This window comes from Ursus arctos, unplaced genomic scaffold (genome assembly GCF_023065955.2).
Source record: "Ursus arctos isolate Adak ecotype North America unplaced genomic scaffold, UrsArc2.0 scaffold_32, whole genome shotgun sequence".
In the NCBI taxonomy this organism is placed as follows: Eukaryota; Metazoa; Chordata; class Mammalia; order Carnivora; family Ursidae; genus Ursus; species Ursus arctos.
The window spans coordinates 21,857,277-22,000,339 of record NW_026623008.1 but is presented as its reverse complement, the minus strand read 5'-3'; positions in this window follow the sequence as shown (position 1 = coordinate 22,000,339).

Here is a 143,063-nt window from a genome sequence, read left to right as displayed (position 1 = left end):
TCTGCCCCATGAATCAGCTCAGAAGCCACCTCCTCCCTGAACCCTGTTCAGACCTCCCCTCCCCCAGAACCCTCCCTCCCGGAAGCTCCCCCTGGGTTGCCAGCACCTTCTCTGGGCTTCCACAGTAACTGATACATTCCTGTCAAATCTCCAATCACCCAGCACTAGAACCCTCACTGTCACTCACATACCCTCGGGGCAGGGACTTCCGCCACTGTCTTTCCTTCTCTGTGTCCCTGGCCCCAGAGCTCCACGTGGCATAGTGCGGGTGATCACCAGTGATTACCCACCAGATAAACCAGGCAAGGTGCCAGGGTCTAGGTCCCGAGTGATCCGCCCCGACTGCCCCTGCCTGAGCCTCGGTCTCCCCATCTGTGATAGGGGTGTGCTACCCCTGTGGGGCCCACCTCCCAGGAGCGCAGGAAACGCTGGTGTCCTTAAGCCCGCGCCCCTGCACAGGTGTGCAAGGGAAGGGACTCTCTCATTAATTAGGCTCCTCAGTTCTGGCACCTGGTCTTTGGGGAGAGGAGCCGGGCTGGTAATGAGGGTTGTCAGGGGAGACGGAGACGGGGCTGCAGTGGACACCAGAGTCGCCCCAGAGCAGCGGACCCCGAGCTGGCTGCGGGCGGCGGAGGGGCCCTGGGACCTGGCGGCGCAGGGCACCTGCTCCAGGGGCAGAGCAGGACCCCAGCTCTCCAGCGGGTGTGGCGACCCCGCGGCGGTGCTGGCTCCGGCCCCAAGGTGGCGCTGCAGGCTCTCGCAAGTGCCACCCAGCCCGGAGTGGCAGGTGCCTGGGCAGGGGAGGGGGCGGGAGGGAGCAGAGGGGAGGGGAAGGGAGAGAGGTGGGGAAGGGGGGAGCAGAAGGAACAGAGGAGAGGACTGAGAGAGAGGCGGGGAGTCCAGAGGAGGGAAGGAGAGAAAATGCTAGGGAGGGGAGGGGAAGGAAGGGGAGGATGGGGAGAAGGGGCTTCTTACCATGCAGGGGCTGGAGGAACCAGAACCTGCAGGAACTCTGCCCCTCACAGGCCCCCATGCCTACAGAGCAGTCACTTTGTACCTTAACTCCCCCCCCACCCCATACAGGGCTCCTCAAGGCCCTCAGGATGAAGTCCAGACTGCACAGCCCAACTCACCCATCCTCTGTGATCTGACCCCAGGGCACCCTCAGCCTCCTCTTTCTCCACCTTCCCACCCCCCACTTGCACCCTAGCACCCTAGGCCCACACAGGCAGAGCCGCCTGCCACTTCCAGGGGGACCCTGCTCTCCCTCTCTGCCGGACCTTTGCGGGTGCCAGGTTGCTGCTGCCAGTACTGATCTTCCCATTTACCCCTCCTCCTGGCTCCCCTGCTTCTCTGCTTCTCTTTCGGGTCTCAGCATGACCACCTCCTCCCAGAGGTCCTCCCTGACACTTGTGTCCAGGGTCTGGTTTATCCCTGGGCTCCCCGGCCCTCCTGCCTCTCCCCCATTGGGGCACTGACCGCTCTGGGTTGGGATGGATTCCTCTGTTTCTCCAGCCAGTCGGGGGGCTCCCTGAGGGCAGGAACACACCTAGTCTCCCTCCGCATCCCGGGGCCAGCCCAGGGGCCGAACAGACACAGTGGGCAGCAGAGGGTGCCCATGGGATGCATGAATGATCAATGAAGGGCGGAGTGTGGGAGGAAAGGAAGAGAGATGGGGAGTAGGGGGAAGAGCACAAAGCAGGGAGGAGAGGGATTGGGAGAGAGGCACGGAGGAACCCAGGCCCCAGGTGTGCAGGGACCCTCGGGGCCTCAGCACTGCCAGGCAGTGATCTCCTTCTTGAGGTCAGCTGGCCGCCTGGCTCTGGCCCCCTGTGACCACAGGAAAGTTCTTCCTTACTGTTGGGGTACAGGAACTGAACCCACTCAGCTGCAGGGGAGAGGGGGTTAGTAGCACCAGGTATCGCAGATGCCAGAGTGAAAGAACGCAGCAGGAACTACCAAGACACCAGGACCTGGACCAGGAATAGGGCACCCACGGGCCGGAAGGCAGGCTCTCTCTTGCGCGCTCTTTCTCTGGCTCTCTCTCTCTCTCTCTTTCCCAGGCTTTCTCTCGCTTTCTCTCCGTAGGACTGGCATTCCCTACCCTCCTCAGTATCTGGTAGACTTGAGCTTTATTCTCCATCCGCTCAAATGACCAACGGACCCAACCGGCTCCTTTTAGTCTCAACTTCAGATTTGCACGACAGATACCCTGATTGTCCCAGCTGGGGCAGGTGTCCACCCCTGATCCGGTCACTGTGGGGAGGGGAGTGGGAAACAGGTCAGGGTCTCAAAGCACAAACAAGGGCGCTGGGGGAATGGGGGCAGGGAATGCCACTAACATCCTCACCGTGACCTCCGTCTGGTGTCAGGTGCGCAGAATCTGCTCTTTGCCCGATACTCGGAAGCCCCCTTCACGGCCTAGTCGGGCATCACCAACCAGTGCTTGGGATCCCATTTTACAGATGGGAGACCTGAGGCTCACTGCCCTGTGCTCTTTCTGCCCCACCCCCCCATGCTCCCAGATTCTGTTTCGTCCTTGCCAGTATCCTATTGATCCTATCCTTGGTCCAGCCCTCTGTCTTCTCTGGACCTCAGTTTTTCCACTCTGTAGAGTGGGGAAGACAGAGAGAGCTACCAGGCGCCTCTCAGCTCTGACACTTGGGAGTCACTTTGCTCCAGCTGGAAGCAGCAGGCCGCCTCAGCAAAGCTCGTGATCCCTGCCCTCCCCCCCCCCCACCATGCTCCGTGTGCTGTCTGGCGCCCTTGGAGAAGCCCCTGAGTAAACCTCAATAATGCGGAGCTGCATCCATGTCTGAGAGAGCAGATGGATCATTTCCTGCTTTCCTCCTGGGCTCAGGATTGTAGCCGAGAATACTCTGGATCTTTAGAGCAGTTGCCAAGAGACCTGGGTTGATGGGGGTCTCATTGTCGGGGCAGAGCCATGGATCAGCTGCCCCCTGGCTGCCTCGGGACCTGAACCCCACTGCCCCAAAGCCAAGCCTGTACCTGAGGCTTGGGGTACAGTCCCAGTCCTGCCACGTCCTTGCTGTGCGGCTCCCTCTGCCTGCCCTGGAAGATGGCCGTGTCCACCCTGCAGGGATGGAGGAGGCAGGGTGTGGAGGGCCCAGTTCTCACCCCGCTGAGCCCTGCTGGGACTCGCCTGCCCTGAGCTCCTGCTGGTCACGTGTGGGTGTACCTCTGTGTCCCCCCCCCCCCCCCCGTTCAGTCAGCTTCTCCAGAACCAATACAAGGCCTTGTGCTTTCGACAGCATTTGTCCAGCTCGTGGAGACCCGCTTCCCAGCCCTTTTCCCCTCCAGGGAGCCTCCCAGAAGCCACCCTTGTGGCTCCAGCTGGGGCCGGTGAGACCAAAGTAGAAAAGGGAAAAATGGATCCAAGTTGGACCAGGCTTGTTCTCTCTCCTAGGAATCTGGGCTTGGCACTGAGGGAATCTGGTTCCATCTGGGATGTTCTCTCCAATGCAGACGGATGTGCTCAGGAGCTGTGGGCCTCCTTCTTCCGTTCGATGGAACAGTAAGGAAAGGGTACTTCTCCATCCCTGGGCCTCTTGCCTTCTGAGGGCACACTACCTCCTCGTCCTTGGGATCTGGGAGATGTCCCTGCCGCATTATCACAGCTCCCGGGTCTGCTGAAGCCCGCTTGAGTGGATTCCTGCTGCAGCCCGCGGAGCCCGGGGCAGTCCACGCACGGAGGCCTGGCCGTGTCTGGCGGGGCTTCGCCTCATTGCTCTGTTATTGCCCTTCGCCTCTCTTCGGACCGACCGGGTGGGCATCTCCAGCCTCTCATTTCACAGGTAGCAAAACTGACGCGGAGTGAGCTCAGACCCCTTGTCTAGGGTCACCCAAAGAGTCGGTTTTTCCCACAGCCCTGGGAGGGTCCCCTCCCCCCAGATCTACACAGGGCAACGGGTTAGGAACCGGGAGTCCAGGTGAACTTGCTGGAGCCACTCCTGCCAGCACCCACCAGCCCCTGGGAGAGCGCTCACCGTACCAGCGCAGAGTGGGAGCTTCGTAAGTCCCCAGGACAGCCCTACAGTAACCAGTTCTGGAGCGTGGACGCGGGTGATCCGAGGGGGCGCCCCACCCGTCGCTTTCCCAACAGGACAGGACTCTTGCAGTCTGGCTGGCTAGTCTGAGATGCAGATGATTCCGTATGATCGCGATCTCAGAGCCACCCAGGTCAGGCCACAGATGGCTGGCTGGTGGCTACAGCCCATGCCCAGTGCAGTGACCGAGGTGACATTCCAGGTTGGTCTCCCAGACAGGCCAGTGGATTATTTCCAGGGTCACGGCTCCCGCTCAGGCCGGACACCCCTCCCCATCGGCCCTCCAGGCACTGAGGGTAATTGGCCACCCCTCTGCTGCCCTTGGGGATAGTGATCCCAGGACTCTGAGATTGACAATGAGGGCACAAGGGGCAGGGGTCCCCACAGCCTGTCCTGCTGACAAGGTCAGACTGTGGGCAGCAGCTTTCTCCACAGGACTGAAGGCTACCTTCAAAGTCAAGGGCAGAAGCAATGGAGACCGTCATCCCCAAACTCCTTCCTTAAACTGCTGAGGGAACAGTATTCCAGAAAACGGTAGAGACCAGCCCAGATCACGCAGCAAGGTTAGGATTTGACAACGTGTCATTAAGTGGATAGAATCCACAGAAACCACAGTGGGCATTATGAGAAGCTCTGGGTACAAGGCTAAGTCAGGCGGGCATGGCCTCCATTCCCATGGCTCTCACGCTGTCAGACAGGAGAGAAGCCACTCACTTTCTATGAACCGTGGGGTGTGTATCATGCGGGCCGAACTGCCTTGCAGTCAGGGAGGACTTCCCAAGAGAGGAGGATGAGCTGGAGGAGTGAGCGAGTGCGTGCTCGAGTCTGCACACACGCGGGGGCGGGCGTGTTGCAGGCAGGACGAGAGGCGTGTGCAGGGTGACGGGTCTTTGAGGACCGGGAGCACGGTGAGGGGAGGAGGGGCAGGGGGTCACTGGAGGCCCAGAGGGGTGCACAGTCCTTCAGAACTCTCCAGCTCTAACTGCAGTGTGATCCCTCCCTGGGGGTGGGGGGCTGTTTCCGCACAGTGGGCCCTCACCAAGCCCAAGAAAGACAGCATAGGTTAGACGCTCGGTTGCCAAAGGGCCACATAAGCCCGTGTTCAAGCAGTGGCTTGCCATTCGTCATTTGCAAAGCTCTTTTCACACCTGTGCCTTCATGTGGTCCTGAGCACCGTCCCCATTGTGCAGGTGAAGAAACTGAGGCGCTTGAGGGGCCTAAGGCCTCCTAACACGTGGGGAAGAAAACAGATCTGTGTCTATGTCTGTTTCATACCCAAACCATCCTCCCACCCCCCACCCCCGGCCCCTTCACCGGACTGCCAGTTAGGCTTTGAAGTAGGGTGGGCTAGGGTGAGTTGCCCCCAGGATGTGAGTTTTAATCTGGTTTGGGGAAGCAGAAAGGAACAAGAATCAGATGGCAGGGGAGGTGGGGGGGAGGGAAGGTGGGGTGTGGGACCCGGGGCAGGGAGGCCCTGCAGGTGCGGTCCGCTCGTCAGTGCAAACAGCAGATGCGTTTACTCGAGCACCTACCGCACTCCAGGACTTTGCTGGCACCTGAGACGGGTCCTCTCATTTACTCCATCGATGACCTGGGCCGTGGCCCTACCGCAGCTAGTTAGTGGTGGAGTTGGGACCACAGCCAGGTCTGCCCGAACAGAAGCCAAGGGCTCCCTGCCACACCCCAGATGGCGCTTCTGCTGCCCAAATGTCTCCCTGGCTGTGTGACCCCCGACAAGTTGCTTACCTTCTCTGTGCCTCTGTTTCTTCATCTGTAAAACACGGATGGCAATACCTATTAAGCATGAAGAAGGCACTTTTGTTCATCAGAATTCTTAGGAAAAGTGTAATATTTGTCAAAAAAGAGAAATCTGTGTGGTGACCAAAGCCAATACCTCAAGGGTATGGAGCCAGCTGATGCCAAGACATTCTAGACAGCAGAGGTTGAAAGTAGTCTGCACGAGATGAGGAGGTCTGCTGCTTCCAGAGAAGGGAGGTGTGGACTAAGGGGAAAGCAGCCAGGGAGATGATGCAGTCTCCCCACAGATTTGCAATAAAGCTAATAAATTCAGAAATGCTTGGTGTGGGTGGATATTTTAGAAACCAGTGATGGAGCTGGGCTTTGCACTTGAAATATCCCAGAATGAAAGAGACCCAGCCAGGTAGACAGAGAAGCCCAAATGCAGGAGGAGTCCTGGGACTCAGGATCGCCAGTGGCCACAGACTCTTGGGGACCAGGCATGCTCGGTTCTCCCAGAGGACGAGGGCACCCCAGCGGTCACCCGGTTCTCCTGACCTTGGTAGTCACAGCTACCAGCTTGCCATCCCCCTAAATCTCCCGAAGTCATGCTCCTGCCTCGTCACATGCCAAGCCTCCTGCTGCCCCTGGATTCCATCCCCTGCTGCGCTGCGTCCCTTCCTGCTGCCTCCGTGCTGTCCTCTCCATCACCTCTACACAGCGAGCTCTGACGTCCCACGTGAAAAACAGAGCGACGCAAAGCAAAGAAACCAAGCCCTCCCCTAGCCCCAGCGCCCCCGGGTCCCTGCAGCACTGCTTTCCCTCCGCCTCGAGCACGTCAACTGCACCGCTTTCTTCACCTGCTGACCTGGCGCCTTTCCTGCTGCACCTGCCATGGCTTCCTGACTTGTCAAGGTCACCAGTCACCTCCACAGTGCCACCTCTTATGACGACGTCTCTGCTGGGAGGTACATGCCACGGGGACCCACGCCCCCTCCTTCTGGAAGCACTGTGACTCCGTGACACTGCCTGCCTTTCCTCCCTTCTGCCTGGCTCCCCTGCCTCAGTCTCCTTCTCGGAACCCTCCCACCCTGGCCCTCAGGGCTCAGGCCAGCTTTCCCTGGTGGGGAGACCCCTCTTTCCTCTGCCGAGCCCATCAATTCCAGGGGCTATTTTTAACAGCTTCATGGAGATATAGTTGACATATGATAAACTGAACATATTTAAACTGACATATTTAAAGACATAATTAAAGTGATAATTTGATAAGTTTTGACATATGTACACATTCAAGAAGCCATCACTACAATCAGGATAATGAAGATATCCATCATCCCCCAAATTTCCCTCCTGCTTCTTTGTCATGTCCCTTGAAAACCTCTCCCCTCTCCCCAGGCAGCCACGGATCTGCTTTCTGTCACTACGAGTTAGCTTACATTTTCTAGAATGTTATGTCAATGGGATCAAACAGGATATTCTCTCTTTTTTGCCTGGTTCCTTTCACTTGGCACAATTCTTTTTCGATTCATTCATTTTCATGTGTGTATCAAGACTTCATGCATTTTTATAATCGAGTCGTGTTCTATCGCACGCATAGACAATTCATCTGTCCCTTTTTCTGTTGATGGACATTAGGGTTCTTTTCTGTTTTGAGATATTTCAAATAAAATAGCTATGAACATTCACGTACAAGTCTCTGTGTGGACCTATGTTTTCACTTCTCTTGGGTAAGTACATAGGAGGGGCATGGCTAGGTCTTATGGTATGGGTAAGTTTTACTTAAAAAAAAAAAAAAACAAATATTCCCCCCCAAAACCTGCCCACTTTTTCCAAGTGACTGTAACATTTTACACTCTCTCCAGCACTGTAGGAGAATTCCAGTTCGTCCACAGGCTCACCAACACTTGGTCTGGTCGGCCTTTCTAGTTTCAGGGGAGTCGTGTTGGGCTCTCACTGTGGTTTTATCACGTGTGACCCTAACCATCAATGATGCTGAGCGTTTTTCGTGTGCTTATTTCCCATCTGTATATGTCCTTTAGTGAAGCGTCTGTTCAAATCTTTTGTCCATGTTTTAAATCGAGTTGTTTATTTTCTTATGATTGAGTTACCAGAGTTCTCTAAATGTATTGCATATGACTGCTTTTTGAATTTGCAAATATTTTCCCTGGCTTGTCTTTTCATTCCCCTAAAAGTGTCTTTTGAAGAACAGAGCTTTTACACTTTTAGGAAGTCCAGGGTATCAATCTGTTCTTTTGTGGCTGGTGTTTTTGGCATCCTATCTAAGAAATTTTTGCCTGAGCCCAGGTCACAAAGATTTTCTCCGATGATTTCCTCCAGAAGTTTATACTTTCAGGTTTTATGTTTAGATTTATAATTCATTTGAAGTTCAGTTTTGTAGATGGATCAAATTTCTAAATTTTTGCCTCTAGATTTCCAATTGTTACAGCATCATTTGTTGAAAACATGACCTCTCCCCTACCGCACTGCCTTTGACCTGTCGTCAAAAATCAGGGGTCCACCGATGTGCAAGTCTGCTTCTGGGTTCTGTTCTGTCCCATTGGTCTATCTGGCTGTCTTAACGTCAACCTGACACTTTCTGGATTTTCATGGCTTTCTAGTAAGTCTTGAAACCAGGTAAGCTCAGCCCTCCATCTGTGTCCTTTGTCTTAAGCTTTCTCTTGGCTTTTCTAGGCCTTCTGAATTTTCGTAGGAATGTGAGAATCAGACTGTAAACATGTACAGGAGAAAGGCTTCTGGGATGTTGACTGGGACTGTGTTTTACTTAAAGATCAATGTGGAGAGAACTAACATTTCAGCGGTATGGACACTGCTCAGCCATGCACGTGGTACACCTCCTCGTTTCTTTGGTGTTTCATTTCTCTCGGCGATGCTTTATAGTTTGCGGGGTGTAGGTCAGACACATCTTTTGCCAGAGTTATTCCCAAGTACTTTACATTTTTCGATGCTATTGTAAGGGTATTATTTGATTGATTTCAATTTTGATTGTTCGTTGCTAGTATGTAGAAATATAATCGATTTTTGTACATTAGTTTTGTATCATGCAACGTTGCTAAACACACTATTTCTAAGAGCTTTTTTATAGATTCCATCTGATTTTCTATGTAGGTGATTATGTCACCTGCAAGAAAAGGTAATTTTACTTTTTTGTTCCCAATCTGAGTTCTCCTTTTTCTTTCTTTCTTTCTTTCTTTCTTTCTTTCTTTCTTTCTTTCTTTCTTTCTTTCTTTCTTTCTTTCTTTCTTTCTTTCTTTCTTTCTTTCTTTCTTTCTTTCTTTCCTTCTCCTTCTCCTTCTCCTTCTCCTCCTCCCCTTCTTCTTCTTCCTCTTCCTCTTCTTCCTTTCTTTTAAATATTATTAAGCCAGCTGAAACTTCCAGCACAATGTTGAATAGATGTGGCAAGAGTGGGCACCCTACTCTTGTGTCTTGATCTGAGTGTGAAAGCTTTCAGTCCTTTACCATAAAGTACGATGCTACTTCTGGGATTATCCTAGATGCCTTGTCCCTGGGTCAGGCTGAGGAAGTGTCCTCTGTTGCTACTCTGCTGAGACTTGTCACCAAGAATGGAGGTTGGATTTTGTCAAATGCTTTTTTTTTTTTTTTTTGGCATCTATTGCATTGGTCATACAGTCTTTCCTTCTCAATCGTTAATATAGTGAATTTATTTGCTTGATTTTTTTATGTTAAACCAGTTTCTTACATTCGTGGGATGACCCCACTGGGTCATGGTTATCATCTTTTTTTATGTATCATTGGATTTTATTTGATAAAATAATGTTGAGCATTTTTATGTCTGTATTCTTGTGGGTCCTTGGCCTGTTGGTTTCCATTCTTGTCATGTCTTTGTCAGGTTTTGCTATCAGGATGATGTTGGTCTCATAGGTCTCATTCCCAGAATTATAGAATTGGTATTATTTCTGTAGAATTCATATTATTTCTTCTTTCAATGTTTGAATTTATTAGGGAAGCTGTCTGGGGCTGGACTTTTCTCTATGGGAAGGCTTGGGACTACGAATTCAGTTTATTGAGGAGGTAAAGGAACCCTCGGGCTCTCTGTTTCTTCTTGAGTGGGCTTTGGTAGTGTGAGTCTTTCAAGGAATTTGACCTTTTCATACTAAGCCGCCAAATGTACTGTCGGGACGTCAGGACTAATATTAATATCTGTACAATAAGTATGACGTCATCCTCTACGTAATCGTCTTTTTCTTTTTTCTTTTTTTTTAAGATTTTATTTATTTATTTGACAGAGAGAGAGACAGCCAGCGAGAGAGGGAACACAAGCAGGGGGAGTGGGAGAGGAAGAAGCAGGCTCCCCGTGGAAGAGCCTGACATGGGGCTTGATCCCAGAATCCGGGATCACACCCTGAGCCAATGGCAGACGCTCAACGACTGAGCCACCCAGGCACCCCACGTCTTTTCTTTTTCTAACTGCTCACTCCAGGTATGACTTTGTCACGATACAGATCTTCTCAAACTACTAGCTTTTGGTTTCATGATTCTCCCTATTGTTTTTCTGTTTCCGGTTTCGCTCATATCAGCTCTCAGCTTTATTATTTGCTTTTACTTTGCTGTTCTTTTTCCTAGTCTCTAAGGTGGGATGCGAGGTCATTTATCCGAAGCTTGTCTTCTTGTCTAATACAGGCATCCAGGGCTGTACATTTCCCTCTAATTGTTTCAGTTGCATCCCATACATTTCGATGGGTTATATTTTTATTTTCATTCAGGTTGAAGTACTTTCTTGGGGCCCTGTCAGCCCCAGTGGCCCCTGAGTCACTGTAGCCGATGCGTGGAGAGCGGACCTGGCCGTGAGACTGTGGCCGGTCACTCACTCTCCAGTGAGAGAGTCTGAAGAAGTCGGTTTCCCCGCCGATCCCATGAATGGCTCTTGGTGGTCCTTCCAGCTCCACTGTCCTCGAGGAGGCTCTATTGAATCCCCTCATTTCCTGGGTATAAAGCCAGACCCACCCCCCCTTGCCCAGGAGCTAGGTACATCATTCATGGTCAGGGCCAGGGCAGGCCTAGAATCCCCGCCCCCTGACGTCCGGTGGAGAGGCCTTTAGCATCCCAAGTGACAGTCCCCAACACAGCCTACCGGTCAGTGCCCTCACGCCTGTGATAAGCTCCTCATGCCTATTTGCTCTTTTAATCCTAAGGTAGGTACAGGTCTTATGGCCATTTTGCAGATGCTCAAATCAAAGCCCAGAATGTGATGCTTCCTGCTCCAGGTGCCACCCAGAGGGAGGAAGAGTGTGGGCTCACACCGGGGTCTGTCTGACCCAGGTCTGCTCCTCACCAGTAAGCGGTTCTGGCTCTCCTTCCCCTTCCCCGCCAGCAGCAACGTGCCTTTCCTGACCCTGGGGCCGTATGCACACAGCCCTTGTGAGAAGGAGCAGAGGAGGAGAGGAGAACAATTATGGAGGGGCGGGAGGAAGGCTGGGAGGACAGAGGACAGAGAGCAAGAGGGAGATGCTTTCTGATTATGAAAAAGTCTTTTGACCTTTTCCTGTTCATTTAACGAAGTCAAAAGGGGTTGAACTTTGGTGCACTGCCTTTACGTATAAATGCAGATTAATGAGGAAAAATCTGCTTTGCTAAGCTTGGAAATCATGGAGATCAAATTGAGCAGGATATTAAGTCTGATAACGCCAACCCCCAGGGCTGTGGCCGGCGCCGAGCGTGAGCCCTGTGTGCTCCCGGCCACGTCCTCAGGTCCTGCAGAGAAGGCAGGAGCCCCCCTGCATCAGGGGCGAGACCCGGTGGAGGGGCTGGGGGGTCCGCGTGGCCCACCCGCCTTTCTGTCTTTTTAAGACCCAACAAGTCATGGCGTGGGGAACTTTGGCAACACGACAGAGCAGAAGGGAGACCTTCGCGGGGCAGGCAGGGGCCAGTGGGGCCTCAGCGAGGCCAAGTGCGGGCGAGAGAAGGCGACTCCCCCACAACTGGTTCAAATCCCCGTGGCTCCAAAACCCGGGCTACCTGTCCGCTCTCTCTGAGCTTCGGTTTCCACACCTCCGTAGTGGGCCTCTGCGCTCCCTCCAGGAGGGTAGTAACGAGGACTCCATGCGAGAACGTACGTTAGGCCATCAGTCTTATGGATACTCACGATGGAGCCTGGGCCAACATCAGGCCAGAAGCAGGAAGCAGGCTGAGGGCCCCTGGCCCCTGAGCCACCACTCAGGGCTCACTAGCACCCATGGGTGGGGCTAAAGCCACGGGAAGTCATCTAGGAATGAAGGGGTCAGTGGCCCCAATATTGGGTGGGCAGGGTGTGTGCCTCCTGGGGTCACTAATGTCACCGAGCACTGGCCCTGGGCACCCCTCAAAGTGAAGTCTGTGGGCTAAGCCCCTCGGTCCTCACAGCACCCTCTGGGAAGGGCCATCAGGGTCCACAGATGAGGCATTACCCAACACTGACCACCAGGTGCCACCTCGGCGGCTCCACTCTGGCCCCTGCACTCCTAACCCTGAGCTTGGCTGACGCACCTGCTGGTCCTCTTCTCGGTGTGGCCTCACCTGCCCTACACGCTTTCCATCAGGGAAAATACACTCTCGTTTTACAGCTAAACCAAGTGCCACCTGCTCTGAGAAGCCCTCCCTGATCTCCTCCAAGAGCACCCTCCCGGGGCAGAGTCTCTGTGACAGCATTTGTCTCTGGCTTACTTAGGGTGCACCCCTGTGTCCTTCTCCCCCTCTAGACAGTAAGTCCCCAGAGTGTGGTTCATGGTGGCATCCATCAGCCCCGACGGGGAGCCTCATTGTTTAACTGAAATTGCACTGCTCCAGGAAGGGGGCTGGCTGGACATCCCTTCATCCTAATAATCTCTGGGTGCCCTTGGCCGAATGACTTAACTCTATAAGCCCCGAGTTGCCTCCAAGCAGGTAGGGTGGGGACAGTTGGTCTCTTCAGATCCCTCCTAATGAAAATGTATGATTTTGTTCAGTCTGCAAAGTGCCCTGACGCCCTTCCACGCTCTGCCCCCCACCCTGCTCTACTCTCCTCACAGCTCTTAGTGCCCCTGAAGCTCCATTGTCAAATGCCTGTTCCTTTTCCTTGCACTGGAATGCCAGTCCCACCAGCAGGGAACTGGGTCCATCCTGCTCCCCATGGAGTCCCTTGCCTCGCAGAGTGCCTGCATACAGTAGGTGCTCAAAAAGGGTTTGCTGAATGCATGACCTGGTTAATGAATGGCTGGTTAATGCCATGGGGTCTGAAGTCCAGCAGATCTGGGTTCAAGTCTTGCCTCATTTCCCAGGCGCCCCTGTGTCCCTAGCAGGTGGCTTCTCTGCAGTCTCATCTTCCATCTCTGTCTCTAATGTGGAGCCATTAGGAATAGCCCCTCCCGGGGCGCCTGGGTGGCTCAGTCGTTAAGCATCTGCCTTTGGCTCAGGGCGTGATCCCGGTGTTCTGGGATCGAGCCCCACATCAGGCTCCTCCGCTATGAGCCTGCTTCTTCCTCTCCCACTCCCCCTGCTTGTGTTCCCTCTCTCACTGGCTGTCTCTATCTCTGTCAAATAAATAAATAAAATCTTTAAAAAAAAAAAAAAAGGAATAGCCCCTCCCTCCTAAGACGGGGTAGCCACAGCCTGAGGTCCGGCACAGTGCCTGGCACTGAGGGAGCGCCCAGGAAACATTCTCCCTGTGCCTACATGCAAGCTGTCTTCACGGGCTTCAAGCAGTGGGACTTGGAGCAAGTGGGTCCCCTCTGAGACTCAGTGTCCCCGTCTGTGAAATGGGAACACTGACCCCATCCTAGAAGATGGCTGAAGATGATGACGGCAGCTAGACCGATTTCACGCCTCGGACGCGCTTAGACCTGGGTTTATACAAATGAGTGTATTTCATCTTTCTTGCAACCCTAAGAGGTGATGCTGATATTATCTCCATTTCACGCTTGAGAAGCTGAGGCACAGGAGCGGGAAGGAACGGGCTCTGGGGCACGGCCAGCGAGCGGGGCGTGCAGCAAGCACGCTGCCGGCACAGGCTGGGTCCTCGGTGCTGTGCGGGTGCTGCCCGCCCTCCCGGCTCAGTCCTCCCCCTGCCCCCCCAGCCCAGCCGATCTCCTCGTAGCTGCTCAGCAACCACCACCCCCCCCGGACCCCGGTGGAGGGGGGCGGCAGGCAATGTTTTCTCCGGTGCGGGCTCTTCAGTCATTTCTCTGTTTTTTAAAGAGATTGGACACTCGGGTCCAGGAGAGAGGGCAGAAGGAGGAGACAAATGGGTGGAGATTTGAGGCGATGGGAAAGCGGGAACTGTGAGTGGATCGATAGCAGAGAAAGAGGAGGGACACAAGCAGCGTTTTCTCTGTGTATTCATTTGTCAGGGCTCTCGGGGACTCTCAAGTCTCTGCAAGACGTCTACAGACTGAAAGCAGGAGCTCTGCGGACGGGACTGTCCGGCGGTGGGCGAGGGAGGGCAAGGGCCAGAGCGAATGCCCAGCTCGCAGGGGCGGCGTCGGGGACTCTGCAGGGACTGGGCCCTCACTGAGCACCCGAGGAGGGCGAGGAAGTGGGCAGACACTAGGGAGCCAGAGAGGCCAGCCCTGTCCTAATGAGGGAAGAGCACGAGACGGAACTGGTTCACTGACCCGCTGCCACCCTGGCACGATTTTGCAAGTGTCCCTGGGGTTCCTGGTCCCCTGGGGTAAATTGTCCCACTGTCGTTCATACAAGGGAGCTGTAAAGCAAGGAGGGTTGTGCACACCTGCAGATCCTGAGTCTTTGAGCTTCGTCAGCAAAGAGCTTCACCCGAGTTACTCTCTAGCTGGGGTGGGGGCGGGGCGGGGGGAGCAGGCAGCTCCAGCTTCCACAGTGATAAGCGTAAGGCTGACCTTCCCAGGCGCCTGCGGCCAGGCCCTTCTGCAGGGCAGAGGAGGGAGCAGGGGGGCCGTGAGAGGAGGCGGGAGAGCAGAGGGTGGGGAGGGGTGCCGGGAACAGCGGGCCAGGAAGACACCGGTTTTCCTGTGTCAGCCAATCAGAAAAGGCTGTGCTGTGTGTGTGATGAGAGAGAGAGAAAGCTTCCCCGTCGTCCCTGACCACACACACACACACACACACACTCGCACACACGCACATGCGCACATACATGGGCCTGATACGCGCACGTAAGCGTGTGCACAAAGGTACACTCGTGGACACACAGGTGCGCACGCACGGTGGACACACACACAAGACACATACATGCGTGCATGCACACGCTCATACACACATTCACACACTCGTGGGCACGCGCACAGACACAGATACACACACATCACACGTCTATTCTTCATGTCCCTCTCACGCCAGCCCTGCGGGGCATCCACGCCTTCTCCTCACCTCTGCTCAGACGCGGTCCTGTGTTCACTCCCAGAACCCTCTGCCTCTGCTCCTCACCCCTGGACTCAGGCCCCTCCCCCAGTGCCTGCCCACAGCCCCAGCTGACCCTCAACCCAGAAAGTGGGGACAGAGCCCCCCTCGGACCCTCCCAGCCCCGCAGTTGTGGCCAGAGTGATGGGAGGTCCGGTCTCCTGCCTCCTGAGAAAAGAACAGCCCCATTCCTATGAGCACGGACCTCTGGCTATGATCACAGGCTTTACACTCTCTTCCAGCATATTTGGGAAAGAGGGTATCTATCATTTTAAACAAATAAAAATGGACACAAGCTAAAGCCAGAAAAGTCAAAAAGCAACCAAAGTTAACATAAAAGCAAATACGTGACCTGCCTCACAGAAGGTCCTGAGAGGGTGTGCAGAAATCCGTTCAGCGATGCGACAAGTAGCCTTAAGCACAGCGGGGGCGGGGGGCTTCTGTGGGGGTGGGGGCGGGACTGCTCAGGGGCTCCACTTCACCCCTGACCCAGCATTTCCCTGAAATCTGAGGCGGCAGAGGAAGGAGCTGGACCAAGAGCCCACGTGTCCTTGAGCAAATCACGCTGTGTCTGTTTACTACCACCAGCTATTTATTGAGCACCTACTGTATGCCGGGGCAGCACAGCCCCGTGGTTCGGGGCGTGCGAACGGAAACCTGACTGCCTGGGTTCACGACCAGATCCGCCCTTGCCAGCTGTGTGTCCCAGGGCGAATGACTTCACCTTTCTGTGCCTCAGTTTCCTTATGTGCAGAATTTGATAATAAGATGGTTTATCTCACAGTGTGTTGGTAAGGATGAAGGTAGATAGTCCACGCGAAGTGCTTTCATTGATTCCTGGCACAGGTAAGTAGGGTCTTCATACATGTTAGCAATTGTTAGTATTGTGGGGGTCCCGCGAAGAACAAGACAGACACAGTCCCTGCCTCGCGGAACACACCTACCAGGTAGGGTCTGCTGACTCCATTGAATACATGAAGAAACGTTCACAAGTGCAGTGACTTGCCCAAGGTCGCCCAGCTGGTCGCTGACAGAACAGGGATCTGTTCTGTACCCATGTACGAGTGTGTTTGGAACTATTTACGACTGTGTAGCAGAGAGTCTGGCCAATAACAGCTTCGACAAATGCAGGTGGAGTTCCTCACCTGCAAGGGGGTGCGGAGGGCGACTGCTGGTGCTGGGTGGGGGCACAAAGGGAGCCCCACTCAGTGTGGGGTGGTCAGGGCAGGCCTTCCTGAGAGGGGACATCCTGTGGAGACCGGGGGGCCCGGGAGAGGGGGTCAGTAAAGGAGGAGGGGCTCTTGGGGCAAAGGAAAGAGTTTGTGCTAAGGCCCAAGAGACAGCAAGGAACCGAGACACATCAGCAGGATGGCAAGTGGGTTCATGTGACCCAGGTAGGTTGTGGGGGATGGGGGTGACCCAGAATTGAGAAGACAGAAGAAGCAGTGGGGGCTGGGTCCCCAGGGACCTCAGGAGTCACATGGAGAGAATTGACCTGAACCTTGAGTCCAATGGGAGCCCTTGGGGACAGAAAGCCCTGGAAGTTTCTGCAAGATATACATTTTAAAGAAAGATCATGACCCTGTTGCTTGTGGGGTGGGCTGGTGGGGAGAGGTGGTGTGGAGGGTAGCCTGGGTGGAGAAATGATAGGGAAGGTGGGGAGAGTGGGTTGGGGAGGGGGATGAGGACGGTGGTCTGGGGACCAGTTAGGAGGCTTTGGGTCACTCAAGGCAAGCATGGTGGTTTCTAGAAACAGCTAAGACTGCAGAAAGTCCTCGTCTGGGCAAACTTGGGCAGGAGGCGTTTGGGGGTGACTCAGAGGGGTGAAGAGGTGGTGGTGGGTCTTGATGACCAGATCTGCAGTCTGGGCACCAGCAGAAGCACAGAGAAGCCTCCAGCCCCCATTACTCCAGTGCTGCTAGAAGGTTCTAGGAGGGCCCCCTCTGGTCCCGGCTGCTCCTCCCTGGCCTGAGGGTGGCCTTTCCACGGTGCCCCCTAGGATGACACATGTTTCTTATCATTGTCTGCAGTGCTTCACCTCAGGGGGGCCACCGCAAGACCTCCCGAGGTCCCCCTGACTGGCCCCATGCGTGCCCCCGGGGTCCTCAGGCCTCAGGGCTCCCACGTCGCAGCAGAGATGCAGATCTGGCCTCATTTCAGCCTCCCCTTGGAGTCGGATCAAAAGTGGGCTAGTAGCCCTTTGCTTTCTGCTCTCCTCAGCGTGAGAAGCCTTCCTGGGCTCACTGCCAGCCTGTTTCTCTGGAGCCTCCTACAAACAGGGTCCTCTGGGAGGGGTGGAGCACGGGCCTGACTCCCAAGGAAGGTTCTGGGCCCTTGGGGATGGCGAGACCCTGCTCTCCCCTGCCCTCCTGCCGACAGCATGCTGGGCCGCCGTTTTCCGCCATGAACCATGGGGTTGGCAGCACGAGGCCAGGTGTCTGGGCTTTCTTGGGTGCTACAGTCCCCCCAGCTATGCGTGCTCCCTTCTTCCAGAGGCTCAGACAAGCTGACAGTCAGAGCCCTGAGACTTGGGCTGTCCAAAGTGGAAGCAGAGGTCACGGGTCCGAGGCAGGTGGGAACACAGGGTGAGACCCAGGGAAAGACCCGCTCACTGACCACTCATATTTCAGCCCTATATCCCTCCGGAGTTCATACCACTCCCTCTAGATCTTTGTGCCAGTCTGACAACCGTCTGAAGAGCTGCCCGCGAGATACAGCCCACATTTCCAGGGCCCCGAACTGAGCATAGCAAGCATGACCTGCCCTCAGGCTCACGGCAACCCTGGGAGCTGGTGCTGTTGCCATCCCCGGTGTGTGGACCACAAAACGGACACACGCAGGGGTCAAGTCACCTGCCCACAGTCACACGGATCGTAAGTTGTGGGCCAACCTTCCCTAAACCCCACAACTCCCTCCCCACAGCTGCCGAAAAGGCCCTCCATGATGATCTAGTCTTTCCCTTATCATATAGAAGGGGAAACTGAGGCCCAGAGAGGGTAAGCAACTCCTTCACTGCCACACAGCACACAAGTGGTTGAGCCAGGCCTCCTGATGCCTGCCCAGGGCTCCTCCCTCTGCAGGCCGCTCTGGCCACCTTCTCCTTGAGCACTGGCAGGCGGTGACCCAGAGGCTGGAAGAGACTGGGCACAGAGAGGCCCCGATAGGTAGCTCTGGAGCGCCCCGCGAAGATGGGCAGTGCCTGCAAGAGCCTGCAAACTGTCGTCTCTCCCTCCCACACACCGGGGAGAAATATGGGCTTTGGCAATGAAAGTCCGCTTGAAGTAAACAGATTAGTAGTGGTTATTGCTAGCCCTTTATTAATTAAGTGTCCTAAATACATTGAAACCTGGGCATTTAATTTAGATTTATAGGGATAATTTAAATTTATAAGACCAGTTATTATACATTAAGTACAGAAAATGCCAATTGATTTTCACAGGCGATATTTATTGAAGTATTAAAAAAGAAAACTATGTAAAACGTAATTGCCCTTGCGGTGAGCGTCAGAGCGTCAGAGCTGGCAGGGAGTCTGGGGGTGGAGGGGAGGTACGCCTCACTTCAGGAGCTGCTCTCCTATTGTCCGGACGGCAATTTCATCTTCCCCTCTTTAGTCGTTGAAATGAAGCTAGGCATCTCGCGGCAAATGAGATACACGCATTATGTATCGTGATGCAAGACACGGTCCGGGCTACTTCTATGCCAGTTGGAGAGCGGAGCAGTGTGCAAGCCTGGGGACAGTGGACGTGCCCAGGGTAGGAGTCTGGAGCCCTGGGTTCTTGTCCCCTGCTGGTGCTGCCGGGCCTGTGACCTTGAAGAGCTCACCTAACTTCTGTGCACTCTGTCTTCAGAGCTCAGAACTAGGAGGGACAGGGGCACCTGGGTGGCACAGTGGTTAAGCGTCTGCCTTCGGCTCAGGGCGTGATCCCGGGGTTATGGGATCGAGCCCCACATCAGGCTCCTCCGCTATGAGCCTGCTTCTTCCTCTCCCGCTCCCCCTGCTTGTGTTCCCTCTCTCGCTGGCTGTCTCTATCTCTGTCAAATAAATAAATAAAATCTTAAAAAAAAAAAAAAAAAAAGAACTAGGAGGGACAGGGCCTGGTGGTCTGGATGCCCCTGCCAGCTCTGGCATTTGATGAACTTGTGGATTTGATCCCACATCTGGGTGGGGCATTGAATGCCGTGTCATAACACCCCCGTTGCTCTCTGTTTCTGTCTCTCTCCTCATATACTGCAGTCCTGGCAGATCCACTTTTAGGATTCGTAAGGGGCCACATCTGCAAGGTGGCCAGGTGGGCACAGGGAAGGGCCAGCCTTCCTCCAGGGGGCACAGTCAAGCCACAGGCACTCTGCTGAAGTTGCCAAAGAAAGGCTACACGCCTGCAATACAGGACCACCGCAGGTGTTTTTGCAGAGAAATTGAATACAAGGAACCAGTTACAAAAAGCATTGGAATGGCTGCAGGAGCCAAAGGGAAGTAGAGACAATGCAGAGGTTAGTCCCCCAGGAGCTGCTGCTGGGGCAGGTGCAGTACAGGGAGGGGTGGGGTGGCCAGAGCCCAGGAGCACCCGCTGTGGGGCAGGGGGAGGTGCTGCTGCTGGGGCCACCTCGGCCCCCACTGCCAGACCCACCAAGGTCCCCTGGAGCCCATGCCCGTGCACCACTGGGGCTGACACAGCCCGTGACTGCTGTGGGGACCCCCAGAGTCACTTCCTGTGCAGCGAGGGCCCCAGGTGAGCGTCTGTGGGGTCCCTAATATCCTCACGCTGTATGTTATGCTGAAAGGACTGTCCATACCCTTCTTCCCCTTCCTGCCCATCAGCAACCAACTCTTCCAGCTGGTTCTTTCCAAGCCCTCAATCATTTAGCCAAATTGTTGCCACTGCCTATGAATCAGGTGGATCTTTGCCTCCGGCTGTTTCCCCATCTGGGCTAAGTCACAAAGAGAAGCACCGCTTGAAGGCCTGCCCCTGGGAGGGCGGCTCCTTCTTTCTGTCTTGGGGTCATTCTGGGGTGCCACAGGAGTCACCCTGGCCAGTGCCTTCTCATCCGTTAGCCGGGGCAGTGGCCTAATGGCCCCACCCCTGCTCTCTCCCTCCACAAAGCTATATCCGCCCAGACCCTCAGAACGTGACCTTATTTGGAAAAGGGGTCTTTGCAGATATAAGTCAGGTGAGGATGTCAAGATGAGATCGCCCGGGATTAGGGCGACATTTGTCCAATGACAATGTCCCTAGGGGAGACAGGAAAGGAGACGACACAGAGGGGGTGCAGAGGGCCCTGTGGAGAGGGGGCAGAAGCTGAGGGGAGGAAGGTTCGACAGGGCCCTAGAAGCATCCACCGCTGGAGGAGACGCGGAGGGCTCTCGCCCAGAGCCTTCAGAGAGAGCCTGGCCACCGAGGTCATGGCGACCTGTGACAGCAGCCAGAGGCAGCCAGCACAGGTTTTATCTGCTTTTATCTGGTTTTATCTGCTTTGCTTTGTTGAGCTTTGCAGATAATGAGGTTTTTTTCTTCTTACAGATTGAAGGTTTGGGGCAGCTCTGCCTTGAGCAAGTCTGCTGGCACCATCTTTCCAACAGCATCTGCTCACTCTGGTCACATTTTGACAATTCTCCTAATATTTCAAGCATTTTCATTATTATAGTATTTGTTATGGCGGCCTGTAATCAGTGATCTTTCATGTGACTATTGGTATTGTTTGGGGCGCCACGAACCACGCCCATATAAGACGATGACTTTAATCCATAAATGTTGTGTGTGTTCTGACTGCTCTACTGACCCGCCGTTCCCCCGTCTCCCCCCTCTCCCGGGGCCTCCCTTCGTGCTGAGATACAATAATACTGAAATTAGACCAATTGATTGCCCTACAATAGCCTCTCAGCGTTCAAGTGAAAGGAAGAGCCAATCGATTAGACAAATTTCATCATTGTCTTATTTTAAGGAACTGCCCCAGCCACCCCAGCACCCGCCACCCCGATCAGTCAGCAGCCATCCACCTGGAGGCAAGACCCTCTGCCAGCAAACAGGATTGTGACTCCCTGAAAGCTCAGATGCTAGTTAGCATTTTTTAGCAATGAAGTATTTTTAAATTCAGGTATGCACATGGCTTTTCTAGACGTCCCGCTATTGCACACTTACAGACTCCTGCATAGTGTAAACATAACTTTCATAGGCACTGAAAACCCACAAGCACCATTTAAGTCGCTGTCTCGTGGCGGTCTGGAACGGAACCCACGATATCTCCGAGGTATGCCCACATGGCTGGTGACGGTAACGGAGAATGTCACACCAGGCCAGCCGTGTGGGTGGAGAGAAGGGTGGCGATGCAGCTGGAGAGGGTGCTGTGAGATCTTGCCACCTGCTCATGCCGTCTGCCTGCTCCCACGATGTGCCCGAGCCCCAGTGTGCATATGCACCCACCCCCCTGGCGCCGTCTGGCTGCTGCACCTGCCGACCCCGGGCAGCTTGGGCCGCCGGGCTCCTAGTCACTTGGCAGCCCTGGGTCACACATTCTGTCTCTACCGGGTCCCGGGGAAAAGTCAACATCTATTTTCAAATGGATGACAGTTGCCTGCAGGAGTAGAGACAGACACGTAGACGCCTGTGCCGTGAGTCTCCTACTGGGGCCTGCCACCGGCCCCACACAGCATCGCTGCTTTCGCGGAGACGGCCACCGGCCAGCCGGGGACCTAGGGCGCAGGTGTCAGGGTGGCGCGCCCTGGAGACTGGAACTGCTGCACGGCCTTTTCTGGCTCCGAGCCCCACTTGGCTTTGCAAGCCCCTAAAAGACAGGCTTCACAGCCTGCGTGCATCGTAGGGGTGGTTGCCAAGCTCAGAGAGGCCCCCAAGCCTTATACCTCATTCTCAGCTTGGGCCTCCTGTCCCAGTCAATGGCCGCACTTCCAAGTGCGGGACGTGAGCTGGTGAGTTCAACCGGAGTGTGCAGTTCCGCACCCCCCAGGACGGCGTTCTAGATCTGCTTTTCATTTGCATCTGCCTTTTGGCCACAAAACAAAAGCTTCCTTAGGGCAACCGTAGAAGATCTCTGGGTGTGTGGCATGGGAGCTTAAACACGGTGCTCATCACGTGCCTTCTGCGAACGCTCCACCACTGTAGGGCCTGGGCGGCGGCCAGCCACAGGGAGGGGGGGTTCAGGGCCTAAAGGCCTGCCCTGCCGATGACTGCTGTGATTGGTCGGTGGCGCCACTGTCCCCTGGCAACAAGGTCCCCACTCACTGCGCTCAAGCCTCCTCATGTCAGAGAGCCCGGCCCCAAACGCCATCAGGGAGGGTTTGGTTCCTGGCATCACTGCTGATGCCCATCACTGTAGGATTCAGGCTCATTGAGGGAAAACAGAAACTACCCTAGGAACTGCAAACAGAGGGGATCTGATGCAGGGGACTGATTATAAACATGTTGAAAAGCTGAAAGATTAAGTATAAAGGGAAAGGGAGAAGGCCTGAGGGCTGCAGGGTGAGAGGGGGAGGCCCTGGGGGCCCAGCATTGCCGCCCCTGTTGCTATCACTGGAGACCCCACCACTGCCAGAGCCCTCTTGGCCCCCTGCTGCCGCCGCTGGTCACTGTCCCTGCTGCCAGAGCCGCCAAAGGGCCATGGAGCGGGCAGCCAGCAGGTGCAGCCAGAACATCTTGAGAAGCGGTGGGGGTGGGGGATACAAACGGCTTCTCCCTGCTCCTACCCTTCAGTACTCCACGACACCCTCCATGTCCCTGGAACTGGAGGCTGGTGGGCAAGGGGACCTGGGAAATGGAGCCAGCGGACTCCCACATCATGCCATCATCACGCCATCATCACGCTGTGGCCGAGGAGCACACGCCGCCAACGGACCAATGGCCCGCACGGTGGCTCACAGCTTGGACTTGGGTGCATATTCAAAACAGTTTGAAACTCAGCTCCGTGCCCTTGAGCACGTTGTTTACTCTCTCAGAGCCTCACTTTACCCAGGGGTAAAATGGGGCTAATGACATCCACCCTGCAGGGTTGTCTCCAAGGATTAAATAAGTACGTGCCAGGGTCCAGGCTGGGGCCTGGCACATAGATGCCCTCGGTCAGTGCGGCCTGATGCCTAACGGACTCTTTGACCTTGAGCGCATGCTGGGGCTTCTCTGGGCTCCATGTTCTCATCTGTTAAATGAACAAGGTTGGGCTAGAGGCTCGCTCCAGCCCGAGTGAGCTGCCTGGCCTTGAATCGCCCCTTAGATGAGCTGGACCGGCTGGGCAGGCAGGAGGGCTGGAGGAAGGTCTGATAGCTGGAAGGGAGCCCCAGAGGAAGAGGAGGCTTGAGGAGGCTCTAGTTGTGTCTGAGCGCTCCGAGCTGTGTACTTCACTGGAGGATATGTTCACATGTCAAACAGATCACTTTTCAGCCACCTTAATGTTCTCTCTATCTCCCTGCTAATGTCGCCTCTGGCAACACCACTCTGGTCTCTACTCTCTTTGATGTGCTCTCTCTCAGCACTGCTCGGTGGACAGGAAACTGCCAGGAGCGGTGTTTTTCTGCACACCGTGGTCCAGGAGGAAAGCGAGCCTCCAGTGACATCCATCACGAAGATGAGATTTGTAAGTTCTGGGGCCTGCGAGGGGCCTGCGGCGCCTGAGCTTTGAGGCTTTTCCTGTCCGGGTAGGAATTACAAGCTAAAACCTGTTAGAATTCAGGTTAGGGAGCTCGCGACGCGGCAGAAGCCGCGCTCTGTGGGAAGCGCTGTAGCTGAGTTGTTCAGAGCGCACGGCATTTATGTCCAACAGAGAAGGGTTCAGGGTCCTGCTCTGCCCCCTGCCAATTTACATCAATTGCCTAACTTCTCTGAGACTCGGTTTCTTTATTTATAAAAGGGAATGAGAATGTTTACTGGAATTGGCACATGCACTGCACTCGCTGTTTTGGCAACTACTTCCCCCTCTGTTCTCAGCGCCATCACTCCTCCCCCTCCCTCCAGGAGACTAAGCCTGTGTACCACCCAGACCCTGGTATTCCGGTCCAGGGATCCATCAGTGACCCTATCCCATCCCCGCCTCTTTAACAGGTGCAAGCCTAGACCGGACCAATCATAGCACTCCATTCCCCCAGGAACTAATGATTGGTCCAAGGAGAGCATGTGACCAAAATCGGGCCTATCGGAATCCTTGATCGGGTCTTCTATGTGGCTATTAGAGAGACCCGTTCTCTCTCACCCTCTAGAGTCCCTCAGTGGGAGGATGTGAGCCTGCGGTCCTTAGGACTCTGTTTCCCCCTCCCCTCTTCTGCCTCCTCAGTCCATTAGCAAAGAGAAGGGTGCTCCCACGCAGAAGTATAATCAGATGTTGAGATAGAACGAGAGAGCCGGTGGAATCATCCAAGCCCTCTGAATCCAGCTGTGCCTGAAGCCGTTCCTCACTCTTTCCCAGTTCTACAAACTACAAAATTCCCTCCTTGGTGAAAGCAGCTCGAATCTTTTGGTTGAAAGTGCCGGAGACCCAACTCAAGCTGCTTTCACCAAAGACAGAATTTAGTAGCTCAATAAATGCTGGCTTTTCCTCCAGCGGGAGTCACTGCGTGTCCTACCCCGGAGCTTTTCACTCCGCTAAGCTTCCTGGGGGAGCGTCTGTCTCTTCCACTTCCCGGAGAACCCCTCCGGGCAGGTACGAGGTCTGATGGGCCCCGCATTTGCTCCCATCTCAGAGCCTGGTGCGTAGAGGGCTCTCGGGAAACGTCTGATGAAGTGCGGGAGTGCGCGCGGGAGTGCTGGCCGGGTCTTCCTCCCCCCTCACATCCATGACTCCTCCACAGACATTCCTGGTTACTTGAGCATTTGCTGGCCTCCAAAAGCCTCTGGACTGGGATCTCTGCAGTCCTTCCTAACCCAGGCATTTACTGAGCACTTAATTGTTGAGCCACTAGAGGCGCTGTTCTAAGCACAGGGGATATAAAGGTGAACTGGACAGTCTCCATTCTGCCCTCAAGGCTCGCTCTTTTTAGTGTAGGAGCCTGATGAAGAAGGGATGTACCCCATCATGCCAGGTCCTGAAGGGGCCCCTGAAAAACATAATGCAGGGGAGGTGGCAGGTTGGAGAGGAGCTGCGGGGTGGAGGAGAGCCCGTCTTTGTCACCTGCTCCCTGCCACGACTCCCTGTTGCTTGCACAAGCCTAGGGCTCAGGAATGCTGGAAAAATGAGTAAGGAGCGGGGTGTAGGCAGGCAGGTCAGTTGCTCGCAGAGGTCTGGCTGGGGGAAGCAGGGCCCCGAGGGAAGTGGAGGCAAGGGAAGAGGAGGGGGAAGGGTAGCAAAAGCTCCACTCTTGGAGCTGTAGCCCAGGTGGGGTGGGACCCCAAAACCCGAGGGAGCAAGCAAGAGCCCCGTCGGCGTGGCAGGCAGAGTCCAGGCAGTTTCCGGCTGGCCACCAGGGCTGGCCCAGACTACTTGTGGGCGCCTTTTTCCGGAACTGGTCTGGTCCCTGCCTCTGGGGCCTCAAGAACTGCAGACATACAGTTGAATCCAGGAGAGAGCAGGAAGGAATACCCTGTTTCTCTCCCCTCATCCTCTCTTCCAGCTGTGCATGCCATTGGCTGCTCTCAATAGGAGCCAGCCAGCTGTCAGGAGGCCCTGGAATGGTCCACACAGCCAGCCTCGCTGGGCAGAGTTGGACGGGGTGGCTGGAGAAAGGGTATAGAGAAAAAGCAGTCAGAAAGGTTAGAATATTCCCTCAAAAGCTAATGCTTTTGAGAATCTTCTTAGAATCTTCTAGTTTCTTTATATTTTGGCATCCATTGAATTTTTCTTGGAGTGTGAATCTCGGAGTATGAAGCTATTTCTAAAGGAAATCAGATGACTTCACGCTCAGAGCCAGAAACAAAGTGACCTTGACATCACGGCATCACCTGGAAACTGAGTCTTAAGGTCACATTTGAAGCTCGACAGGGGCAAAAAGGGATCCTGTGAAAGAGCAGGTCCAGGCGCCCAGAGATCCGAGATCAGGTTCTGCTTCAGCTCCTACCCTGCAGTGTGACCTCAGGCAGTCCCTCCTCCTCTAGGCCTCAGTTTCCCCAGTCTGCATCAGTGATCTCTAATGGCTTCCCAACTCCAATGGCCAGAAGCCGTCTGAGAAGGAAGCAGCAGCAATGCCACAGGAGCCTGGCGTTTTCCAATTATGGGAGACAGATGACTCTGAACCTATTTATATGGAGGAAAATAATCCAGAAAAGTGTCTCCTGGAAAACACCTGGGAGCATTTGTAAAATGATTAAAATGCAATGATGAGGGCTCATAATTAACGTCTGCTGGGACATGAGAAAATCAAGGGCCAGGTGTTGTCACAGCAGTTTGGAAGGAGCAGGAAAGGATCCGGGAGCAGTGGCGAGGAGCCTGGCAGCTGGAAGGGGGGAGAGAGAAGTAGGTTGGCGGCTCTGGGTCACAATCCCAGCTGGGCCCCTACTTCGGAATGTGACCTTGAACAAGTCTCTTTGCCTCTCAGGGCCACAGGTTCCCCAGCTGTAGAATGAAAGGGTTGAACAGATCATCTTTATGGCCCCATCCAGTTTTGTGTCCACATGGACTGGGCAATCTGGCAAGAAGTGAAGGCTGGGGGACAGAAGTTTCCAGAGTCCTTGGGGCCGGGGGCATGATTCCTTGTGAAGTTATGAGCACAGGTCAACAGGCTGAACGGAAGGCTGGCCGTACTCCCTCCCGGCTGTGTAACTTTGGACAAGCCCCTTTCTGTCTCTGTGCCTTGGTTGACTTCTCTGGGAAAAGGAGATCATCGTAGTGATATTGTTGGGTTTAAATCTACCGTCTTTCCAGGGGCGCCTGGGTGGCTCCGTTGCTAAGCATCTGCCTTTGGCTCAGGGCGTGATCTCAGGGTCCTGGGATCAAGCCCTGCATCAGGCTCCCTGCTCCGCCGGGAGCCTGCTTCTTCCTCTCCCACTCCCCCTGCTCGTGTTCCCTCTCTCGCTGGCTGTCTCTCTCTCTGTCAAATAAATAAAATCTTTAAATAAATAAATAACGATAAATCTACCATCTTTCTATTCGTTTCCTGTAAGTCCAATCTGTTCTTTAGATGCCTTCCCCTTTTCTCTGCCTGCTTTGGGACAGAGTATCATTTATAATTCCACCTTGCCCTCTGTGTTGGTTTATTAGCTATTACTCGTTGTTATCTTACTGGTGTTTGTAGTACAGATCGTCAGCCTACCACGGTCTACCTCCATGATATTATGCTGCCTTGCATACGGTTTACGGATCTGGCCGAAGTGGGGTTCCTCCCCTACCGCCGCACTATTGTTGTCCTACGTCTCACTTACACACACGCTATAGGTGGCCTACTATATTACTATTTGTGTTTAAAGGGTCAATAGTCTCACATGGGCGTGTGTGAATCAATAGCTTGTAGTGTCTACAGAGCTGAGTACTGTTCCCTTGCGTGGATGTCACCCCTACTCACCCGTTGAAAGACATCTTCATAGTTTCCAGTTTGGAGCAATTACAAATACAGCAGCTGTCAGTCAGTATTGGTGTACGGGTTTTCGTGTGAACATAAATTTTCTGTGCACTTGGGTCAAATATCTAGAAAAGGATTTCTGGGCCAGATGGGAAATGGGAAATCTCATCAGCCACTCAGAGGCCATACTTCACGTAGAATTTTTATGAGATTTCAGATTTATGTTTGTGCTATTATAACTTCCATAGGAGTTAGCCAATTTCGCTAAATTTTGACAAAGAATGGAAGGATACCAGGGTGTACTTTCACAGTGAGTTTGATTTGTGATCTCACAATGTCTCTGTAAAACAAATGTCATCAATTACTAGCTTTCCAATGGTACATACTTTGAGATATAAATACATCTTTTAGTGAATAAATGAATGCATAAGGGTGGTGGGTGTGGGAATGGAATTGAAGAAATGAATGTAATGTGAACAAGAGCTGAAGTAGAAGTCTCAGGTCTGATGTGTTTGCTGAATCGAGAAGTTTGGGAGAAGCAGAGTGAGAGTCCAAGATGTCCGCTATGGTACCACCTACGCCGTTGTCACCCAAAGGTCGTGCTTGACGTGGATTTGAATCTGTCTAGTGTCCTTTCATATTGGCTTGAAGGAGTCGCCTTTAGTATTTTCTGAATGACACATCTGCTAGGGACACATTCTCTCAATTTTTGTTTACTTGGGAATGTCTTAGTATCTCCTTCATTTTTGAAGGATAGTTTTCCTGGATATGGAATTCTTGGTTCACACGCCAATTTCTATTTGGTTCTTTTTAAAAATACTTTCCATCTCTTTGTTGACCTCCATTTGGTGAAGTGTTGTTCTCTTATGGACCTTTCGTTCTTTGGATATACTTAAAATGGCTCACCTGGGGTCTTTGTCTAGGAAGTCCAGTGTCTAGGCTCCCTCAGAGACAGCTTCCACTGATCGCTCCTTTCCTGTGCACGAGCCATATGAGCCATGCTTTTCTGTCTCTTTGTGTATCTTAAAATTTATTGTTGAAAACTGGACATTACAAATAAATAATGTAGCCACCCTGGAAGTCAAATCTCCCCTCCCCCACCAGGATTTGTTGTACTGCTTTTGTTTTAACACTCACTTCTTTATTTGTTTGTTTTCTGTAAGGATATTTCTGTAAAGTCTGTATTCTTTGTCCCATGTGGCCATTGAAGTGTCTGTTCAGATAAGTTCTTGGTGGTCAGGTAATGACTGGACAGAGACTTCCTTCCAGTAAGTTTCCCAGCCCTTGTAGAGGGGCTCTGGGTGAGCAGTGGGGCATGCCTTCAACCCTTAACTCCAAACCTTGGCCTCCACAAGTTTCAAGGTCGGTCAGAGGTGAGCACTCAGGGCCTTCTCAGGTCTTTCCTGAAGATGTGCACATGCTCACGGTGCCCTAGCTTCCCAGGTATATCTTGGAGATCTTCAAGGCCTATATGGACATCCCGTTCCCTAGTTTTGTCCTTTAAGCTTTTGGGTTAGTCTATTGCTTACCCCAACTGCTGTCCACTGTCTCAGGCAGTCATGAAATTAAACAATCGCCTGTAATTGTTTTTGACAAGCACCCCTCCTCCCCCCACCCCAAGGAAAAGGCTTTTTGCACAGAGCAAATTCTGACTCAGGTAAAATAAAGACAGCTTTATAAGTAAGATCTTCTAGGGAATTACCAGACAGGTCAAATAATGAGAGTGATCCGAGAATGTGGCTTTGAAGACGCTCTCACCTCGTTCTGCCCCCCTCCCGTGGTTGCCAGGCTACTCTTTTCACCATGATTCGGGGCCATTAGATTTCAAGGTTACCATGGAGCTGAGGAGAGGAGGATGGGACGCCAGCATGATAAATGTCACAAAGCTCACTATTCTTACTGACATTCAGCCAATTGACTTGAATAAATGCACCCAGGATTGTTGCAAGCCTTTGGTAAATTTCCAGAGTTCTGAAAAAGTTGATTCTGAGGATTTTTTTTTTTTTTTGCCACTTCTTTCTTTACGGAGGAGAGATTTCTTAGCAGTCCTTACTATGCCATTTTCCCTGATGTCACTCATTTACATCGTTCTAATTAGAAATCCGCCACCATCTATTTTTGTGTCTCACATCCTTACTCGGTTTCTCAATGCCTACCATGTCATTTTTTCCTCTCTTGCAGCTTTTAACGTTTTCTCTTTCACACAAGTTTTGATCACTTTGATTGTGTGCCAGGCCCTGAGCTGTGAACTTTACACATACTATTTCCTGGAACCCTCACAAAGGCTGAGGTGAGTCATACGACTCCCTTACCCTCCTCTGCCACATAAAAGCTACTTCCTTTATCTATATGGTGAGACTGCTTACCGTGCACGTGCACGAGGACACAATACATACAAGAGAACATCTTCGTGCATTCCTTGGCCAATACAAAGGTAACGAAACTGAGGGCATCGGACTAAGGAGTATTAACAATGGCTTCTAATGCTGATTGTCCCTGGATCTTTGGTTCTAGATTTTTCAGGAGTGGACCAAGTTGGATCTGGGGATGCTGAGAAGTCAGCCTACTGGGGGAGTTGGTGGGGGGCCAATTGTAGGAGGTGGAAGTTTAGCCTCTGTTGGTCCTCTTGCTCCACTTCTGGAAGGCTTCGTGACCCCCACCCACGAGCCCAATAGACACTCATCTTGCCTCAGCCACCATGCTTCAGACTTATGGGCATAGTTTTGTGTCTTTGAATAGAGTGTGATCTTAAGCCCCAGAGCCTTCTCTTATGCCAAGAATGACCTGTACCTTTCATGACAGTTTGTTCTGGGGGCGTCAATCTGACTCCAACAGGGTTAGGCAAAACAGAAAACAACAAGGCTCCTATTGTCTGATTAATCTAAAAGTCGAAGGGTTGGTAGCTTCGAATGCAGCTGAATCTGGTGGCTCAAAGGACATCATTTTATAATCCCCTCTTTCCATGGCTCCCCTCCTCCCCACCCTCCCTCTACTCTCTGCCCCGCCCCTAAAGCTTCTGTCTTGACCTCCCCTCCTTCTCTGTTTCTCCATAATGTCACCTCCCTCTCCCTAGCTCCCTCCTTCCACCCCACCCCCAGCTAATTAAATGATACTGTGCAACGTGTTTCATTTGCAACTGGCTCAGGGGGGCACCCGGAGCCAGCGGCCGCCGTGTGTTCATTAAATGGCTCCATGTAGAGGGATGTAATGAAACGGTTTTATTATAACCAGCATCTCAGCCCATCCTGGGAGGTGATTATGTATTCATTGGGAAGACAGAGAGCCACAGACTCGGCCTTACTGTGCTGGGGTTGTGGGGGGACAGCAGAGCACCTCCCATCCATGGCTCAGGCAATGGCTGGGCCACCTGGGGTGGGAGTTCGGCTGGAAGGGGTGGGGGTGGGAAAGGAGGGGAGGCTGGGCCCAGGGGGCTTGTTACCGCACTGCCACCATGACTGATGACTGTGAGTGCTAGAAATCCCTTGTGGCTTTGACCAGAGCCACCTCTGAGATTCCTAACCTGGGGACCTCAAGCTCCTGGCGGTGCTTGTCGTAAGGGGCCCGAGTCTGCCGTGGGCCTGTGTGTGGACGGAATCATGGGCCCGGCCTGTAGCCGAGCTTCATTTTATCATATGCATGTGCTGCCGTGATTCCAACGGCAGAGAAGCTACGGAGAAGCGTTTCTGCATTCCTGGTGGCCTCTGTCCATGATGCATGGCCCCTGTCGCCGGGATCTCCTAGTGGCGGTTGGGGCAGTGACAGAGTACCAGGAGCCGCCCTCCCTGAGCACCTACTGTGTGCTGGGCGCCGGCCTTAGTGACTGACCTGGATTGCCTCCCTTAATCCTCACCACACCTTCGGGGGTAGGTGCGGTGACTACCCCCATTTTATGGGTGAGGAAACCGAGGCTCAGAGAACTGAGTGCCATGTCCGAAGCCACCCGGCCAGGATGCGGCACGGTGAGGATTTGGCCTTAGGTCTGCGGACACCACGGCCTGGTGTGGTGCCCCCTCCCCTTAAATGGACAGCTCACAGCACGCGTGTGTCCCGTTCTTTTTTAAAATGTTAAAAATAGTCCTCATGCACAAAAAGATGATAAATGATGATTTCTGCAAAAGGCTCTCCTTCTTGTCCAGGTCTAACCTGCACTGGGCTATAGGGGATCTAAGCTGACCGAGACAATGGGTGAGCGTGTGCCCGTGATTGGGGCAACAGGCATTTTGGGATGGGATCTCCGACATGGGGCCTAGTAGTTGGGGATAAATAGCTGGGGCTCAAGGGGCTCCTGGCCTGAGAATCAGGCCCCGAGTCTGAGCCCTGGTTCTACTTCTAATTTACTTTATCAACAAATGCACCATGCAACGGATGCTTGGGGAGGACCGACTATAGCCAGGCCCTGTTTCTGGCACTAAGGACCCAGCTGTGGACAGGGCAGGGGGCATTTCAGGATGCGGTGGACAAATGGGTCCATCCCCCCTTTTGCACAGTGTACCCATCTGTACACAGAGCAGGCTGGGGTCTCTGGGACGTCACGAACCTCAGATATCTTCCTGGGTCAAGGCCATAGTGCTGGTGACCCTCCTAGGCCCCTGGGGACCACGGAGATCCCGGGCTGCATCTTAGCTCCCGCCAGCCGTGGCTGTGAGAATGTCCACATCCTGTGGCATGTCTGCCCTCCGATTTTTTAATAAAACAGAACTCTAGTTTTTTGTGTGAAATCCTCCGAGTTCGTACATTAGCTAATGGATCAAATAACGAAAACATCGAGCAGCTAAAGCTCCACCCATTTGTGGATGGGTCTGGCCTGAAGGCTTGGGTTTTGCACAGATGCTCCTCCAACACAGAGGAGAGGGTCCTGCAGAGAGCGCAGTGCACGCCGGGAACAATCCTGCACCTTCTCCCTCCAGGCTGGGGGCGGGGGGAGCGGGGCACGCTGGGCTGTCAGAGCCCAAGTTCTACAGAAACATGGGGCTGCTCAGGGAGACGTGGGAGGGAAGAGGAGGCCCTGCTAAGCCCCCGCCCTGCGCCCCCACTGCTGTGACGAGGACGGCCGCCCTGGGCAAGGAGACGCCTCCTTGTGCTTTGTCAACAGGAAGGAGCCTGAGGTGGCCCTGCGCCCCTGAGTCAGGGGCAGGGAAAGAGGGGCGCGTGCGTGTGTGTGTGTGCGCGCATGTGTGTGCGTGTGTGCGTGAAGGAGGGAATGTTATTACCCCATTTCACAGATAACAAATCAAGGCACATGGAGGTTAATGTGTCAAGGTCTCAGAGCTGGTAGGTGGTCAAGGAGGCTCTGACTCCTGGCAGCTGGCTTTACTAACACTTGGATCATGGAACTTGAATAGAGTCCCATGTATTTGTTGAAGACCTAGTGTGTGCCGGCACTGTGTGCACGCTTTAACCACATTCCTTACACCGGACAACAGCTAAGCAAGAGGGACCACCACTCCCACTGAACAGGTGAAAAGGCTGAGGCTCAGGAGACACGGGGCTGCCTGGAGTCGCCGGGTCTTGGTAGTCCATCTGGGTTCCGATGGGTCTGGCTCCAGAGCCCCCTTCCCCAACACTCTGCGTTGCTGGCTTCGGTAGTACAGGGCTGTTTTCAGACTCCAAGTCTCCCCATGACAGCACCTAGGGGCCTGGAGACCACTTCAGGAGGCTGTGAATCAGGCTGGGATCTCTGGATCCAGTCTGGAAGACTCCCACCCCCTCCCCGGGGAGCTGTCCAAGTGGACATGGACCAAGTCACCCACCCTCCCATCCATCCACCAGTCAGTGCCCACCCCCACCCCCACTGGTCCCTCATTGCTTTATTAGAAATGAGATGTGTACAAGAATTCTGCTGACCCCTGGATCACAGCAGAACTTTGGGCCCCAGAGGCTCCTTTCTCTGCCAAGGGCCTTCTCCAGACAAGATTTGTTAGCTCATTAGCAGGAAAACAGCGCACCTCTAATAACCGCTGGACATAAGAACCATCTGTGCCTGGCATCCGGGTTTGGGCAGCCGGGCCCACTCTGCCCACGGGGCCTCTTCCTCCTCTTCCCCGAGCTGCAGGGAAGTGGAGCCTGCAAGACAGAGATGAAGAAATTGAGGGGAGAAGGTGTGTGTCCGGGTGGAGCAGTGATTGAAGGCCAGGCCCCCAGTGACCCCTAAGTCTATCTGCTCCCTCCCACCTACCATCTAGGTTTGCTCTTCACTGCACGGGGCTCCCCTGGGCTCCTCTACCTCTGTGGCCTCACCAAAGCCTCCTGGGGAAGAGAAGCCTCAGGAAATCCCAGCCTTCAAAGAGGAGGGGCCAAGAAGATCCCTCCTGAGAAGCAAGCATTTCCTGGCAGAGTAAATCACCGGGTGCAGCAGCCTCCCTCCCTCCCTCCCCAGCAAGTTTGTAAATCAAACCTTAGACCTGGGTTTGCAGCCTCTGCTTCTGGCAAGTGAGGCCGGAAGCAGAGGGAAAAATGCAGGGAGAAGAGCAGAGCCTCTAGTCAGGCCCTGGGGGGTTTCTGGGCTGGAGGGAGATGCACAGCGTGGCCACTGAGGGACCATTGCCCCTACCTGTGCCCCAGGGGGATGGACCAGTTGCCTCCTGGGGCCCCTGCCAGCCCTGACATTCTGTAGGTCCCTGACCCTGTGTCGCAAAGGGTCTGGGATCCGGGATGAGGCTGGGCAGGGGACTTGGGGTCAACAGCATCTCTGAGCTAAGCCCTGGGGTGGGGGCCATTAGGAAGAGGGGGCCGGTGGCTGCTGAGGACAGGCCCAAGGGTTGGTGTGCCCAGCTGGGGTCCTGGTCCAGGGCAGTAGGACGGAAGCCAGAGGAGCAGGACTACGGACCCTGGGCCAGGAGTCTGAGCCTGGGTCGGTTCTGGTTCTGGGGCTGACCCGTTGTGTGACCTTGAGCAAGTCACATGGCCTCTCTGGGCCTCAGCTGCCTCACCTGCACAGTGGAGATGACTATTCCTGCCCTGGATGCGGAGCTGCTGGGAGGACAGACTGAGGTCCAGGAGGGAAGAGCCAGTCCGGAAGGTCCCCTCAGCAGCACAGGGGCCCAGGCCCGGCTCTGCTCTACCTGCCTCTGCTCCCAGCCTCCTGGTGATTGGCCAGGCCCTGGTGTCCCCGCCCCTGAGCGCCCAGCTGATTGGAGGAGGCGGAGCCTTTATGCAAAAAAGACTGCTCCCTCCCTGCTCCGCCTTCTTCCCCAAGGCCACCACCACTGGGGTCTCACAGGTGCTGCTTAACTCCCCAGGAATGGCCGGACCCTGGTAAAACACTGGCTTTATTGCATAAATGCAGGATTTCTCTGGCTGTGTCTCCCCAGGACCCATGCTGCTCCCCACCCCTGCCCCACCATGACCCTCCCCTCCTCTCCCGACCTCCTCACCAGCCCTGTGACTTTGGGCAAGTCCTTCCCGTCTCTGAGCCTCAGTCTCCTCCTCTGTTGAATGGGGACACGCATGCCCACCTCATGGATTTGTCCGGTTCATGGACACATCCGTGTGGTCCTCAAACACACGTTCCTCGGGAGCCTCCTGGGTGCCAGGTCCTGTTCTGGGTGCTGAGGACAGGGGGCCGGGCAGTGGAAACGAGGCTCTGCTCTCTCGGAGTTTCCATCGAGGCTCCATCCCGCCCACCCTGAGCTGCCCTCTTCTCAGACCTGGGGTGCTCACTGACCGCACGCCCTTCATGGCACCCCGCCCCTAGTGCTCAGCTACCCCCAGGCCAGCACCCTGATCCCGGGACAAGGAGTACCTTTCAGTGTGATCTGCGCCCCAGCCCGGGCTGATGGGACGTGGTCTCCCCGAGGTTTGATTACTCAGCCTCATCGGCAGCATCTCTGAGCCTCCAGCTTCGCTCTCCTGGCTGCCTCCTCCTCCCGCCGCTCCCAGAATAGACTGCAGAGTCCTCGCCATGGCCACAGGGTTGTGTGTGAGCCCACAGCCGTCTCCAGTCACGTCTCCAGCCTCCTCCTGTCCCACAGTCCTGCGGGTACCCCGGCTCAGCCCCCCCGGCACTTTGGGACACCCCTAGATGGCACCAAGGACATCATATTCACCGTCCCGATGCCTGGGACAACCATCTCAACCACAGACCTCAGCCTGGAGTCAAAGCCCTCCCAGACCCCCTGGTGGAAGGACCCCGGCCAGGGACCCTTCACCCCCTCATCGTGCATTATCTCCGTCACAACATCTACCACTTTCGAAAATGATCCCTTCACTGGTGGGTTCTGATCCGTCCCCCCCAGGAGGCTGCAAGCTCCATGGGGTGGGGATCTTGTCTGTGCCGTGCCCTGCTGTGTCCCCAGCGCCCTGCACGCAGCCAGGCAGTAAGTCGGTGCTCACCACATACTTGTTGGATGGATGGATGGATGAGTGGGGCCTGCTGTCTCTGTCCCACAGTTATTAGTGGGGACTGAGGGGCAGGGGCCAGTTCTGGCCCTGCCTGGTCCCTTCCTGGCTGGCAGACACAGCAGGGGCCTGTCCACATGACCCCTGGGCTCCTGGTCCTCCCAATACAGATGCTCCCCTGTATCTGAGGGCTTTGAGGGTCAACATTCTGCTCCTTCTAATCTTCCCCTTGGAGTTTCCTTAGATTGGACAGACATGGCTGACCCACGGAATTTCCACAGATTCCATCCACCTCCAGAAGCCGGACTCACAAAGACTGTGGGAGGATGTCCAGTTGTGGGAGGCTCATCAGGCCCTCAGAAGTCCTCGGGCTGAGGAAGGGATACAGTTACGACCTTGGAAGCCCCGAGTAAGACATCCCTAGTGCCCTGAATCCGAAGACAGAAACAGTCCTGCCCCTTGGATCCCCCAGTATGATTTGGGAGCAGGGCCACCTCACTGGTGGTCTCTGTGAGGACAGTGTGAGCTCATGCTTCTGTGAGTCTGCAGAGACCGGCATCCCCTCAGCTGTTCTGGTCCCTCCCAGAGGGTCACCCCCCTCCCTGAATTCTCTGCAGGAGATAGAGGGATAGCAATGCTCCCCAAGTACTTGGGCCCTAAAACAGAGCTCCCCTCCATAGGCACAGACCCTCTCCGACCCCCCCACCCCCCCCCACCCCCGGGAGATGGCAGCTGCCCTAGCCAGAGGCTTCCTGTATCACCGTGAGCCATCTCTGTGCCCGGCTCAGGGTTGAGCTGGCTGACCCGTGGCCCCACCTCCACCCATGCTTCTCACCGGCTTCTCCCGCCTTCTGTTCTTGCCCCGGGCCTTTTCCCACACTCCTCGGTGTCCTGGTGAATATTCAGCCACTGGCTTTGCAGGAAAAACAGCAACAACAACAGACCCTGGTTGGTGGTGTTTGCCGGGCTCTGGGGTGTGAGCCCACCATCTCGCGGTACCGGTGACATGTCACCGAACACGAACGCCCCCTTATGCAGCATTTCTGTGCCATAGCTGTAAATCACCTCAGAAGCATCTACGATGGCACGATATCCTAACGCAATTAGGAAGAGATGGGCTTTGAGTGTTTATTCCCTTTATAAAAGTATAATGTACTTCACGGTAAGTTATAATGTTTAGTTGTGGCTGTTTGACTAGCTGACAAGATTCCTGAACATTTACCATCAACACTGTGAGCTGGTTGGCGCTGCCCCAGCACCCGCTGCCCCGAGTCCCCCCACAATCAAACCTGGGTCTTCATCCCACAGTCAAGGAGACAAAACCTTGCCTAATTAGTCCTGCCTGTGAAGGAGCCCAGTGCGGAGGCCCGGAGACCAGGCGGCCGGCCCCCCACCTCATTGACCGAGCCCCCCAGTGCAGTACTTGGCACTCCCCATTTATTTCTCCACGTCTTCACCATCAGAAATGATGATGAAATTTCCGGTGCAAACATGGCTTGAGCTGAATTAATCATGGGGCGGGGTGGGGAGCCCCCTGGGGGCTTTATCTCAGCATCAGGAGCAGTTAACCCTTCAGTCTTCACTGAGGCCACCACAGGGAGGACCCTGGGCTCCAGAGGCCTCCCTGGAAGACCCCGTTTAGAACCTCATTGGAGGTCACCTGACCCCCGACCCCCTGACCCTCCTGCAACCTCGCTTTTGTGATGGGGAGTCTGAGAGGAGCCCACTGGTTTCACTGGTGAAGCTTGCAGCTAGAACAGACTTCCTCATTCTGCAGATGGAGAAACTGAGGCCCAGAGAGTGGCAGGGGAAGATTCAGAGGGAGGCATGGGGCGGCCCCGACTGGGGCTAGCGAGTGGCATTCTTTGGCTGAGGGACGTGGGGACTACACAGCGGAGGGGACAGCCATGTGTGGCCTCCCAGGGAGGTGTGGGGACAAGGGGGGAAATAGGTGCAGGCAGGGGTGGGGGGTTAGAGGCCCAGTCTGAGCCCAGAGGCCCCATCCACACTAGGGGTGGGGATGGGGTACTTGTCCAGAGATGACCAGGTCTTCCCTGTCCCCACAGCTGTCTTTGCGGGCCAGTCTTCCCCCACTGCCCTGTGGGACCCAGGCCTCCTCTCATCTCCCCCCCCTCCTCGATCCCCGCCTCCCATATGCCTGTTGATCAGTGCAGACCTGACCCCAACCTCCTCTACCTTTTGTCAAGGCTTTGACTTCCGCCAGGCATGACACGATCGGTGGGGGTGGGGTGGGGTGGGGTGGGGTGTGTGTGTGTGTGTGTGTGACTGAGAGCCACCACGTGCTGTCAGGATGCGGTGGAGACAGAAGCAAGGGCATGAGGATGCTGGAGAAGCAGGAGCACCCCTGGGCCCAGGGACAAGGAGGGGATGCTTGAAACGGCCATGTCTTCCCCAACCTCCGAGGACAGGTCGCTGTGTGTCCAGCAGGAGGGACCTCCGAGGGCCACGTCCCCAGGGGAGAGGGTGATGTGGCTGCTTTATAGCATCTCATAGCACCTCAGTCCCCGCAAAGCTGCCGTTGCTCTATTTTATAGGTGAGAAAATGAAGGCTCAGGGAGGTTAAGGATCTTGTCTAAGAACACACAGCTAGGGAGGGGCTGGGAGCAACTTCACTGTCAGGCCCCTACGCAAACCACCAGGGGACCAAGATGTTAAAAAGTAAAGGGTCCCCTACATGGGAAGGGAGATCCTGGGAATGCAAAGGAGACTGTGGCCATGGCTGCCCAAGCCTGGGGCTAGTTCTGTCCTTGCCTCGGAGGCCGCCAGCAGCTGCAGTGGACAGTTCCCGGGCATGCTAGTAGCACCCCACATTGACGGCCCACTCTCCCCAGCTGTCCTGTCTAGGGGCTTTGCCCAGCACTGTGGGAGCTTCCCCAGCCCTCCTGCGGGACTACTGCAACTCCTATGCCCCCAAAGGTCAAACCAGTGAGGAATAAACACCCAGCTTCTGTCCTGAAGTGTGTTCAGCATGGGTTCCTTGAAGGGTCCCTTGAAAGAAGGAGCCCCAATTACTCTCACCCTTCCCTATCTCAGCCCCCTCACTTGTGCTTCCTGGGAACCCTTCCCAAGCCCTTGTTTTAGGGTCTGCTTTCAAAGGAAGCCAATCTAGGACATGTGACCAAGTCCCTTCAGAGGAGCTGGGGCCCAAGCTTACCTCTTGAACATGTGGGAGCCCAGGAAGGGAGATCCAGGGGTAGGCTCCGTGAACATGGGGAGGGACAGGACTGCGGACAGCAGAGTCAGAGATCTCTGGAAACATAGTGGAGAGTGTCCTCAGGGGAGGTTTAGAAGAAAGACCAGGCAGTCGCCAGTCTGCTCTAAAAGTCAGTCTCAAGGGACTGGTGGAGGTGGGAATGGGCTGAGTCACAGGGGGCAGCTGAGTGTGCAAGGTGACAATGAGCAGGGAGGCTGGGGCTCGGGGCCACCTGAGGACAGAGGTCAGCCTCGAGGCTTTGTTTATGAGACACATTGATTGTGAATGGTCTTGGAACTCGAACTGAAAACCATCTGGCCATTTATGCACGGGTTTATTTCTGGGCTTCCTGTCTATTTCATTGGTCTAGTTGTTTGTCTTTATGCCAGTACCACGCTGTCTTGATTCCTGTAGCTTTGCAGTAAGTTTTAGATCAGGAAGTGTGAGACCTCCAACTTCGTTCTTCTATTTCAACGTGGTTTTGACTATTAGGGTCCCCGGAGATTTCCTGTGAATGTTAGGACGGATTTTTCTATTTCTGCCAAAAACATCATTGGGATGTTATTGAATCTATAGGTTGCTTTGGGTAGCACTGACATCTTAAAATTAGTTTAAGATTAATAATAAGAGCCTGGCGGGCTCAGTCGCTGGAGAGTGCGACTCTGGATCTCAGGGTTGTGAATTTGAGCCCCATGTTGGGTGTAAAGATGACTTAAAAATAAAATTTTAAAAATAATTAATATTAAGTGTGTAACAGTAGGTCTTTTAATCCATGAACATGAGATGTGTTCTATTTACTTACATTTTCTTTAATTTCTTTCTGCAACATTTTACAGTTTACGATGTGAAAGCCTTTCATTCAATGATTAACCGAAGTCCTAAATATTTTATTCTTTTTGATACTATCGTAAATGGAATCATTTTCTTAACTTCCTTTTCAGATTGCTCATTGTGAAAATGTAGAAATGCAACTGATTTTTGTCTGCTGATTTTGTATCCTGCAACCTTGTTGAATGTCTATTAGTGCTAATAGGCGTGTTCGTGAGTGTGTGAGGGTGTGTGGGTGTATGGGGGTGAGGGTGTGTGTGTGAGTGTGGGGGGTGAGGGTGTGTGGGTGTGGGTGTCATCTTCAGGGTTCTAAACATGTAAGGCCACGTCTTATGTGAACAGAGCTCATTTTACTTTTTCTTTTCCAATTTCAACACATTTTGTTTCTTTTTCTTGCCTGATTGCTCCATCAAGGACTTTCAGTACCATGTTGAATAGAAGTGGTGAAATCAGGTCCTTTTCATTTTCCTGATCCCAGAGGTAAAGCTTTCATCACTTCATCATTGAGGAAAACGTTAGTGATACATTTGGTTTTTTTTAAAGAAAGACCTGAAATCTCCCTGCTTCTGGGTTTCCTAAATAAATCCTAGAAGTTCACTGTCTGTCCCCACGGAGTTAATGGGCCTGGACCCGACTCCTAATTTCATGCCAGTCCCAGCCCTCCTTAATGTGCAGGGTTCCCGTTCATCTGTAGTTGCCTGGGGACACAATCCAGCCTTGTCTCCAGCCAACACTCTAATCCCTGCAATTTGCATGGTTCTAGTAATGATGAAAAAGAGTCCAAAGGACAAACCTTTTGCATCCTGGCTGTGAGATCACAGACTTTAGTGGAGTTTATTAAATGTACGGCGCAGTTTCGGAGGAGATTAGACTCACTCTGTGTGACTCTGGAGGGCAAAACCAAAACCAGCTGGTAGAACCTTCCTGGAGGCAGGTAGGAATTCAAAGGGGAGAAGCACTTTCTGACAGTCGGAGCCAGTCAGCACCAAGAGAGCCATCCCAGATCCAACAGCAAAGCCAAGAAGGTCCAGAACCTGGTGTGGTTACTGAAGGGGGGCCGTTGAGAGCAAGGGCTGTGTATCGTACATGGGTTCGCTTCCCAACTGCTCATTTCCCGGGGGCTCAGGCAAGCGAGTTGATTTTTCTAGGCTTCATCGTCCTCCGTGTGAGACGGCGATAGCTGTGTCCAGCACAGAGCGATGCTTGGTGGGCGTCACGTCTTTATTGTGTTATTTTGAGTTGGGGGGGCTTTCTCTCACCCCGAGTTTCTTGTGCAGGCTGCACATCCTGCGTGGCTCTGCCAGGACCCTGCTCTGCCTGTTCTTCATTCAAGATGACCGATGGCGCGCCTGGGTGGCTCAGGCAGTTAGGCGTCCGACTCTTGGCTTCTGTTCAGGTGGTGATCTCATGTGAGAAGGAGCCTCCGTGCTCAGTGTGGAGTCAGCTTCGGATCCTCTCTCCCTCTCCCTCTGTCCCACTCGTGTTCTCGCTCTCTCATAAATAAATAAATAAATAAATAAATAAATAAATAAATAAATCTTTAAAATAAGATGCCAGACTGATGAAGTAAGCATTATCTGGAAATTTTCCTGTCACCATGACAGAAAGTAACAGATGGGGAGGGGGGTCTCACGTTGGCATTGAAGTGCCCTGGCCGGACCTGAACTATGTCACTTCCACTCACACTGAATGGGCCACAGTCAGTCACCTAACAAGTGCCCGCTGAACTGGGAGGACTGGGAGGTTAGTTCTACCGTGTGCCGAGGAAAAGGTCAGGTCCTGAGATCCTGAGTGGACAGAACCAGGGACTCCCCTCCCGAACACTCTTGCCCGGGTGACTTGGTGGATGAGGGGACCTTTCGGTGGGAGCTGGGGAAGAGAGCATGTTTGAGGGGAAAGTTAAAAAGCAATAATAGGGACTTTCCACTTGTGGCACGACGGCATGTAGAGAGCTCCACAGACCGATTTTCCTATGAAACTGGTGAACAATATGAAAAAAACCCTAAATATTTAAAGTCTCTAGAGATGGCCCTATTGGCATAAAGCAAATGAAGAAACATTTATTCAAGAAAATCTACTAAAAATTGAAAAGACCTGTGAAAGTCTGTGATATTTGAACCAAGATGCATGTCTTTAGCTCTCCTTCCCAGATCCACCAGATGGAAACTTCACTCACAATTGGTAGAGCCAAGAACTTGGGGCCCGCTCTCCCTGTAGCTTCCAACCAGAGACTCAACTTCCCAGGAGGGGCAGGACATCAGTGTTTCTCATCTTGCGCCCAGCTGCCTGTTGCCATGGCTTAAGTTGAGGACAAGTGCAGTGGAGAGGTCAAGGCTCTGTCCTTCTGTCCAGCCCCCGCTCATGGGGTTGAATGCAGCATCCCTGAGAATCATGGAACCCTGACTGCCCTCACCCTGCATTGTGGGGTGGGAACTCCAGACGGAGAGAAGCAAGCCCAAGAGACCTAGGGCTACTGTTACCCCATCCACTGAACAGTCAGATCCTGAAATGGGGAGGTCTTTCAGAGAAGTGTGACTTTGTCCCCACTCCCAGAGCCCGAACTGGGGCAGAGAGATTTTGCTCAGGAGAAAGCTGGGCATGGAACGGAAAGCACGGAATCAACCTCTCCCCACCCCCAGTGAGCTGATTTATTTACAACAGAGTTTGGAGAAGTTGTAGCCAATGGGAACTGTCCAAATAAATGGAGGTTCTGGTAAAAGGAAATTGGAAAGAGATTGACAGATTTATTGAAGACATTGGGGCACCTGGGTGGTTCAGTTGATTAAGCCTCTGACTCTTGATTTTGACTCAGGTCATGATCTCGGGTTGTGAGATTAAGCCCCCCGTCAGGCTCCAGTCTGCTTAAGATTCTCTCTCTCCTTCTCCCTCTGCCCCTCCCCCCACCTCACTCTCTCTCTCTAAAACAAAAACAAAAACAAAAACAAAAAAACACTAGATTTACCGAAGATGTAGGTTAAACTGGAGGCCAGCCATTTTGCCAGAGAAAATCAGAGAAAGAGACAGGTAGGAAGAGCCCTCCTGGGCTCAGAATAAATCTCACATACTGAGCTCTGGAACTATCCCTTCAAAGGAGCCCAAATTTGCTTGGATTTTTCTGTGAAGTAACGTATGCTCCAGGGCACTGTTGAAACAATACAGCAATTAGCAGGCAGTTAGTGGAGTTAACAGTTGGATATGATCACTCTAGGGTGACTGCGGGCATACCCACTTCTACTCAACATTGTATTAGAGGTTCTTGCCAAAGAAATTAAGCAAGAAAAAGAAATAAAAGAGAATCAATTTGGAAAAGAAGAAGTTAAAGTATCTTTAGTCACAGATGCCACGATCTTGTGTGTATGTGTGTTTTTTAAAGATTTTATTTATTTATTTGTCAGAGAGAGAGAGAGAGAATGGCAGGCAGAGGGAGAAGTAGGCTCCCAGATGAGCAAGGAGCCTGATGTGGGACTTGATCCCAGGACCCTGGGATCATAACCTGAGCCAAAGGCAGACACTTAACTGACTGAGCCACCCAGGTGCCCCTCATGATCTTATGTTTAAAAAGTTCTATGTAATCCACGAAATCTATTACAACTAATAAAAACCCAAACACATTAACAATCTATTAGAACTAATACATAAGTTCAGCAAGGTTGAAAGATATAAGATTAATGTGCAAAAATTAATTGTATTTCTATATACTTGTAATGAACAATCCAAAAATGAAATTAAGAAAACAATTACATTTACATGGCATCAAAAAGAATAAACTATTAGGAACCGGTTTAACAAAAAGAATATAAAACTTACACTTCGAAAACTACAAAACATTACTGCAAGAAATTAAAGAAGATTTAAAAAAATGGAAACACATTCCATGTTAAGGTACCAGAAGCCCAATATCATTAAAGATAGCAATACTCACCAAATTGATCGATAGATTCAATACAATCCCCACTAGCTTCTCAAGTGCTTTTTTAGTAGAAATCAACAAGCTGATTCTAAAATACATGTGGAATCTCAAGTGACCCAGAAGAGCCAAAACAATTTTGGAAAAGAGGAATAAAGTGGGAGGACTCAGATTTTCTGATTTCAAAACTGACCACAATGCAGTGGTAATAAAGACAGCATAGAATAAGCATAATGACAGACATATAACCAATGGGATAGGACTTAGAGCCTAGAAATAAATCCATGGGTCTGTGGTTAATTGATTTTCTACAAGGGCTCCAAAAAAATCCAATGGGGGAAAGAATAGTGTTTTCAACAAATGGTGCTGCAACAAGTGGATAGACATATGAAAGAGAATGAAGCTGGACCTTTACCTTGCAGTATATGCAAAAAAGTACTCAACATGGTTCAGATATAAATGTCAGAGCTGAATCTACAAAACTCTAAGAAGAAAACACAAGAGTAAATCTTCATGACCTTGAACTTGGCAACAATTTCTTAGATATGACACCTAAGGCAAAAGTAACAAAAGAAAAATAAGTAAATTGTATTTCATCAAATTCAAAAAGAACAACTTTTGTTCTTTAAAGGAAACTGTCAAGAAAATGAAAAGGCAAACCAAAAATGAGAATGTATTTGCAAATCATACATCTAATAAGGATAGAGTAATTTTCTTTAGAAAAACTTCTTATAACCTAACAGCAACAAAAATGACAAGTAATCCAATTAAAAATGGGCAAAGGATTTGAATGTACATTTCTCCAAAGAAGATATACAAATGGACAATAAGTACATGAAAAGATGCTCCATTTCATTAGTTATCAGGAAAATGCAACTCAAAACCACAAGAAAACACCACTTCATATCCAATTAAACAGAAAAGTCAGATAATAAGAAGCATTGGAAAGGATGTAGGAACATGGCTGATGGGAATGTGGAAGGTATAACCATTTGGAAAACAGTCCAGCAGCTCCTCAAAATGTTAAACATAGAGTTATCACATGACCCCCAATTCCCTGGTGTATACCCAAAGCAAATAAAAACATGTCTACACAGAAATTCATACACAAATGTTTAGAACAGCATTATTCATAAGAGTGGAAAAGTGGAAACAAGACAAATATCCATCAACTGATAAATGGATAAGCAAGATGTGGTTTATCCATAGAACAGAATATTATTTGATCATAAAAAAGAGTAAATATTAATACATGTTATAACATGAATCAACTTTGAAAACATGCTAAATGGAAGAAGACAGTCACAACAGACCATATAGTATATGTTTTCATTTATACGAAATGTCCAGAAGACTTAAATTTATAGAATCAGAAAGTAGATTAGTGGCTGCTTAGGGCTTAGGGAGATGCGGTAATAAGAGGGTGATAACTAACGTGTATGGGGTTTCTTTATGAGATGATAAAAATGTTTTAAAATTGATTGTTGTGATGGTTGTGCATGTCTACGTTATACTAAGCACCACTGAATTGTACACTTTAAGTGGGTGCTTTTATTGTACATGAATCAATAATGCTATTATTAAAAATATAGCCAGAATAATTGCCCTTAAGGCAGGACTTCTGGAATGACAGGAGTAAGGACCTGCAATAATTCCCCTCCTCCATAAAATCAACAAGAACACTTTTTGAAAATCACCTTTTTTTTTTTTTTTTGGAAACTCTGGAAATTAACCAAAGATTTTCAACAATCTAATGAGAATCTATCAAGAAAAACTTCTGAATCTCAACAAGAATAGAGAAATTTGTGGTGTTTAACTTGCCCTATTTCCATATCCTTCTCCCCAGCTCTGTAGCAGGCTTATAAAGCAGCAACTGAGCGACCATGGTAGCTGTGAAAGCCAGCATCATAACAGCCTCTGGAGGGGCAGACCAGTTTGGTCTCCTGTAAAAGACTCAGAGAACTGTCACCATTTTACCTCTTTAGAAGTTCACTGGAGAAGTCCTATTCACAGGTCTTATGATTTGGCCTGACACAGAGTTTTCTCACTGGGGAAAGTCTTATCCCCAGGATGTTTGTCAAAAACAATCAGCAGCAATTGTTTAACAACCCAGCTACCTGAGTCAGTGACACCAGTTGAGGCACACAAAACGCTGGTCAAAAAACTTAAAAGGAGGGGTGCATGAGTGGCTCAGTCATTAAGCATCTGCCTTCAGCTCAGGTCTTGATCCCAGGGTCCTGGGATCAAGCCCCACAGTCTGCTTCTCCCTGTCCCACTCCCCCTGCTTGTGTTCTCTATCTCATTACATCTCTGTCAAATAAATTTAAAAACTTTTTTTTTTTTTAAACTTAAAAGCAGGATGTAGGGAATTAAATATCCATAGGTATGGGGCTTTGAAAAGTCCTAACATATCCTTGGGGAGCTAGAAGACCTTGTGTATGTGCAGGGCTGAGCCTCTACCCAGAAAAGACCTGTGAAATCCTAATCCCTCACCTCTGGCTAATGCTGAGGCCCTGTGCAAACAGGAAATACAGGGATAAGGCTGAATTATAAACTGCAAGAAAGCTGAATATGTACCAAATACATATACCGGGAGTCTTGGTAAGGAGTAAGAGACTTATTGGTTCAGGACACTTGAGAAAATCTCTGATCACTAGCTGACCACTAAGTTATCTGAGCAGAGACTTCAGTGGCAGTACAAATAGGAAATAAGACTTTATGGAACTCGTTCAGGAACTTCACCAAGCAAAGAAGCAACAGCAGAAACAAAACAACAAAAGCAGCAACAACAAACCTCAAGGAGGGCAGTGGGACTCTGATTTCCTGAGGTGTCCCATCAGATTATTTAAAATGTCCAAATGTCAACAAAATTTATGAGACATGCAAAGAAACAAACAAGTATGGCCCATTCATGGGGGGAAAAAAGTCAATAGAGTATGTCCTTTAGGAAGACCAGAGGTTGGACTTACTAGAAAAAGACTTACATTAGCTGTTATAAACATATTCAAATAACTAAAGGAAACCACATCTGTAGAATTAGAGAAAAGGATGCACATGACATCTCATCAAATAGAGATGGAAATTATATTTAAAAGGAATCAAATAGAAATTCTGACGTTGAAAACTATAATAACTGAAATAAAAAACTTAATAGTGACTCAACAGCAGTTTGAGTTGGCAGGAAAAAAAATCAGTGAAGTTGAAGATAGGTCAACTGGACTTACCTAATCTAGTCTGAGGAATGGATAGAACAAAAAATGAAGAAAAATTAGTGCAGCCTCAGAGACTCATGGGATGCTATCAAGCACACTGATAAACACATGAAGGAGAGGAAAGAGAGAAGGGTCGGAAAGAATAATTGAAGTAGTGGTTGAAAATCCCCCAAATGTTATGGAAAACATTAGTCTACACATCCAAGAATCTCAATGAACTCCAAGTGGAATAAATTCAAGAGATACACACTAAACACACGGTAGTCAAACTGTCAAAAAGCCAAAGCCAAAGAATATCTTGAAAGCAGTAGGAGAAAAATAACTCATTACATACAAGGAATTCCCCATGATATTAACAGCTGATTGTTCATCAGAAACCATGGAAGTCAAAGGATATCATATTCCAAATGCTTAAAGAAAAAGCTGTCAACCAAGAAAAATTCTATATCCAGGAAAACTATCCTTCAAACCTGAAGGAGAAATTAAGATATTACCATATGGCAAATACTGGGGATCGGTCACTAGAGGAGCTGCCCTGCAAGGAATCTCGAAAGGATTGTTTCAGGCTGAAACAAAAGGACTTTAGTCTGCAAGAATAAAGAACACTGGTTCAGTTATCTGCAAAGGTGAATGTAAAGAAAACAAACCCCCAAAACCCAGCAGGAACATACATTTTGGTAATTATTGTCTTCTCTCTGATTTAAAAGACAACTGCACAAAGCAGCAATTATGAATCTGTTGGTGGGTTCATAATATATAAAGATAATTTGCCTGGCAATAATAGCACAAAGGAGGGAAGAGGCAATAGGGCTTTATCGGAGCAAAGATGTTTTATACTATTGAAATTCAATTGGTATTAATCTGAACTAGATTGTTTTAAATTAATATGTTAATTGTAATCCCAGAGAAACCCCTTAGAAAATAATTTTAAAATACAGAAGAAACAACAAGGAATGGCGGTGACATCACTGTCAGAGCTTGGAGTCCATCGTAGGTCATGTGACTCTGGGCCCGCCCGCCCTGTCACAAGCAATCTCTGCAGCCCCCGTCAGCTCCCTGCTCACACGTGTCCATGAGGGGCCCAGTGTGGGGAGCAGGATGTCCGGAGGACATATGTGAAAACAGAGACGGGAATTGTGGAGGACTTGTCCACAGTGCTGTGGCTGATTGGGGGGGGGGGGGGGGGCGGCTGTTCCAGAACACAGGACTCCAGATTTTTTTGCCACAAAACATGAAATAAATCCCTCACTGCTTTCATGGCATACTTAGTCTCCGATGCGAATTCTTTAGAGGGCTTAAGAATCACCTGGTTGAGGGTGGATAGGTCTGCTCCAAATGCTGATTCCCCAGGCCCCCTGGTGGTTCTGACTCGGGGGGGTATCAGATGAAGATGGGGAGTCTGTAATTCAAACCAGCGCCCCCACCCACCCTTCCCCTCTTCTTCCCAGCCCAAGGTGATTCTGGCACATGGAGAAATCCTGGTTTTTAGGCTATCCCAGGCCCTACCCCAAGGGCTTCATGTTCATTTTTCACAGCTTCTCAGAACACTGACTCTGGGTGCAGCCTGCTTGCGCTGCATTCCAGACCTCAGCTCTTACTCAGCAGGTGAAAGCATCCAGCCAGAGTGTCTGGCACAAAGTATTTCAGCTCTTTGTTCTTATTTTCTTATTTAGTAATTGAAACAATCCAAAAATACAGGTATCCTCAGCCCCATTTTACAGGTGGGGCAAGTGGGCACAGAGAAGTAAAGCAATTTGTTTAAGGACACTCAGGTAGTGAGTCACAGAGCCGGGCTCAAACTCCACTCCATGTGACCCCAGAGCCCGTGCTCTTAGCCACTGCCCCACTGGCGCATGCTCCAGACCCGGCCCTTTGCACCTGTCCCTGCCTCCTGACATCACCTCAGGTGACGCCCCTCTGGGATGGGGGCAGGGTTCCTGGGGGCTGGGAGAGAATTCGGGACCCCTGGTCTCTTCATGCCCTCCTGGACCCACCTCAGATCATGTCAGGACTCAGTAGCTCACCAGCAGGTGTTCTGTCTGAGGGACACTAGTTTCAATTTGCTGATACTCACCTGGCTCAACCTGGCATCTCTCATACTGGGTAGGAAGGTGAGAAGGTGAACGTGTGGCTTCAGGATGATAGGCCTGGGTGTCAGTCCCAGCTTTCACGAGTTTGAAACCTTGGTCCAGCTTCAACATCCTCATCTGTGAACTGGGTATAACCGCCACAGGCTGTCACAGCAGAATAAAGCATACAGCACTCAGCTCGGCAGCTGGCGCAGAGTGAGGAGTTCATCGCGGTGAGTGGCTATGTCAACCAAGAAGAAAAGGCTGCAAAGCAGCCAAAGATGTTTATTTGGGGTCTTAGGGATTGTGATCCAGGAGGCACACAGTTGACCTAAATTGAAAGTGTGCTCCGAATTGCAAGCCGAGCATGCTTCTACAGGCAAAACTCACAAAGCCACATAAATTGTTTTGGAGGAATTATGGTAGGCACGGTCAGAGGAAAGCGGACTCTCCGGTACACAGCTGTTACTAAACTAATGTATGTTACATTATCTCTACATCTCTCTGAAACAGAAAGATGTTCTCCAGATAGTGGGCAAGGTGCAATTGACAAGTTGCAATTGACAAAAGTCAAGGGTTCACAGGAAACTCACATGAGCCCTACTTACTCAATATCCTCCTGATCCTATTTTGAATGACTCTTAGCAATGCTTACTTCACTCTGGAATCTTCTTTCACAGCTAATACTATCACTCTGAAAACAAAGTCAGACAGCCTTTCCCTGGCATGGTTTCTTCCTGGTCTTAGCATTGGGAACTCATCTGGAGCCTGGAGTCACCCTAGCTCTCTCTGCCCCAGGAGGCTCTCTTTGGAATTGTGTTAAGTTTCAAGGGCAGATATGGGACACAGAGTAGGACTGGATCTCAGCTCCGAGTTCTTGGAGGCTCTGAAAGCCAACTGGAGCCCCCAGGCCTCATGCAAGCCCAGCTCCCTCCTGGGCTGGGTTTGGTGCACCTGCTCTGATGGAGCTGGGCCCTGACTGCAAGCTTCCCCTGCTGCTGTGTGACTTTTGAGGACATTTGACAAATGCCACGGTAGAAGAATAAGCAGACAACTACGGGGGATCGCAGTCGTTCTCAGCATGAATGGGACGGATCTGCTGGGGATGGAAATTCAGTGTTCTGCCGTAAAATTGTTTGTGGCCTTGGGCAAGTTCCTTCCCTGCTCCGAGCCCTGGATTCCTCATCTGTCAACTGGGGTGTTCCCATCTGCCCAGAGTTTAGAACACTGTGGAAGAGCAGTGTGGGACCAGATTGTAGGCACGAGCGCATTGACAGCAGTGATAAGCATTTATTAAATGCCAGGTAAAGCACTTCCCAGTCATTGTCTCTTTGAGTCCTGACAGCCCCCCTGTGGAATGATCCCATGATCCACAACAGATGAGGCAGGGGGCTCAGAGAGGTTGAATAACGTTGACCTAAAAAATAAAACTAACGGTTATTTTACCAGCAAGGAGTTTATCCGGGAATAACAGTGTCACAGTGTGGACACAATCTGTAGCAAAACCACAGCAAGTCCAACACATAAAGGAGAAGTATGTTACTTTATGGAGAAGGAGGAAGTTGGGAGGGGTAGTTTGGAAGGACAGTCTCCTGGGGAAAAGCATTGGGTGGAGGGTGGAGGGGGATGATGGTTTCTCATTGCCTGAGTCGCTGGGAGAGTGATTTCCTATAGCAGATGCAATGTACATCTTTCCCTGTGGGGAGTATGCAACTGATAACTCTTTCCTGCTGACCATTCTTTTGCTGGGGTCTGTAATTGACAGCTCTTGCTGTAATTGATCTTGCCTGCACTGGCTCCCCCTGCTAGCCTCCCACTCTAGTGGTGTTTCCTTTATCTATGTTCACAGTGCCTTAGCCAGGATCACACAGCAGCTGGTCAGGGGAGGAGCTGGCCTTGAACAGGGGGCAGTGAAGCGCCACCCAGGACCTTCCTCCTGAGCCTCTGCCCACACAGCAGGGTCTGTCAGGAGTGCAGTCTTTCCTCCCTCAGCAGGGCCCCAGCATCCCCACACTTTGCCTTCCCATGCCCCAAAGTGGCACCCTGCATGGGGGAGTCCACTGGGAGCTGGGCTCATTCACGGGTGTACAAATGGGTACTGCCATTGGGTAGGGCTGGACCAAGAGCAGCATGAAGATTCCCTGACCCCAAGAAGGAAAGTTACTGAATTTCTAAATGCCGGCTGTGTGCGTTAGTAAAGGTGAAACGGGAGGTGAATGAAAACTCAGAGATTTATTGCTTTTTTTCTCTCTCTCTCCTTTCTTTTTTTTTTTTTTTTTTTTGATTTACTGCTCTTAATAAAGCAAGTTGCCAGGGCTTTCTGGATAAGAGAAAGTTCCTGTTGGCCCACCTTCCAGGAAGCTGAGCCCCAGGAAGTCAGAGGTCAGCTCCTCATCTTGCTGTTCCTCCTTGGGAGGTCACCAACCCCAGCGCCGGTCACCAAGGCACCCACAGGCAGGGACTGCCTTCCTTCCTCCTGCCCGGTGCCTCAGGGACCCCGTCGACTTCTCTCATGGATTACTGTCTTACAAAATCCAAAACAGAGCTGATTTCAGCGCTGTTATGGGCTAGGAGGGAAGCGGAAGCGGGGGGGGGGGGGGGGGAGGGGGGCTGGGGGTCGGTCTGGTCCAGGGCTGTGGGCTGTGAATCCAGACTCTGTCACTTACTGGTGGAGTGCACTTGGGACCCCACGTTTGCCATTCCCACCTCTGAGCTCCCGCTTTCTTGGCTGCCGAGTGGGGACACAGTGACGGATGGCCAGGCTGCACTGAGCCTGGGACTGTGCAGTTGGCTTCTGTATGTGGCTGACCTGCCCGGGAGTTCCAAAGTCAGGGCCAGGTCGGGCACCGTGTTCTGTGTCCCCAACCCAGCAGCTGGGAGTTGCCAGATGCTCCTTCCTCCACGGCAGCTTCCAGTCTCTGCGCCAGCTGGGGCTGGTGCTCAGTGCTCTGCGGGGAGGGGGGTGGCCTCCTCCACTCTCCCCTACTCAGAGGTGTGAACCACCACTGATGTCATTTTTTAAATAAAGATTTTATTTATTTATTTGACACAGAGAGAGAGAGAGACAGCCAGCGAGAGAGGGAACACAAGCAGGGGGAGTGGGAGAGAAAGAAGCAGGCTCCCAGCGGAGCAGGGAGCCCGACGTGGGGTTCGATCCCAGGACGCTGGGATCATGACCTGAGCCAAACACAGACTCAATGACTGAGCCACCCAGGTGCCCCATCATTGACGTCATTTTAACAGTGAGGATCTGGGACTCAGAAGGAGTCCGAGGTGATGAGGCCAAGACAATTAAAACAGGGTGGGATACTAGAGTGTGATGGGCGGGGGGACAAGGCTACTTTAGTTCTGGTTGGGCAGGGAGGGCTTCTTGGAGGAGGAAGCATTTGAGCTCAGGCAGGAGTGTGGAAAAGGAGCCAGCACAGGGAGATCTGGGGGAGTGGAGGAGGGAGTGGGGATCTGAGACCCTGGGAAAGCTCAGGAAGGGCATCAGGACACCTGGGTCTAGATGCAGGCTCTACCCCAATTCACTGAGGGACTTTTGACAAGTTGTTCCTCTGTCTGGGCTGGGGTCTCTTTGTCTGAAGAATATGGTGTGATACACACCTGCTTGCTTCGCCTTGCAAGGTCAGAACATCACTGGGAAAGAACAGATCTGGATGTCAGAGAATCCCAGGACGCAGAGGCAGCCTGGGCCCCTCTCTGCCCAGTCGTCATGGAGAAGGTCCCTGGGAGCAGCCGGAGATGGTGGGTTGGATGCGTTCGGGGTGGCTGAGAAGAGGCCCTCCTCTTCCTCCCCTCTTCTACCAATTTGAAGCTCTGCACCCAGCCAGCATGGTGGGAGAGAGACAGAGACAGAGATAAAAAGAGACAGAGAAGCACATAGGAGACACCCAGAGAGGGGGAGACACACACACACACACACACACACACACACACACACACACACACACAGAGTCAGGTGGAGACAGAGAGATGCAGAGAAAGCCCAAGACGGAGACAGAGGGGAAGAGACAGAGTCTGGACTTAGGGACAGGTATCCGAGACACTGTTGGGTCCTTAGGGCGGCTGAGAGTGGAAAAGTAAAGAGTGAGAGTCACAGAAGGGGGGGGGGCGACACAGAAAAAGAAGAAAAAAGGAGAGACAGAGACTGGCCGTGGCAGAGACCCCCGCAAGGGTGGGGTTGAGAGCCCAGAAGTGGAGAAGTGCAGAGCCACAGAACCTCTCGAGCCTGAGCACCCACTGTCTGTGCCCCAAAACCTGTCTCTACGGCCTCTGGAAGCCTCCACGGCTCCTCCAGGACCACCAGCAGCTCCTCCGTCCAGCGGCCACCTGAGGGCCTTTGGCCAAGCCCAGTGGCCTTTGAGTCTTGCCTCCTGCCCTGTTTATTGCCCCCCCCCCCACGTGCCCTGGGCTTACAGTTCTACAGCAATCAACTCGTTTCTTCTTTGCAACAGCACCATTTTACTAATGAGGAGATGGAGGGTCAGAGAGGTTGAGTGACTCACCCAAGGTCACACAGGAAGTTAAAGAGGCAGGACTGAGCCTTGGTCCTCTGGCTCTGGGTCCAGGGTTTCTTCTGTTACAACGGGCAATGTGACTCAGGGTTCCCCTTGGATTTGCAACATGTCCCATCCCCGAGGATCAGCTGGGAGCTGCCTTCCTGCCAGAAAACTGATTTATCCTTCCTCAGAACTTGGGGACCCCAGATCTAGTCTCCCCGATCCCCGTGTTGGTATCAGCAGCAAATATGGAGTGGGAGGAGTGAGCAAGTAATAGAGAGAGAAAGTATTGATTCATTGAGAAATAGAGACAGAGCTACCAAGGTGGGCTGAGCGCACTCTCAGAGAACGAGCCACAGCTCACACGGGCACACGCGCACTAAGCTTCCGCCGCCGGGCCGCCGGGGTGGGGTGGGGGTTGTCCCAGTCAGGCCCGAGGTTTCAGAGCTTGGGCTCAGTCTAACAGAAATCTTCTCAGTGCCCCGCATGGGACACGAGCTGGAGAATTTACATGAGCTTCAAGCAGTGGCGTTCTTCCCTGAAGGTCTGTGGATCAGCCTCAAGGACGCCAGCATCCCCTTGTACTCCTTAAACTTGGGTAAGCTTGGTAATTATTACGTAGCTTGTTGATGGGTTTAGGCCCATCCCTTGGGGGTGGGGCTCAGTAGGAAAGGAGGCCTGGATTACTCTGCATGGCGGAAAGGAGAGACTATGGAGCTCAGAGGTCACCCACGAAGTAGAGAGGGTGCAGGGATGGGAGGGAACGCCACCTTCGTCCCATAAATCAGATCACGAAGTGGAAAATCAGCGGGGGCTTAAGCCCACAATGCCAAGCTCTCAGGAAGCACACAGCCAGGGAGGGACACGTGTAATGTTCGCAGGCAGCTGGGCATCTTCCTGGGCAGAAAGTCCAAAGCATTTATCAGATTGTCCAAGGAGTCAGTACGAGTTAAAACAGACTTTTGCTGCAGTAACGAACAAGCCCCGAATCTCAGTAGATTAACATCCGAGCAGATGCCTTTGTCCCCTGATACACACTGCCTGCCAGGTGACACTCAGGGACTGCTGTCCCCTGTACCAGTGATCCAGGCTGCTTGGCTCTTGTGTCTCCTCCGTCTCAATGCCCAGACCCCACACCCTTTGACATGGGAAGAGAGCTGGAGGGTCCTTAGCCCCCAAGCGACACATGCCACTACCCATTGACTGGAACTAGTTCACGGGCCACCTAGCTGCAAAGGAAGCTGGGAGGGTCGCCAACGTCATGTCATCAATATTTGGAGGTTTCAGGAAATGAATATTCCCAGGCCACAGTTTTGGAGAGTTCTGTTCTGTGGTTCAGGAAACTGTAGTTTAACACACCTCACAGGTGGACGTGTGCACAGGTCTGGCAACCTCTGGAGTGGAGGGTCCTCCAATCAGAGGGCTACGAGACCTGTTCTCCTCTCTTTCCCTCCTCCATGCTGCCAGGATGGGAGTTCACCAGTGTCCTAGCATCATGTCCGAAGGCAGCCCTTATTTAAAATTTGAGACCCCAAGACTCATGTATTAATACCCCCTCAGGCCCACTGTCCTTGTGGGACAACTGAGGTACAGAATGCTCACGTAGCTGGGAAGGTACCAGTGGATCGGGGACTGTGGACCCCTCTCCTCTGGGATAAAGAAAAGGCCCGGGTCCACTCAATGCCCCAAACCCCACCCCAGAGGGTGTGCCTGCCTGGCAGCTTTGAGGGCTGTGGGACTTGAAGACACTGGAAGCAGAGGTCAGGGGTGTACGAAACACCCTTGTTATGGCCAGTCTGCTCTTTGCCACTGTCGTCCACTTCTGCTGGGAGAACAAGATTGGAAAGACAGTGCTGGTTTAATTTGCCAGAACGAATAAAGATAAGACAAATAAGACAGTACTGAGGGTAATGAAGCTCCAGGGGCACATAATTCATGTCCCCTGAAACCCAGGCCTCCTTCCATCACGACGGCCTGCCCTGTGTTTGGAACTGATTAAGCCAAAACAATGACAATTTATTGTCTTTCTGTCGCTGGAGCGAGGCCGGCTTCCGCGGCTGGGCGGTGGGCAAGCACTGGAGTTGGCTTGGACTGGATCATGAGAGCCCATCAAGAGCCAAATGTTAAATAGCCAGGAATTTTGTGAGCCAGCTGTTAAACCGTGGGTTGATTGAAATTGGCCATGGTGAGAATATTTACACAACAGAAGTTGTTGATTCATGGCTTTTCTCTCCTTTTCTTTTTCTTTCTTTCTTTCTTTCTTTCTTTCTTTCTTTCTTTCTTTCTTTCTCTCTCTCTTTCTTTCTCTTTCTTTCTTTCTTTCTTTCTTTCTTTCTTTCTTTCTTTTTTTCTTTCTCTTTCTTTCTTTCTTTCTTTCTCTCTCTCTCTCTCTCTCTTTCTTTCTTTCTTTCTTTCTTTCTTTCTTTCTTTCTTCCTTTCTTTCAGCGGGCACATTACTGTATCAAGGTCTTTATAAACGGCCACATCAGGTTAAGAGGAGAAAGAGGCCAAGCTTGTGTCTCTCTCGTGCCTCCAGAGCCCCACCATGGGGGCACTTAGAGAATGTAGTCATTACTCAGCATATCACTAGCCCTTCTGGACTTGGAACGGGTCCCCTAGAAGGGGCTTTCCAGGTTTACCAAAGATGGAATTGCCACTGAGCCCAGTGACAGGCTGGGTACAGGCCAGCTGGGGGCCAGGGTCAGCTGTGTGCTGAGGGAGGGCATCGTTGGGCTGCACAGAGCCATGTACACGGACGTGTGCACATGAAGGCCTTCTGTCAGTGCACACGGGCTGTGTCTTAGTGCAGCAGGTGCATGTCGCAGGGCCCACGGGGGCCTCTTTTTGGCTTATGAGCATCTGCGTGATCTACCACTGGTTTGTCAGCATATGTGATGGGCCTGGGAACACAAGAAGGTACCAGTATTGTTGTGAGTTTCCGATCACTGCTGTAACAAATTACACCACAGAGTTAGTGACTTGAAACAGCACAAATTGGTTCTACACCTAAGGAGCTTAGAAGTCCCCACTCCGTCCTAATGACAAGGGAAAAGCTGAACAGACTGAAAGATCAACAATGTCTCTTGGATCCATGAGAGAGGGGAGGATGCAGGGCAAACTGATGCCCCGCAGACTGGAGAGTGGGCGAATACGGGGGGCACGGCTTCCTGAGCAGAGACTCACAGGTGGAAACCAGTGCAGGAAATAAGTGCTGGGGCAGGAAACCCCGAACCCTAACCGATGAACTGTAGGAGGTTCTGTGTGGACAACTCGAGGTAGAATCTCTAGGAGATCCAGTCACAAGGCAGCCCCCACAAAGTTCTAAGATTTACCTGCAGGAGCTTGGCCAGATTCCTACAGTAAATATTGGAGCAAAATTCCCTCGGCCTTCCAGCAGGGAAACTGGAAAAGAAACCATTCTGAAATAGGCCAGAGCGCTCTGTTCTCCACCAAGCCTGCCCTCTGGAGAAACTAGTTAACCGGAGCGTAACCTGCTGGGTTATCGTCAGAGACCGAATGAGCCAGGGAAGGAAAATACACAACTCTAACCTATTCAACCCATCCCGTCCCACCAAAAGGGGGAGGAAACAAGTGAAAAGCACGTGTGAAGTTGGAGGTCCGGAAGCACAGGCTCCCTTAAAGACTGAGCCCCAATGATGGGACTACAGAGCGCTGCCCCTCCCCGCACACCTCGCCATCACGTCACCAGAAGCCTACTTACGGCAGTTCTTTTCCCCGGCACATCACCGCCGGCTCTCGCAAAACAATGACAAGGCATACCAACCGTCAAACAACACAGTGTGAAGAGAAAGAGCAAGCATCGGGGATACACACGACAGGGATACTCAAGTCATCAGACCAGGAATTGAACACAACTACGGTGAATACGCTACAGGCTCCGACGGAGAAAGCAGACGGCATCCAAGAACAGGTGGGCAAGGTTAGCAGAGAAGAAAATCCTAAGAACTGAAAAGAAATGCTAGCGATAAAAAACTCTGTGACCAAAATGAAGCATTCTTTGATGCGCTTAGTACACAGGACCCACATGAGGGAAGAATCTCCAGGCTAGAGGATATATCAACAGAATCCCAAAAACCAAAAAGGAAAGAGAACAAAGATGAAGAAAAACAGAACCGAATGCCCACGGACGGTGGGACAACTACAAAAGGTGCAACATACACAGAGTGGGAAGACCGGAAGGAGAAGAAAAAAGAACAGACGAAATACCTGCAAGAGCAGTGATTAAGAATTTCTCCAAATTAATGTCAGACGCCAAGACCCGGCTCCCCGAACTCAGGGATACATTCCACCCCTTCCAAAATGAGGGCCCCACACGCGCAAAACAAAAACAAAACTACTCTTAGGTATATCGTCTGCAGACTACCGAAAATCAAAGATGAAACATTCAGAAAGAAGCCAGAGATAAATACAGCTTTCCTAGAGAGGAGTAAAAGTCTGAATTGTGTCCAACCTCTCCTCAGAAACCAGACGGGCAAGAAGAGGGTGGAGTCAGATATTTAAAGTGTTGAGTGAAAAAAACAAAACAAAACACCCCACTGACTTAGAATTCCATACCCAGCAAAGCTATCCTTGGAAAGTGAAGAAATCGAAACTTTCTCAGACAGACACAAAATTGAGGGACTGTGTTGCCCTAGACAGGTCTTGCCATAAATGTTAAAAATTCTTTAGAGAGAAAGAATATGCCACAGGTCAGAAACCTGGATCTACATAAAGAAAATGAAAGTATCAAAGAAGGAATAAGGGAATGTAACAGGAAAACGTTTGTGTTTCTTATTCTTTTTGGGGGGGCAGTGGGAATCTTTTTTTTTTTTTTTAAGGTTTTATTTATTTATTTGACAGAGACAGCCAGCGAGAGAGGGAACACGAGCAGGGGGAGTGGGAGAGGAAGAAGCAGGCTCCCAGCGGAGGAGCCTGATGTGGGGCTCAATCCCAGAACGCTGGGATCACGCCCTGAGCCGAAGGCAGACGCTTCACGACTGTGCCACCCAGGCACCCCGGCAGTGGGAATCTTAAGCAGGCTCCACGCACAGCATACAGCCCAAGGCAGGGCTCAATTTCACAACCCTGAGATCATGACCTGAGCCAAAATCTAGAGTTAGACGCTCAACCAACCGAGTTACCTAGGTGCTCGTCTTTTTCTTACTCTTAATTGAGCTAACAGATTATCGTTTGTTCAAAATATTCATAGCAACAATGTATTTGATTATGTATGTTTATATACCTGTCTTTTATATATCAAATATCTTACGTATTTGTATGTGTGTGAATATATAGCATACACTAATGTATGGTTACCTGTAAGTGAAATGAGTGACAGCAATAATCCAAGGGACAGGAGGAGGGAATCAAGATCATTTCATTATTATAAGGTAGTCACGCCCCCCGTGAGGTGGTAATAGTCTTATTTGAAAGACGAGTTGGATTCATTGCAAACGTTTATTGCAAACTCCAAGGCAACCATTTAAAAAAAGTACAGAAAGACATATAACGGATATGCTAAGAAAGGATAGACATGAAATCATATAAAATGTTCAATTAAAACCACAAAAAGCAGAAAAAATCTTTACTTATTTTTTTCCCCAATTACATGATATTCTGGAAAAGACACAACTATAGTGGTAAGAGAAAGATCAGTAGTTGCCAGGGATGGGAGCGAGCAGAGCACAGAGGATTTTTTAGGGCAGTGAAAATACTCAGTTACAGTATTATCATGATGGATGCATGTCCTTATTCATTTTCCCAAACCCAGAAAATGCATACCACTCGGAGTGAGCCCTAAGGTGATCTAGGGACTGTGGGTGATTATGATGTGGCCCCGTAAACGTGCATCGTTTGGGAAAACGTGCACCGTTCTGTTAAGCGCTGTTGATGATCGGGATGGCTTGCATGAACGAGGTCAGGGGATATGTCAGAAATCTCTGTACCTCCCTCGTGATTTTGTTGGAAACCTAAAACTGCTCTTAAAAAAATGAAGTCTTCAGGGTGCCTGGGTGGCTCAGTTGGTTGAGTCTCCAACTCTTGGTTTTGGCTCAGGTCATGTTCTCAAGGTTGTGGGATCGAGTCCTGCATTGGGCTCCATGCTCAGTATGGAGTCTGCTTGAGATTCTCCTTCTCCCTCTGCCTCTGCCCCTCCCCTGCTCCCTCTCTCTCTCTCTCTCAAATAAATATATAAATCTTTAAAAAATTAATTCTTTAAAAAAAAACAAATTTATTACATTACAGTCCTGAAGATGAGAACTCTAACATGGGCTAGCAGAGCTCCATTTCTTCTGGAGGTTCTAGGAGAACGTGCCCTTCCTTCCTTGTTTGCCCCTTTTTCCATTGTCTTTTTTTTTTTTTTAAGTGGGCTCCACGCCCATTGGAGTCCAATGCAGGGCTTGAACTCACAACCCTGAGATCAAGACCTAAGCTGAAATCAAGAGTCAGACACTTACCGACTGAGCCGCCCAGGAGCCCTTGCTTGACTTTTTCATCTGTGGGCTCCTCACTTTCCTGGACTCATGGCCCTGCATCTTTCAGTCTGATTCTGCTATCCTGCCTCCTTCTCTGCCTCACTTACCTCTCCGGTTCCCTTACAAGGACCCTTGTGATTACTCTGGGCCCACCTCAGAACTCCAGAACAATCTCCCTGCCTCAAGATCCTCAATTTCAACAAGGCTTCAAAGTCCCTTTCAACACGCAAGGTAACATACAGGCAGGTACCAGGGATGAGGATGCGGGCATCTTCAGAAGGCCACTGTCCTGCCCACCGCAGCCTGCCCTCTGCCCTCCAAAGATTCCTGTCTATCCTACATGCAAAACTCATTCAGCCCATCCCAACATCCCTCAAAGCCTCAAGCCATTTGTAGCATCAACCCAGAGAGCAAAGGCTCGTCTAAATCCCATCAGCTCAAAAGCCCCAAATCTCAACTTCTCAATAATCCGAATCCGGTATCTGGTGAGACTCTGGGTATGAGACACCCTGGGGCAAAATCCCTCTCCATCTGGGGACCTGTGACACTGGAATTCTGTGCCTCGACGTGGTCATCTGGAGAATAAGGATGTTAACAGTGCCCACCTGTGTCACTGTGTCGCTCAGGGTTCATCCAGGAGAGACAGAACCAGTGGGACATGATACAAATGCATATACCTCTGTGTGTGTGTGTGTGTGTGTGTGCACTCACGCACGTGCACACTAAGGCTTTATTAGGGAGGATCAGCTTCTGCACGAACAGTGTGGCTGGCCAGTCTCCGTAAGGCTGCCCCCACATCTGACCCTGGAGCCCGATGTCCACAGACAGGCAGTCGAGGGAGGGAAGGGAAGGAACAGGCTGGAAGCCCGCAAGGATGGGCGGAAACCTGTGTCTATTCTTGTAGACTCGGCTTGGTGACAAGCGCCCTTGCAGCCGCTGGGATCCTTTGTCAGGGAGCTGAGCGCACACACACACACCTGACCCAGGAGTCACAGAAACCCAAGGAAGCTGGGGGGGTAATGAAAAGCAATTGCAGGCTCAACACACTTCCCGCTGATGAGGGGGTCAGGAGATCAGCAACAACATATGTGCGGCCCCTCTCCTGAGAACCTTCTCTGTACCCACACTCCCAGGAAACACGGGGCAAGGGCATCCTGGGAGCGAAGCGGAGCCCGGCCGAGCTGGTACATGACGAAGCCATCACAGCCCTCCCGGACTGGTTGGAGGAAACAGTGTCTGGGAAGAGCTCAGCTCAGTGGCCAACCATCAATGCCCCAGCGATGTTAAGGCTCCCCGGTGACGGTGGGAAGGTTGTCACGTGAGCCCGCCCTGTGGGTCCACTGGGGAGCATGTTTACCGCAAGCGGGCCCCCTATCACGGGGAGCCTCATCAATGATCATGGAGAGAGGACTTTCTTCTTCTGTTGCCTCTTCCGTTGGCGATCAGGAAATTGGGGAGTCAGTCTCCGGCTGGTGGAGGCTGAGGGAAGGTGGGGAGCCATCCTGCAGGCCTGGGGAGGATGAACTTTCTGCAAAGCTGGAGACTCACTTTGCTGGGGCAAAGCAATGGGTCAGAATATAAAAGGATGCCTAGAAAGAGGGAACCAGTAGGCCAAGGGATGGGAGGCTAGAAGCTGGAAAAGATGGGATGAAATTGTGGGGGGGGGGGAGCACATTGAATTGCAGCCAAAGCAGGAGCCCACCTGGGTCTCTGTTCCTGTGAAATGAAGGACCCTGATCCAGGTGTGTTGGTGACTGGGGAGGAGGAAGAAGCAGCAAGTGTCCCAGAGCTGCTGAGAGCCAGAGGGCTGGCCTGGCTTTAGATTTCCTTTGTTGTGGAGTCTAACTCGAAGATGTCTGGATCTTTCTGTGAGGCCTGGTGTTCAGGGCGGGGTTGGGGGGGTGGGGGTGGGGAGTGACCTGGCATCCAGGTCAGGCAGGGAGCAGCTGTTTTCTGGGGAATGAGGGAGAAGGTAGAGCTGAGTGTCCACCAAAGGCTGGAGCTAGGAGGGAGGGTTGGGGGCCAAGAGGTGTCAGAGAGGGACAGGTGAGTCCAAGCAGGGCCAGGGACTTCAGAGAACAATACTGGGAATTGGGGGAGGGGCACATAGGAAGTGCCTCCTGCATGTGTGGAGTGGGAGGTCGGGGCGCTGGCAGCCCAAAGGCAGCTCCGGCCTCTGTCGGGGAGAGTCCCGGGCTCCCTGACCTCGCAGGGCCCCGGCCAGCCTGGATTGTGCCACCGTAACAGAACGTCTTGTCAAGGGCTCAGGGGCTCGCAGAGGATTGGGGCTCAGAGGCTGCTGCAAAGGACCCAGCCCCACAGCCTCACAGGCAGAGATTCTGAGGTCCAGACAGGGACATGGCCTGTCCCCGCTCACACAGCAAGGCAGGGGCTGAGCTGAACCAAACCCCAGGCCGCCCGCAGAGAACAAAGGACACTTCTGACATCTCGGTCCCACCAGGACATCAGCCTCTGACAACATCAGAGCTCAGGTCTCACCCTAAGAGGCGGTGTTGGCCAATCATGTGAGGTGTGTCGTCTCAGGAGGCCCCCCGCTGAAGGCTCAGTGCTCCCTGGAAGGGCGTGTGCCGGCCGCTCCCCGTTAGCCCTAGTGGGGTCCCTCTCAGACCCGGGGCCGCGACAGGGAGGAGGGCTGGGCAGCAGCACGGGAGGAGGGCTGGGCAGCAGCACGGGAGGAGGGGGCGCCCCACGGCTGGTGGGTCACATGAGGGAGAGAGGGGCATGTGTGTGGCGGCCACTGCCCCCCCACCCCCGGACCACTCCTCTGCAGGGACGTGCTCGGGTGTGGAGTGAGCAGTGGGGACCGCCCTGCTGCACGCACACTTCTCCGTGACCCTGGGCCGGTTGTCTCACTGCTCTGAGCCGGGGAGAGCGACACGGTTCCCAGGGCCGCAGTGCGGAGGGACACCGTCTGAATCATGTCCCGTGCCTGGCCCAGAGCCTGGCGTATGAAGGTCCCAGGTAGACAGGGCTCCCTCCTGCCCCCCCAACCCCAGTCCCAGGAACGTGGGCTCCACAGTCACATTTGTGTCCTGCTCCACTGCCCTGTGCCTATGGGACCCTGGGCAAGCCCCTCCCCTTCCCTGGGTCTCAGTTTCCTCATCTGCAAAGTGAGGACAATCACAGCGCATCCCTCCAAGTGGTGCAAGGACTCAGTGAGATAAGCCTCCCTGAGTGCCTGGCCCAGGGCGGGCACAACAGACACGCCCGATCAAGGGCAGCAGGTGTCCCCCTGAGCTGCTGGGTCCACAGGGACCTTTTAGACGGTGAGGTCCTGGACCTACAGGAGGGTTGCTATTCCCACAACTATCACTCGCTCCGTGTGTCCTTTCCAGAATCGCACGTGGGGGTCCGTGGCGGTCACTCTCCTGACTCCCTGCCATCCTGTCTCTGTCCAGCTTGGACAAGGCGGGCCTGAATCAGTCCGCAGCTGTGCTCATGAGAACTGTGCAGTTACCTTGATTATCCTGCCGAAAGCCTTCTTTCCCTCTGGCTGGGTCCTGCTTTGTGCCTCTAGGAACAATCCAGGCTGCGCACCCCCTCCCCCACTCCCTCCAGACTACTCGAGGGGCCCATCGCTGGCAATTGGGGAAAATGCAGCCAATCTTTTAAGACACAATATGTAAAAAGCAGAATTTACACAGTAGGAGCTATTCATTTTCTTTCTTTCTTTCCTTTCTTTTAAATGACAGTATCTCTTGCTCATTCTTCCATCTCACGGAAGATCTTGAAAGAATGATCCTAAGGAAATTCATTAACTCCTCAGAAGCTCTGACTCCTAAGAATGGACTCATTTACTGTGTGAAACACGGCTGCGTATGCGGAAATGGGGCCAATTTCATGGGGCCATCACGGTGCCGGCGTGAGTTGTCTTACCATGGAGCTGTCTCTAATTCTCTGCTCCCAACTGAAGCTCGTGGCTTCGGCTTCCAGGTGACCCTCGGGGAGGGGATGCAGCATGGGTGGGTGAGTCGGCCCTACCTCCACCCTGCAAGGTACCCAGGTGAGGCCCCACCTGTTCCTCTCACCCGGGCAGCACCCCTGAGCCCAGGCCTCCTCTCTGGGTGCCTTCACTCTGCGCTCCAGGCCCTACCTCCGATCTTTGTCTGTGGCCTTGGCATGAGGCTGCGAGTCTAACTGTCCCTGGGCTTGCTACAGCGTCTTGGATCCTTCCCACAGTCCAGTTCTGCTAGGAACTGGGCAGACACCCTGGCAGGTGGTGTGGGCCCTGGGTCCCACCATGCAGAGGCACCTGTTCTGTCTGCCCTCTCCCCCTGGTACAGGGAATGGACAGAGCCAAAGGTGGATGGGCCCACCTGGGACTCCCTGACACCCTCTGCCATTCTCGACCGCTGTTTGGTACTTGGGACCCCAGAACTCCCCACCTGAACGGCCCAAGGTCCACTTCCGGAGCCGGGTGGGCCTCTTCCTGAGCTGGGTCTGCCTGCTGACAGTGGACACACCACCAGGCCTGAGGGGTGCCTAAGGGGGTGCTGGAAGTGTTTGAAGGTGTGTGCTGGTGTGTCCACGGCTGGTGTGGCCCTTGACGTGTGCGGTGGGTCTGGGGACAGGCAGAGAAGGGAGCGGGCCCAGGAAGGGCTGTGGCTGGTTCCTCTAAGAGCGGGACGGAATTCCAAGGGGCCTGAGAACATTAAAATCAAACATGGTCACCCAGGTTGTTAGTAAGTTGCATTTGTCTAGGTGGAAAGGTAGGATATACATACATTTTACAAGATTTTATTTTTATGTAATCGTTACACCCAACGTGGGGCTCAAACCCACAACCCTGAGATCGAGAGTCGAATGCCAGCCAGGCGCCCTGGAGAGCATACATTTTATCACTTCGCAGCCTTGATTTACCATTTTAAATATTCAGGAATGTGGGTGTCCATCTGGGCCCCTTAAGTAGTCGGGGACAGCCTGGGGCACCTAGTGTGTGCAGACAACACGCTGGGTGCTGGCGTGAGCGGGTGAGAAGCTGGCCGCTGGCAGGTGAGGCAGGCAGTGCCAGCCACTCGCTGCTTCCACTGTTAGGAGGGGAGGAGCCCAGGCAGCCTCCTCTGATCTGGTCCCGGTGCGGGGATAGGACGAGGGACCGCCATGGAGTCCTCACGGAGCTCACCCAGCTGGGGGGACAGTGTGAGAGGGGCACAGTCCGCTTCAGTGCACGTTCGTTGCTGATCTGGAGAAAAGTGGGACCCTGGGAGGTGTGGCTTGAGAAGGCGGTGGCCTTGCAGCCGGGTTTGCAGGGCTCTGTCCTCTTCCCACACTGTCTCGTTGACTCCTCAAGACCACTTTGCAAGAGGGTTGCTGTCATCCTTCCTATTTGCAGGGCAGCCTCTGTGCCCCATCCTCTGACTCTCAGACCAGGGAGTGCCAAGAGCAGGTACCGAGAGCGGAGTCAGAGACAGGGTGGTCCCGCGCGGGATCCATGGGGCAAGGTCGTGGTCATTCCCAGAATCCTTGTTAACCCGCGCAGAGCCTGGCTCAGAGCAGGCATCACCTGGTGCGTGCGGCAGGGCGATGACGACCCAATCATGGGCCAGGGGTACAGAAGGCTCACCGATGGCAACTCAGCCCGAGACTTCCTCCTTCCCCGCTTTCTGTCGGGGCCAGGCTTCCCCACGCTGTTCCCTCTGCCCTCCAGTGTTTAGGACCTTTGCTCAGCCTCCCAGAATGCACCAGGCTCCCACCCAGCACAGGGCCTTTACACATGCTCTTCTCTCTGCCTAGATTACTCCCTGCTCCCCGTGGCCCTTCCTCACCTCACCAGGGCAGGTCAATCTATATGACTGAGTCTCCTTCAGAGCAGCCAAGCCCTCTCCTGCATGACACTTGCCCCAAGAGTGATGAGTAATGGAGAAGACCAGCCCAGCCCTGCACTTCTGTAGTGACCTGGGGAGGGAGGCAGGGGTGGGGCGGGGGGTTGGGGAGGTGCTCACCTGGGAGGAGCCAGGCGCTGCTCCAGGGGAGGGATGAGGCCTTTGGTGAGTGTCAAGGGGGAGATAAATTGGATCCTCCTTCCATTTTCATTGAGAGATTGGAGTCCAAATTGAAATTCCTTCTAAGATTATCTTTGTTGCTGCACATTTTTTTTTTCTAAGCTTAATTGAGTCTGAACAGGGCCTGGAGTTCAACTTGGACTTGAGACTTCCACCCACGGGGCCTGTCAAACCAGGTTCCCTTGTCACACATGGCACAGAATGGGGGTACAGGCACTGCGAGCCTTCCAGGTGGGCGCTGGCCTGTGTTCCTCTCGGTACCCTGCACCCAGTAGAGGGGGAATGGAAAGAACATTAGGTACATTGCTAAAGGAAATTGAACAATTACAATGCTTACCGTTCCGCAGCCCATTTTGTAACTAGAGAGACTGTGGATGCCGGAGCAATAAATAAGAAGACTGCCATAAGGGAAATAATAAAGTTGGCCTGTTTTGAGTGCCTTCTCCGTGTCCGGCAACAATGTAGTCAGATGAGGAAGTAGACTTAGAGAGGGGCAGAGACTCGCCCAAGGTCACACAGCCAGGCAGGGAGGAGCTGGGTGCACACCCAGCCTGCCGGGCTCTACCTGGAGCTCGCTCCACCGGCCCCGGGGCAAGGGGACGGGAGGCAACGTGCGGCTTTGGGGGATTCTGGGCCGGCTTCAGGAAGAAGCTGCATTTGAGCTGTGCTTTCAAGGGTGCTGAGGATTTTTAGGGAATAGAGAGATGTGCCGTTTCTAGAAGCATCAGAGACAGTATGTCTGGAAGGGCAGGTGGGACTTGACCACAAAGCAAAAAGACCCTCAAAAGTCACGACTTTGCACAACTCCTCCTTCCCCCCAACTGGGGTCAAACTCATGGAGTTCACGTGGCTATAAAGACTCCCACTGATTTTGCATCCTCCCCACCCCTGGAGCCCCAGCGGCCTCCCCTCTGCTGACAGCAGCTCGCTCTGTCCCTCTGCCCGGGCCTCAACCTCTCGGCTGAGCCCCACATCTGCCCATCCACCCCCAGCACGGGCCATTTCTGCAAGAACAGCCCCAACGGGACTGGCCGGAGCAAATGCCCAGTCATGGAGAGCTGGCTCTGCTTCCAGTTCTTCGAGGGCTGATTCTGTGGAAGGAGAGGTGATGGGGGTTGGGGAGTGAGGGAGGGGTGTCAGCCATGGTTCAGCGGGCACAGGAATCTCCGTGAGGTAGAGGGAGAAGTGACCGATGCTGACTTACGACTGGGTCCCCAAGAAAGGCTTCCATGAGAAGGAGCACCAGGGTTAGACTCTGGGGACGTCTGCACCCAAGTCAGTGCTCTCCCCATCCCATCAGCCACCTCTCCCTGCCGTGGGCCTGGGTGATCACGGGGTCTTCCTGCCTTCCAGATAAGGAGCCGAGGCCCAGGGGAGGGAAGTGACTTGCTCAGGGTCACACCCTAGCTAATCCACGGTGAAGACGGGAATCTCGGACCTCGGCCCGGAAGAGCTCTGGTAAACAAAGGCTTGTTTACCTGGATCCCAGGACCCCCGTGTCTGTCACACAGAGTGATCATGGCTGTCACTCCCCCAGAAATGCTCGGGCCTGGCCACGCCCTGTCAGGGACACTGGGAGCCCCCACCTGAGGCTGGATGGACCCCTGGAGTTTGCACACAGATGGGAGCTGCGGAGGCAGGGGTGGAGAGGGGACACTCATAAGTCTTGCCACGTTTCCCTCTCCCAGACAAAATCCAGATGGACAGATCCCATTTCCTCTTGCAAGAGAGAGAAGGTGGGGAGAGGCTGGCTGCTGGAGTGGGCTGGCGCAGGGGTGCAGGGGGGGGTTGCGGCAGGGGCCTGGCTGGGAGAGTCAAGGTGGCTCTAACGTGTTCAGTGACCACCACGAAGACTGCGTGCCCACCATCAGCTCCCCCATTCCCTTGGGTTAAAAGACACCCCCAAGCCTCCTTCCAAAAGGCAAAGTCAACTCTGGCTCCTGCTCCTCTCCCCTGCTCCCTGCTGTCCTTCAGCCTGCAAAGCAGAGAAAATCCCAGAGCTTCTCCAAGTGTGGACCCGTTGATACCAGTATTAAAATCAGCCAACACAGCACTAAGCCTATGAGCCCAAACTGTCCCTGGGGTGCTGGCCTTTGGGACAGCCCCTGGGGTGGCTGGATCAGGCCCTGCCCGGGGACCCGGCGCTGGGCACTCCATCGGTGCCCGAGTCAGGATGGGAGCACCTCTGTGGGGCTCGGGGGGGGGGGGCACACTCAGCATGTCTGGTTGGCAGCCAGCACCTGCCCCCGTGGGCCCGCTGAGCCGTGGGGTCAGCATTGCCCCGGGCACAGCAGCCCTTCTGGAATGGAGATCCCCGTGAGAGCAAGCACATCATGCTTCCAACATTCTCCAGTTTCCCTCCCAATCACCTGGGGTGCTAAGCCCCGGCCTCAGGCCTTGTCTCAGGGCTCAGGTGCTGACGTCACACACTGCACAGACTCCGGATCCAGAGGGGCCTGAGTTCAAGTCCTGTCTCTGCCACTCACGCCCGGAGTGAGCTGGAGCACGTCCTCGATCGCTCTGGACCTCAGCCTCCCACGTGTTCCTGGGGCAAAAGACGGGAGCGAAAAACCGTCACCTGGGAGGAAGAAGATTCAGCGAGCTGAGGCCTCCCTCCCCAGTGGCCCTCCAGCAGCAATCCCACTGGCCTCCCCACTCCCACCTGCTCACGTGCACTCTCTCTCTTTAAAGAAAGGAAAAAGAAAAAAAAATTTGTGTCTCAAACTTCTAACATCTGGATCGCCCTGAGATTGTTCTCTATGGATTGCCACTTTCCTGATTTTAGTTCACATTTTCATATTTCTAGTAATTCGGGATTTTATCTTGGACATTATTAAAGTTATTTGTAGACATTCTGGTTTCTTCCAGAAGAGGGAGGTTCCTGTCTGCTGGCTCTGGGCGCAGGAGCAGCCAGGGCAGGCAGGGGACCCCTAATTAGTGGGAGTAACCTGTCCAGCAGCTGCTGCTCGTGGGCAGGGTTCCCAAGTTCCATTTCTTATTTCCCCACCGCAAGCTGTTCCCAATGTGGCAGGCAAGAAATCTTGGCAGAGTACAGAACTAGTCATTTGTGTCCCTTCCTCTCATCCTCCCTGCCCTGTTCCATGTCTTCCTCTCTCTTAAGATAAAGAACAGACCCACTAAGTTGGCCTGAAAGGTCCTGAACAATCAGACCCCTGCCCTGTTCCTTCCTGAGATGCTGTCTAACATGCTCCCCACCACTGGCCACTCTAGAGATCTTCGGGAATCTTCAGTCCTCTGTGAGTGACAATTCTTCCCACCACAGGGCCTTTGCACAGTCTGTTCCTTCTGCCTGTAGTACTCTCTGACCCCACTTTCCCTTAACCCTTTAATTCCAGCTCAACCATCGTCCCCTGAGGGATATTCTCTTGGACCTTCTATGACAAGGTCAGATCCCCTCTGTATATGCCTTCATAGCACTTCGCTCCTCTCCCTTATCGTATTTATTACGGCTACAAATTCACATCAATCTATGATATCCTTAGCATCTGTCTGCTGAAGTAGACTTCAGCTCCGGGAGATCAGACACTGGGCTAATCTTGGCTCCTACTGCAATCCCCAAGGCCTGGCACAAACTACGCACTTAATAAATACTTGTTTTGAGGCTGGGTGATTAGGGGCTTGGCCTTGGCAAACACGCGGCACTTTTCAGTTCCAGGACTCATTTCCCTCTTGGAATATGGTTTTGACCCTCGGGTGTAGTTCATTTTAAGCAGAACCTCTCCTAGCAAGGGACGGAAGCCAAACCACTTCAGCCATCTGCCCCAGAGTGTGAAGAAAGCCTTCCTGAGAACGAGGTCAGCACAGAAGAAAACAGAGATACGAAACCGAAGGATGGAGGTGGGACCCCGGAGCCAGCCGCAAACGACGTTCCTTCTACCTCCTGCTTCCTGGTTACATGGGCCAGTAAATAGTAATCCCTGTTATCTTACAGCTTGTGACCTTATTTTTAGAGAAATAAATATATGAGTCTATTACCTGAAATTTCCAAGGTAACCAAGAGACCTAAAAATATAATAATGTTGGCAGAACGGGAGACCGGCTGGTGTAGAAATGAGCTAAAGCCTCACTCGTCATCGCAGGGAGCCGGGAGGTGGCGGGAGAAGCATATTATTTAGTTTTATGGGGAAATTGGTAGGACAAACAGCTCAACAGGTTGCAAGTGGTTACCTCTGCTGAGCGGAGCTCCAGGTGAGAGGTTCAAGGGCTCGCTACTTTCCATTATCCGTCTCTCCACACTGTTTTGTTGACTCGGCTGAAAAAGCCCATTTCCTTTTTGTTTTATAAAAATAAAATCGCATACTTAAAACTAAGGAAGGTAAACGGTAAAAGCCACGTAGCCTGTTTTGTTGATGTGACTGTGTTCTTCAAGTTTAAAAATAGAACCTGGGATAACGTTCTCTCTGGTGTTTAAAGAAAAAGGGACTTGGCCGGAGGTGGACTTGGTCATTGAGACCATCATCCCAGGGACTCTCGTCTTGGAGGAAAGGCTGGGCTCACCCCTCCGCAAGGTCCCTGCAGTGCCCGAGGTTTCCCTCCATGACCCATGCAGACCCAACAGTGCCCAGGCCTGGGTGGCCCTGAACCCACAAGGGAGTGTCCCCAGACCTGGTAGGGGCAGTGATGGGGAACTTAGAGACACGAGGGACAGGGCATGTGACAAGGCTCCTCACCTCCCTGGGACACTGGTTCCAGGCAGCCCCTGGCTCGGTTCATCCCACTCCTGCCTCCCTCCCCAGGGGCCCTCCGGCAGCAACCCCACCGGCCGGGCCCCTGAGGCCAGCGAGGCCATGGGAGCCATGTGAACTCCATGAAGACAAGGGGCCTCCATGGGGCCGGGGCGCCTCCATGGGGACAGAGGCCATGCTCCAGAGCTACTTTCCTTCTGATTCCTTCCCAGTTCACCCTCCTTGTATCTTTCTCTTCTGGGCCAGTCCTTTTACAAGCCTGAACTTTTCTTCCTCCTCTGGGCGTTGAGGGGGGAATGAAAAAGTGAACCTGAGAAATTTCCCCGAGCCCCCTTTATTCTGAGTTTCTGTGATTCTAGAATGGACCGTCCATGAGGGTAGAGAAGATCCATGTCCTGTCCAGCCCTGTATTCCCAGCACTCAGCTCGGCGCCTAGCACAAAAGAGGCATTCAGAACATATCTACTGAATTCATGAATTCTAAGGTTCTATAATCCTAAACGTCTTAGATGATGATTGAGTCTAGGATCCTGTGACTCTATGATTCTAGAATTCTAAATTGCTCTTCTGTTTACTAGGATCCCAACCCTGAATGCCCACAAGAACCAGGCAGGGAACATGTATGAGAGAAACAGCCAGACCAAGGGCAAACGCACCGTGTCTTGGGCGCAGTGGAGCGGGGCCTCTGTAGGTTGTGCGGCTGGCGCGCTGGGACCCCGACCCTAGCCCTGCCCACGGCGGCGCCATCACCAGCGTGACACTGCCCAGCATTCCTGGCAGCTCAGCTCCGCGGCTTCTCTGCTTCTCGGTTCCGAGACTGGCTTTCCTTTTGGAGTTTGATTGTGCCCCTTGATTGCAGCTCGTTGTAGGCAGAACCTTTTATTGCAAGGGATAGAACACAAATGGCTGGAGCAAAAGGTGTAAGGATTTATTGGCCCACATGACAGAAATGCAGGGGATTGAACGGACTTCAGGCACGGCTGGAGGCAGGGGCTCAGCTGTCTCCCCAGGGTCCTCCTTTCTTCCTCCCTTCTCTTAGCTCCACTTCCCTCTGTTGACGCCCTTCTCAGGCGGGCTTTGTGCAAAGCATGGGGAAGAGGCGGCCGCCCCAGGCCACCAAGGTCCTTCGAGCTGTGATCCCAGAGAGACAAGTCTCCTCTTACCTGCCCACGTGTCAAATCTCAGGGAGGACTCTGATTGCCTGAGGATGTCCTATGCTCCGGTGGGCAGTGCCCCCTGCACCGGCCAGAATTGTTTCCCCTTCACAGCCAGGATTCTGTCCCCTGCAGCCGTGGGGCCACAGGTGGGGGTGCTAGAAAGTCAAATACTCGGGTGTCTTGCACGTCATTTAGAGGAAACAAGGGTTTCCCTGGTGTGACTGCAGCCCCCCTCAGTCGTGGAGGGTGAGAGCGAGACCACCCCTCTCCCCCACCCCCAAGCTGGTGGCCCAGGTCTGTTCTGCCTGAGCCCGGTGGGCAAAGACAGGGGCAGGCCATGTAAAAAAGGCTGCGAGACAAGCCTTGCAGAGGAAGCAGAAAAGCCCTCATCAGCTCCTCAGGCTCCCTGCACGGTGGTGGGTAGAGAAGAAAAGACTGGAGAGACTGGGAGCCAGGACTGGCATACCCAGCCCAGCCTCCAGGGCTCCTGCAAAGAGTAAATGCCCGGGCCCGGTGCTCTCCACGGCTCTAGGCCTCCTCTAGGCTGCCTTGTGCCCAGCAAACAATAGAACAGTGGATGTCTTAGATTAACCTAGGGTTGGGGGTGTGGGCCTCTATCACAGCCAACCAATAAGGCAGCTGTCTACCGCCGTGGCCGGCAAATCACAGGATGAACCAATCAGCAGCTGCCTCATGTCAGCTGGACCAATCAGATGAATTGGTGTGTTCAGCCAATCGCGTACTGAGCGCTGATAGGCGCTCTTATTAAGAGACCGGTGGGGTGGTGGTGCGTTCAGGTTCTCCATGACCTCCCGGGGTCTCCCCACCTCTCCCTCCACCGGGAACAGCCTCTCTGATAAGTTCAGGACAAAACGGCCTCATAAGAGTATCCCCCAGCGCAAGGCACACAGGTGGGGTCCTGCCTGGCATCTCAGTGGCTCTTTGATATATACTTGAGTCATCAAGCTCGGCAGAGGTGTCAAAATGTTATGATCTTCCTGGGAGAAGCGATCAGCGGAATCAAACAGGGTTAAATACTTGTCAGGTCCCTGACTATGTCACCATGCAGACATCCAGACCTTGAGCGAACAGGGTCATCCATGGGTCCCACATGGGTTGGGGAAAAGGAGACTGTTCCGTCGTGTCAGTCTCATTCAGGATCTCTGGGGCTGTGTTCAACTTTTTAAAAATAGCTTTATTGCAGTAAAATCAACGTACATCATTCTGCATGTATTGACAGTGTACGGCTTGAGGAGCTCTGACGAATGTCTACACCCGTGCAGTCATTGCCACAACCAAGATAGCGAACATACCCCTCCCCTCCTAAATTTCCTTGCGCCCCTTCGTATCAGGCTCCTGCAGCACCCCCAAGCGGCCACCGAGCTGTATGCTCTCTACGGATTAACAAGTGTCTTCTAGACTCATAAACCGAATCATAGAGTCACTCATAATTTTGAAATTCAGCCATGGTCATATTTGTATCAACATTTTGTTCCTTTTTATGGCTGAGTAATATTCTATAGAATAGATACACCTCACTTTGCTTGAATAAGCAAATTCTCCTGTTGGTGGACATACAGGACTATTACAAACAAGGGTGTAATGAACGTTCATGAACACATCTTTATATGAACAGATGCTTCCTTCCATTACAGTTAAGAGCCTCGGAGGAGATAGCTGGGTCATCGGGAGGCATTTTTTTGACTATTCATTTATTTATTTGACAGAGAGAGAGAGGGAGAGGAAGAAGCAGGCTCTCCTCCTGAGCAGGGAGCCCAACCCAGGGCTCGATCCTAGGACTCTGGGATCACGACCTGAGCTGAAGGCAGAGGCTTAACCACCTGAGCCACCCAGGCTCCCCTTGACTTCTTAAAAGAAACCGTCAGCGTGGTTTGCACAGCGATCGTGCAGTTTTCCATTCGGGCCCCTCCACAGCCTTGCCAAAATGCATTGTCGGGGGCCCTCTGGGTTTTAGCCGTTCTTTTTTTTTTTTTTTTTTTAAGATTTTATTTATTTATTTATTTGACAGAGATAGAGACAGCCAGCGAGAGAGGGAACACAAGCAGGGGGAGTGGGAGAGGAAGAAGCAGGCTCATAGCGGAGGAGCCTGATGTGGGGCTCGATCCCACAACACCGGGATCACACCCTGTGCCACCCAGCCGCCCCTGGGTTTTAGCTGTTCTAATAGGCTTGTAGCTTTCATTTGGATTTTCCCTAATGACCCCTGAGGTGGAGAATCTTCCCATGCACTTCTTTGCTATTCATGTATCCACGTCTTTTAAAGTATTTTGTAAGATGTTTGCTTTATTTTCTCAAGTTTGACGAGTTCCTTCTATATTTTAGATGAAAATCCTTTGCCGGACACGTGTGTGGGTCATCTCTGCTCGGTCCATGCTCTGCCTTTTCAGTTTTGTGTGTCTTTGGTAAGGTACAGTTTTTAATTTTGATGACGTCTGATTTATTGATTTTTTACTTTTATATTTGGGTCACACTTAAGACCTTCCAATTTGTTTACTCGTTCATTCACCAGGTGTTTACCGAGTGTCTTCGAAGTGCTAGGTACAAAGGATCCCGCAGGGTGTGGCCGGTTCCCACACATGGAACAGTCCAGGGGACTGGCCAATGTTAACAGATAAACAGATGAAAATATCATTTGAAGCTGGGATGTTCCTTAGGAGGGAGGGAATGCGAGAACATGAGGGGAAAGAACCAGAGTCTTATTTGAGTTGGGATCCAGGGAAGGCCTCACTTAAGAAACTCAGTTTAGGGGCACCTGGGTGGCTCAGTTGGTTTAGCACCCAGCTCTTGGTTTCAGCTCAGGTCATGATCTAGCGGTGGTAGGATCAAGCCTTGCATTGGGCTCTAATAGAAAAATAAATTTTCTGTTAAATTTTCTATTCAGTTTAAACTGAATCCAAAAGGAAAGGGAAGGGAAGAACTTTCCTATGCAAAGGTCCTGAGGCAGGAAGGAGCTTGTGGCTTGGAGCGAAGCTAGAATCTGACAAAGGTCAGGTCCAGTGGGACCATGTGGCTGTGCCAAGACCCAGGGGCTTATCCCAGGGTAGTAGGGGCTTTGGGAGAGGTTTAAGCTGTCTTTTGCCAGGTCACTGGGTTTGTGTGGGTGAAGCGTTTTTGTCTGCAGTGTGGAGAGTGCAGTGGGAAGTGGAAGAGGGGGAGGGAGAAGAACATTCCAGGTCTGACCTGCAGGAGAAAGGCTTGCTCTAGGAACTGCCAGGAGCAGGGGGTAGGGAGCAAGGAGGGAGAGAGACATACTTGATAGGAGCGTGGGGATTTGGGCGGGGCCAGGCCATGAAGGACTTCATAGATGCTGGGTCAGAGTATGAATGGGGGAAATGACATGATCCAATTTGTTCTGAAGTTCTCCTGAAGCTCATTCTTTGTCCATATTCACTCTGACCAAGATGTCAGGGGGCTTAACTCCTACAGGACTGGTGGCAGAGGTGAGGTAGGCTCAGACAGATCAGGTGTTAGGGCCCCAGCTCCACCTCCCAGCTCCTCTGCCCGGTCGTGGGTGAGCCCCTGAGCTTCTCTGAACCTCAGCTCCTTCTTCAGGAATGGACGCTGAGATTCCCCACTCCTGAGGGCTTCCCCGAGGGCCCGAGGAGCTCATGTGTGTGGCTCGGTCCTCAGTGCTGTCCACTGGGTCCTTACGAGCCCACCTGCCTCTGGGAGAGGGGGCAGCACAACATCCCAGGGAGGCAGAAGGGCCAGGCCTGTTCTGCTCCCTGCTATATCCCCAGACCACAGGATAGCACCTGGCACATAGTAGGTCCTCAGGAAGTGAAGAAGTCAGAGCCAGACATCCCTGAATTCAAATCTGGCTTCTTTACTCCCTCCGAAGTGTGACTTTGAATGGGATCCTTGACCTCCCTGAGCTCAGTGTGCCTCATCTATAAAATGGACCTAATAATCACGCCAACTCTCGAGAAGGTTGTCAAGTTGTCAGGACTGATGAAGCCAAGGGGCCAACTGTGGGGCCTGGCATTGTAGTGTGTGTTCCAGAAAAGAGAGAATTACTGCTGCCACTTCTGCTATTACAACGGCAGTAGGAAAGGGATTGGAGTGTGGTGATTTTATGTATTTATTCACGGGTCCATTCCCTCCATAAACTCTTCCGGACACATCTGCTTTCAGGTGCTGGGAACACAGTTAGGCCTAAGGAAGATCACAGTTGAGTAGGGGGACAGATGAGGGGGGATTGGTAATGAGGTGTTGCATGTGGAGACAAAACCAGGCTTAGTGATGGAGACATAAGGCTGGGGAGAATCAGCTTTACAATGAGAATCAGGGAGGGCTTCGCAGAGAATGGGATGCTGGGGCCTGGGTTTTGAGGAGTGAGTAAGAGCTCACCAGGCCAACAGGGAAGCATCTAGGCAGAGGGAATGGCTGGTGCAGAGCGGGGGTGGGTGCTTGCCCGATGTGTACCTGCCTAACGCCCCAACCTCTGTATGGCTGGTGCAGGGCTTAAGGAGTTGGGACTGTGACCTGAGGATACTGTGGGGCCTGGGAAGGTTTTCCAACAGGAAGCGACCCAGTCAGTTTTGTGCTGCTGGGGATCGCTCTGGAGCAGAGTGGAGGGTGGGCCGGAAGGGGTGGGCTTGAGGGCAGAGAGAATGCGGTGCGTAGAGTTGGGGCACCGGGAGGGCTGTCAGAGGACCAGGGAGGAACTCAGCTATCAGAATGGACCACGATCAGCGTGGGAAAAGCAGCCAAGCCAGTGCGTTCCACGTGGAAACATCTAAGCCGTGGAATTTGGCTCCTTCAACTACCAGATAACATTAGGCTCCTCACCCCCAGGCAGGGCGGGGAGGGCAGGTGGCTGTGAGGTCAGATTGTTGAGATGACCTTAGCGTCCGCCAGGGCATCGCCCTCACAGCCCACAGAGAAGTCAGGAAGGAAGGTTCTGTCGACTGGAACCACCACAGGAAAACCTGACAGGACTAGGAAGTGTGCTCTTCCAGAAAGCCAAAGGGAAATGCATTTGTTTCCATGACACATTAATGTTTTTCAGGAGACAGTGTGATTGTTTTCCTAATTTTGCACCGGAAAGCAATGAATGGGTACGTCTACCTGCTGTGACAGCCACTTCCTCCCCTAGGCACTAAACAACTGAAGAAGCTTCCAGGCCCAGCTCACTGGTGCCTGAAATTTTACCACGGGCGCTTCATCACTTTGGCTTTGCCATTTTGTCCTTTGTAAAAATGCAAATACCTACACGGCAGCCAGGCATTCCACAAAAAGAGCACGTTCGTTCATTCAACAGATCTTTTCTGAGTCCCTTCTTTAAACCAGGCAGTGGCTAGAGGTTGGGGATAGGGTGATTAATGAAGACTCAGTTCATTCTTTCCAGGAACTCACAAGCTGTGTGAGTGTGGGCACGCACCTGTTTGGGGAGGGCAGACATGGAAACCTACCCACGACAGTGTTGCAAGTGATGGGCTGGCAAGTGGGTACCAACGGTCAAAGGGTGATCCAATTAGGTGGTGCTCAGGGTCATAAGGATCCGATCTGTCATGGAAGAAGAGAATCCCAGCGGGAGGACACAGCCAGGGCAAACGAATGGGGTCATGAGCCAGCATGGTGGGCTGTGGGGACTACATGCCACTCAGCAGGCTTGGACATAAGGTAGGACATGGCAGGTGGGACTGGAGTGGCAGGGAGGGCTTCTCATTGATTGGATGCTACTCGTCATCTCAGGGGGTGGCCTCTGTCCCAACACTTTGCCGCCATACCCAGTTCCCCCTCACCTCCTCCCACCAAGCCCACTAGACTCTCCTCTGGGGAACTGCCCTGTGCCCCTCCCAGCCACGTGGCCTGAATAACACACCTCCAGCTCCAGGGGTGGGGCCTGATTGGTTTAAATAGTCAGTCTAGTCCCATCCTGCTGGTACCCTATTGGTTCAGGAAAGGGCATGTGGCCCAGTTCCGGCCAATGAAAAGCCAGATATTTGCCAGGGGGTCTGGGAAATCCTCCCCTCTCCTTCAAGGGAGCTCCCAGATACACTTGCACTCCTCGTCTGGCTCCATGGAGGAAGGTGTTGGAGGCCAGGGGTTGAAGGTGAAATGGGGAGGAGGGCAGAAAGGAGAGAATGTCAGAGAAATGGGGTCTGGGTAGACCCAGGCCTGCTGTCCTCGGCTGAACCAGAACCAGCAAATTCCCATTTGCTCAGCCCATTTGTTGTTACTTTTTTTTTTTTTTAAGATTTTATTTATTTATCTGACAGAGAGAGACAGCGAGAGAGGGAACACAAGCAGGGGGAGCGGGAGAGGAAGAAGCAGGCTCCCAGCACGCCAGGGGAGAAGAGAGCCTGATGCGGGACTCGATTCCAGAACCCTGAGATCAGGCCCTGAGCAGAAGTCAGACGCTTAATGACTGAGCCACCCAGGAGCCTCTGTTGTTACTTTCAAGGGAAAAGTTCCTCACTGGTGCAGGGCCTCTCTGGGGGACTCCAGCACTGGGTGGAGCTGGAAAAGGAGCGGCCAGCGGTCCCTGGCCCTGGATGGGGTGGGGTTGGCCTGATGCCTTTCCTGTGGATTCCACCTCCACGTACAGTTCTTATCATGAGTGAAAATCTTCCCCCAGGAAACATCTCCTGACCCCTAACACTGGCGTGACATTGGATGCAAGTCCCAGGTGGACAGCCCAGCGTTAGAGATCCTGGGTTCTATCCTAACCCAGCCCCCATCTGACTGTAAGGCCCAGAGGAATCACACACCCTTTCTGGGCCTCATTGGTGATCCACCCACCAGCCCCCAGACTGAGCTCCCCCAGGGCAGGGGTGATGACCATGCCAGCCCTGCAGCCCCAGAACCCAGGACAGACCTGGCACAGAGCAAGTGTAGTAAGGCTGTTGACCAATCAGTGTAGGAACTGCACCTTCCTGCACTAACCTCCCATGGTCAGGACCACGTGTGATGCTGATGGGGACCAGCTGCTGTTCCTCTGTCCACCCCAAGGGCCTCCTGGAGACCCCGGCCCCATGTTAGTGCAGCAGGAAGAGAGTTAGCAAGAGGAGATATAACCTGCAAGCTGCATGACAAAGGCCTCAGCTCACAAAAAACCTCTAGTGCTTTTGAGCCATAATTACACTGCAGGGCGAGAAAAAATCCACCGCAAGCTCAGCTCTTAACTTTTCAGCGGCTGCGACTCCGGGCAGCCAAGCTCTGGGACTCGCTCCTCCGTCTGCTCATTCGTGTCTGTTGGAGACGGGGAGAGGGCAATGGTCAAGGGTCCCCCGCCAGCGAACAGACTCAAAGGGTGAAGTCAATTGGTGGGAGCCAAACCAGAGCCCACTGCTCTGCTCTGCTTGGGGGTGTGAACTGTTCCTCAGGCTGCTGAGAGTGAGAGGACGTGTGTGCATGCACAGGCCAGAGCGGAGAAGGCAGGGCTGGGAGACCACAGGGGGTGGTTCTGGGGTGAGGAGTGGGCTGGCCATCTCAGGCCCATCTCCAACCTCTCTAAGACTCGGGTTCCTCTCTTGAGAGCAGCAGGAGACAGGCAAAGGGAGAGGGCCTGGGGTGCCGTACAGGGTTATAAGGTTACGAAGAATCATCGTGGAACATGAGATCACTTACTCACCACTCATTCATTAATTCATTCACTAGTGTCTTCCACCCTGGAACTTGTTGCTAATTGGGGAAGTTATAAACAGGAATCATATGAAAGTACATATTGTATTACACGTATATTATATTATATTATATTATATTATATTATATTATATTATATTATATTATATATTAGATATATTATATTATTTATATGCATTTAATTATTATATATTTAATATTTTATATAATTATATATTATATAATTATTATATGATATATTTATAATATATTATATAATATATCATATTATATACTGTAATAAGGGCCATGAAGAGGGACATGATAGGGAGTCAAGTATAAATGATTAAAAGATGTGCAGCACACATGGCTGAGGAGGTGTGGAGAGAGAGTTAACTGATATTTATCTTTGAATATAGTCATGCTCACAATAACCCAGCATGTTAATAATCTAAACATGTCATTTAAAAGACAGAGAGAGTCAGATTGGGTAAAAAAGAAAGACCCAACAATATACCATCTACAAAAGAAAACACTTTGAATATGAAAACACATATAGATTAAAAGAAAATGGTTTGAAAAAGATATACCATGCAAGCATTAATCAAAAGAAAGCTAGAATGGCTAGATTAATATCAGACAAACTTTATATGAGAGAAAATAATATTACCAGAGACAAGATAATCTCACAATGATAAAGAAGTCACTTCATTAGGAGTATATATAATCGTAAATGTTTACGCCACTAATAACCATCAAAATGCGTGAAACAAAAACTGATGGAATGGCAAGGAGAAATCGACAAATTCAAAATTATAGCAAAAGATTTTGAAGATTTAAACAACATAATCAACTGGACCTAATTGACAATTATGGAATACTCCAAATAATAGCAGAACACACGTTTTTTTTTCAAATGCACATAAATCATTTACTGAGATGAATCATAGACTAAACCATAAAGATGTCAAAGAATTTAAAAGGATTCAAGCAATACAAATACGTTAACTACAATGGATTGAATTAGAAATTAATAACTGAAAGACCCCTGGAAAACCACCAACTATTTGGAAACTAAACACATTTCTAGATAGCCCATAGGTCAAAGAAAAAACCAAAAGGGAAATTAGAAAGTATTTTGAACTGAATGAAAATTAAAACCAATGTATTGAATTTGTGAGATGCCACTAAATCCGTACTTCGGGCCTTTATGGTAGCACTGATGGCCTGTACTAGAAAAGAAAAAAGGTCTCAAATCGATGATCCCAGATTCAGTCTTATGAATTAGAAAAAGAAGAGCAAACAAAAACCAAAGCAAAGAGAAGAAAGGAATTAACTAAGATCAAAGTAGAAATCAATTAAATAAATAACAGAAAAACAACAGGGAAAACCAATAAAACAAAAGCTGGTTCTTTTAAGAGATCAGAAAAAATGGTAACTTCTAACCAAACCGATTGGGAAAAAAGGGAAAAGACACAAATCACAACTATCAGAAATGACAGAAGCGACATCTGTACAGCTTTCCCAGATATTAAAAAAAATTAAGGGGATATTATGAACAAATTTATGCCAATAAATTAGACAACTTAGAAAAAATAGACTAATTCCTTGCAAGGTATAAACTAACAAAAGTCACTCAGGAAGAAATAAATAATGTGAAAGGTTGTGAATCTACTAAATATATTTTGAAATTAGAAGTCTTTCCCTAAAGAAAAATTCTGCTTCAGATGGCTTCACTGGTGAATTTTACTAGTCATTTAAGGAAGAAATAATGCCAATTCTATGCAAGACTTCTCCCCAAAATGGAGATGAGTGAATACTTTCCAACTCATGTTTTGTGGCCAGCATTTCCTTTATACCAAAACCTGTCAAAGAAAAGACAACTACAACCAATATTTATCATGGAGATAAATTTTAAAATTTCTAAACAAAATTATAATAAGTCAAATACATGAAGAGGATAATATATCATGACTAAGTAAGACTTATGCCAGGAGTGAAGAGTTGGTTCAACATTTGAAAATCAATCAGTGTAATTCATCATACTAACAAATTCAGAAAGACCTATATGATTATCTTAAAAGACAAGAAAAAGCATTTGACAAAATCCAACATTCATTCCTAAGAAAAACTTGGTAAGGAAGGGATAGAAGCGAACTCCCTCAACCCATAAAGGACATCTATAAAAACCCTAGAGCTCACATCAAACTCGTGGTAAAAGACTTAATGCTTTACCCCTAAAATCAGGAAGAAGGCAGATTTCTGTTCTCACCACATCTGTTCAATATTATAGTAAAGCTTTGGCCAGTGCAATCAGACAAGAAAAAAAATTAAAATCACTCAGTAAGGAAAGAAAAAAACAAAACTGCCTTTATTCACATATAACATGATTGTTTATGTAGAAAATTATGAAATTTATAATTCAAAAAAGAGGTAGTAGAACTAATAGGTGAGTGTAGCAAGGTTTCAGGATAAAGATCAGTATGCAAATATCAGGTGTGTTTCTATATGCTAGCAACAAATAATCAGAAACAAAGATTATAGGGGCACCTGGGTGGCTCAGTTGATTAAATGATCGACTTGGTTTCAACTCATATCATGATGTCAGGGTCATGAGATCAAGCCCTGCGTCAGGTTGCATACTGATTGCAGAGTCTGCTTGGGATTCTCTTCCTCTCCCTCTGCCCCTCTTCCTGCTCATAATCTCTCTTTCTCTCTCTCTCTCTCTCTCTCTCAAATAAATAAATAAATAAATAAATAAATAAAATCTTTTAAAAAAGAAATAAGGATTATAAAAACAATACTATTGACAATAGCATAAAAATATGAAATTTTGGGGCGCCTGGGTGGCACAGCGGTTAAGCGTTTGCCTTCGGCTCAGGGCGTGATCCCGGCGTTATGGGATCGAGCCCCACATCAGGCTCCTCCGCTATGAGCCTGCTTCTTCCTCTCCCACTCTCCCTGCTTGTGTTCCCTCTCTCGCTGGCTGTTTCTATCTCTGTCAAATAAATAAATAAAATCTTTAAAAAAATATATGAAATTTTTAAGGACAGATCTGACGAAATATGTACAAGTCCTATATACTGAAAACTACAAAACACCATCAGTTTTGTCCTAATTATTATATAGATTCAGTCAATACCAATCAGAGAGCCAGCAGGCTTTTTTTGCAGCTATTAATAAACTGATGCTAGTATCTATAGATAAATGCAAAAAACCTAGAATTTTCAAAACAACTTTAAAAGAGAAAAACAAAGTTGGAGGACTAACGGTACCTGGTTTCAAGACATCGTAATTAAGCAATAAGTAATTAAGACAATGTAATGTTGGCATCAGGAATGACAAATAGATCAAGGGAATAGAATAGAGACTAGAAATAGACCCACACACATACAGACAACTGATTGTTTTTTTAAATGAGTAAAACAATTCTGCTGAAAAGCAACAGATTTTCCCAACTAATAATTCTGGGACAATTGTATATCCAGAGATAGAGAGAGAACTTTGATCCATGCTAAATGTAAAACATAAAACTATAAATCTTCAGAAGAAAGGATAGGAAAAAAATGTTATGATGTTGGCCTAGGCAAAGATTTCTTAGATATAACTTCAAAAAGCACAATTCAAAAAGGAAAAAACTGATAAATCAGACTTCATCAAGATAAAAAAAAAAATCCACTCTTTGAAAGACACCTTTAAAGAGAATGAAAGGATAAGCCACAGACTGAAAAAAAAAAATTGCAAGTCTGGTCTGCTGAAAGACATACATCCATAATATATAAAGACCTCTCAAAATTCCACAGAAGAAAACAAACAACTCATTCTTAAAAGGTCAAAAAATTTAAACAAATACCTCACCAAAGCAGATATAGCAAAGTCGATGCAAATAAGCATATGAAAATATACTCAACAACAGTATTCATTAGGAAAATGAATATTAGAGGGGCACCTGGGTGGCTCAGTCATTGGGCGTCTGCCTTCAGCTCAGGGCGTGATCCTGGAGTTCTGGCATCGAGCCCCACATCAGGCTCTTCCACTGGAAGCCTGCTTCTTCCTCTCCCACTCCCCCTGCTTGTGTTCCCTCTCTCACTGGCTGTCTCTCTCTCTGTCAAATGAATAAATAAAATCTTAAAAAAAAAAAGAAAAATGAATATTAGAACCACAGTGAGATATGAAAATTCACCTATTAGAATGGCTAAGATTAAAAAGACTGACCATACCTTGCACTATACCTAACACTTTACATGTAATCCTCCAGCAACTCCCCAAGGAAGATTTTACTGTCATCTTTTTACAGGTGAAATCCTAACCCCTGCAATGTGAGTGCTCAAAGTCCTTAAGGAATCAACCAATTCAAACCCTACCCTCACCCACTCCTATCCCTACCTCTATTTTATAGATGAGGAACCTAAAGGACTCAAGTAGAAGTGACGGCCCAAACTCACAATTAATGACTTTATCAAATTCCTATGGTTCAGTCCTACCTGGAGCTAACAGATTATGGAGCTGGGGAAGCAGGATCACATCATGAAATGCTCCATTTGTGACATGAAGGGTACACATACATATGTGCATCTGTGTGTGTATGGCTATGTGTGAATGTGGGAATGTACATCTGCTTATGGGTAACCATGTCCATGTGCTTCTATGTGTATGTTTTGTGCATATGGGTACTTACGTATCTAAAACCTTTTCAGATTTCTCAGGAACCACTTTGGGTCTGTTTTTCCAAAAGACTTTTAGGGTCTGTGGTGACAAAGGTGACTTACTCTACTCTTCAGCAGACCAGCTCAATCCCCCTCTCCCTAGGCAGAAGGTAGATGGGGTTGTTTTTACTCCTTTCCTCCCTGGTGTAGCCACTGAAGAATAAAACTTGGTCCTTGGGAAGAAAGGTTGGCTGTTATTTTCATAAACAAAGCTGTGAGCTTGGATGGCTTGAAATTAATAGCATCCAAGTGGGATGTGATTGCAGAGAGTTAAATAAGTATTCTTCTCATTCAGAATTACAAAGCTAAAAGTAGTTAGATACATTAGTAACACCAAGCCAGAATACAGCCCTGGAGTTCTCTCCTCCACCACCTCTTTGCCTGGCCGACACTTACACGTGTTAGATTAAAGTTCCTTCTCCCCAGGAAGATTTCTCTGACAGGCATGTTCCCCTCCCATGGTCCTACCATCCCTTATGCCTGTTCTGCCCCATCATATCTTACCATACTGGATGGAGAGAGGTGGGAAGAGATTGACAGACAAGGGGCATGAGACAACTTTCTATATCTTGACTGGAATAGTGTAAGCACATGTGTATAGATTTGTCAAAAGTTATTGACCTGTACACTTAAAGTGTGTCCATTTTTAATGCCTGTAAATTATAATGCAATAAAATTGACTAAAAAGAAAAACAACTCACTCCCTAATCCTCAGTAGTACTCAGCCCCTCTACTCTCCATTCATTTTTCACAGTGTGAGGACAGAATAGGGACAGAATAGGGAAATTATGAAGAGAATACATCTCTTGAAATGTTAACACTGTTTCAGTACCACGGACAGAGACACCCCACTGAGGAAGAGCTGGAGGGTAGCTACTGTACTGTCAGGCCCAGGAAGATAACCTGGTATCTTCTGGCTAATGGTGTCAAGACACGTGGGAAACATCGCTCATTGCATCTACTCAGCTTGTTATCTAGACCGCTTCATATTTACAAATGTGCAGAGAATGTCATCAAGCCATGACGGGGAAAACACTGGAGGAAGTTCAGAAAAATATGAATTTATGAAACTCCTACCATTTGCTCACACCATGACCTTGGGCAAGTTATATTCACCATCTGAATCTCCAATCCTTCATCTTTAAAAGGAAGGGGTTCACGTTATGATTTCTAAGGGCACTTCTAGTAATAACCCCCATAATATGAGGACTTTACAACTTCCTTATGGCAATGTATGTGGGTTTTGCCCCCATTTTAAAAATAATTCTGCATTCTAGTTTTGAAAACCATAGGTCCTGGGTATATATCCTATATAGATCAATCAGCTTTGAGGGGAATCTCACCCTGGATGTCTACACCCCTCTTTCCTGAGCCATTCTGGGTCCATTTCTTGCTGGGCAAGGGAAGCCAGTCATAGACAAAGACTCAAAGTTGATCAACTTTGACAAATGGATGGAGTTTTGGTGTCAGACAGAACTAAGTTTGGGTCTAGGCTCCACTACTCCCCTCTGTGGAATTTTGGGAATGATTATTTCACTTTCTTAGCTTCATGGGTAATCATTCACAGTCAGGCTGAACCATCTGAATTCCCCTCTCCCATTGCTCTAACATTTTCACCCATTTTTTTTTTTTTTTGCAGTTGTACACAGAACAATGATTCACTCGTAATTCTCCATTTTAATTTCTTCTTGATTCATCTACTAGATGGAATTTGCCTTCAGCTTCTTATTACAATACTCATTATAGCCACCATTAGAACACGGATTCATAACTGTTCTTGCCACTAATATAATTGCTGTTGGACCGATATGAATAATTCCTGCTATCATTAACATAATCAAACGTTGTTAACTGCACTCCTTCACTTGCATGATCTGCTTCTCTGTGCCACACCAGATTTTGCTCAGCTTGGCCAACCTATTTGCTCTTCTCCAAAACCATGGCATTTTCTCCTCCTGTCCCCACTGTCCGTGGGATAATTTCTGCCTCCCTTCCTTAGAGAACACACCACTTTGTAGATTTATAGTAACTACTCCTGATGCTATTGTAACCACTGCTAAAAATGACCTGGGCTGGGTGTGCTGCTGAGAACTTCGCCAGACCACGGTGCCAATCTCATCTTCCACTGCACAGCTATGGAAAACTGAGGTTTAGAAAAGTTGAGTGAGTTTCCCTCAGTCATTTAACTAATGAGTGATGGATCCAGCATTTGGTTTCAGTCATTTCTGACCCGAGAGGTCATACTTCTGGCATTTTTGCATCAAGAAAGGAGGCTGTCCTTGTCTTGCCCCTCCTCCTTTGAGTTCCTTTTCCCCTTCCTCCACCCCAGGTCTTTGATCACAGCCCAGAACTTCCAAGTCTCCTTGCACAGACAGCCTGAGGTCTGTGATTCCATCCAATTTGCTCTGGCAGCAAAGAGGATTTTGCCTTTAAAATCTCCCTCATTTTATAGGGAACATCTCAAGGAGTTCAAGCACTATCGTCCAGCCTAAGACCACTTTCCTTGGTCTGGAGCTTCTTATCTGGGAACCAACACATCAGTTTCCCCTTTGCAGGAGCTCAAACGTGGCCCCACACTCCTCCAAGCATCGCTTTGCTGCTGTGTGAGGTATGACCTCCTGTGTCAGGACTGATTTCACACGACTACACCAATGAGCTTCTGATGCTCTTATGACCCTCACAGCATTTGGGGAAGTAGAACATCATGCCCACTTGAAAGACAGGAAACTGAGGCCCAGAGTAACATATTTTTGGAAGTAGAAAAACGTCAGATGTCATCAACCTGCTCCTGATACAGAGGAGAAAACAGACCAAGAGAAGGGAAGGAATTTGGCGGGGAGGCCAGCACCAGGTCTCTCCCCGCCATCCGTCACACAGGCTAGAAACACGTCCAGGGTTTGTTTGTCTTTTCACCATGATTCTTCCTTAGTCTGCTCTTCAGGGAAGCCATGGGTGGGGCAGGAGCTATCTGAGTCTGAGGTCTCCGGTCTCAGCTACTGGAGCTCAGAGTCCCGGGTCCGCCAATGACTCAATGTATGTGGCCTCAGTCTCCTCCTCTGGAGAATGTTCTTTCACTGGCCCAGGGTGTTGAGACCCAGATATTCTGGATGTGCTTAGACTACCCCCCCCCAGGGACGTCAAAGCCAGATGTGGTCTGTGCCACTCAGCTGATGTCTGTTGGCAGCAGCTACTTCAGTTCCCCTACGATGACTTAATCCCTCCTGCTAGAAACCCCGACCCGTGCATGTGGACTCAATAAATTGATGTGTAGAAATTACCATTCCCTGGAGCTGCTCTCATCAGCTGTGAACAGGTGGTTGTCCGAGGGCTTCTGAATGAGCCCTGGAGTCCAGCTGGGATAAATCTATCTCTCCCAAGTGACATTTTCTGGGAGGCGACATTGAATTCTAGCACATTATAATAGCATTTTACTCAGTTCTTTAACCTTTATTTAACTGGAGTTGGAACGTCCTGCTGAGTCTGGAGACTTTTCCTAGCAGGAGGATGTCCTGACTGTACGGAGATGGTTGTTGTGAACAGTGGAATGGGGTGGCAGAGTGAAGGCTTTGGGGGTGCCAGGGGTGCAGTTTATAGACCTTTTGATGTGGTAGGAGAAGGCTGGCTTTGGCAGGGCCAGACACATGGGAATGAATCTCTTCCAGCAGACGCCCAGCTTAGATACCCTAGAGATACAACTATTTTTATTCATTCGCTCATGCATTCATTCACTTTCTCATTCTCTTAAGAGACATTTATTGAGCATCTCATTGCTGGACTAATGCACTGGGTGACAAGGACACCCCCTTAGCCTCAGGGAACCCAGTCTTGCCCCAGAGGGAGACTCTGTCATGAGAAGTGTCTGAATGGACATCAGAGCCCTTAACTGCCTTGGGAAGGGGTAGGTGATGAAGATGTCTATCTTCGAGTGGGTGCCCCAAAGCAGACCAAGACATGGGCTCGAGTCCTGGTACTTCATCTGGGGGCTGATTCAGGGAGCCCAGTGATTAAGTGTGAAGCATGACACAAGGAGGGTAGAAAAGCCGCAAAGGTAGCGTTGCTGAGTGTTTGCCTCTGTGGTCAGTGGGCTCAGCCGCATTGGGGAACTCTAAGGAGCTGCATGAAGACATCTCAGGACCATCCTCCTGGTGGCTGGGAAGCTAAAGCCTTTATCCACTGCCCCGCACCATCTTGCCCCCCTCCCTGCCCCAGTGGGATGTAAATCCCCTCCACCTGGGTGTTGTGATGACAGAGAAAGCCCACAGGCAAAGAAGAAGAGTGGAGGAGACATTTGAGGACAGCATCTACTGCAGGGTTTTAGGAAAGGACACGTCTGAGTGGACCTTGAAGATCCGGTACGAGTTTTCAGCCAAAGCAGGTGTGCAGAATGGCTTTTCCAGGCAGCTGGACAGCGTGGGATGTGGGATGAAAGGCAGGATGTTGTTTTCAGACACTTGTTGCTGATGGGAAGAGAGAAGTGGCTTGAGGGCCAGGAGAGTTCACAAGATCTGTTTCTAGGCCGAGGATGGAAAAGCTTTGGGCGGCTTGTATGTACACGGAGAAGCCTTGGGCCACTGGAGGGGATGATCTGAAGAAAAGGGAGAGAAAGGGAGAGGGACAGGATGTTGGAGATAGCTGCACCCCTACAGACACCCCTGCCAGAAGGGAGTCCAGAGATGACCAGAAGGACAGCCTTCCACGAGGACAGGGCCTCTCTGCCCAAGCCGGCTAAGAATAGTAGGTAAGGAGACTGGGAGTGTGTTCTTCTGCCTCCGTTTCCACAGTGTTGGTGGAGGCCAGATGACCAGCGGCAACAGAGGGGCCAGGAGCTAGCGCTCCAGAAGGGCAGAGGTCTGGGATAGTCTGCCAGGGTGAGGGAAGGGGGAGCAGAACAGGGAGGGACCCTGGAGGGAGGGGTGATGCTGGCGTCAGCAGAGGTTGCTCAGCTTACAGATAAACAGAAAATGACGCGTTCCTGGGCAGGCTTCCCGCTCCGGAGATAGGGCACGAGTAGGAGGAAGGGTTAGATGCATTTTATTTTTCATGAAAAGGCTTTCTCAGTCCTTGGGCTCCCGCCAGCTCGGGCTAACCCCACCATGTGCACATTTATCAGACGCCAATGCGTCCAGCCACGCTCTCCACACCCTACTGCGGGCATGGGACAGCCCTGGCCCGGCCCACCCTCAACAACGTGGGGCTGGAGGTGAAGATGGAGGGATGGAGAAAGCAGATGACCACAGTGACCGGGTTTGGGCGGGGAAGGGTGGCACCAAGGGGATGGCCACTGACGGGAGACAGGCTCTGGCTTCCTGTCTCCTCTCCACCCCTTAGGCCAGGGCAAGTGTGGGCGAGGGGAGAATAACAGGGGGACTCACTCTTGTCTAAAATCTGCCTCTTGCTTTGGTTCCAACCCTGGGGTGGTCAGTTCCCCTCTCTGGGCCTCCATTAATCGGAAAGACAGTAAGATCTGTCCGGCCAGCCTCACAGGGTTCCCATAGGGTTCCAGGAAGCAGGGGACACTCTCGGACGTGGGAATCTTTGCGATTCTGAAAAGCTCCAACGCAAGTGGCTATTTATCATGATTTCTCTGCCTCAGTTTCCCCATCAGCAAAATGAGGGGGGCCCGGAGCCCAGACAGGCCTAGGCTCCTTCCAAGCCAGTAGTTTGTCAATCCTCCCGGGAGGAGTTGGTTCAATCAAAGGCAGGGGTTCTCCAGTGCCCTTTTCTGGCAAGTTCTCAGAAGAATCCTTATCTTTGCGCAGCAGCCAGCTGGTTCTCAAGACAGATCTGAAGGAGGAGGAGGCGAGGGGAGAGGATTCTAGAAGCAAGAGGGAGCTGGGGGTACGGGCAGCAGACAGGGCAGGGTGGAAAATGAAGCGAGGACTGTGGGAAATGGGCTGGGCAAAGAAAGGGGGCTTGCAGTGCGGGGTGAGGCAGTGGTGGGGGAGGAGAGGCGAGGGGGAGGGGCGAGCGGGGGTGGGGTCTCAGGGAGGCTCCAGCTCCCTTCAAACCAGGGGCATTCAGAGAATAAGCAGGGCCCCACAAAGATGAAGTGCTCACTTTGAATGGAGCAAGAAATGACATTCCTGGGCAGATGCCCTCTTCTCACCCCAGAGAAAGAGAAGGAGGTGAGCTTAGGGCTTAAATGTGCTTCCTTTTTCTTGCTGGGGCTCTGGGCTCCTGGGCTCCCGCTGACTCAGGCCAGGAGCAGCGGGGGTGGTGGGGCTTGGTGGGGCTGAGCCTGGTTGGCACAGGCTTTGGGAAAGCAGCCTGGTCCAGGGTCCCAGGGATGAGAGAGGTTGTGAGCACCTGGTGTGCTCCAGGCTTAGTTTGGCTCTTGATGTGGCGGGGTTTCCGTGAACCCTGGCTTAGCAATACACATGACAGGCTGAGCCCAGTACACAGCGAGGAGATCAGCCCAGCCAGAACTGCAGCTTGAAGCGTGTCCACCCACCCAAGCGCCCTAAGCCCCATCTTGGGGAACTGAGCTCCAGCCAATCTGTGAAGCTTGATTCAGAGTAAATTGCTGTTGTTCTCGACACTGAGTTTTGGGGTAGTTTGTTACACAGCAAAGGCTGACTGTTGTACGTGCCCAGCACGTGTCACGTGTTGTGTTTAGCTCAGGGGACACGGAGGTGACAGGATCCACATGGTTCCTGCCCTCTGAGAGCTCACAGTCTGCTAGGGGAGGCAGACAACAAACACACCACCAGCGAGTGAGCTCTGAAGCTTGAGATGAGTGGGAAGTGCCCTGGGGAGTGATGAGGAGGCCAACTTCGGGTGGCCAGGGGAAGCCCTTCGGGGAGAGGCCATGTGCATTGAGACCTGAATGATGAGAAGAGGCTGTGCCAAGAGCTGGGAGGAGTGTTTGGGGCAAAGGCGACACCAGGGGCAAAGGTCATGTGTCACAGCAGCTCTCCAGCCAGAGTCGGATGAGACAGATAGAGACTGTAGGAGCAACAGTAGAAAGAGCCAGTGTTTACTGAGCATGCACTATGAGCTCTTTGAAGCCCTTTGCTTAAATGATCTCACTTAATCTTAACAACATACCAGAGAAGTAGGTGTATCGGTCAGAATTCTTTTGAAATGATGGAGACCCAACTCACACTGGCTCAACCAGCCAGGGAAGTCCAGTTGGGTCTCTCTCTTTCTCTCTCTCTCTCTCTCTTTTCCTCCCTCCCTCCATCCTTCCCTCTAATCATTGGACTTCTTTTTGGGTGGAGGCCTCTTTCTTCCTTTGCGGCTGGACCTTCAAAAGGAAGCAGAGAGAGAAGGGAGAACTAGAACCATCAAGCTCATGTCATCCCACTTGGTGCCTCTAGAGGGAAGGGAGAGCTGTGGTCTCCCAATCTCCGTATATACAATCCCAGAAAGGAACCAGATTGGTCATCTGCTCACTCTTGGAATCTATCATGTCATTAGTCCAGCCTGGGCCTTTCACTCCCATCTAAGGAGATAGGGTAAGGGCCGGGCTGGGCAATCCTATCAGAGTTGTGTGGTCGAAATAGTGGGGATGAGTATCTCCTTTAAAACAGGGTGGAGGGGCTCCAGTTACCAGACAGAGGGAGGAGATACGGAGCGAGCACAAACAGTAGCTATCACCGTTCCAGTTTAACAAATGAGAAAGCCCCGTCTCAGAGGAGTCGATAAGTGACGTGAGTCAGCGCACTGCAAAACAGAACCTGAACTCCATCTCTGCCTGACTCGGGAGCCCCACGCCGCCAGCCATCAGGCTCTTCACCACTCAGCCAGCCCCTAAACCAGAGCCCGAATTGGCCTCAGCTCGTGATTCTGACCCAGCCAGGAAGACTTCCTAAAGCTCAGAGAGCCGGGCAGCTTGAGAGTGTACAGACCCACTCTTCCTGATGGCTCTGATACAAGGCTGCTTCGCTTTGCCCTCCCCGGGGTGCAGAACCCGCCGCAGCAGGCCCTCTCCTGTCGTCTGAGCAGTATTGAGAGTGGGCATCAAAGAGAACAGAGACCACAGTGGTCGTTGCCAGGGGCGATATTAGCCAAGAGTTCTAAGACACATTAAGGGCACTGAAGTATGATCTATTTGTTATTTGAACATACTCTCCAGCAAAGTGCATCAGCCAGAAGCCCCGGGCACAATAACAGCCTCCTCCCGCCCCTCGGCCCTTCCCCCGGGCTCCGTCCCAGCAGCCGGATCCTCCTTCTACCCCTCCTGCCAGCCCCAATCTGTTCACTTCATTGAAGGGGTGATTCACAGGCATCCAGCTCATCAGATCTGGAAGGACTTTAGGGAGCCTCTAGTCCAACCTTGTTCATTTAACAGATGAGAAAACAGAGCCCCAGAGAGTTTCAGGTACCGGTTCAAGGTCATCGAGGAAAATGCAGGCAGACCTCATTTTATCGTGCTTCTCTTTATTGTGCTTTGCAGATACTGTGGTTTTTGCAAAGTGGACGCTTATGGCCACCAGGGGTCCAGCAAGTTTTCAGCGCTGTTTTCCCCATGGCATTGGTCGCGTGGTGTCTCTGTGTCACATTTTGGTAATCTCGCGAATATTTCCAACTTCCTCATTATTATCATATTTTTATTGTGATTTGTGATCAGTGATCTTTGATGTTACTATTGTAATTTTTTGTTGTTGGGGGGACACCCCAGACTGTGCCCACATAAGACAAGGAACTTAATCGATACATGCTGTGTGTGTTCTGACTGCTCCACCCACCGGCCATTCCCCTGCCTGCCTCCCTCTCCTCGGGCCTCCCTGGTCCCTGAGAGTCAACAGTACTGCAATTAGGCCCATTAATAACCCTACGTTGGCCTCTAAGTGTTCAAGGGAAAGGAAGAGTCACAGGTCTCACACTTAAATCAAAAGCTGGAAATGATTCAGCTTAGCGAGGAGCTATGTTGAAGGCCAAGATGGCCAGACGCGAGACCTCTTGTGCCAAACGATGAGCCAAGTTGTGAATGCAAAGGAAAGGTCTTGAATGACATTAAAAGTGCTACTCCAGGGAACACATGAATGATAAGAAGGCAAAACGGCCTCATTGTCGATATGGAGAGAGTTTGGTCTGGATAGGCGATCCAACCCCACCCAACTTTCCCTGAAGCCAAAGCCCAACCCAGGGCAAGGCCTAACTCTCTTCAATTCTGTGAAGGCTGGGGGGGGGGGGGGAGCTTCAGAAGAGGAGTCTGAAGCTGGCAGAGGTTGGTTCATGGGGTTTAAGGAAAGAAACCGTCTCCATAGCTTAAAAGTGCAAGGGGAGGCAGCAGGTGCTGATGGAGAAGCTGCAGCAAGTTCTCCAGAAGACCTGGCTCAGGTCAGTGATGAAGGCGGCTGCGCCAAGCAGCAGGTTTTCAGTGCAGACCAAACGGCTTTCTACTGGAAGAAGATGCCATCCGGGACTTTCATAGCTGGAGAGGAGAAGTCCGTGCCCGGCTTCAGAGGACAGGCTGGCTCTCTTGTTAGGGGCTAATGCAGCTGGTGACTAAGTTGAAGCCAGTGCCCGTCTACCATTCCGAACATCCTAGGGCCCTTAAGAATTGTGCTCAGTCTACTCTGCCTGTGCTCTGTCAGCAGAACGACAAAGCCTGGACGACAGCCCATCTGTTTATGACATGGTTTACTAAATATTTTAAGCTCACTGTCGAGACCTATTGCTCAGAAAAAATGATTCCTTTCAAAATATTATTATTTCTTGACAATGCACCTGGTCACCCACGAGCGCAGATGCAGAGGTACGAGATTAATGTTGTTTTCGTGCCTGCTTAACACAACATCGGTTCTGCAGCTCATGGATCCAGGAGCAATTTTGACTTTCAAATGTTATTGTTCAGAAAATACATTTCATAAGGCTGTACGTGCCTTAGAGAGTGATTCCTCTGGTGGATCTGGGAAAAGTGAATTGAAAACCTTCCGGAAAGGATTCGCCATTCTAGATGCCATCAAAAACATCCATGATGCATGGGAAGCCGTCCACGTATCAACACTCCCAGGACTTTGGAAGAAGTTCATTCCCACCCTCCTGGGTGACTTTGCGAGGTTCAAGACTTCGATGGAGAAAGTAAGTGCATGTGGCGTTCATAGAAAGGGAGCTGGAATGAGCAGTGGAGCCTGAAAATGTGATGGAACGGCTGCGATCTCATGATAAAACCCCCACAGACGAGGTGTTGCTTCTTAGGGACGAGCCAAGAACGTGGTCTCTTAAATAGGAATCTCCTCCTGGTGAAGACGCTGTGAAGAGGGTTGAAACGACAACAAAGGATTTGGAATATCAAATCAACTGAGTTGATCAAGCAGCAGGGTTTGAGAGGATTGACTCCAATTCTGAAAGCAGCTCTACTGGGAGTAAAACGCTATCAAACAGCATCGCACGCCGCAGAGCTATGGAGAAATCATTCCTGCGAGGAAGAGTCCATCGATGCGGCAAACGTCATCATGGTTTTATTTTAAGAAACCGCCCCAGCCACCCCAGGCTTCGGCCCCAGCCACCCCCATCCGTCAGCAGCCATCTACCTTGAGGCGAGACCCTCCGCCAGCAAAAAGATGACAACTCGTTGAAAGCTCAAATGATGATGAGCGTTTCTTTTCGCAATAAAGTATTGTTTAATTAAGGCACGTACATGGCTTTTCTAGACATGCTGCTATTGCACATTTACCAACCCCAGTACGGTGTAAGCATAATTGTATATGCACTGGGAAACCAGAAAATTCATTCGTTCGTGCTTTATTCCAATACTCCCATTCCTGCAGCGTCTGGAACCAAACCCACCTTATCTCTGAGGCTTCCCCATCTGGTGGGTATTTACATAGCTGAGTTCATTCAGTCCTCGTACAGTGACCCTGGGAAGCGGATGTTCCTATCTCCCAGCTTATGTATGGGGAAACTGATTCTCAGAGAGGTTGAGTGCCTGCTCAAGGTCACACAGCTAGTAAACAGAGCTGGTTTTCAAACGTATTCATTTTTGATATAAAAATCCAAGCCGTGAACCACGGGGCACATCATTTGCCTATTTGAATTATCTCTTCCCTCCATTCCTGCTCTCCTGCGTCCTCTGGACCTCTGCTGCCAACAGATACCAGGCTAACCTTGTCACCTGGCTTGAAGTTACCTGCGATCGAAGGGAGGCCTGGAGGAAAACTGGAAGGCGCATGGAGAGGAGGTGCCATTGGGTGTTCCTTCTCTCTCTTTCTTCCGGCATATCCAAAAGGAAGATGTTCCCGCTTCTATGGTGCTTCTCTCCATGTGCGGGTGGCTCTGGCAACTAGGGGGTCAGCAGGGGCAGTGGCACAGACCACCCCTGGAGCCAGCGGGAAGCGAGGTCCTGAGACCTGTGGGAAGCACCTCGTCCCTTGGGTGACAGCAGCTTCCAGAAGCATCTGACCTCAGGCTGCCTCATCTTCTCCTTTTACTCCGCCAGCTCTTTTAAGACCATTATAGGCAGTTCCCTGAATCCAATCTCCTGCACTTGGAATTTCTCCTCTGGTTTCCCAGAATGAACCCTGAAGGTGACAGCACTTGGCCCCAGGAGTGACTGTAGGAAACAACCCATCAAGAATGGGACTTCAGTGTCGATTGTCGGGGACTGTGAAAAATGGGATCCCGGGACTCCCTAGATGCAGTGGCATCTAAATTCCTTAAATTCCCAAAATTGCTTAAATGATGTTGCTGTGTGGGGTACAGTGCCAGCTGAGGGCAAAACCTTACGTAGAACCAGTTGGTGCTAACTTGACGGTTATGGTGGTTTTCGTGACGATACACAAGGAACGTGGGGCGCGGTGGTTACCTATGGCCGATGACTGTACCGAAGAATTTAGAGATGGAAATTCACAGTCTCGGGGGTCTAAAGCATCAGCTCAAAGCCAGGTCACAGAACTAGGGACCTTCTATGATGACTCTTCTCTTTGGGAGCCATAGATCAAATATGGCTGAAATCAGACCCCAAATTCATTCGTGTGCGTTCCAGAATTACAATGTAAATTGGACTCACAGCTTTGGCAGTTTTCATGTGTAGAATTTAGGGCATTTGTTTGAGAGCAGAGGGTCCCTGAGAATAAGTGTGAGAATGGGGAGGAACCTGAATGTCTTGCCGTGCACAGCTCCCTGAGACCTTCTTGGTCATCAAGGCAACTTCCCTCTGCCATCAGAGGAAACTAACCTTCGTTTCTTGAAGATTCTATAATAACAGACACTCACAGGTGGTAATTCCAATCACAACCTGTTTGACTTACCGGTGTGGCCTGTGCAGGCAGCATCTCCAGCTCAGCAAATAGCCGCGGATGACCATAGCCTAATCTAGCTGCAACCACCGAAAGCCCAATTTTTCAATATTCATTCAACAGAATGAATCAGCTGGTGAGCGGAGCTGCAGCTGCTCGTCAAGGTCAACACGACCTCTAGCCCCTGGGAAAGAAACACTGTTTCGGATGCCCTTTGCTGTTCCCAAGCTGGCAAATGCTCGCTGCCGTGTACTAATTGGCAATCACCACCAGGAGTGGTTCCCTCGAACCCAGAAGACAAGACAGCCGAGCTTAGCTTGTGTCAGGGCTCTGTCAACTCTTTGGATCAGTCTCAATCTCGTCTGAGTCACCCTGGTCATTCTGGTGTCTCAGGGAACGTCATGCTGATTCGCCAGGTGAATGCCATCCTGCTGATCGGGAATGTTCGTCGGGAAGTAGAAAGTACCAAACGGGCCTTACTAAGGTGTGTGCATGGTGGATGGATGGGAAATAACCCCATGGATATTCAGTGGCTTGTCAGTTTGGAGAAGTTTCTAGAGTCCAGTGGTATGGGGAATCTGGGGCTATGTCATTCATAAAGAGAGAAAACTGTCTGTGTCTTGCCCCAACTGCTTCCACTCAGAATGACTCGGCAGCAGGTGGAGCTGTCCACGGGGAGTGGGGCACACAGCAGGGACAGGGGCCACGGTGGGGCCAGCCTGCCGTGCAAGATGTTTTGCCGTCTGGACCTTTGATCCAGGAAATGTCATGGTACCTGAAGTGTCGATGACACACAGGGATGGCTGCCACAGACCCACCCAGGAGTGTCCCTGAAAGGCAGAAATGAAGGGACACTCTGTCGGGGATGGGAGCTTCAAGCAGCACGTCCGTCTATTCACTTGGCTTGAGTGGACAGAGGGCCAGAGGCAGCGATCTCCCTTGACCCGTGGGCTCGGTCTAAAATGTAGCCTGGTGGTTAGGGAAATCACAAGATGGGGGTCCCGGCGACGGGGAGATTTGGCGAAGAGTTAGGCACGTGGGTCTTTGGTGGTGGCAGAGTCTACAAAGGACGCTTATGCAAAAGACACACCCGAGAAGCAGCTGACGAGACGGCCATCCCGTGGCTGTGACCCAGCCCGTGTCTGCAGACTCTCACGTGCTTGTAATGCTCCCAGGTGCCACGGTCGTGGTGGCAAGGACCGATGCTGTGCACGAGCTGAGAAACACGAACTCCTCTCGCCCTAGCCTAATCTAGCTGCAACCACCGAAAGCCCAATTTTTCAATATCGGAATCTAACACCGAGGCTTTAATACGGCCACATTACCTGGGGTGACCAGCTAGCCACCTGGTGGCAGGCTGATTACTTTTTATCTCTTCCACCGGAACGGATGAATTAGAAACTAATGTTTCTGTCAACTCGTCTAACTAAGGATCTACAGGACACCTGACTTACTACCATGCTGTCCTATGCAGCATTGCTTTTTTTAAGGAATTGATTTTCCAGAACAAGACATGAGCCAGGGGCTCGTATCTGTGGAATTCATAGCATGCCGTGCTTCCCCCGCTCCCGAAGCAGCTACCCGGATTGAATGGGAGAATGGCCTACCGATGGTTCGATGAGAACACCTTGCCAGTTCTGGGTGGGGTCCTACGAGATGGGGTCTATTATGTGAATCAACCACCAATACGTGGTCTTAGGTCCAAGATTTGAGCAGTGGAAGCGGGAGGGTTTCCTCTCACTATTAGACCTAATTGCCCAATCACAGAACCTTTGCTTCCTGTCCCCACAATTTGGGCTTTGATGGCTAAAATAGAGTAGTTCCCAAGGAGAGAGTGTTTCCCCCTAGGAATCACGGCAACGGTGCCTTTGAACTAGGAGCGTCAGATGGCCCCTCAGCCAATCCGGGCAGCTCCTGCCTCTGAATCCCCAGGCAAAGAGGAGGGTTCTGACCTGGCTGGGTGATTACACCCGATTATCCAGAGTGACCGGGGTCACAGCTATGGGAAAGAGGGCAGGGGCATCTTCGTTTGAAACCCAGGAGATTCTCTGGGATGTCTCCAGTAGTAAAATGTGATGGAAGGCTACCTTCGACTCTATAAAGACAGGCCCACCCGGGGCTTGGATCTTTTAGGAAAAAGGATTACATCACCCACAAGGTAAATAGCATGATCTGAGGGCCAACAGACCAGGAAAAGGGCAGTAGAAGAAGAAAGTTACGAATAATAACCATTGCCTTCAGTCAGTATGGAAATAAGGATGGTAGCAGTTATGAATATGTTTATTTCTGTGCTTGATAATTATATATTTAGTAGCTATTTGCCCTACCCTGAACGTTTCCGTCCAAGTTCCTATGTTGAAACCTAATCCCCAGTGTGAGGGCGTGAGGAGGCGGGGCCTTCGGGAGGTGATTAGGTCAGGAGGGTGCATCCTCGTCAATGGGATCAGTGCCCTTATAAAAGCCACCCCAGAGAGCTCCCTCACCCCTCCCCCATGTGAGGACACAGAGAGAAGACAGCTGTCTATGACCCAAGAAACAGACCCTCACCAGACACAGAATCTGCCTCGATCTTGGACTTCCCTGTCTCCAGACCCGTGAGAAATATATTTCTGTTATTTATAAGCCTCCACCCCCGGCTGCCCCGGTCTGTAGTGATCTTGTTACAGCAGCCCAAATGGACAAAAACACCATCTATGTTTCCCCATTCTCTTTCTCTAGTATTTCAGGTTAGGAGCCAGATTATAAGGGTCTAATAAGGAAGGACCTACTTATAAGGATCTAGACAACTGCACTTTTTCCATTAACGTAACATCCAGGCGAGACCGAGATGGAGCTCGAGTAAGAATCCTCATCATCCTTGGGGCGCCTGGGTGGCTCAGTCGTTAAGCGTCTGCCTTCGGCTCAGGGCGTGATCCCGGAGTCCTGGGATTGAGCCCCACATCGGGCTCCTCCGCTGGGAGCCTGCTTCTTCCTCTCCCACTCCCCCTGCTTGTGTTCCCTCTCTCACTGGCTGTCTCTATCTCTGTCAAATAAATAAATAAAATCTAAAAAAAAAAAAAAAAAAAAAAAAGAATCCTCATCACGCAGAGCTGGAGGAAGTGGCTGATGGAACTCGGTGTGTCCCCTCTCTGGGAAAGGAGAAAGGATGTGTCCCTTTATGGGAGGGCTAATCACGCTGGGTGGAAACCTGAGGCTGTGGCTCTTGCACACGGAAGCTGTTGTTCCTGAATATGGGTGGAAAGGAGAGGATGCATGCTGAGCCGGAAAGGTGATGAAGAGGGCATTTCCTGTTTGCTACCAGCTCCATCCTCACCTCCTCCTCCTCTAGCCCATAGTCTAGGGATGGACCCTTGAAAACTACATTGCCCAGAATCCTTTGCCAGCAGCCTTCCTGTTACATTCAGCCAATGGGACGCATTGGTGGGTCAGTAGGGGGCCAAAGGAGGAGCACAGCTCTTCTTCCACTCTCTGTGGTTCTCATGGCTTCTCTGCAGTGAAGGGTGACTATGGGCTCAGCAGATGTGTTCCCAACAGATTGATAGTAAATCAATTCCTCCACTCAACAGAGCCCAGACACAAAGCGATGAGACACAGTTTCTGCCCTTAAGGAGCTCACGTTTTAGAGAAGCGGCAGCTACTAAACTGTAGGACCCACGAGCCCAGGCCTGCCTGCTACGGTTTCTCATGCCTGGCAAGCTGAGAATTATTTTTAAATTTGTAAATTGTTGACCAAAAAAATCAACAGAAGAATATTTTGTAACAGAAGAGAAGTATATGCAGCCTATGTTTTAGTATCCAGAAATAGTTTTTGGAACGCGGCCACGCTGGCAGAGTTGAGAAGTTGCAACAGAGACAATATGATTTAAAGCCTAAGATATTTACTATCCAGCCCTTTACAGAGAACGTTTGCTGATCCCTGACCCAGAGCACGAGGCAGAGGGGTTCAGGGACTCGAGTTGAGAGCCCCGGTGTGAGGTGAGCCCTGCTGGAGCGCAGAGGGAGGGGTCCGCTTTGACGGGAGCAGCGTCGGGGCAGAGGGAATGGCTCACAAAGGCCAAGGGCTCTGAAACCCCACAGCTTGTCTGGGATGCTCCGTCGTCAGTGCGCGGTGAGAGAGGAGAGAGGCGGGCGAGGAGGCTGATGGGTCAGAGCTAGACTGGGAAAGGCCGTTAGCACACACAGGCAGGGCAAGACCCCTTCCAGGGGTAGCAGAGAGAAACGGCAGGCTGTGGCCTAGACGATACTTAGGGAAAGTCATTCCAGCTACAGAATGGAGTCAGAGGCAAGTGACAAACGGCAGGGACGGAGGTTAGGAAAGCAGCCTAGGGCAGGAGCTCGGGTTGTCCCCTCCTGCGCTGCCTCCTTCTAGCTCTGTGACCTTGGGCAGGCACTGAACCTGTCTGGCCTTCCTCATCAGTCTAGCGGGGATCGCAGTGGCTTCCTCTGAGATCTGTCAGGAGGATTCGATGAGAAGATACGTTAAAGGGTCTGGTTCTCAGTGAGTCTGAAAAACGGCTGCGGCTATGATTGTAGTCATCATGGAAACTGTCCTGGGAGGCAGACCTCCCACCCCAGCTTCCAGATGCTCCCTGCGGCTGCCTCCTGCCAGGCGGCTCTTGACCTTGACCGTGAATCCTGAGAAAAGGACAGAGCAGAGGAGCTGGTTCCTGGAGACGGAAGAAGGAAGGATCAGGAGTGGTTTGCACCACTGTCCTGGGACTCAGGAGAGACGCCGGGAGGAAGTTGTTGGGAGCAGTGGGATGTACTGTTAGGCGATTTGTCATGTTGCCCTCAAGTAATAGGTCTCTACCTGGCCGCGGGACCTTGTGAGGGTCTCCTCTGGAAAATCAGGGGGTTGGAAAGATGATCACTGAAATTTTTACTAGCAGCTTCCAGGCACCCTTCACAGCCTCCCAGGCTCCCCCAAATCCGGCTCCTGGGAGCCAAGCACCTTGTTTCACTAACCAGACCATGAATGCCCCCAGCCCAGAGCCTGGCCTTCATTGCTCCCATTTCTTTTTCCTTCATGCTCCCTGGATCTTGGGGCTGAGCCCACTTGGAGGAGGCCTGCCCACTGGGCCACCTGGCCATACAGTGAGGCACCTCGGGTTCATAAGAGCCATAGCTCTGGGAATGCAGGGCTGGGTGTGTGGGAGAGAGAGACGGGGGCAGTCACCACCATGGCACCAACAGCTGGTGGAAACTGAATACCCATCCCCATCAGGAGGTGAGACCGCTTTTCCAGATCCGTCTAACTTCAGAGCCGGAAAGGGCATCAGACCGCCCGGCCCCAGCCCTCCTGGTTCATTGATCTGCTGCAAGAAGTCAGTGTGAGTGCCAGGACTAGAGCCCGGGGCTCTGGACTCCCCATCCAGTGCTCCTTCCACCATGCCTTCCCCTATTTGTCCTTCCCTCTCAGGCTGGTGTAGACACAGCCCCAGACAGCATCTTCCTCTGTGGGCAGGTGTGTGTTTCAGTCATGGTGTGATGTCTGGTTTTTATTTAAATGAACCAGCACGGGGAGGACAAAATTACGACCCAGGAGAGATGAGAATGCGTTGTGAGCGGAGGTGTACCCACCCCACCCCCTGACTCCCCAGTCAGCTCCGAAGCGAAACTCAAGGGCAATTAGATTTTACATATTTTCCCTTTTATACTTCAATAAATATTGCCCATGAAAACCAATTGGCATTTTCTGTACTTAATGCATAATAACTATTCTTATAAATCTAAGTTATTCCTATAAATCTGAATTAAAGGCCGGGGTTTAAATGGATTGAGGACATGTAATTAACAAAGCGCTAGCTCGTCACCATTACTAATCTGTTTACTTCAAGCTAAACCTTCATTTTCAAAGGAATTTTTCTTTGCCATGTGGGGGCGGGAGGAAGAAGGGAGCCCAGGGGACCCCAGCAGTTTCCAGGCTTCTGCGGCCATCGTCCACCTCATTCCTTAGGATGGGGATGGCGTAGCCGGATCCCACTCGGGCTCCAGGCCCTCCAGACTGTGCCATCGAAAGAGATGAATGGTGACCCCATTAAGAGGCCTCCGGGTGGCTCTGTCAGGGGCTTCACTGTCCGCCAGGCTGGAGACTGGTCATCACATCCTCACGCCTACGTTTCATGTGGGTGCCCCTCCCGCAGGCCCACATCTAGTGATCACCCAATCTCTCTTCAGCCTCCCCGAGTTTTGTCTCCAAATAAGGCACCTCCCTCCATCCCAGCCATCCAAGCCCCGGGGCAGGGGACCGCTATGTCACCAGGCTGATGTTGAAACTGGGTTGGAGCGGCTCTGGAGCACATTTACCACCTATGAGGCGTTGGGGAGGTGGCCACGCCTCTTGTGCCTCAGCCTCCCTGTCTGTACAATGGGGATGATACGATAGTCCATTCTTCCCTTGGAGGGCTGATGTGGACGTGAAAATGGTCCAGATGTGTGAGGTCCAGATGCCAGCTCTGGGCACACAGCAGGTGCTCCATGGATGCTCAGCTCTTCTGAGAAACCCTGATTAGTGCGGCAAAGAGGTGACCCACTAAAACTGGAAGGCTGAGCTCGCCACGGCTCCTCTTGGCTCGCACGAGATGCGTTCCGTGTCCCAAGTCCTGTGTCACTGGCTCCCACTGACGTGGAACACGCTTAGGATGCTGACGTGTCGATTGTGTGAGATTTCCACAAGCCAAGTGAGGGCCCTGCTCCCGGAAGTCACTTTGAGGCACGTCTTGGCCCGGTGGCTTGGGTCGGTCCACCTCTGGACCTGCCGCTGGCACGGGCGCTGGCCTGGTCCGAGCACTGCCCCCTCCCTGGTCCGAGCACTGCCTTTCACTTGCTCTGCGCTCGGTTCGCTTGCTCAACCAGCAAACACCTGCTGTGTGCTGGGCACAGCGCTAGGGGCTGGGGCGGCAGGTCAGGGAAAAGCAGACCTCGCCTTCCCACGCTCACCATCTAGTCCCACAAACAAACGTGGATTGGGGATGTGACGCGTTCCAAGAAGGAGAGGACGTGATGTTCCAGGAAGTGAAAACGTGTGTGTAGTGATGGTTCAGGCCAGCGGGTGGGGTCCTTCCTCTCCCTCTGCTGGAGGGAGCAGCCCCCAGGCCGGCAGGTGAGGACAGAGAGAGGGAGGTGGTGGTTGATCAGGGAAAGGTCCTGTCCCTGCTGCAGAGGGCATGAGGCTGACTGTCCAGAAATGTCCCTAATCTCCCACTAGGATCCCTCATGCTCCCCTCACACCAGAAAGCCCCTGAGGGGGCTTGCAGGCCACCAGTAGCTGTCCAGTTTGGCGAAGGCACAGAGGCTTTGGAGGGATAGTTGATTTCGTCGTGTCCCTGGCCGGGATGACACCTGTCAATGGCTCGCCTGCACTGGGCTGGGATGAGTCAAGCAGGGTGTGGCCTCTTGTTTTTTTGTCCCTGGGAGGCCCCCCCAGCAGCCCTGTGCTCTGGGCTCAGGTAGTTTTCCTATTCTAATTAACATCACTGAGAATTAAACTCTCTACCCCGACATGAGCTCGCTCCCCCGAGAGCATTCCGGCTCAGATACTGATTAAATATGAAACGGCTCCCGTCCTCTGAGCCCAAGTCAGGGAGGCACATGGCAGAGATGGAAGCTGTAATTACCAGCTGATCATGCAGTGTGAGTTATTAAAAGATAAAATAAAATGAAAACCAACATCCTCCAAATAAAAACAATTAACAACACTCACAGCTATTTCTGCTCAATTTAAAGGGACATGGACTTTTTATTCTTTGCTCCCTTCAGATTCTCAGCAGCTCCACGTGTCCATCCGGGTCATTTCCGAAACATCTACTCCGTGTGGGTAGCGGCTGGGCCAGGGATGGGAAATGCTCAAGTCAGGCCATGCGCCGGCGTCCTGGGGCCCAAGGTCCTGAGGGGGACATGGCCTTTCAAGGAAAAGTCCTGCAGACAGCTCCACCTCCGGATGGGGCCAAGCATGCTGTGTACAGGAGGCAACGTGGGAGGATAACGAGGGGGACTAACGCAGGCAGGAGAATCAAGAGCCGATATTTCATTCAAGACCCGAAGGAGCTGGTTACCTGAAGAGTGGGGAGCGGTGTGATCTAAGGAGCGCACACAGCATGTGCAAAGACCCTGGGGTAGGAGGGAGTGTTAAAGGCCTAAAGAAGGCCACTGTGGGCAGAGTGTGGTGAGGAAGGAGCATGAGGAGGGGGCAGGGAGCAGCCAGACATTGCAGGGGTCCTCGCTGCCTTGGCCAGCAGGGCCTGGTTTACTGGAGGCTCCCTGATTAGCACGGAAGTGTGTTAAGTGAGGGCGTGCCCTGACCAGTTTGGGGAATTCACAAGATCCTCTGATTCCTCCGTGGAGGAGGCCGGAGTGGGAGCGGGAGTCAGTGAGGAGGCTGAGGGGCACCAGAGCCATGCTGAGGGAATGGATGGCAGTGGGTGGGTCAGGAGGTGTTTGGAGGAAGAAACACCCCCCCTCTTGGGGTTGGGCGGGTGTGGGCTGAGGGGTTTGTGGAGAGGATACCTGGGACTCTGGCCGAGGGGCCTGGTGGATGGAGCCGCCATTTCCTGAGTGAGAAGGACAAGGACTGGGCTGGAGCGTGCAGCTCGGAGCTGGGGGGGGGGGGGGGGCAGGGCAGCTGGCACCTAGGTGGCAGGGTGTGGGAGAGACACCGTGAGGGCTCCACTGGGGACAGCAGCATTCGTTCGGGGGAGAGAGAGCAGAACGGGAGGAAGGGCCATGACAGAGCAAGGAGACCGTCTTGACTGCTCATCCCCACCAGCTATAGACAGGCAGTGGCCAGAAGGAGCCCCTGACTGCCTGGAGGCCCACTTGGAGGAGGTGACATTTGAGCAGAGACTTGAAGAGAGTGAGAGTGTGACTCATGAGCATGTCTGAGATGTATGGACAGAGGGAACAGCAAGGGCCAAGGCCCTGAGGTAGAAACATACTTGGGATAATCTGAGGAGCTCAGACGACTGGAAATCCCAAGGCCTGCCTAACCCAGGAGGTACAGGGAGGTTTTGGAGCAAGGAAACAGCTCTGCCCCTGTCTGGGAGAGGGTGGAGGAGAGTTCACGGAGGGATCCCTGGAGGAGGCAGTCTTGCTCTGAGACCTGAAGGATGAGGAGGGGTCAGCCACCTGGAACAGCACGCCGCTTGACTGTCTGCAGGTTTCACGAGGGCAGAGATTTCTGCCTGTTGTGCTCACTGCTGTCTGGCCAGCACCGAGAACGGTTCTCAGATACAGTGGAGATTCAGTTAATACTCGTTCAGTCAATGAAAGAATGGGTGAGGGAACGAATAGATAGCTTTAAAAGTTGTACCAAGACGTGGACTTTATCCTTAGGGCAGAAGGATTTTTGAGGAGGGAAGTGTCAGGGTCTGATTTAGGAAGATCTTCTGTCCAAATTAAAGGAGCCTAGGGGCTGGGGACACAGAAAAGGCCACGTTGCCTTTGGGATGAGAGCGGATGGGTCTGGCCCAGGGCGAAGGTGGCAGAGAGGCCAGAAGGGGATGGGATAGAGTGACCCCAGGGGACCTCAGTGTCTGCTTGGCCTGGGGCAGTGGGGACTTGGGGGCGGTGAGAGCCACTGAGGTGGGGGGCTAACTAGGAAAACAGAGCAGGCTCGAGGGGACAGAGAAATGCAGAGGCGGCCTGGCTATGCTGGAGGGGCCTGGGGACATCTGGGTCACACGGCGGGTCCCGGTGAGGTGATAAAGAACAGGATGCTGGTGCACTGGGACAGGGGCAGGCAGGGAAGGAGCAGGGCGGGGAGGGGAGAGCCCCAGCATCTCTGCAGAGGGACAGGGAAGGTACAAGGGCCGCCCCTTGTGGGGAAGGGGGGAAGGAAGGGCCCGATGTTCAAGCTGTGCCCCCCGCCTGGCTCAGACTGGAGATAGCAGGGCAGGCCTTCCAGAGCTCTCCAAAAGATAGAGAGAGAGAACCGAGGCCTGGAGAGAGGGTCAGCTGGACAGCTCGCAGGGACCCAGGTGGTGAGTGGGCTTCTGGGGTGGGGGCGCTCCTGGGACCGAACCTCAGACACAGCGACCAGGCCAGGGTAGGTCTGTCCTCATGGCTGTGCCTGACGACCCTTTGGTGTCTGCACCCCATTCCTGCCCCCGCCAGGCTGGAGGCGTCTCCCAGTCTAGGGCCGGACTGGCCCCCCGTCCTGCCCCGTGAAGGGCCCAGCCTTGCAGAGAACATTTCGGGGTTCCCAGGTCAGCTCTGGCACTTGCCATCAAGGCTTCCTTGCTTTCAGCGCGGCTCTGCCCGGAGGCCGAAGGACGTCCTTGTCCTCTCAACACAGACGTCTTGTCGTGGCTCCTCTGAGAGCTGGCCCGGCCCCGGGAGCCAACCCACGTGGAGACAAGCCGTCGGGGGGGGGGGGGGCACCTTCCTAGCCCAAGCCCGCATCCCTCAGCTTGGGGGGCACAGGGCGGGGGGACGGGGGCCGAGCCGAGGACAGAGCTGGGAACGGGGCACACAGCTCTTCTCCAGGGCTGAGGCTTGAGGTCCGCAAGAGCTGGTTCTGGGCTGTCTGGTGGCCTTCTGGCCCTCAGATGGGGGAGAGGAGAGCAGGGGGGAGGCTGTGCCCACGCGGGGGGTATTTTCTGACAGCTCCATATATGCATTTAACCCACGAGCTCCCTAAACCCACCCCTGCTCCCATCCGATGTCCCAGGCTAGTGCGTGTCCCGGCCTCAGACAGCGTGACCACCACACGCCAACCTCCACACTCTACCCGCCTGTGTCCTCGTGTCCCCAGGACCCCACTGGCAGATATGGGATCAGGGAGAGGGAGTGAGCTGCTGAGGTCACACAGCAGGGGGAGCTGCCAGGTGGCGGAAGCCGCAGCTGCTGACACAGAGTCTGGCCCAGAGCCTGTGCCTGGGCTGTGCCCGGTCCTGCCCTCACAGAGCTGTCCCTGTGCCCCGCCCCTCACGGAGCTGTCCTCGTGCCCTGTGTTGCCCCCTAGTCCCACCGGGCCTCACGGCCGGCCTGCATGGGTGGCCTCATTGTGCCACTCTCATGGTGAGGAGACAGAGAGGGATGGAGGGAAGAAGTTTGCGCCAGGCCTGGGGCTAGAACAGGGATTTGAACCCATGTCTGCTGCCTCTAAAGCCTGACTCTTAGCTGAGCCCCTCTCAGTGACCCACCCGCCCCCTTGGAGGGATCCACAGGTGGCAGTGGGAGGGAAGCAGGGCAGGGTCAGCCCAGAGTGGAAGCAGCGGAGCCCTGCGAGGAGCCAGGCCTCTGCCAGCTGCTCTCAGGGCCAGGACTCCCCCCTGGGGCTCCTGTCTCCACCCCGCCCACCCAGCAGCCTCCAGGAACCCGCCCCCCCCCCCCCCCCCCCCCGCTGCTCTGAACTCGGCCCCACCTGCCCAGGAGGCCTCTTCTGACATCTCAGAGGAGGACGGTGCATTCAGCTTCAGAGGCCAAGAAAAGCAGAGACTCCTGCTTCCCTGTTCTGAAACCTCCCTGATTTGTACCAGAAACATGCGGGACAGGGGGCGCCGAGGTTTGTAATCACCTGACACACCACAGGTCGTGACTATCACAGCCTGGCTGACATCCACCCGGAGTCTGGGGAAATGATCGTGTCCTCCCACCTGCTCTTGTGACAAGGGCACGCTCCCTTCCCAGTGGCAGGGGTGGGGTGGGGTGGGGCTCAGCCTGGCCAGAGAGCTCCGGTTGCCACGGAAACGGGGTGGCTGGAGAGGCTGGTGAGGCACAGGCCCTGAGTCAGGCTGAGGCCTCCAGAGCCAGGTGTCCAAGCCCAGGCGGGGTGGGGCCCTCCTTCCCCCTCCCCACGTCAGAACCCCCAGGGCTGATGAGGTCACCAGGGCTCCTTCTGGAACAGTTCATCTGTCCCCCCAGGTCCTGCCAGCAGAGATGCAAAGTGCAGAGCTGTGCTCGGTGCCTTTGGGTTGAGACCAGAGCTGCTGGGGCTGCAAACAGGCTGCTGGGGGTGGGCTGGGGCCCAGAGACTTGGGCTTGGGTTGCTCCTTTCCTGGATGGAAGTGCTGAGGCCCTGCGGGGGCGGGCAGTGCCCCCAGCACCAGGCATGGGCCCCGACTTCCTGCGGATGCTTCTCTCTGGCAGGCACAACTCCAGAAAGCAGGTCAAGGCTGCTGGTGTCTCGGCCATCTCCCGCCTCCCCCGAGCAGGTGCGCTCGAGGCTGGATGTGTCCCCGCTCACGCTGAGCAGCAGCTAAGGGACAGCCATCTGTCCTGCTGGTGGCTCTTCGGTAGAAGCTGGCCCTGCAGAGCCGCAGCGTCCTGCCATTTTCCTAGGCCTGTTTGGGGCCTGCCAAAGCACGGACTGAGGGCATGGCTGTCGAGCCGACCCACACTCATCCTCTCTGCTGTCAGAATCCCATCTTTCTTGGGACTGTCTCTCCTGAACCCATTTGTTCCCCTGTGTTCATAGGGCTGGACCCTTCCACTCTCCTGATGAAGTGACTGGATCTGCAGTGGGCATGGGACCCAATGAACCAGTCGAAGTCATTTCTGAGATCTCTACTCTACTAAGGGAAGAGGCCTTCAGGGTCTTTTAGGGGGGATAGATTTGTTGGGGATGAGGCTTGGAGGATGACAACAGGGAGATGTTGGCCCCCAGAGTTCGATAGCTTCAGTGGAGCACCAGATCCAGATGCAGCTAAAATGCCTGCCACTTCTAGAATTTTCCATTGCAAGGCAGTCATGATGATCACATGGGTGCTCTCAAATGGCACCTGTGGGGGCCGCTCACTGCCATCACTGCCCTGGAGGCCGGGCCCTCCAGCGGGGTGTGGTGTGCAGCGTGAAGCAGGGGCAGCAGACCCAGGGCCCCCCTCCTGCTCCACTGGCCTCGGCCCCCAAGGGGGACAGACCAGGGGCCCCCCCAGGGGCCAGCTATGTCGGGTCACGAACACCTGCCTGCCCTTGGCCCCACATTGGGCGTCTGTTTGGGGATGCCCGGGGGCCATGTGGGATGGCTGAGTCTCCCGTGACCCCACAGGTGTTCTTCCACTGTACCCCACCCTCTCACTGCACACCCACAAGATTCTCAGGGTGCTTCCTTCTGCTCCTACCCCCAGAGCTGGGCCCACAGCCTCTGAGGCTATCACAGCACAAAAGGGCTCCAGTCCCACGGGTCCGTCTTTCTCATCGCAGCCAAGTGTGCACAGCAGCAGTGGCAGAGACAAAGGCTCGTATTTGTTTTCACCCCTGAAACCAGCCTTGTGGTGTATAAACATGCCCACGCTTGATCTCCCCAGACGTCCCAGCATGAAACAATCACTGACTCCCCCCTAAACTAGACACCATCAGGGCCCTGGGGGGATCAGCGGTTCTCACCCAGGAGGCGCACTGGGGTCCCACCCACCCCAGATGCTGTCCCCCTCGGTCCAGGATGGTGCAGGCAATCCTGACATTCAGCCGCAGCCGGGGACCCCTGCTTCCCACCTGTCCTCCTCCTCCTTCGACCCCTTGGTCCCCCGGGGATCGGGCTGACATGCAGATTGGCATGGAGTCGACCTGGCGCGGGGGAGCGGGGGGCAGGGGCGCCTGAGATCCTTATACCTTCTGTAGGGTGCACGGGAGATGCTGTCGCCGCTGGTCAGCCGAGCGCACTCCCAACAGCGCGGGGCTGTTGGCTCCTCAGCTCCTCTGTGGCCCGTGTCACCAGCTCCCCACTTCAAGCTCTTGTCTCAGTCTCTAGAGTGGATTCTCTTTTGCGGACTGCGCGGTGACTGGGACAGGCCTGGAGGTCAAGGGGAGGCTCGAGTGAGACCTCCTGCTTCCTCCGTCCTGGCTTCACCGGCTGGGTCCGCAGAGCTGACTGGCCTCCAGCTGTGGGCAGCAGACGAGGAGGGGGAAGGAAGGAGCCTGTCCGGCGCCTTGGCCTTCCGTGCCCTGACCTTGCCGCTAGTGAGTGTGGCCGACCAGCGTCCCGCCTCTTAGCAGTCAGGACCACGCAGCTGTCTTCCTTGGGGAGCAGGGAGGGCACTCAGAAGGACGCCAGAAGTGGGTCTGCTATGGGGTGAAAACCAGAGGTTTTCTCCTTAGTAATAATAATAATGAAGGAGATGGTGACAGTTGCTGTCCTACTGGTTTGAACAAAGCACACCGGAAACACCAAACAGGACATTACTGCTGATTTCAACTGGGAAGAGAAGCTTCAGGAAAGCTCTACTTGCAGCCTAGGACTTGAAAGGAAGATTTCAACAGGCAGATATGGGGATCAGGGTTGGGGTCCGGGAAGGAAGAGCCCAGGGGCACAGAAGGTTCAGGAATACTGAGGGGTCTGGTGTGTGTCCGGGACAAAAGATCCAGTAGGTAAGGCCAGTTTGAATAAAAATGGACCCCAGCAGAAGGGAAGGGCTGGTGGGAATAAAGACAGAAGTTCTGAGGTCAGGCAGGGGCCAGAGATAAACAGTCCTTGTCCATCAGATAGGCGTGAGGCTGGGAGAAGTACGCCGAAGGCTCAGGGTTTCAAAACACGCTTCTCTGAAGCCCACAGCCTCAGGTGACTAATAAGCCTTAGGCAAATAGAATAATAAAATAATTTCTTAAAGCCTTAGAATTTTAGGGAATCTTATAATTTTAGGATAATTGAATGGTTGGACCTTAGAGTCTTAAGTTTTAAAAACTAAAGCCAGTTGGGATCTCGGATTGTTCAAGATGTCACAACCCAGCCCACCCCACCCCTGCCCCACTAATGACAATACGCACTCTGCGCTCAGCGCTCCACGCACATTATGTCACTTAGTCTCCATGACAACCCTGAAACGGGCAAACTACTATTCTGCCTGATTTTCCAGATGAAGAAACCGACACTCAGTGAGTGTAAGGGGTTGCTGAAGGTCGGACACCTTGTAATCAGCGCATTCGGGACGGGGTCAGGGCTCGGCCCCCAGCTCTCGGCCTCTGAAGCCCAGGGTCTCGGCCTCTCGGCTGGTTCGCCTCCTTGGAGGTCCCTCTGATGAGTGCTCACCTGTCCTCCTTGCACACCTCCAGAGACGGGGAGTTCATTACCCCTCCCCAGGGCCATGATGCATCCCAACTGTGGACGCATCTCTCCTTCACAGGCATCTACCTGTTGGCCCCGCATCTGCCTTGGGAGACCCCGGAAGTAGACGGACCTGCCCCCGGGACTCCCACAGGGATCCCACAGGAGGGGAGAGGCTCAGAGAGGAAAGCCCCCGCTGCAGCCCCTGTCTGGGGAGAGAGAGCACCGGGCAGAGGGGGTGAGGGATATTTGTATAATACAGGAACAATCCTCCAGCCGTCAGAGTTACGGGGCTCCATAAGAGTAGCATCCTAAGTGCTGTCCCTTTAATTTCTTGGCTCTTCTCCCTGAAAACTTATTCTACAAACTGTGCCTGTGCCATCCATCCTCCCAGATGGCTTTTTAAATGAAGCTGTTTGTTAAGTGGGAGAAGGAAAGGGAGGGGAAGGGAGGGCTCTGGTGGGAGCAGCAGCAGAACGCAGGGCGCTGCGGGGTGGGTGTCCCTGGACGGAGACCCCGGGCTCAGGCGGGCTCACCAGGGGCCAGAGGCCCCGTTCTAACTGCTGATGCTTTCTGAGCTCTCGCTGTTCTGTTCCGAGCACTTTAGAGACAATTGCCCAATAAATCCGCACCACAGACTTAAGACAGACAGAGTTCTGGTGCAGATGGAGCAGCCAGGCCCCGAGGGATGCGAATTCGGATGAGGTGGCCCAGTGCGTCCCTGGATGAAGAACTGGCCACGGCCGTCAGGACCTTCTGCAGGTGCACAGGCAGAGGCCTTCCCGAAGCCCCCACAGCCCCCTGCAGCCCCACCGGCCGTGCAGTCCCCCTGCCCCTGCGAGCTGGGGAGCAGCTCCTCCAGGCTTCCCGTGGGCCGGCGCTCTTAACGGGAGACTCAGGAGAGGAAGGTGTGGGCAAGGTGTGGGCTGCCTGTTCGGGGACAAGAACCTCCAACACTGCGGAGTCCGGAGAGCAGAGCTGGAGACAAGCGGTGTCTACGGCATGATGTCAGTCGTCCCTCGTGCTCTAAGCCGGGTCACGTACCCCCTCCCCGGGGCCTTTGTCATCCTGGCAACGAGACCTGTTGGGTCCCGCACATCGCCTCCACTCAAAGCCGCCACCTGTCTGAGCCTGGCCTATGCTGAGGTCTCCTCCCAGTATCCACTCGTTTCTACAGGGGCCAGACTTGCAGATTAAATGGAGACATGACAGGAACACAGGGTCTGCTGGGCTTTCAAGGGTGGCACTGATCCCTGGCCATCCTCTCCCCACCCCCTGCCCCCCCTCCCCGATGTGGTATTGTTTCTGGAAGTGATCTTGGCTAGGGCAGGGGCGGCTGCAAGGATTTTTTTTTTTTTTTTGAGAGACAGAGGGCATGGGGTGGGGGATGCAGGGGTGCCCAGTGGGAGAAGGAGAGACAGAATCCCAAGCAGGCTCCTCAGAGCCCTACGCATGACCTGAGCCGAAATCAAGAGTTGGACAGCTTCATGGGCTGAGCCACCCAGGCGCCCCTCAAAAGATTTTTCTTTGGCCTTCTTTACTATGTAGTTCTTACCCCACAGGCCAGGGACCCAAATTTGGGGTTATCCCAACTGCCAAGTGTATCAGTTCCAAGTACCTACTCTCGGACTGGGGAAAGGGCCACCGGAGAGGCCCACACAGCCAGCGGGCCTGCTGGGAGCCAGACCGCCGCCGGAATGCGATTGAACGCCTGGTCCTATAGGCCCCCACTCTAACGGTGGGTGCTAGGACACCCAACTGAGTCTCCAGGTGCCCATGTGAGTTTAGACCTTATGTCCCACAGTCCTCAGGGGACCCCCACAGACTGGTTATTTCCTTTCCCCAGGGCCCAGTCACCTGAATAAACAGCCATCAGTCCCTTGGGGGAAGGTCAAGGGGAATCATCATGGTATATACTTGCCGCGCTGCTGAGGACCGTTCTTCCTAGGGCCCTGGCCACCCCTACCTTCCACCGATGGGCTCCGGGTCTCACAACCAGCTCGGGCGTGATCACTGAGCAAGGTGATCGTTATGTCTCGTTTTACTGAGGGGGTGGCCATAAGCCGCCTGCTCCATTCCTGTCTTGTTTTTAACTTTTAATCTTATGATAATTATAGATCCACAGGAAGTTGCAAAAATAGTACAGGGAGGTTCCATGTAACCTTCAGCTAGTTTCCCCCAACGGTTACACCTTCACGACGGCAGCACAATATCGAAACCAGGAGATCGACCCCCGTGTGGCTTCTATGTATGGTTCCGTGGCATTCTGTCACGTAGGCAGAACCCACACCACACTCAAGGACAGAGCCACTCCATCCCCCAAGATCTCCGTGGTGCAAGCCCCTGAGGTCACACCTACTCTCCTCCACACCTCCCGCTCCTCCACCCCCCATGTGATCACGCTCAGAGCTCTGCTCTCAACGAAGTGGAAATGGTGGGTCCGTGCCCGGCCACCTCCGCTGTCTCTGCGGGCACCGCCCCACGCCTCCCGCCCCACGCATCCTTCCACTGTCGGCCTCGTCACACCTGCCACAGGCGTTTCCCCAGGGAACCGCGGATAAAATCGTTCACAACCAAGGCAGCACTTTATGCCACTCACTCCCCGTGGCATGCCCAGCCTTCCCAGGATGGAGACTTCTACCTGTGCAAGGGCAGTGAGCCAGCCCCAAAGACCTTCTCCCCACCGGTTTCCTTGGACAGCTCCCACGCCCTCCTCGGGCCACAGACTGTGCTGGTCAGAACCTTCCAAGAAGCGTGGGATTATACATGCAAGAGATGAGTTAGGTGAGCCCTGTGAGGGGCGAGTGCGGAGAGGGCCCTGGGGGCTGACACCATCATAAGCTGCACTGTGGTTCTGATCCCTGTGAAGCAGTTAGTGGGTAGAGGGAAGGAGATGCAGAACGTTCCCTCCCCACAGGAAGATGAGAGTTCACTTTTAGCAAGCACCCTCTCTGGACCAGATCCTCTAAATAGTGTTTATACAGCTCCCCGGGGCACCTGGTAAGGTGGGGATGTTTGCCTTCATTGTACAGAAGAAGAGACAGATATTCAGAGAGCGCACCCAGCCCTCACAGGGTGGTGATCTGGGGCTGCAGTCCAGTGGACTGATACCAAAATCCATTCCCTGTCCATGGCACCACACGCGGGCCCCAGGGAGCAACCTGGACAGAAGCCCAGGTAGTGACCTGTCAGCCGGGACCAGCGCCTGCCACTGCCCACCTGCACACCCCCGGCTGCCTCTCGTCCTTGTCCCAAGGCTTGCGGACACCCGGGAATCTGTGTGCTGCTCACGTGGCTGGGAAGCAGGTGCCACAGGCCAGGGCCATGGGTGGGGAGACATGACCCTCATGGGCGGCTAGGGGTGGGGGTGGGGAGGTCCATCTGGCCAACTTTCCGGGCGGCAACTGGGTGACAAAGTCCCTGAGCCTGAGACACATCGCTTTCCTCGATGTCCTGAGTCCACCTGCTGGACCCAGTGCTGAGAACGTGGTCAGCACCCCAGGCGCACGGGGCCCCCAACGGCCATCACAGCCCAACGTGCACGAGGAAAGGGCTGCAATCCTCCACGCGCCTGCCTGATGGGGAGGACGGCGAGGTCAGTGTTGGCGCATCTAAATGAGGTACCATTAAGAAGCTGTTAACACCACGCTTTTGAGGAATTTTCAGTGATGGGGAAAATGCTGATGATGTATGGGGAGTTAAAAAAAAAAACCCTGAATAGCTGAATAAATTGTATGATTCGGAGTACAGAGAATTCAGTATGTGCAGAGTGAATGGTAAGATGGTTGGGGGAGGAGCTGGGAAGGAGGAGAGGAGGGAAGAGGAGAGGAGGGGGAGGGGGAGAGAAGGAGAGGAAGAGGACAAGGAAGGAGAAGAGTGGGGGAGGGAGAGAGGAGAGGCCTCCTCTTGATCATTTGCCCTGGTTGAGTGACATGTCCAGTGTCACAAAGGTAAGACACTGAGCCAGGATTTGAACCTGGGCTTGGCTGACTCGAGCCCTTCGTATTTGCCGAGCTGGGGGGAGCCGACGCAGGGCTGAGGCTGGGCCACGTTGTCTCCGGGTTCAGGCTTATTCGGCTGGGCGTCAAGGGAGTCCCAAGAGCTTCACGGGTCGTGTCACCTCTCTGAGGTTGCTATGCTCAGCAACCCCATTCCGCAGGGAAGAGGGTTGGAGCAGTGTCTCAGGGTTCAAGGTCAATAGTGGAGGTGGAGCTGGGACCCAGGCGTCCTCTTCTGCGAGCTGCTGAGACCGGGCTGGGTAGGGCAGCAGACATGGACACGGACCAGTGACCGCCTCCCTGAGAAATCCTTGCCTCAGGCCCGGAGGGTTCCACATGTCTGCCTCTGGGGAGGAGAGGAGACTCCTGCCCCATTGCTGAGTGAGACTCACGAAGTGTCCCCCGCCGAGGCCAGCCCAGCACCCGCCAGCCGAAAGCCTCAGTGAGAGTCTGGAGTAAAGCCGAAGCCCCCTGTCGAGGGACGGATGGTACCCCAGCCGTGCACGCCTGTGTGCTTCTGTATCCAGCATCTGGGAAGAGCACACACGGGGCCGGGGAACCACTCCTCAAGGGCTCCTCGCAGGCAGGGCCTCTCCTGACTCACCCACCTCCCCTCTGGCCACCAGCCCCAGCCCCTGCCCCGCCAGGGGCTCTGGGGAAACTCCCTCTCGGGCCTGTGTGCCTAGTGGCGCACCAGTGACGACGTGTGATGGGTCCGTCTGCGTCCAGCTGACCCTGGGCTTTGTCCTCTCTCCTCCTCTCACGCACTGCTTACGCTGGGGGCCCATGTGCCGACCTGAGATACCGCACAGCCTCCGAGCAGGGGAGTGAGGCTTCCGGGAAGGAGGAGGGAACGGAACGCTTGCCTGACCCCCAGGCCCCCATCCCCACCCTCTCATGCCGCCCGGGGCCTCCTGCTCCCCTCCTTGGGTGACTTGGGCAGGAAGCTTTCATGGGGGGGGGGGGGCGTGTTGCACGTTGACCCCTGGAGTCTGGCTGCCTGGGCTCTTTCCCAGCAGCATTTCTGCTACGGTCCATACCGTGTGCATTCGTGGGGCTGGAAGGGAACGCCTTGAGAATGTTAATGAACTCTGTGTGTGTGGTTACGTGCAAAATCCTCTACAAAGCATTTTTTCCCCTCTCCATTCTCCACAGCCCACAGACGCTTAAGGCAGGACTAGTCCCATTTTACAGGCGTCGCAAAGGAGGCACAGAGAGGCAAGCAGTCTGCCCCGAGTTCCCAGCTGTCCGTGGGGCAGGTGGACTCGAACCTGGGTTTGAGGGGGTAAAGCACCATCACAGCCTCCCTCAGAGAGACAGAGGAGTCCAGAAGCTCTGGGCACAGGAGGAGAAGAGGGGTCATGAGTGGGGAAGGCCCAAGGTCATAAGGACAGACAGAGTCCCCCCCAGTCAACATCTGACTCTCTCCCATCTGCCTCCTTCATGGATCTTCCAGGGTCCTCAAAACCCTCTGGACGAGAGAGCAAAGTGCCCCCCACCGGGATCAGCCTGGCTGTGAGAATTCTTCCTTCTAAGCTGATATTCCTTCCTTCGTCCCTTCGTGTCTTCATCAACCATAGTAACGCAGATAATGTGCCAGTTCCAGGCCCAGGGACACAGCAGCAAACGAGGCGGCTGTGCCTTCACGAAGCAGGCTTGGTTCAACAACACTTATATGGAGTCAGACGAGGAACGAGCCCGGGGTCCTGGGGCAGAGGGGCGCTGATGTTGGGCCACTTCTGGCTGCCGCTGGGGACTGTCCACTCCTTTGGCTGACGCAGGGCTGCTCAGCTCGCCTGCTCTAGGAGGCCGCGGGCCGGGCTCCTCCCGCCTGCCCCCAGGGGTCTGCCCAACCATGTCTCCCTGAATCTCGGGGGTCACCCTGAGGATGGGAGTGGACTCCCTGCAGCGGCCGCCCCTGCCCTCCCCGGCCTGCTCTGGCTTCCCGCTGCGGCCACCGTAAAAGGCAGAGTTTGCAAAGACAATCTGAGCGCCGTCTTCCCTCCCTTTTGCCAAAGCTAATTGGTTTTGCAATTAAGAAATGCGGAGAAACAGGCGATGCAATCAATTTTAGGAAAACTTGTTCAGTAATGAAGTGTTTACTTCCAACTGGGACGCCTGCGCCGCGTGTCAATCTGGGCCTCTCACACAGCCTGACGAGGACAGTTCTGTCCTGCCTGACTGTTCAGGCTCTCTCCTGAGTGGTACACGCTGGGTCCTGGAAGGACTTCGAGGCACCATTTAGGTCTGGTCACCCATCTCTCCTTTAGGGACAAGTAGAATTGTCTTACGGACAAAGAGACAGAGGGTCAGAGAGGTGCAGTAGCTCACCCGAAATGCACAACGAGGTGGGGGCAGAGCAGAGAGTCCAGTCAAGGGCAACTTTGGCTCCTGGCCTCACTGCTCTTCCTGTCCCACGGCATGTGTGCCACTCCACACATGGCCCTGGACTTACATCACCACGTTCAGCCCCCAAGGCAGCCTTCTGAAAGGGCATTATGTTCCAGTCCTGCCGATGAGAAAACTGAGGGTCAGAGAAGCCCAGAAGCCTGACGGAGCCCATAGAGCACAGGTCTCCTGACCAGCCTTTGGAGCAACTGGGGGTGGGTGGGTGGTGTCCATAAATACTTGTGGGAAGAGCAGAGGCTTTGGCAGCCAGCCATCATCCAGCCGTCATCTATCCATCCATCCATCCATCCATCCATCCATCCATCCGAATCATTCATTTGGTCACTCATTAAGCAGATATTGATTGAGCACCTACTGCATGTCGTGCCCGGTGCTAGGGATCCGGCAATGAACAAAGCAGCCCAAAACCACTCCGAGGGGGCTCACGTCTGGGAAATGGGGGGAGACAAACTCAGGGATATAATCATGACAATAAGCATAAAACAGCGCCTGCGGCAGGGCTGACAAGACAACACAGATGGAGCCATGAGAGCCTGTGATCTCATGAGGAAGGGCTCCCTGGAGAAGGTGACACCTGTGGCCTCAAGGCCACTTGTTGGCACGTCGTGGAGGGAACTTGCCTGTGAGTTGGGCGTCTAAGCAAGCTGATGATTACAGTCCTGGAAATCCTCAGATTCCTTGATCTGACATGAGGTTCCCATTCCATGATTCTGATTCAGTATTTTGCACTTCAAAAATTCCATTAAAGTAAAAGGTTTAAGAGAGGAGAATCTAAGATCCTGGGATTCAGACTCAAGCTTTTGTAGTTTTAAAATTCCTTTAAGACCTGGGAATTTAAGACTCTGGGATTTAAAAGCTGGCAGTCAGGTCCTTAGAGGCTGGGATTCCAGTGGTGGCCTTTGCTGCTGGAGAAGCACTTGCCAGAACGTTCCATCCACTGGGTCTGAGTTTTCCCTTGGCTCACAGAGTGGATGTATGCACAGCTCTTTGCGGCATGGAGAACACCAGTTCATCCTGCAGTTCCGGAGCCAGCCGCTTGCCTTATCTGCATGTTCCAGTTTCTGGAATAAACAGAAGACAAGTCTGCGGAGATTTTCTGTGTGTACATGAGTTAATTCCTCCAGCCAGGGGCTGATCCAGACACGGATTTTAACAGGGTGCCAATCCCACGCTCACTGTAAGGCAGGGCTGGTGATGGGGCTGCCGCGAGCCCAGCCGAGGCCAAAGGGACTGAGAAGGGCCTCGGTGTGCAGAGGCTTCAGGCCGAGGCTGGAGGGGGCAGGACGGAGAGCATCCCCCAGCTGGGGTCGGCCATGGGGACACAGGTGCGGCCGTTCTCTGCCGGGCATGTGGGGTCTTCCGCGAACCCCTGGGTCTGGGCCCACTCTGGCCGGTGCAGTAGGAGCCCCCCAGAGGGCAGGGCGGCCCCACCACGGGGCGGATGCTGCGCTGGGCACTGGCAGGGCTCCGAAGTCAGACAGACGGGGGCAGATCACCTGGCGGGGTTCAGGGAGCAGCCGGGCCATTTGGAGGCTGTAAGGTGCCCCCCCATGTCAGTCCCTCCTTCCCACAGGCCTGCTGGCGGGAGTCACGCCGCGCTCACGTGGACCCACACCGCGGCCAGTGAGGCGCGTTCGCGAACCTGAGCGGATGGTCAGAGCCTTGCTTGAGGCTGACGGCAGAGGCTGTCAGGCACCGCGCAAGTCACTCAGAACAGCAGGCGGGAAACACGGACCCACGTGAGTGCACCCACCCGGCGGGCATCATTTCCACGCTCACACCCTTCACCCTGAGACTCCCCGGTGCCGGATGCCCGATTCCGATCGATCAGCAGGCTGTTACAAATTTATGACCAGTTAAATTAATTGGCCACAGTGAGGGGTGAATTTGACTCAGGCCCAGGCTCCACGGCCCGGGCTTTGTGAGCCTGGAAGGGGGGAGACTCGGTGAAGGAAGCGCAGCCCCACAGACGCCTGGGTCGCTGTCCTTTGAATGCGCTGACGGGGCCTGTCCCGGCCTGGGTTCAGGCTGCCATCCTCGTGGGCCTGTCTTGTGGCCCCGGCCCCCCGTCTTGCTGCCCCAGACAGATAGCCTTAGCCTGGCCTTCAAGACTCTTCATGATGCCTCTGGCCTCCCTCCGTCCCGGGTCCCTCCACATGCTCTCCCTGCACTGGGGCCACGCCACAGTATCCCCAGCACCAGATGGAACTGGGTTCTGTCAGGCCCCTGGGCCTTTGCACGTGCTGGTTCTCTCACCCTCACCTCTTCCTCCCTTGGCCAGTTCCTGCCAGACTGAGGCAGCTCTGTGCCCTGGCTCTTCCCTTTCCCCTGTCCCACCCCCAGATTGCTCTGGGACCCTGAGTTGCTCCCCTGTTAGCAGCCACAGGATTCGGGAACAGAGACAGGCTCAGGCATGTAGCAAAGGACTGTGTCCGGGCTCCTGGCTGCAGGAAGGAAACTCATCCTGGGCTTGCACCCCTGATCCCGGGCCCTGCCGGGAACAAGGACAGGGCTGCTTGAGTGCTGAGGACGGCCCTGCAGCCCTGCAACCCTCCTAGTGGTGCCTGTCCTTTACCACAGAGATGCCGAGACCTGAGAGGGTGGGGAGACAGTCAGACAGAAGAGCCAGGCGGGGCTGATGAGGGAGGTGCAAAAGGGCAAGGTGACGGGAAAGTGGGGGGTGGCACCCTGGAGAGAGGGGTATCTGTGCCTGCCTCCTCCACTCACCTCCTGGTGATATGGGGATGTGGGCAGTGTGGGGAGTGTGGGGTTGGGAGAGGTGTGGGGGATGTGGGAGGAGCTGGGAGGGTATGGGTGGCCTGGATGGAGGTGGGGGCTGTGGGTGGTGGTGGGCATGGGGGTGAGGGAGCATGGAGAGTGTGTGGGCAGTGGGGGACGTGGGTGATGTGGGGGTGGGGGTGATGTGGGCTGCACAAGCACAGTCTGGGCTCAGACACCCCTGGGTTCAAGCCCCTTTCTGCCCGGCACTCACCGAGTGACCTTGGGTAAGTCACTCAGCCCCTCCGTGCCTCAGTTTCCTCACCTGCCACATGGAGACAATGACAGCACCTGCCTCTTGGGACTGTGGTGAGGATGAATGAGGCGGTGCAGAGGCAGGGCCGGCAGGGCCCGACAGCATGTTAGAGCCACCTTGGGCACCCACGTCCTTGGGCGTGGCCGGGCCGACACGGGCAACGGCGTGTGGTGCGTGGGTCCACAGACACCTTCCCACAGGTGTTCTCATCGGATCCCCACCGTGACCATTTCGAAGATGAGGAAGACCAAGCTCAGAGAAGTGAAGAGCTTTGCATCGCAGCTAGCACGAGGCCCCGATCGAGGGGCTCTGGGCTCCCACGGCCCTCCCGCCACCCCTGCGGGCGCGTCTCACATGCAGCAGCGATGGGACGACGGTGGGCTTCACGCGCACACCGCCCACGCTTGGCAGCCCGCACTAGAGAAGCGTTCTTAGTCACAGCTGTCGCAGGGAGGGGTCAAGGGTGCTGCCCACGCGGGAAGGAGCCCCATCAGAGGCACTCCGGAGCCTGTGCTCCCGGTCCCAGCCGGGATGCCATCCTGACCCATGACAGGCCCGCACCGGGGGCTCTCTCCGCGCGCCTTTGGGGAGGAGCCATCCTCCTGCAGGGGCACTGGTTGGTGCTCCTGACCCTAGGGGCCTTGTCCACCAGGGGATTTGGCCTGATCTCTGCTCAGCCTCAAGTGACTTCCACATCACACGGTCCCCACTGGTGAGTTAAGTGTCTCAGCTGCAGAGCTAGGTGGGTAACTAAGCATTTGCAGGGGTGGGAGGGGGCTCCTGTCGCACCATTCCTCACGGGACCAGAGGGTGGCCAGGGCTCCAGTGCAGGGGCAGAGGCTGAAGGAGAGAGAACGTGCAGGGGCAGGGCAAAAAGCAGCTCACAGAGACCCTCAGGTCACAGGTGCTGAGGGCAGAGGTGAGAGATGGGGTGAAGAACCAGCCCCCCACTCCTTGCCCAGAGCCCCCTCCACAGGAACACTGAGGAGTGCTAGGGGAGCGGGTCTGGTCACCTCCACGGTCTTCCTGCCTGAGCCCAGGCTCCCAGGGCCTCCTCTGACCAACGCCCCACACAATCCTCACCCCAGCACAGGGCCTAGGGGCACTCTCAGTAATTATCTTTTAAAAGAATGTTCTAGAATGAATCCTCCTATGAAAACTCAGGTCAACAGTAATGAAAGGAAGGAGTCCCTCGTTCCATGATGACTCTGTGTTCCCTAAGCCAAATGGCTGCAGATTAACACCCCAGCCCCAGCCTCTCTGAGCTCCTAACCACGCATCCAGAGGCCTGCTTGGCATTTCATTGGAGGCCTGGCCGGGATCTTAAACCTTACTGTCCAAAACAGCACTCTGCATTTCCTCCCCCAAGCCTCTGCTCCCCAGCCGACCAGCTCAGGGCAGGGCACAGCCACCCACCGTTGGGGCTCAGGCATCCACGGCCCCCAAATCAGAGCCATCAGCAAGTCCTAGAGGTGCGGGTGCGTACGTAGACGTCCCCTTGTCAGAGCCGCTCACTTACCTTTAGTCCCACGCACGCTGCCCTGGCCAGGCCGTTGCTAAGGCCCACCTCCCCCACCACTGCCTCCAGCCCTGCCCGGTTCTCAGCCCTGCCCCCCCCAGATGAGCCAGTCCGCCCACCTGCACCGCCGGGGAGCACGAACATTAGACATCACGCATCCCTGGGTACGTGTCTGCGGAGGTCCTGCAGGTACAAAACTCTACCCTTGCTGCAAAGGAAGTTCAAAAGAAGAAACTAACATTTACTCTCAAATGCCTTCCAGAAAGAGTTTCTTTCCAAAAATGTCAGAACAACACAATTTCATCATAAAGACCCTTCCAAAAAAAAAAAAAAAAGTTGGTAACTTTACAGCACCAGGAATCACTGACCTTTTCTTCCCCCCCTTGTTTTATCAAGCGCCTGTGCCAATCTCACCCTGGGCTGCCATGACATTGGGTTCAAGTCTGTCCACTGGCTTCAGTCAGGACTGGGGAGACCCTCATTCACCGTCCTCTCCAGAACCTGAGGGATCCCAGCATGAGGCATTTACTCCATGGACTTAATTCCATTCCATTCCCCGCCCCCCACCGCCCCACCCCACCCAGGCCCACACTTCCTATCTAACTCCCCCTCCCTCTTCTGCTCCAGGCTTGGGATTCAGGCCCAGCCCTCCCCAGCCTGAGACCCTGTGGCTACGGGAGCCGAGACAGCATCAGCCATGGGTCAGCCAAGCGAGTCCTGCTCCCTGCTCTGCCTCCCACTCACTCAGTGACCTGGGGCAGGTCACATCCACACTCTGGGCCTCAGTTTCCCCAATGGTACCATGAAGGGTTGGACTGAGTGATCTCCTGGTGCCTCCATCTCTGGTGCTCCAAGAATCTGATTCTGGGCAGGAAGGTCTTGCTGAGATATTCATGGGAAATGGCGCAAGTCCTATTCTGACGGTCTTTCCTCGGGAGATGAGAAAGGAGGACAGACCTCGTCCTGATTATGAGCCATGAACACCACGACCAGGAACCAAGGACCCAGCGGCGTGCCTGTCACGGCTGGCCTGGCTGCAGGGACCTTCCGTTCCCAGGTGAGCGGAGCAAGATGAAGCCCTGAGCAAAACCAATGTGCCCCTTCCCAGGGATGGGGCTTAGGAGGAACTGAGCCAGGGACAAGGAGTGAAGCCCCTCCCGATGACTGAGCCTTGGGGGAAACAGGCTACCGGGGAGGGGGAGGTCAGGGGAAGAAATCCGATGGCAGGAGAGGGGATAGAGGATGGGGCGGGAGTGTCACCAGCAGCAGCAGCAGAATAACAGCCAAGAATGAGAAGCCTACTACGCACCCGTCTCCCCGGCAAAGCCGCAAGCCCAGGGCCCAGCACGCAGTAGGCGCCATGGGGCTGCACTGATTTATCTGGGGGCTATGAATGAGGTCAATCTGTGATGCTTTTGAAACCACATCTCCTCTCATGTCTCAGGCCAGCTGTCGGGTGCTACTACAAGTAAAACCTCTGAAAGAAAAAGCGAGTAGCTCTCTGGAGACAGAAAGTGTGGGTTCGAGCCAAGAAATCAGCATGGTCCCCACTGTAGAGAGCCTCTCACCCCACGAAGGAGGCTGACCTGGAAACAAAGGGCGAACAGCAGGGCTGTTGTCTCTGTAATTACTGCCTCTGTTTTACATGGAGGAAATGGGGTCCTAGAGACATCAAGTGATTTGCCCCAGGTCACATAGCTCAGGATGGCAGACCAGGTCCAAACCCCACAGGCATCTGCCACTAAGGCCCAGGCTCCTTCCACCACCCCACCCTGCCCCACAGAGCCTAGGAGAGGAGTTTGGGAAGGAAGAGGTCAGCATGGGCTGGAAGCATCAGGGAGGGCTTCCTGGAGGAGGGGGAGCCCAAGCTGGGCCCTTAAGGACAGACTAGAGGAGAAGAGAATGCAGGGAGGATGGAGCAGCTCCTGATGCGCTGCTCCCAGTTCTTTAGGCCTCTGGGTCTGGAATTCTCCATGAAGAGGTTCAGGGACTTCCCTGAGCAGGGGCGCTGGGACCCTCCACCCCAGAACAGGTGGAGCTGTGTCCTGCCGGGTTCGAGGTGGTTCCCAGGTAGGGGGAGGTGGGCAGGGAGAGCAGGAGCTCTTGGGAACTTCTGTTCTCTTGGCTTCTGTCCCAGGCGCTCCTGAATGGGAGCGAGGATGGCAGTGTCCTTGCCCGTCTGCTGTGAGGGGACGGAGGTCTCACAAGTGTCCTGATGCGGCCATCAGACCACATCCCACCAGCCAGTCAGCCCCACACACGACGCAGACCCCTCCCCCGAAGTGTCTCCTCCCCGGAGATTCCCTGCAAATCCCCCAAGTGAGCAGCACCCCGGAAGGTAAGAACCCCCGTTATGTCCACAGTCGGGGAGATGAGTCCGCCTCCCTCCCTGCTCCACCGCGGACGCGCATTTCCCCGCACGGAGCCCGCAGAAGTAGACACCGCCCGCGGGCAGGAAAACACGCATCCGTGCTCCGTGGGGTGTCCTTGGGGAGCCAGAGCCCGCGCCAGTGAAGCTGGGACTATTTTGGAAGCACCCTGTGGGGGTGGGAGCCGCACCCCTTTCCTGGCAGCTTTCCAGAAGGATCATGAAGCTGAGTCAGAAATTCTTTAAATCTCAACTCCCCTCCCCTCCTGCCTGCCCTTCCTCCCTCCCTTCCTTCAAAAGATGTTTATTGATTCCAGTTCCATGCAGACCAGGCTATGGGGACAACTGAGACAGGTTCCAGCCCTGCACGGACAGCCCGTCTCTTCCAAGCGCAGGGACAGAGGGAGACTGTGGTGACAGTGCTCCTGTGTGTCCTCAGGGACGTGGGGAGCACCTACCAGGGGGCAGCCACTGTGTGAGGGGAACTGACAGTAAGCAAAACCACATGGCTGCTGCCCCACAGAGCTCACATTCTAGAAGGGGAGATGAGGTTATTCTAAAGTGACACAATTAGGGGCACCTGGCGGGCTCAGTTGGTGAGCGACTGAGTGAGCGACTCTTGATCTCGGAGTCATGAGTTCAAGCCCCACGTTGGGCATGGAGCTTACTTTAAAAAAAAAAGAAGACCACACAATTAAATACAGTGACATGGGTCTAAGGAACAGGCTTCCGGTGCCGTGAGAGCTTATAATGGGCGGTGGGGGTCAGGGGAGGCTGGACACGGCTTTCCCGAGGTTGGATGCCTGAACTTGGGTCTGGGGGAGGAGCAGGAGTTATCTGTCAGGGGAACAGTGCTACCCCACGGAACCGGTCCTCAACTCAGGTTCGGCCGCTCTCCACTTGAAAATCAACACCCGAGGGACAAGGGATGGTGGGAGAGGAAAGGTCGCTTTATTTAGGAAGCCGGCAATCTGGGTAGACGTGGACTCGTGTCTCAAGGCCCATCTTCCCCGTGCGGGCGAAGTTAGGAGGTTGTAAAGGGGAAGACATGGGACAAAGGAGGGGCCTCCGTGCCGGAGAAGCAGGTGCCCAGGCTGTGAGTCGTATGTGGACATGACCCTGAGAAGGCGTGCTGGCATCTGAGGTAGCTGTTTTGAAATGGACTCAGGCCCTATCTTCTGGGAAAGATGGGTCCCTCACTCCTCAAGACCAGTGGTCCACAAGTTTCAAAGAAAGTAAGTTAATTCTGCTGCAGATCAAGGGACTTAGGTCAGCAAACAAGGCATACATAAGCTGGAAGCAGGTTAGCCCTGGTTAGAGTGCTGTTAGAACAGCACATGCAAAGGCCCTGTGGCTGGAGGCAGGGTGGTGGTGGTGTTTGGAGCCCATGAAGAGCTTTAAGACCCATGGGGCTGAAGGGCAGGCAGTGGGTGGGGGCCTGGAGAAGGGGGCCCAGGTGAGACCCTGTGTGGCCACGCATTCCAGGCTACAGATTTGAGTCTTCGTCCCGAGAATGGCAGGGCCCTTGGCGTGTTTACAGTGTGGCACCAGAAAGGAGAGTTGGGGGTGGGTTCCTTACATGCTCGCTCATCCGCCTGACAAATATGACCTTGGAGTGAGTCCCCTGACGCACTCTGCCCAGGTGTTCGTCCACCCTCTTCCCCGCGGTCACACCACACCCAGTTCAGGCATGCTCTGTTCCGGGGATCCGTCCCCGAACGACAGGATGAACCCCCACACACACACTTTTGTGCCCCCCCCCCCTCAGCAGCCTGGGCACTTCCCTACAGAGACATCGCTGATTTATGCTCCGGGGTCCCCTAAGGGAGTTGGACTTAGACTCCAGAAGGTGGCAGGAGGGGTCTGGTTTTCATCTTCTCCCTGTCATTTCCCCTCCAGGCCAGAAGCTCCAGGAGGGCAGGTCAGGACTGCGGTCATCTCACGCACCACCAGTCTTCCTGGGGCCTTGAGCGCTGCGGGACACGCAACAGGACTGGGAAGCCTGGGGGAGGGGGGGGGGATGTAAAGGGACTTGCACAGCACGAGGACAGGAGACGGAGAAGAACACTGGGAACGCATGGGTGGTGAGAAGTGAGGGAAGCAGAGCAGAGAGAAGGTGGAAAGCGGTTCCCACTGTGACCTGTACCATTTGAAGCAAGGGCAAGGTGCTCTGGGCCTCGGGGGCACGTGAGCACCAGTCAGACTCTGCATCTCGGAAGAGCTTTGGGGAGTAAACATGTCTTACGAGGGTCCTTTCACACTAAGCTGGGTACATGCGAGATGCCAGGGGCCGGAGAGCAATCTCAGTTCCTCAGCCTGGAGAAGGGCAGAGGCCCTGAGCCCAGCTGGCTTCGGGTGTCTGGCCCGCTCCTGCCAAGGCAGAGGGTTTGGGCCGAGGCCCCGGAAAGCACAGGGACCTCCAGCTGTGCCCCCCTCAAACACCTGCCCCCAGGTCATGGCGTCCTGGGACCTCCGTGTGACCTCGGCGTATCCCTCCCAGACCCACCTCGCCCTTCTACAGGTGAGGGCTGAGCCAGGGCTGGCCAGGAAGTCCCAGGTTCCCCAGCATGTCACACTCAAGCCCCACTTGAGGGTCTCTCCCAAAGCACCCGAGAAACACTCACCAAGGTGTCCTGATGCACTGGGAGCCCTCCATACCTGGCTGGGTCTCGGCTGCTCTGACTGTCAGCTATCAGCTGCCTCGTCTATAAATCAGGAATAGTTGATTCATTCAACAAATAGGTGGTAGGTGCCTGTAGTGTCCCATGCAGTGTTCTAGGTGCAGGGTGGTGGGGACAGGCAGGGTCCTGCTCCCGTAGCATTCCATCTAGTGGACAGTCCCGTGCTCCAGGCTGGAGGCGATCAGGTGACAGACGTAGGACCAGGACTCAGGAAAGCTGTGGGGGATGAAGGCCAGCAGCAGGGACAGGCCCTGGGCTCTGGGGTTTCAGAGGCACTGACATCTCCTTGCCCTGGCCCTGAGGATTGGTGCTGCTTCCCCACAGACGTGAGGAAAGCAAGGCTCAGAGAGGCCAAGTACATTGCCCAAGGGCACACAGTTAGCCTGGGAAGACCCGGATCAGATCCCGCCCCCGTGCTCTTCCTATGACCCCAGGGGGCGTTTCTGGCCCCAAAGATGCTCTCTGCAGCTGGGATCAGATCCCTGGGTCTGTTTCCATGTCTGTCTCCTGCCTTGGGCTTCCCCAGTACTGGGCTGCCCTGTCCCAGTCTCAGCTGCTTCCCAAGGCCAGTCCATGCCCCGAACACTGGGAGGCCCAGTGGAGAGGAAGGAGGAAGGAATGATTCTCTTGGTCTGTTTCCTCACCTGAAAAACAGGATGACTGATTCCTCCCTCACAGGGTGGCTTCAGGGATTCGAAGTCATGATGTGAGTGAGCTAGGTCATTGGCAAAATTGTCTGCAGTTATTCTCAGAGCCCTCAGTCTGCATGCCGGCCCTCTGCCAGGTGACTGTACATTTCCTTCCATGGACGTGTGGCCTCCCCCTCCCCCGGCCCCCACTGCCCCTTGTATCTGGCCTGGTCTTGTGACTTGCTCTGCCTCGAGAATGTGCCAAAGTGGCATGGCCCTGCCTCTGCCCCCGACATCAGGAAACTGCTTCTCCTTCTCTCCCCGGGACCCCAGGACCGCCACGGGTGGAAGTCCAGGCACCAACCCATGGACCAGAGTCACGCCAGCCCAGCAGCAGCAGCAGAGCCCCAGGGGCAGGGGAGAGCCCAGCCAGACCGGCCAAGCCCACCCCTGCCCACTGCTCACTGCCTCCGGACGTGCGAGCAGCGGTCCTTCGCCAGCCGGCCTCCACGGGTCCCCAGCCCCATGAGCCACTTCAGTGCTTCTTGTTCGAGGCCTCTGCATGTTGGGGGAGGGCTACCCCCCAACAGCTGACTGACAAAGCCGGCAAAATGACCGAACGTAGCTGCCTTTCAGCGAGAGTCACTCCCTCGTGCCTTTCCGCAGAAGGCAACAAGGAACGAGCGTTCCAGGGCACTGCTCCTAACAGAATGGCAAGCGTCGGGGAGAATCACTGCCGTCCCAGGCTGGATCGGGGCTGGGGACTTCCCTGCAGTCCGGACGCCCGGAGTGGGAGGAGGTGGGCACGGAGCCCTCGCTCTGCGCAGACACTCGCAGAAGATAAAGAGAACTTGACTTATCAGCGGCACTCACGACATCGGCGGTGGGCGAAGATGCATTTTTAACAATTCAGCCTTGCAGACTCTCACAATTTATCTCCATAAATGCCAGGGCGGCTTGTTCCTTCCCCTCCCCCCGCTAGGGGATGCTCAGGGAGCCGTGCTGGGAGAAGATGAAGCATTGACACGCAGGGAAAACTCACACTGAGATTTTTTGATAACGTTTCATCAGCCACGCTCTGTGCTGAGCGGAGCCGAGCAGACCGGTGGGCTGAGCCGGGCCAGGCTGAGCTGAGCGAGGCAGGGGTGGGGTGGGGGTGGGTGGTTCTGGAAGCCCTGGGGTGAGGCAGATCGGGGAGGAAAGGGACCCACATTTCAAGGAACCCACACTTAGGCCTGGAGCAAAGGGCCCCTGCCCTGCGTCCTCCCATGGGAGGGCCGCACTCTGACCCCACAGCTCCGCAGCCCCATAGGGATTCTGCAGGGCCCAGAGGACGTGACCCCTGAGCCTGTAACTCCCCTCTGCACCACGCCCTGCCAGTCCGGCTCCTAGAGTTCCTGGCCCGAAGGCCCCAAACCCATTTTAGATCGTGTACAGGACTCTTCCTCAGGTGGCTCCCCGAAAAGCAGCCCACACTGCCTGTGTGAGCACCCCGAGGCCCATGGGGGCCAAAGGGCAGCTGGCGGGAGAGGGTAGAAGGTACAGATGGCTCTTGGATGGGCAGACCATGGACTCAGGCACGAGTCAGGCCTTGGCGGCTGAGGACAGAGCTGGGGCTGGGAAGAGGAAGGGTTAGGGATGAGGCTCCCATGCACACACTTACCCTGCAAGTGCCTCGGGGTGGGGCCCAGCCGCAGGCCTCCTACCTTGCATCAGCCAGGCCTGCTCTCCCTGGCTGAGCCCTCCCGCAGGCCTGGGGGAGGCAGCCCTCCTCCTGCTCTTGGAGAGACGAAGTCGGGCTCCATAGGCCAAGGGCCAGCCTAAGATCACTCAGCTGGTGAGGGGCAGAGCCAGGATTAGAACCCCATCTGCCTGGAGCACCTGGGTGGTGCAGTCGTTAAGCGTCTGCCTTCGGCTCAGGGCGTGATCCCGGCGTTCTGGGATTGAGCCCCGCATCAGGCTCCTCCGATATGAGCCTGCTTCTTCCTCTCCCACTCCCCCTGCTTGTGTTCCCTCTCTCGCTGGCTGTCTCTATCTCTGTCAAAATAAATAAATTAAATCTTAAAACAACAACAACAACAACAACAACAAAAAAACCCATCTGCCTATGCCCGGACCCAGTGGGCGGTGGGGAGGCAGTTCAGCACAAGAGTCTGGGACACGGACGTGCAACACACTGTTTGGGTGTCACCCCTTCTCTGCCCATGCCGGCCGGGTGACCCCACACAGTTACGTGGCCGCTGGTGCCTCAGTCTTCTCAACTCTACGTTGGATGATGATTCAGGCTCACAATGTGGCCTAGTCTGCTCGGGCTGTTGTAACAAGATACCATGGACGGGGTGGCTAGGACACACGATTATCTCCCTCAGCTCTGAAGGCTGAGACGACCAAGATCAAGGCGCCGGCAGAAGGGTTCCTGGGGAGGGCTCGCTTCCTGGCTCGGAGACGGCCGCCATCTTGCCATACGCTACCATGACCTCTTCCTGTGTGAGCAAGGAGAGAGTGAGCTCTGATCTCTCTTCCTCTTCTTACAAGGACACCAATCCCATGACGGGGCTCTGCCTTGATGACCTCACTAAGCCTCATCACCTCCCAACACCCCACCTCCCAATAGCATCCCATTGGGGGTTAGAACTTCAACATATGAATTTGGGGGGAGGGCAGGGACACACACATTTGGTCCATAACACCATCCCTTACTGGACCCTGCAGTGGGTTCCAGTGCGTCCCCCATCCATTCTTGCCCCCACGTGCCACCCCCCCCCCCAAGGCGGACAGGGAGAACTTCAAAGGACTTAATTTTTGATTCAGTGTTTTGTCAAGGTCTCCCTGCCCGCCACCGGGGAGGATGGCACGTGAGGGCAAGAATGGATGGGGGTTGCACTGGGGGCCACTGCAGGGTCCAGCAGAGTTTGCTGGGGTTTGGTCCAAGCTGGAGGCTGTGCAGATGGGGTGGAGATCAGGCAGGACAACTGTGCAGGGTCCTGGAGCCCCAGACCGGGGTGACTGGAGGATGAGGGGGTGGACCCTGGCTGAGCCATGGATGGAAAGGCAGGAGACATCTCTGTGGGACAGAGAGGGCCGCACTGGGCAGGGACTTCCCGGGTTGAGGAAGGAAGGACAAGGGTGGGGGCATGAGTGGGACCCAGGTGCCCCTCAGGATGTTCTTTAGCAGGACGTCAGGAAGCCACACTGTCCTGCAGCTCCTTGAAGGGCCATTAGAGAGATGAGCTCATAATCCTCACCTTTTCTCTCCTTCCAGATGCCTCGTTGCCCTTGCCCACTAGTGTGGGGACTAGGGGATCAGGCAGCCCAGGCCTGTGTGACTCAGTGGGTCTGGCTCCCTCTCCCCTGAGCCTGCACCAGACCAGTGCTGGGACACAGGCAAGTGGCAGGAGGTGATCGCAGTGGCACTGTGACTTTGGTGGGGGAGAAAGGGCGCTTGTGGGCAGGAGGGAGGGAGGTGGGAACCCAGAGGGCAAACACTGGACACACGGGGACCCCCGGGAGCAGGACACTTACCTGGGAGGTCCGGAGACAGCTCGGGGTGCATGGGAGCTCCGAGCGGAAGGCAGCGCTGGGCGTCGGCCTGTCAGCACCGGCAATCATAAGCACCCTAAGAAAGACCTCGTCATTTCTCCCAGGGCCCGGGCGCCCTTTGGAAGAAGGGCTGTTTGCTGCCAGATCGGCCCCTGAAGATGCGTTTGTCACAGGCGATGTGTAAATCCATGTTTGGCCCATTTAAGAGACGTGATTTATCCGCTGGACTGGCCTTTACGTGCCTTCTCCAAACTCTCAAAATGTGGCTGCTGTTAGGGGCCCAGAGAGGAGCCGTAAACCACGCCGGGTGAGGCCGCTGCCGCGGGCCTGTGGGCACTGAGCCGCCTCCTGCCGCAGAGAAGAGCCCAGGGAGGGACGGGGACAACGCTGCTCCGGACAGGGGTCGATCCCCAGAGAGAAAACGCGTGACGCTGGAGAAGGGTCGGCTCGGGTCCACTCCTGGCACCAGGCTCGCTGAGGGCCTACTATGTGCAGACCTGCGTGGGGTCTCGGGGTGCACAGTGAACAGAGAGAGCCCGTGTCTGGAGCAGGGAGGCAGGATGGGACAGGTGAGCACTGCAGGACGGGAGCACGCCAGGCGGGAGAGGCCTGGGAAGAAAGTGCTGCGGGGTGACGTGTGGAGTCTGGCTGTAATGACCTTGGACTGTCAAGACTAGAAAGTCCTCTCTGAGAAGGTGCTGAGCCCTGGAAGGATGGGGAGACAGATCTGGGGGTGGGACAGGAATGATGGAGAGAGAGGCCCACCCCCCAGTTCTACACCCAGGCCGCCCTATGCTGCCCTCTGCCCACCCTTTCTCCTGGTTCCCCTCCTCCTCCCTCAGGGCTCAATTGAAATGTCTCTTCCTACAGGAAACCTTCCTTGACTCCTCAGACAGGTTTGGCAAGGTGAGGGCTGTTGTTCACAGTTTTGACTCTTGTCCTTTTCTGCAACATTCAAGGTGAATGTCTTGCTCAACTTTTCTTCGTGCTAGACACCAACTGCCTTCCCCTGGGCGGCCAGTCGCGGCCTGCTAGACACTGATGTGGGGAGACAGGGTCTATCTCTGGCACAGCAGCAGCCCCAGCACCTAGCACAGTCCTGGCTCATAGCGGACACTCAAGTGTTTGTTGAATGACTAAACGAACCCATCCAGTCCAGCGCAATTTTCTCCTGCTGGCTTCTAACTCCTTTGTTAATTACTGCTCCACAAGGTTGCAGGCTGATGTGATGGGGCACTCTGGGATGGTGAGCTGTTGGTCAGTCCTTGCAGTAAGCAGCCTTTTAGATGGTCCCCCGTGATCTTCCCCTCCTCGAATTCACACTTTTGTGTAAATCACTCCCATTGAGTGTGGACTGAGCTCACTGCTTCACTTCTTTCTTTTTTATTGTTTTTTATTTTTTAAAGTTCCATGATTTATTACTTGCGTATAACGCCCAGTGCACCATGAAATACGTGCCCTCCTTAATACCCACCACCAGCATATCACTGCTTCACTTCTGTCAGCTAGAACATGCCAAGAAAGGATGGGATTCATTTCTAATAGCAGATCGGGGGCTCCTTCTCACTCTCTCTCAGATTGCTAGTCTTGGGGGAAAGCAGCTGCCGTGTCCTAAGAAGAGACATAGGTGCCCAAGAGTGAGTTTAGAAGCAGGCCCTCCCCTCGGCAGCTCTGAGGAGGGGACAGCCCCCACTAATGCCTTGATTGCAGACACGTGACAGGCCTTGAGCGGGAGGCTTCCAGATCAACTGTGCCCAGATCCCTGACGCACAGAAACTATGGCATCGTTGATGTTCGCCGTGTTTACCTGCCAGGTTTTGAGGTCATCGGTTACACAGCCACACATGATGATTACAGCCATTCAGCGGCTTGAAATTCCCTTGTGGCTTCTCATTGCCGGCGAGATAATTTTCAAGAATCTCTTTCAGTAAGATTGTCAACAGCGTGAGGTCACAGTCTTGTCCTAATCTTCTGTGTGCTTTCAGTACCTAGCACGGAAGCTGAATTATAGCATAGCTACAGGCTGTTTGCTTGGGGCACGAAAGAGGAAGCAAGGAAACCCGAAATTCATGTTTTTAAATAGGGCATCAGGCGCAGCCTCGTAGGCTGGGGGAGACCCACCCACCACCCTGAGAAACTGAGGTAGAGCACGATCGGTCTAAGCCGCTCAGGAATCACATTCGCCTTGCCACAGCAACTGATTTAGAGGGATTTAAATCAGTGCCAATCTTGGATATTTTCTGAGACTTATGGTTTGATTTGAGAATGATTGGACTCTATCTTTTAGAATGGTTAGAGTGAGGACAGGAAACTGAAATCTGATGTAGCCACTTTGTCACCATGAACGACGCCAGCCTGAGGCCAAAATCAATGTATAAAGGTGGCTACAATAGAGTACACAGTTTTAAAAAAAATTAACCTGACGCCATGATCAAACCACGCCTGAAGCCCTTATCTGGAACTCTTTAGTTCTGAGAGCCAGTATACTCCCTCTATTATATTGGGAAGTCAATGTTATGTTTTCTGCTTCTAAAAACTGAAAAGATCCCATTTGATACAAGTTTCTATTTTTAAAATCTTCTTCCTCTTGTTTCCTATTGAGCTCGGTTGCCTAATGAGTCTGTTACTCTATGTGCGAGGCTCCTCTGCCTGTCCTACAACAGGACTTACACTCAGAATGCAAATATAGAGAACAGATAGCCCCCGACTTAGAGTGGCTCACTGTCTCTGTGGGAAGACAGGAGTCAAGACTCCATATCTTCTGACAGAGGAGTTTGAAGCATGGAAGACAGAGTGGTTCGTTCTTCCTGGTGGGATCAGGGAAGGCTTCTGGGAGAGGTGACGCCTGGAGCTTGTCTTTGGGCAGGGCTGAGCATTTCACCAGGTGGGAGAGTGGACAGGTACCACAGACATGGGACACACTGGTGGAAAGGCCCAGAACTAGGGGAGGGGGGTGCCTAATGTATTAGGACAATTTATACTACAATTAGGGGTGAGGCTGCACACAGGGCAGAGGCCAGAGGCAAGCCTGGAGGTGTGCTGGGGGTCCGCACGGGACTGACCTCGAATGTGGGCTGAGGGGGTCAGGATCTATCCAAACACAAAGCGGGGCCATCAGAAGTGTTTGAGCAGTCGACAAGTCACGGTCTCTGAAGGGTTAGACTCTGTAACATCTGAAGTCCCCTCTGGCTCTAAAATGCCACGAACGAGCAAAGCCAGCCATGGCTGTTGGCTTTATTTGGCAAAAGTAACGGGCTTGTTTGAGTCGAAGTTACACAAATAGGTTCGTGAGGTCCTGAGAGGAAGTCGGGGGCAGGTCACAGAGACCTGAGCGGGTGGGGGAGATCTGAGCCCTAGCCGCCGAGGCTCGCTCACGCAGGGGTCCCCCAGAGATGACACAAATCATCCTTCTGGGGACAACGTGCCCCTCAGCCCTTTCTACCTGCCAGACGCAGCAGCACCCAGACCTCCCGCTGCTTCTGTGGGAGCTCTCACTCGAAGCTCTGAGGGGCAGCCTCCCTCAGACCAGACCCCCCGAACCAGCCCCAGATGAAATCAAACCCTCTCCCTGCTCCCTTTGATAGTTTACAGTCAGCTCTCTCCTTGGGGACATAGCTCATCTCAGCAAATTGGTAGAAACCAGAGTGACTGTTGATAGGGGACCTTTGAAGAAGGAAGTCAGGTCAAGAAAACATCAAAGGCAGTTTGGCTCCCTAGGTAACAATGAATAATGGTGACAGCATCCCCGTTCCCCCAGCAAGGCTGAGCTTTGGACGTACCCAGTGGAAGGGAAGAAAATGCTGTCCTTGAATATAATCAGGAAAAGCATCCTCACACGACCCCGTGTGATGGATCCTCTCCCGGCTGCTGCATGGGACAGACTGGAAATGGGAGTGTGGTAGGCCAGCCCCCTACCTGAGATCTCTGCAGGTGATGGCCCGGCCTCCGGACTGCCAGACTCCAGCCGCACATGCCACCCCCCTGTGCTCAGCCCGTCAGACTCACGTCAGGTCCTCCAGATCCTTCCAGCTGTGCCGGTCATGGGATGGGGATCTGGAAGACCTGAATTTGAATTCTGGCTCATTCAGTGCTCTGGAAAAATGGGGATCATCATTCCAAGGTCATGGTTGTGTTGCTGGGAATGAAAGGGCAAACGTGCATCGTACGCAGAGCCCAGGGTTGTGCACAACAAGACAGATCCTCAGTGAATGCTGCCCCGAGTGGTACTGAAGACAGTGTTCGCTGCTCTGAGAACCCAGCCCTGGCTTATAAGGGTCCCACGTGACGCAAGCTGATGTCTCGCCCAAGCAGAGAATAAGTCTCACTGATGGGCGGATGGCTTCCCCAGAGGGTGATCCTGGGCCCAGGGCCCTGTCATCTTATAGCTCTGCCGTCTTCAGCACCTGGCTTTTGAAGCTGAGGTCTTCCTGCCTGTCCGTGTCAGGCTGGAAGAAAGGTAAGAAGCTTGAAAAAGGATCTCAAGGACCTGACGCGGTAGCAGCCTGTGTCACTTCCGCTCACATTCTATTGGCTGGAGTGCAGTCACATGGTCTTACCCATCTGCAAAGGAGTCTGGGAGATGGAGTCTTGCTGTGTGCCCAGGGAGAAGAAGAGCCATATTTGGTGAACAGGTGGATGGTCTCTGCCATCCCAGGAAAGGTGAAATGGTGTCCCAGGAGACCCAGAGGGTTAATAGAAGAACCCAGACTCCTGAGTGTGCAGCAGGGCCCCAGGCTCTTCCCTCTACACGTCACATCAGAATGAGGCAGAGTCACAGGACTGGCCAGTGGACCTGAGACAAAGGCCCACTCGAGCAAGGGGAAGGGAGTCTACAGATGGTAAATACAGTGTCTCTGCCTCCTTGTCGGAATCATGGGTGGGGACTAGAGAGCCACAGATTCAGGGCTCTTGGCTGTGAAGTTGGTTCAGATGCCTCCTGGGAACCCCTGTATTCAGGGACTTGTGTTGTTGCCTTTAAGTTTCCCACTCTTTGTGAGCCCTAAATGCATAATCCTCGATCCATGTCTCTGGCACTTTCCACACATTGACACCCTCATAACTTGCCTTTTCCATTGCTTGTTCCCCTAAGGGTCCTGCTCTTTGGTTGGGAAGATCTGATAGAGTTGGGCTACCCTACTTTGGATGATGCTGTTTCAAAGGGTACTTCCTTCTCAGGAGCTGGATTCAACAGAAGCCCATGGGAGTGACAATGATCACGCAGGTCACCAACTTCAAACCTTCCCATCGGACGGACGAAGACAGGTAAGGTGAAGAGGTAAGATGCTTTATAAATGCACATAACCCCATCGATCTCCAGGTGGTAATCCCAGACGTGATCCACTTCTAGGAATTCAACCCTTAGAAACAATCAGAGATGTACGTGGGTATTGAATATATACAATGTTGTTTATGGTAGTTAAAACCTGGGTGTAATTTGCACATGTTACCCCAGGAATTAGGTAAAGTTATTTATGGCCCGTCTGTTTAGTGGACACCTAGGCAAGAATTCCACAATTAGAAATGATTCTGCAGAAGATATTAGATGGTAAGGGAGGATGCTTGTGATATAGTAACTGTAAACAGAAGATTATGGAACAGAAGTTACAGTATGCTCTCCATTTCCTGGGAAAAACGTAAACATATAGAACCACATATGTATACATGAAGGCTTGACAGTATCTTGGTGATAAGATTAAGAATGCGTTTTCTTTGTATATTCTACAATGGCCATTTATAATTTTTGTAAGAGCAAAAACATGTACTCTTAGTCTGAGACGCTTGGAGGTTTTCACTTGGCATCCCCAGGAATTTATAAGACCTAAGAATAAGGGCATTCTTTTCTTCTGCGACTTTAGGTCTTAGTAACCAGGAGCATGTGAAATGGAGCCAAGTTCCCTGAAGGTATGGTCTGGGCTTCTTTTGCCTTGGAGATCCTTAGGAATTGTTTTTGTTTTGTTTTGTTTTTTAAATGTTCTAGATTTGAGCTTTCTCATGTATAATTCTAATCAAGTTCTGCCTTCCTGAGTAAATTTGAGCACATGTGAAGCCATTCAGCAGCACTGTGTTAGTCAGCTAGAGCCTGGGAACAAACAACCCCAAATCTATGTGACATTCTGCAGCAAGTAGGCATTTCTCACACATCTAAAGGTTGACAGCTCTAACCTGCAGAGTCGACGCAGGTCTGTCCCATGTGTCTGTCACCCTCCTGGGACCAGTGGGCTGGCCAGGGCATCTTCTCCTCATGGCATCAGCAGAGGCCCAGGAAGGCGCACAAGAACATGTGATTCCTCTTAAGGCCTTGACTCAGAACTGACAACAGTCACTTCCACATTGACTGAAAGAAGACATGGGCCGACCCCAATGTCAAGAGGCCAAGAGACCGAGGTTCATTCCTCCTTCTCTACGAGGAACCACGTCACGTGGCAAGTGCAGGGATACGGGGTGAAGGATTGAGACCAGTTCTCCAACCCAGCGCCACACACCCACGAATGGTCACTGTGGCCAGGTTATGGCATAAGATAGCTGAACATACCCTGATCTCTTTTAACAATAACATAATTTCCCTGCGGACTCTAAAAACAACACATGCTTATAGTGGAAAAAATATGAAGGGAGGAAGTTAAGATCACCACAATTCCTTTTCCTCGAATGGCCCCTGTTAGGATTTTGCTGCTTTTCCTTGCAAGTGACACATCAATTTACACACTCGAATAAACATACACATCTTTTTATATATAACAAAAGTGGGATCATACTTTATTTGGTTTTGGTATTCTATCTTTTTCACATACTCTCATTTTATGAGCTTTTCCTTACAGGATTGAATATTATTTTTAAAAACAGGTTTTTCCATGGCTGTGCAGATTTTAAATCGTATGAGAAATTCTCTCCCCTGCACTATGTGATGCGGTAGCCCCCAGCCACAGGTGCTCCACGGGCATTTGACGTGTGGCTGGCCCGAATTGAAGTGCATTACGTATAAGATATGCAGGGATTTTGAACACTTGGTACCAAAAAGAGAATGTTCTTTTTTTTTTTTTTTAAAGATTTTATTTATTTATTTGACAGAGTGAGAGAGACAGCCAGCAAGAGGGGGAACACAAGCGGGGAGTGGGAGAGGAAGAAGCAGGCTCCTAGCGGAGAAGCCTGATGTGGGGCTTGATCCCAGAATGCCAGGATCACACCCTGAGCTGAAAGCAGACGCCTAACAACTGAGCCACCCAGGCGCCCCAAAAAGAGAATGTTCTTAAACAAACTGGACCCCAGTGAATCCTTGAGTGGACAATATGCATCATCCACATTGCTGCCCCCACCCAGGACCTTGGCAGGGGCCCAACATGGCAGGCCCTGAAGCTAAAGCTACAGGTAAAGCCACCTCTAAGAGGAGAAGATTCAGAGGTGAGGGAAGGGCCTGAGCGTTCTGGCTGCTCTGCAGAGAACGGACTACAGGGGAGGCAGCTGGACCATGGCTGGGTCGTTCAGGTTGTCTCCTGGCTAAAGAGAGAGATGGCGGTGTGTGGACCAGGTTGATGGCCACCCAGGTGGCAGACGTGGACAGATTCCAGGAATGTTCTGAGTGTGCTAACTTGAGGAAAGGGGAAGAGAAGCCTCAGGGATCACGACCCAGGGATACAGATCTTCCTTGGCTTACGATGGGGTCATGTCCCAATAAACCCATCGCAAGTTGAAGATATTGTCAAGTCAACAGTGCATTTAATACGCCTGACCATGGCTTAGCTCCCCCAACCTCAGATGTGCTCAGAACATGGACATTGGCCTACAGTTGGGCACCATCATCTAACACAAAGCCTATTTTAGAATAAAGTGCTTAATAGTATGTGTCACTTACTCAGGGCTGCACTGAACACGGAGAACAGATGGGTGTGTGGGTGCAGGATGGCCGTACGTGTGACGGTCGTTCACCCTCACGATCGCTGGCGGACTGGGAGCCGCGGCATCGCTGCCCAGCGTCAGGAGACTTCCAGACTGCGTATCGCCAGCCCGGGCAAAGAGTCACATTCAACACTTGAAGTACGGTTTCTACTAAATGCCTATCGCGTTTGCACCATCGTAAAGTCAGAAATTCTAAGTCAAACCATCAGAAGGCAGGGACCGTGGGTGCTGGAATGTCTGCTGTACCACAGCCCACACTAGGCTGGTGGCTTGATTCTTGTCTTTCTGCCTCTATTTTGGGGTCCAGGGCCCGGCCTGTTCCCCCATCTCCCCCGTTACGCCTGGGCTCATCACAGGTACTTGGAGCCAGCACCTCACCCGGGAAAGCAGAGTGAGAGCCAATGGGCGTAACAGGCCTATGATGTCATCACGCTCGGGAGATTGACGGGCCGCCCAGCATTGGTAGCAGACTGGATCCCTGACTGAGGATCCAAGAAGAGAGCCAGGCCCGGGGGGCAGGGGGGGTATCGGCTTGTCCCACCGGGAGGGAGGGGAGGCGCGGCTGCCCCAGACATCAGGAGGGACATGTAGACCCACAGCTGCCAGTCGTCGCTCACATGGGCTGCAGGCTCGAGGCCTAAGAGACTTCAAAGTGGGCCTGCTGGTGACAGCGAGATGGCATCTCTTACTGTAGCAGGGAATGGAGACATCTGCCCTGCGCTGACTGGGGGACGCCTCTGACAGCTGTGACTGAGCTGCCCTTCCCTCCTAGAGCCCCTCCACCAGGAGCACTTGGTCCCTGTGCCCATCCCGCAGGGTCCTCATCAGCTGGGGGGAGGAGGGGGGTCCAGGCGGACACAGGCCCAGTGACAAGAGAGGCTCTGGGCTGCCAACAATTATCCTGAGCTCTTTTTTTTTTTTTTTTGAAGATTTTATTTATTTGACACAGAGAGAGAGGCAGCCAGAGAGAGAGGGAACACAAGCAGGGGGAGTGGGAGAGGAAGAAGCAGGCTCATAGCGGAGGAGCCTGATGCGGGGCTCAATCCCAGAACGCCAGGATCACGCCCTGAGCCGAAGGCAGACGCTTAACGACTGCGCCACCCAGGCGCCCCTATCCTGAGCTCTTTGACAATGAACTTTGGTCTGGTTCATGACAGTGGGGGGGGGGGGGGTGGGAACAGTGGAGAGGGGGTGGAAACTCCCTGCAAACAGTAATGAAGAATGAAAAGAAAATAGTCTCCCTCTTCCACCAGGCAAGGAGCTGCTACGGCCCTGACCTCCGCACTCTGCTGAGAGCCCGACCTACTCGGAGGGGGGTCTGAGGGTGGTCTCCTCTGACTTTGAGCAGGCCCTGGCTGTCTCTGCCTCATGCGTTCATTCACTCCTTCCTTTATCCCACAGGTGTTTACTGGGGGCCTACTGTGGGACGGGCTTGGTTCTGGGCCCAACGATGCTGCAGTAGACAAAATCATTTTCCTGCCTCTTTGGAGCTCCATTTCTAAGAGAGAGGGACAGATCATAAGCAACAGTATACAAGCACCAGGGAAAAGGAGAAAGTAAAACCAAGTCAAGGGGGATGAGATCACACAGGGCGAGGGCGAGATGTGGTACTAAGTGATGTAGGAAAGGCCAGCCTGATGAGAAGGTGACACGTAAGCAAGACCCTGAAAAGGTGAGGAAGTTAGCGGCACGGAGAAGGGATGTGACTTCAGGCCAGCAGGAACAGCTGGTGCCAGGCGAGGGAAGAGCCAGGAGGCCCCATGGGTGAAGCGGAGGGAGCTGGGGCGGCGGGGGGGGAGTGGGTGGTGGGATCGGGAGACGAGGGCGAAGACGCGCTGCTGGTCCAGAGCGGACAGGGCTCCACGAGCCAGAGCGACACAGGGAGCCTTCCAGGATTCGAAGCAGGCAGATGACATCAGTTGCCTTACACTGAGCAGGACCACCCTGCCCACTGCATCGAGTGTGGGGACAAAGGAGGAAGGAGGGAGCCCGGTGGGGCATCTCTTACAGATATCGAGGCAAGAGGTGGTGGTGGCGTGAGGCAGGGTGGTGGCAAATGCAAGTGATAAAAAGGTGACTGATGGCAGACGTATGGAAAAATGGAGCCAACGAGGTCTGTTGATGGGTGCGTGGTGGGATATGAGAGAAACACAGGAGTCAGGGGTGACTTTCAAGTACTGGAAGGATTAAATCGTCATTCACTGAAATGTGCAGGCTAATTTCTGCATGTGAATGTCCTTGAAAGGTCAGGCAGTGAGCTTTCGTTAGGGGTGATTTGGGGTGGAGGTGTGGACAAGGGAACCGGTGCCCAGATTCAACATGGCAGGGACAATGGGTGAAGGAGCCCTCAGGCTGGCAAGCCGTGGCCACTGCCCTCCAGTCTCCTGGACATGAGCGAGATGGAGAGAGGGGTGTGGACCGCTGGGTCACAGCTCACGGAGAGCCTGTGACTTGCACTGATTTTCAAGAGCCATGCTAAATTCTTGATCACTGAAGCCGGGAGGATGTCACACTCCGCCTTTGACAAAGGAAATGACGTACTTGGGGTGAGGATGTTTGAGAATGACCAACGCAGACGAAAGCTAAGAGTCCCTCTTGCTCTAATGCAACTGACCGGCTCTCTTTGAAAGCAAATCCTACCAGCAAGGAATGAACGCAAAAACCTGCACACAGAAACAGCCCCTCGCCGAGGAAAAGGAAGTGATGAAAAAGGAGCATAAGCCAAAAGTGGATGGAGAACTTCATAAAAAGAATGACCCAAGATTCCGAAGAAAAGTTCAGATAAGCTAGCAAGTTAACGAAATGCAAAAACAAAAAAATTCAGAGTCAAGGGCTCGAAGAATAGTTACAAGAATCGCAAGAAGAGAGAGTTGAAAAATGAGGGGGTTTATCTTAAGAAAGAGATGGAGGGAATGAATGCAAACAGTCCAGAGACGAACGCCATAAAAATCAATAAAAATGAGCAAGCATGAATGCAATTCCATCAGGGACACAGAACAGCACTTTCAGGAAATCACTCAAATCAAAATGGAAAAGAACAAAGTGGGAGAAACGAATGTAGACCGTCCCCTCCCCAGCCTGCAGTGCCCAGGTAGAGCCGGACTTCGGTGGGTCTGCACGGCAGGTCAGCCGGGCTGTGGTGACCGCGGTGGCTGTGACGTACCACTGTGCTCAGACCCTCACCGGCCCGGCCTGCTCCACGGCCGCTGTCTGTCCACTTACAGACACTCCCTGCTTTTGGTCGCTCGGCCACGGGCCAGAATGGTCACTCTGGGGCGCCTGGCTGGCTCAGTCAGAAGAGCATGCAACGCTTGATCTCAGGGTTGTGAGTTCAAGCCCCACGTTGGGTGTAGAGATCACTTAAAAATAAAATCTTAAAAAAAAAAAGTGTTTTATTTTTTTTTTTTAAAGACTCTCTCATAGCTACGACAGCACTTGGTGGTGGGTTTATGGGTTACATGATAAGTAAAACAGTCTCCATAGCTGTGGAAGAACGGCACACGCACATCACGGCTT